The sequence below is a fragment of the Mobula hypostoma genome, chromosome 5 (genome assembly GCF_963921235.1).
Source record: "Mobula hypostoma chromosome 5, sMobHyp1.1, whole genome shotgun sequence".
NCBI lineage: Eukaryota > Metazoa > Chordata > Chondrichthyes > Myliobatiformes > Myliobatidae > Mobula > Mobula hypostoma.
This window is the reverse complement of record NC_086101.1, coordinates 39,018,944-39,163,122: the sequence shown is the minus strand read 5'-3', so window position 1 is coordinate 39,163,122 and position 144,179 is coordinate 39,018,944. Positions and strand designations below refer to the sequence as shown.

Genomic DNA, 144,179 nt, shown 5'->3' with positions numbered 1-144,179 from the left:
TGTGCTTCATGACGAGCCTCTTGAAACATTTCATTATGATGGATGTGAGAGCAATGGGACAGTAGTCGTTGAGGCAGGACACTGAAGACTTCTTTGGCACGGGGATGATGGTGGCGGCCTGGAAGCACGTAGGAATGACAGCGCTGCTCAGGGAGATGTTGAAGATGTCAGTGAGAATCTCTGCCAGCTGGTCTGCACATCCTCTGAGCACTCTGCCAGGAGTATTGTCCGGTCCAGCAGCCTTCCGTGAGTTGACCCTACATAGAGTTTTCCTCACATCGGCCACGGTAAGACACAGCACCTGGTCATTGGGAGGAGGAGTGGTCTTCCTCATCACCACGTCATTTTCCACCTTGAAGCAAACGTAGAAGCTGTTCAACGCATCTGGGAGGGAGGCATCACCAGCACAGGCAGGTGATGTTGTCTTGTAGTTGGTGATGTCCTGAATGCCTTTCCGCATACGCCGTGTGTCGCCGCTGTCCTGGAAGTTGCTGTGGATTTGCTGGGCGTGTGCACGCTTTGCCTCTCTGACGGCCCAGGACAGCTTGGCCCTCACTGTTGTTAGGGCTGCCTTGTTGTCTGCTCTGAAGGCAGAGTCACGGGTTCTCAGCAGCGCACACACCTCCGCGGTCACCATGGCTTCTGGTTAGCATGTGTAATGATGGTCTGGCCACAGTGATGTCATCGATGCACTTGCTGATGTAGCTAGTCACTGATGCCGTGTACTCCTCTAAGTTGGTAGAGTTGCCATCGGTTGCAGCCTCCCTGAACATGTGCCACTCAGTGTGCTCAAAACAGTCTTGAAGAGCAGAGATGGCTCCTGCTGGCCAGGTTTACACCTGCTTCTGAACTGGTCTGGAGCGCCTGATGAGCGGTCTGTATGCTGGGATTAGCATAACAGAGATGTGGTCTGAGTAACCAAGGTGGGGTCAGGGCTCCGCCCAGTAAGCGTCAGGAATGCTTGTGTAAACAAGGTCCAATGCGTTCTCCCCTCTCGTTGCAAAGTCCACGTTCTGATGGAATTTGGGAAGCACTGACTTGAGGTTCACGTGGTTAATATCTCTGGTGACAACAGTCCATCAGGGTGTGCATTCTGCAGTTTGCTAATAGCCCCATACAGTTCACAGAGCGCCTCCTTAGCATTAGCGCTGGGGGAATGTACACACCAACTATAAGGACAGTGGTGAATTCCCGTTGTAAATAAAATGGTCTGCATCTACTGTCACAAACTCCACTAGCGATGAGCAGTAATTGGAGACCAGCACAGAGTTCTTGCACCATTCCATGTTGATGTAAATACACACACCCCCACTGCGAGTCTTACCACACAGAGTTGCATCTCTGTCAGCCCGAAACAAAGCAAGCCCATCTAGCTGAATGACGGCATCTAGAACTCTGTCGCTAAGCCACGTTTCCGTGAAAATGGAAGCGCAGCAGACTCTGTACTCCTGCCGAGTAGTCTGCTGGAGTCGGATATAGTCCAATGCAGTCGGATCGGGTCCAGAATATTCTGAAGGGAGAAAGCGAGTAGCCAGTTCTCTTGGAACATGTCGGTACCAAAGACATAGATAGGCGAAGGGAGGAGGTCCTGAAGAGAGATTTCCAGGACAAGGAAACTGAGAAGAAGGACCTCCAGGGTAGTAATCTCGGGATTGCTACCTGTGCCACATGCTAGCGAGGGCAAGTATAGTAGGATCAGTCAGATGAATGCGTGGCTGAGAGACTGGTGCAGCGGGCAGGGCTTCAGATCCTTAGATCATTGGGATCTCTTCTGGGGGAAGTATGACCTGTTCAAAATGGACGGGTTACACCCGAACACCAAGGGGACCAATATTCTGGTGGGAAGGTTTAATAGAGCTGTTAGGGAGGGTTTAAACTAATTTGGCAGGGGGATGGGAACCAGAATGATAGAGCGGAGGAAGGGAAAAGCAGAAATAAATCTAAGATAGTGAGCAGGAGAGACAGGTAGGTGATGGGGCAAATTTGCAACCACTGGGATGAGTTGCAGTGCAACCAAAGCAAAAAGTACCAGATACTGGTCTTAAAGTGTTATACTTAAATGCACGCAGCATAAGGAATAAGGTGGATGATCTTGTCGTATAGCTACAGATTGGCAGGTATGATATTGTGGCCATCACTGAGACGTGGCTAAAGGATGCATGTCTCTGGGAGCTGAACGTCCAAGGATACACGGTGTATCAGAAGGATAGGAAGGTAGGCAGAGGGGGAGGCATGGCTTTATTGGTAAGAAATGATATCAAAGCATTAGAAAGAGGTGACATAGGATCGGAAGGTGAAGAATGTTTATGGGTTGAGCCAAGAAATCATAGGGGTAAAAGGACCCTAATGGCAGTTATATACAGGCCTCCAAACAGCTGCAGTGATGTGGACTACAAATTACAACAGGAAATAGAAAAGATTTGTCAGAAGGGCAGTGTTGTGATAATTGTGGGGGAATTTAACATGCTAGTGGATTGGGAAAATCAGGTCAGCACTGGATCTCAAGAGAGAGAATTTGTAGAATGTCTGTGAGATGGCTTTTTAGAACAGCTTGTTGTTGAGCCCACTAGGGGATCGGCTGTACTGGATTGGGTATATAGTAATGAACCAGAGGTGATTGGAGAGACTGAGGTGAAGGAACCCTTAGGAGGTAGTGATCATAACATGATTGAGTTCACTGTGAAATTTGAAAAAGAGAAGCCGAAATCCGATGTGTCAGTATTTCAGTGAAGTAAAGGAAATTACAGTGGCATGAGAGAGGAACTGGCCAAAGTTGACTGGAAAGGGATACTAACTGGAAGGACGGCAGAGCAGCAGTGGCTGGAGTTTATGCGAGAAGTGAGGAAGGTGCAAGACAGATATATTCCAAAAAAGAAGAAATTTCCAAATGGAAAAAGGATGCAACTGTGGCTGACGAGAAGTCAAAGCCAAAGTTAAAGCAAAGGAGAGGGCATACAAGGAAGCAAAAATTAGTGGGAAGAAAGAGGATTGGGAAGTTTTTAAAAGCTTACAAAAGGAAACTAAGAAGGTCATTAAGAGGCAAAAGATTAATTATGAAAGGAAGCTAGCAAATAATATCAAAGAGGATACTAAAAGCTTTTTCAAGTATACAAAGACTAAAAGACAGGTGAGAGTAGATATAGGACCGATAGAAAATGATGCTGGAGAAATTGTAATGGGAGATAAGGAGGTGGTGGAGGAAATGAACGAGTATTTTGCATCAGTCTTCACTGAGGAAGACATCAGCAGTATACTGGACACTCAAGAGTGGCAGGGAAGAGAAGAGTGCGCAGTCACAATTACGATAGAGAAAGTACTCAGGAAGCTGAATAGGCTAAGGGTAGATAAATCTCCCGGACCAGATGGAATGCACCCTCGTGTTCTGAAGGAAGTAGCTGTGGAGATTGCGGAGGCATTAGCAATGATCTTACAAAAGTCGATAGATTCTGGCGTGGTTCCGGAGGACTGGAAGATTGCAAATGTCACCCCGCTATTTAAGAAGGGGGTAAGGAAGCAAGAAGGAAATTATAGACCTGTTAGCTTGATATCGGTGGTTGGGAAGTTGTTGGAGTCGATTGTCAAGGATGAGGTTACGGAGTACCTGGAGGCATATGACAAGATAGGCAGAACTCAGCATGGTTTCCTTAAAGGAAAATCCTGCCTGACAAACCTATTACAATTTTTTGAGAAAATCACAAGTAGGCTAGACAAGGGAAAAGCAGTGGATGTTGTATATTTGGATTTTCAGAAGGCCTTTGACAAGGTGCCACACATGAGGCTACTTAACAAGATAAGAGCCCATGGAATTACGGGAAAGTTACATACATGGATAGAGCGTTGGCTGATTGGCTGGAAACAGCGAGTGGGAATAAAGGGATCCTATTCTGGTTGGCTGCCGGTTACCAGTGGTGTTCCACAGGGATGAGTGCTGGGGCCGCTTCTTTTTACATTGTACATCAATGATTTGGATTATGGAAGAGATGGCTTTGTGGCTAAGTTTGCTGACGATATGAAGATAGGTGGAGGGGCCGGTAGTGCTGAGGAAACAGAGAGAAAGCAGAGAGACTTGGATAGATTGGAAGAATGGGTAAAGAAGTGGCAAATGAAATACGATGTTGGAAAGTGTGTGGTTATGCACTTTGGCAGAGGAAATAAACGGGTAGATTATTATTTAAATGGGGAGAGAATTCAAAGATCTGAGATGCAACGGGACTTGGGAGTCCTCGTGCAGGATACCCTTAAGGTTAACCTCCAGGTTGAGTCGGTGGTGAAGAAGGCAAATGCAAAGTGGGCATTCATTTCTAGAGGAATAGAATATAGGAGCAGGGATGTGATGTTGAGGCTCTATAAGGCGCTGGTAAGACCTCACTTGGAGTACTGTGGGCAGTTCTGTTCTCCTTATTTAAGAAAGGATGTGCTGACATTGGAGAGGGTACAGAGAAGATTCACTGGAATGATTCCGGGAATGAGAAGGTTAACATATGAGGAACATTTGTCTGCTCTTGGACTGTATTCCTTGGAGTTTAGAAGAATGAGGGGGGACCTCATAGAAACATTTTGAATGTTGAAAGGCATGGACAGAGTGGATGTGGCAAAGTTGTTTCCCACGATAGGGGAGTCTAGTACGAGAGTGCATGACTTAAGGATTGAAGGGCGCCCATTCAGAACAGAGATGTGAAGAAATTATTTTTTAGCCAGAGGGTGGTGAATCTGTGGAATTTGTTGCCACGGGCGGCAGTGGAGGCCAAGTCATTGGGTGTATTTAAGGCAGAGATTGATAGGTATCTGAGTAGCCAGGGCATCAAAGGTTATGGTGAGAACGCGGGGCAGTGGGACTAAATGGGAGAATGGATCAGCTCATGATAAAATGGCGGAGCAGACTCGATGGGCCGAATGGCCGACTTCTGTTCCTTTGTCTTATCGTCTTATGGTCTAACTTATTGTCCAGGGAGTGGACATTGGACAGCAGAATGAACGGGAGCCGGCCGGCTTGGGTTTGTTTTCAGCCTAGCACGGACCCGTGCCCGCTTGCCACGCAGGGCAGATGATAGATGGAGCACAATGAGACAGAAGTGGCAGCAAAGCAGGTAATAATGAGAAACAGGTGAGAGGCCGAGTACTCAGTAATACAGGGGTCGGAGTAGAGCAGGAGCGGGGACAGGAGTACCTGGCCGTACAAAACCACAGACTGACGGCTCGGGGGAAAACACACAAAAAGACAAAGTGCAACTGGAGGTACTGACAGAATCCCAAATAGAAAAGATACCCAAAAATTCCCAGGGATTCATGACCATCAGAGAAGTGGTCTCACTGATATATGATATCATGTTCCCCTACTGAGAGGTACTTCACTTGTGAGGTATAAAGAAATAGCAAACCATACAAAACCTAGAACAGAAAGAGGCTCCAAGCGAGGCATTTAAAAACAGCAAATAATAGGCGAATGGCTTGCCTTAAAATGCCATATGATTTTGTCTTTTATCATTTATAAAATGTTGTTGGTCAGAATATCCTGCAACTTTCTGGATGGTTCTAATTTCAAATAGCTCTCGGTAATTAAAGCTGGACTATTGTACATGTAGAATATGTTGTTTGACCATTTATTCATTTATTTTCCTTTTAATTACCCTGTTCAAAAAAAAACAGGAATTCATCAACTCTCTATCTAATTCACATTTTGGGATGTAGGCAGGAAGGATGAGAAATACCGGATTTGTTAGCTTCAACAACAAGGCAAGTGGAATGTAGACTTTAGTGTCTTTTTCAGTGATAAAACTTCACTTCCAGCAACAAAGTGAACACCATCTGTTGTCATCCTCCCTGGAGGCCTCAGTGCATGTTTGCTGTTGGTGCTAGCAATATCTGCTACAAAACAGAGCAATCATTTGATGCATTTCACAAACAGAAGCATTGCCCACTGAATGGATGCAATGCAAAGTGACGTCACCATAAATAACATTCTTCCCTCTGCACGTACCACTTAACTAGAGTTCCAGTGAACATCCTCTCCCTGATATCAGAACACCTAATTTACAATGTACAGCTTTCAGTCCACAATTAGTATCTTTCAATCACAGTAAGCCATTAATTTTTTGTTAAACTGTTCTCTTACATGGGACTTACTGCACGACACAGGCCTATCAGCACACAATGTCTGTGTCGGCCATGATGCCAAATTAAACTGATCCTTTCTGTACACACATGATCCATATCCCTCCATTCCTGGTATATTCGTGTATCTGCTTAGAAGTCTCCCTCACACCATTATTGTATCAGCTCCCACCACTACATCTGGCAGACTGTTCCAGTCACCTAATGCTGCTTATGTGCTTTAAGAAAAATCAATTGCTTCTTCAGTCGTCCACCCTCTCATCTTAATGCATATTGTCTTGAATTCAACAGTGCTAACTAGCCTGGGGAAATGATTCTGACTGGTGCCAGAGGCTTTTGTAGACCCAGGCGACTTCTTCCAGATTGTCCATGAAACAGCTCATTCTTCTTTTCTCATGTCTTTCTTTTCAAGGTGGCTGGAGTCCTGTCAGAGTCCGTGGTCTACATCTACAGCTTAAACTACGGTTCTCCGCGAGCAGTAGGTTCTCGGACTGGCCGTGCAACCTGGCATTTCAATATCTCTAGGAAAGGCCTGAAAAAAATGCGCCTTCAGGGTGCGGCCCCGTGGGTGACCCGGTTCCGCACCAATGTCACTGACTGACGTGTCGAGGGAGACCGAAACATCAAGACAGCAGATGGTGTTTGCTGCTGTTGGACGAAAGGCTCTGTACTCAAGCGATCCTCTCTATCTCCCTCTCTTGTTTTGATGGTGAGTGAGAGACTGCCGTCCTCAAGTCAGGGGGCTCGGAGAAGCAACCTGAAAGACTGCAACATCGGAACAGCGAGCTGCTGGTCTCACGTTCTCCTTGTTGCAGGAATGATCTCTCTCTCCCTCGCTGACAAGACACAGCCTGTCTGAGATACCGAAGTGTTGGGTTATGGACTGTTGTTTTTGATGGACTCTAGATCAAGGTCTGTTTGGGGGCTTTTGCTATAGGTTGCATGGTGGATGGAGGGCAGGTTGCTGCTTTTGCTGGTGCAAGTGGGGAGAGGGGGAGGTGGAGTGTTGATCCTTCTGCGGCTTGTGTGTGAGACGGGAAGAGGGGTCTTTGGAGCTCTAACATTTCTGTCATTCATTCTTTGGGGTATTTTTGTTTCATGGATGTCTGCAAAGAGTAAGAATTTCAGGTTATATACCGTATACATTCTCTGAGATTAAATTGAACCATTAAAGCTGTCTACCTTACTTGTGCCTCTCATAATGTTAAAAAATTATGCCAAGTCTCTCCTCAGCCTCCAACACTCCAAAGAAAACAACCTAACTTTCTGGGAGATAAGGAATCGACGACAAATTTTCCTGTACACCAGTGGTTTAAAGGCTCTGCCATTAACTGTACTCATTGGAGAAACTGTATCAATTGAAATAGTAAATATTGTTATTTGTTGCATCACCGGCAGTTGAAATAATTTAAAGTGAACATCCCGAAGGTGCAATGGTGTACTTTCAGCAGCCACTTCATTAGATACCTCCTGTTCCTGGTTTTCAAGGTTCGATGTGATGTATGTTTTTAGATGCTCTTCCATACACCACTGTTGTAACGTGTCGTTATTTGAATTACTATCACCTTCCTCCCAGTTTGAACCAGTTGGCACTCTGTTCTGACCTCTAATCATCAACAAGGCATTTTCTCAAGACTACTACCACTCACTAGCTGTTTTTTTTGTTGTTTGTTTTTCACACCATTCTCTGTAATCTCTAGAGACTGTTGTGTGTGAAATTCTCAGGAGATCAGCAGTTTCTGAGATACTAAAACCACCCTGTCAGGCACCAACTATCATTCCATGGTCAAAGTGACTTAGATCACATTCCTTCCCCATTCTGATGTTTGATGTGAACTACAACTGAACCTCCTGACCATGTCCACATGCTTTTGTGGATCAAGTTGTCGCCATATGATTGGTTGATTAGATATTTGCATTAATGAGCAGGTGTACCTATTAAAATGACCACCGAGTGTACTCTGGATTTTAAATCAATGTTGCTGTTATAAGCAGCTCTCAAATATCTAACTTCCTCAAAAGTGTCATCACAGGTGGTGTCATTTTATCTTTTCCTGTCCCTTTCTCTAACTGGCGACATATTTCATATTTTGATATGGCTCAGAATGAGAACCTGCAGTTATGTGTCCACAGAGAGAACGTGCAACCTCCATACTGCCAGTCCCTGAAGTCAGGAGTGAACCCTGGGTCACCTGAGCATTGGGGTTGCACCACTGTGCTGCCATGTTACTTCCTTATGTTCTTAACACCTCCATTTGTTTGCCTCAACCACTCCCTGTGGTAATGAGATCTCCAGTACATTCTAGTAAGGAATTGATGTGCTTGAGCTCGCTGTCAATACTTTGTTACAGATAGTGTGGGTGATCTCGCTGTCTATAGAGACTACCATTTACCAGTTTGACAACTGCAATATGTCGGGCAGGAACAGTAAGGAAGCACTGAGAGGGTCAATGTAAAACATGCTGAAGAGTAACAAAACCTAAAGGAATTATTAGAAGCAGATCAACACTAAACCAATTAAATCCAAGATCCTTTTTCCCAGCGACTGGGTGAAGTGGAGAGACGTGGAACTCACTCCACAGACATTAGAACACAGACATTTGAGAAAACATGACTCAGGAACAGCCCCTTCAGCCCGTAGTACTGTGCAAAACTAATTAGACTAGTCATTAAACATAGAAATAAACTAGTCCCTTCCGCCTATACATGTCTATATTGCAATATTCTCTGCATATTCAGAATCAGGTTTAATATCACCAGCCTATGTCGTGAAATTTACTAACTTGGCAGCAGCAGCAGTAAATTGCAATACATAACAGAAAAAATATAAGTAGGTGAATTAGTCAGTATTTATACATTCATATTAAATACTTAAAATAGTTCAAAAACAGAAATTTAAAAAATGAGTTAGTGTTCATGGATTCACTATCTATTTAGCAATCATAAGGCAGAGGGAAAGACGCTGTTCATGAATCACTGAGTGTGTACCTTCAGGCCACTGTACCTCTTTCCTGATGGTAACAGTGACAAGAGGGCATTCCCTGAGTGATGGGGCTCCTTAATGATGGACGCCGCCTTTCTGTGACTCTGCTCCTTGAAGATGTCTTGGACTACAGAGGACAGTACCAAACATGGATGGAGCTGACTAATTTTACAACTTTCTGTAGCTTCTTTTGGACCTGTGAAATAGCTCCCTCCCCACCCCCCACACCCCCCATACCAGACAATGATGCAGCCTGACAGAATGCTCTCCATGGTATGTCTGTAGAAGCTTTCAAGTGGCTTAGGTAATACACCAAATCTCCTCAAACTCCTAATGAAATATCGCTGCAGTCTTGCCTCCTTTATAGCTACATCGATATGTTGGGACCAGGTTAGATCCTCAGAGATTTCGACACCTAGGAATTGAAATTGCTCACTCTCTCCACTTCTGATCCCTCTATGAGGATCCTTCGTTCTACCCTTTGTGAAGTCCACAATCAGCTCTTCGGCCTTATTGACATTGAGTGCAAGTTTGTTGTTGTGACACCACTCAGCTAGCTGGTATATCTCGCTCCTGTACGTCCTCTCGTCTCCAGCTGAGATTCTGCCAAAGGAGGCAGTAAGAATTGTGTGCAGCAGAAGCACAATCATGGAGCAGTTGAGCTGAATAACCTCCTTCTGTGCAGAACCTCTTAAGCGATTCTAAGAAGCAAGGAGTTTGACTACAAAACAACGGTGAAAGCAAACATAATTAGTTTGCTATCGGCCAGTCCTCATTGTAGGGGATCGGAGGTGGAGAGGGTGAGTAACTTTAAATTTCTTGGTGTTATTATATCAAAGGATCTGTACTGAGATCGGCACATAAGCGCCACCACAAAGAAGGCATAACAATGTTTTTGCTTTTTAAGAAGTTTGCCTGGATTTGACATGTCATCTAAAATACTGACAAACTTTGATAGATGCACAGTGGAGAGTATCCTGACTGGTTGCATCATGGCCTGGTATAAAGCACCAATGTACAAGAACGGAAACTCCTACAAAAAGTGGTGGGCAAAGCCCAGTCCATCACTCTCCACCACTGTGCACATCTACAAGGAGCGCTGCCTACAAGAAAGCAGCATCCATCATCAAGGACTCACACCATCCGGGCTGTACTTCCTTCCCTCGGCTGCATCAGGAAGGAGGTGCAGGAGTCAGGAACAGTTATTACGCTTCAACCATCAGGCTCCTGAAACACCATGGATAAATTCACACACCTCAACTCTGAACTGATTCCACAACCAAAGGACCCTTCAAGGACTCTACAACTCATGTTCTCAACATTATTTTTTTATTTTCACAGTTTGACTCATTTTGTGCATTGGTTGTTTCTTCATCTTTGTGCTGAACCATTTTCTGCCTAGTCCCACTGACCTGCTCACGGACCATATCCCTCCATACACCTCCCATCCATGTATCTGTCCAATTTATTCTTAAAGGTTAAAAAAGAACCCGCATTTACCACCTCATCTGGCAGCTCATTCCATACTCCCACCACTCTCTGTGTTCCCCCCTAATGTTCCCTTTAAACTTTTCCCCCCTCACCCTTAACCCATGTCCTCTGGTTTTTTTTCTCCCCTTGCCTCAGTGGAAAAAGCCTGCTTGCATTCACTCTATCTATACCCATCATAATTTTATACCTCTATCAAATCTCCCTTCATACTTCTATGCTCCAGGGAATAAAGTCCTAACCTATTCAACCTTTCTCTGTAACTGAGTTTCTCAAGTCCCGGCAACATCCTTGTAAACCTTCTCTGCATTCTTTCAACCTTATTTATATCCTTCCTGTAATTTGGTGACCAAAACTGAACACAATACTCCAGATTTGGCCTCACCAATGCCTTATGCAACATCATCATAACATTCCAGCTATTATACTCAATACTTTGATTAATAAAGACCAATGTACCAAAAGCTCTCTTTACGACCCTATCTACCTGTGACGCCACTTTTAGGGAATTTTGTATCTGTATTCCCAGATCCCTCTGTTCCACTGCACTCTCAGTGCCTTACCATTAACCCTGTATGTTCTACCTTGGTTTGTCCTTCCAACGTGCAATACCTCACACTTGTCTGTATTAAACTCCAGCTGCCATTTTTCAGCCCATTTTTCCAGCTGGTCCAAGTCCCTCTGCAGGCTCTGAAAACCTTCCTCACTGTCTACTACACTTCCAATCTTTGTATCATCGGCAAATTTGCTGATCCAATTTACCACATTATCATCCAGATCATTGATATAGATGACAAATAACAATGGACCCAGCACTGATCCCTGTGGCACACCACTAGTCACAGGCCTCCACTCGGAGAAGCAATTCTCTACTACCACTCTTTGGCTTCTTCCATTGAGCCAATGTCTAATCCAATTTACCACCTCTCCATGTATACCTAGCGACTGAATTTTCCTAACTAACCTCCCATGCGGGACCTTGTCAAAGGCCTTACTGAAGTCCACATAGACAATATCCACTGCCTTCCCTTCATCCACTTTCCTGGTAACCTCCTCGAAAAACTCCAATAGATTGGTCAAACATGACCTACCACACACAAAGCCATGTTGATTCTCCCTAATAAGTCCCTATCTATCCAAATGCTTGTAGATTCTGTCTCTTAGTACTCCCTCCAATAACTTACCTACTACCGACATTAAATTTATCGGCCTATAATTTCCCGGATGACTGTTCGATCCTTTTTTAAACAACGAAACAACATGAGCCACTCTCCAATCCTCCGGCACCTCACCTGTAGACAGCGACATATTAAATATTTCTGCCAGGGCCCCCACAATTTCAACGCTAGTCTCCTTCAAGGTCCGAGGGAACACCCTGTCAGGTCCCGGGGATTTATCCACTTTAATTTTCCTCAAGACAGCAAGCACCTCCTCCTTTTCAATCTGTACAGTTTCCATGATCTCCCTACTTGTTTCCCTTAATTCCATAGACTTCAAGCCAGTTTCCTTAGTAAATACAGACGCAAAAACCCTATTTAAGATCTCCCCCATTTCCTTTGGTTCCGCACATAGCCGACCACTCCGATCTTCAAGAGGACCAATTTTATCCCTTACAATCCTTTTGCTCTTATTATACCTGTAAAAGCTCTTTGAATTTATGGAAATATTCCAATTACTCTCAAAGTAATATTGCTCCAAATATATTATTTTATATCAGACATGCCCATAAAGTTATTAAAAAATTCAAATGTGGCCTAAGAGCATCAATAGGACTTGTTTTATTGAAAGAATGACGATCCATACGGAGAACAGAAAAACACATTCATTATACTAAGTTTTTACCATGTGACTGGAAGTATCTAATGAGATTGAAGTCCTAAATCGCGCATTTATGTAATTCTGGTACAACATTTTCCAAAGATGAGTGATGTTAAATTAATCCAGTGCAGTACCAATGATACCCAAAAGCTATTATGAAATGGCATTAATTAACATTTAGAGAGATGCCAGCTTGAAATATTCCAATACCACAGCAGAGATGGATGATTAGCAGACCATAAATAATTCAAGCCTGCGATCAGCTTATTGAGTTATTTATTGTTCAACCTCTCAGAATGAAAGGATTATTTCTGGTTGAATAATTTTTGAATTATATTACAGAGATAACTTGTGCATTTTCCCAATCTGAACGATTTACATATGTCTGGGCATTGTCTTTCTTTCACATTCACAAAGCATTCATCCTTTTCTACAAAAGGCAGGCGATATTTGGGGGAATTCATGATTTAGAACATGGGTACTAGGGTCTGAGACTATTATTTTACGTTTAAATTGCAGATGCAAAAGACAAAAAAGAAGGTTAATTGAGCAAAAACTTTGCTCTTTACCAATGAAATCCTGGAGGATTTCTACAAGAAGGGTCAGAGCCGTCTCTATTTCCTGAGGAGACTGAAGTCCTTTAAAATCTGCCGGACGATGCTGAGGATGTTCTACGAGTCTATGGTGGCCAGTGCGATCATGTTTGCTGTTGTGTGTTGGGGCAGCAGGCTGAGGGTAGCAGACACCAACAGAATCAACAAACTCATTCGTAAGGGCAGTGATGTTGTGGGGATGGAACTGGACTCTCTGATGGTGGTGCGGTGTCTGAAAAGAGGATGCTGTCCAAGTTGCATGCCATCTTGGACAATGTCTCCCATCCACTACATAATGGAATGGTTGGACACAGGAGTCCATTCAGCCAGAGACTCACTCCACCGAGATGCAACACAAAGCGTCATAGGAAGTCATTCCTGCCTGTGGCCATCAAACTTTACAACTCCTCCCTTGGAGGGTCAGACACCCTGAGCCAATAGGCTGGTCCTGGACTTATTTCCTGGCATAAATTACATATTACTATTTAACTATTTATGCTTTTATTACTATTTAATTATTTATGGTGCAACTGTAACGAAAACCAATTTCCCCCGGGATCAATAAAGTATGACTATGACTATGACTATGACTAAATGAAACCAAGGATGCTCATAGCCTGGTATGGAGCTTCCAATGTAAAGGATCAGAAGAAGCTGCAGAGGGTTGTAGACTCAGACATCTCCATCATAGTCAGAGCCCTCCCCACTCTCGAGTGCATCTTCACGAGGCAGAGCCTCAGGAAAGTGGCATCCATCATGAAGGATCTTTACTATCAGAGACGTACCCCTTTCTCGTTGGTACCATCAGGAAGGAGGTACAAAAACCTAAAGACTCACACTTAACAATTTAGGAATAGCTCCTTGCCTGAAGCCTTCATACTTCCGAATGTCCATGAACCCATGAATATTACTTCATTATTTTTGCACTATTTATTTATTTTGTATTTTATAATATGTACTGTATGCCTTTGCAGTGTACTGCTGCCACAAAACAACAAATTTCATGGCATCAGTGGTAATAAATTTAATTCAGATTAACTTCATGAGCCATCATTATTTATTGAGGCATGAGTCTGCAGATGCTGGAATATGGAGTAACAAGCAATCTGCTGGGGGAACTCAATGGATTGAACAGGAATTGTCAACTTTTGGGTCAAAACCCTACATCAGAACTTATTTGTCTTTATTTACTGAAGTGAGCGAGACCTTTTGGATACAGCTTTATGTCCAAGACCTCTGGACTGATTTATGAGGATATTATTTTTATAGGGGAACATTAATTCTGGGGATGTATTAGAAAGGCTGGGCTTGTTTTCTCTTCATCTCTTCAAGCTTGTTTGATATCATTAAAGGAGAATGAAATAATTATTGCTCTGGATCTGATGCAGCACCAAAAACACAAGAAAATAATAAATGCAATAATAAAAAAACACAATAAATATATATACAAAATAGAGTTTATCCTCATAGATCGATTGTGTGTCCATAAAATGACACTAGGCACAGGAGTGCCTGTACATAAGATGAATTTAACTGGAAATGGCTTTAACGGGTGGAGGTGCTGATCAGCGTTACTACTTGGGGATAGTAAATGATTTTGTGTCTGATGGTCCTGGCATGACTATTATGAAGCTTCCTCCCTGATGGGAGTGGAACAAAGGGTTCATAGGCAGGGTGGGTGGGATCTTTCATGATAATGCAGGCCATTTTCCAGCACCTTTCTGTACGTCTGTCTTTGATGGTGGGTAGGCTGGGGTTGGTGATGCACTGAGCAGTTCTGACTACCCATGGTAGAATCTTCTGACCGCCCATGGCAGAAACTTCTTGACTGCTGCAGTGCAATTTCCATATTATGCAGCTTCTTGTCTGCTGCAGTGCAGTTTCCATACTATGCAGCTTTTTTGATTCTCTGTACTGTGCACTTCTAAAAGGTCATGAGTATTGATGTGCAGTCTAGCCCTTTTCAGCCTCCTCAGAAAGCAGAGGCATTGGTGAGTTTTCTTGACGGTGTAAAAATGTGTTTTGAGACCATAAGAGGTTGTGCAAGTTCCCCTTGGGATATTCTGAGTTCATAGGACCTTGGGTGTCAGATAGGGCTGTCAGTTTAACACCTCATGCTGTAGTTCTATGCTGGATAGATCACCAATGTATTTGGTGATGCCTTTGTAATCACACTTTACGCCAAATACTTTGGGTACGAGAATAGATGATTAACTAAACCCACAAACTTTTTATCTGCCTGCCAATGGTGTAAGAGTCAATAACCATCTCCTTTGTCTTGTTGACCTTTTCCTGGCCCCCAATCCATGCTCGTCCACCTCCTGTCTGTAGGCCATCTCATCATTGTTGGTGATGAGCCCACTGCTGTCATCTCATTGTCAATCTTGACAATGTGATTACTCGTGTGTTTGGCCATGCAGTCATGTGTGAGCAGAGTACACAGCAGTGGGCTCAGCACACAGCCCTGGGGAGCACCTATATTGGGGATGATGGGAGGGACAATCAGTTGTGCAACGTCACTATCGGAGGTCTGTTGGATGGGAAGCCCAACACCCAGTTTCACAGTGGAACAAGGGAGGTTAAGGAATGACCTCATAAAGTTATAATATTATGAGAGGTGGAAAATTAAAATAATTTCCCACAGTACGCCTATCAAAAATAATGGCAGATGTTTAAGATGAGAGGAAAGAATTACAAATAGATTAGAAGAGCTAGCTACTTGAGGAGGTGGTGGAATCATTGAATTGACTTGAATTGAATTGAATTGAATTGACTTTATTTCTTACATTCTTCACATATATGAGAAGCAAAAATCTTTATGTTACGCCTCCATCTAAATGTGCAATGTGTAATCATAGTAATTTATAATAATTTATAATAAATAGAAAAGCCAATGTAATATAGAATACACTCAAATCAGCATGAGTTAATCAGTCTGATGGCCTGGAAGAAGAAACTGTCCCAGAGCCTGTTGGTGCTGGTTTTTATGCTGCGGTACTGCTTCCTGGATGGTAGCAGCTGGAATAGATTGTGGTTGGGATGAATTGGGTCCCCAGTGATCCTATGGGCCCTTTTTATACACCTTTCTTTGTAATTGTCCTGAATCATGGGAAGTTAACAACTACAGATGCGCTGGGCTGTCCGTTCCACTCTCTGCAGAGTCCTGCGAGTAAGGGAGGTACAGTTCCCATACCAGGCAGTGATGCAGCCAGTCAGAATGCTCTCAATTGTGCCCCTGTAGAAAGTTCTTAGGATCTGCGGGCCCATACCAAACTTTTTTAACCATCTGAGGTGAAAGAGGTGCTGTTGTGTCTTTTTCATCACACAGCTGGTGTGCACTGACCAGATGAGGTCCTCAGAGATGTGGATGTCGAGGAACTTAAAGCTGTTTACCCTCTCAACTCCAGATCCATTGATGTCAATAGGGTTTAGCCCATCCCCATTCCTCCTGTAATCCACAACCTGCTCCTTTGTTTTTGTGACATTGAGGGAGAGGCTGTTTTCTTGACACCACTGTGCCAAAGAGATGACTTCTTCCCTGTAGGCCACCTCATTATTGTTTGAGATAAGGCCGATCAATGTAGTGTCATTGACCAATTTAATTAGCAGATTGGAGCTGTGGGTGGCGATAATGTCATGGGTATACAGAGAGTAAAGGAGGGGACTCAGTACGCAGCCCCAAGGGGCTCCTGTATTGAGAGTCAGAGGGTTGGAGGAGAGGGAGCCCACTCTTACAACCTGCTGGAGATCTGAAAGGTGATCTGACAGATGCAATCTCTACAGTTAAGAGGTATCTAGACATGCACTTAAATAGGCAAGGCTTAGAAAGTAACAGACCACATGTGGGCAAATGAAATGAATGTAGATGGGCAAAAAGGTCATCATGAGTGAAGGACCTATTTCTGTGCTGAACGACTCCATCTCAAGGCTCCTCCAGCATTCTTCCACCTGTCCTCTGTGGGCTGATGCATCAAACCCTAATTTGATTAAGTGACTGTCTTTGTGCAGCTGTATTTCTAAATATTTTATTGTCATTTTACTGGTTCTAAAAGGCGCCAGTGGTTTGTGTGAAGTGTTGCACATGGTTGATCTAAAATCTGCATCTGAACGATGTTTCCAGCATTGGGGACAGAGGCTTCAAATACAATAACTTGTTTTGAGAAAGATTGGCACATGCTTCCAGCACTTCCCTGGGATATTCTAAGGTGCTTCTAATCATTTTCGACATTTCTAAATCAAGTTAAACTCACGTGAATGTAGATAATGCTTTGTCCAGAATAGTAAAGTGCTTAAGTGTTGGATCTCCTGTTAGAGAATGAGATAGGTCAGGTGACGGAGGTACGTGTTGGGGAGCACTTCGGGTTCAGTGATCGCAATGACATTAGTTTCAATATAATTATGGAGAAGGATAGGTCTGGACCCAGGGTTGAGATTTTTGATTGGAGAAAGACTAACTTTGAGGAGATGCAAAAGGATTTAGAAGGAGTGGATTGGGACAATTTGTTTTATGGGGAGGGTGTAATAGAGACATGGAGGTCATTTAAAGGTGACATTTTGAGGGTACAGGATCTTTATGTTCATGTTAGGTTGAAAGGAAAGGTTAAAATTTTGAGAGAGCCATGGTTTTCAAGGGATATTGGAAACTTAGTTCGGAAAAAGAGAGACATCTACAATAAATATAGGCAGCATGGAGTAAATGAGGTGCTCGAGGAATATAAAGAATGTAAAAAGAATCTTAAGAAAGAGATTAGAAAAGCTAAAAGAAGATACGAGGTTGCTTTGGCAAGTAAGGTGAAAATAAATCCAAAGGGTTTCTACAGTTATATTAATAGCAAAAGGATAGTGAGGGATAAAATTGGTCCCTTAGAGAATCAGAGTGGACAGCTATGAATGGAGCCAAAAGAGATGGGGAGATTTTGAACAATTTCTTTCCTTCGGTATTCACGAAGGAGAAGGATATTGAATTGTGTAACATAAGGGAAAGAAGTAGGGAAGTTATGGAAACTATGATGATTAAAGAAGAGGTAGTACTGGTGCTCTTAAGGAATATAAAAGTGGATAAGTCTCCAGGCCTTGACAGGATATTCCCTAGGACTTTGAGGGAAGTTAGTGTAGAAATATCAGGGGCTCTGACAGAAATATTTCAAATGTCATTAGAAACGGGGATGGTGCCGGAGGATTGGCGTATTGCTCATGTTGTTCCATTGTTTAAAAAGGGTTCTAAGAGTAAACCTAGCAATTATTGGCCTGTGAGTTTGACGTCAGTGGTAGGTAAATTGATGGAAAGTATTCTTAGAGATGGGATATATAATTATCTGGATAGACAGGGTCTGATTAGGAACAGTCCACATGAATTTGTGCATGGAAGGTCATGTTTAACAAATCTTATTGAATTTTTTGAAGAGGTTAGTAGAGAAGTTGACAAGGGTAAAGCAGTGGATGTTGTCTATATGGACTTCAGTAAGGCCTTTGACAAGATTCCACATGGAAGGCTAGTTAGGAAGGTTCAATCATTAGGTATTAATATTGAAGTAGTAAAATGGATTTAACAGTGGCTGAATGGGAGACACCAGAGAGTAGTGGTGGATAACTGTTTGTCAGGTTGGAGGCCGGTGACTAGTGGTGTGCCTCAGGGATCTGTATTGGGTCCAGTGTTGTTTGTCATATATATTAATAATCTGGATGATGGGGTGGTAAATTGGATTAGTAAATATGCAGATGATACTAAGATAGGTGGAGTTGTGGATAATGAAGCAGGTTTTTAAAGCTTGCAGAGAAATTTAGGCCAGTTAGAAGAGTGGACTGAAAGATAGCAGATGGAGTTTAATGCTGATAAGTGTGAGGTGTTACATTTTGGTAGGACTAATCAAAATAAGACATACATGGTAAAAGATGGGGCATTGAGGAATGCAATAGAACAGAGTGATCTAGGAATAATGGTGCATAGTTCCCTGAAGGTGGAATCTCATGTGGATAGGGTGGTGAAGAAAGCTTTTGGTATGCTGGCCTTTATAAATCAGAGCATTGACTATAGGAGTTGGGATGTAATGTTAAAATTGTACAAGGCATTGGTAAGGCCAAACTTGGTGTATTGTGTACAGTTCTGTTCACCGAATTATAGGAAAGATGTCAATAAAATAGAGAGTACAGAGAAGATTTACTAGAATGTTACCTGGGTTTCAGCACCTGATTTACAGAGTAAGGTTGATCAAGTAAAGTCTTTATTCTTTGGAGCGTAGAAGGTTGAGGGGGGACTTGATAGAGATATTTAAAATTATGAGGGGGATAGATAGAGTTGACGTGGATAGGCCTTTTCCATTGAGAGTTGGGGAGATTCAAACAAGAGGACATAGTTGAGAGTTAAGGGGCAAAAGTTTAGGGGTAACATGAGGGGGAATTTCTTTACTCGGAGAGTGTGGCTGTTTGGAACAAGCTTCCAGTAGAAGTGGTAGAGGCATGTTTGATTTTGTCATTTAAAGAAAAATTGGATAGGTATATGGACAGGAAAGGAATGGAGGGTTATGTGCTGAGTGCAGGTCAGAGGGACCAGGTGAGAGTAAGCGTTCGGCATGGACTAGAAGGGCCGAGATGTCCTGTTTCCATGCTGTAATTGTTATATGGTTATATGGTTAAGTCATATTGTTGTGTTTGGTCACAGAGCCATTCCCCTCTACACATATGCAGAAAAGGTGCTGGTTTCTTCAGGTGCTGGTTTCTTCTACAACAGCATTGACTACTGTTATATCTGAAAGCATTAAGTTGTACTTTAGTGATCATAGCTCTACACCCGGGATCTGGGCCACCTTCAGTTTTGGTTTCTTGATCTTTCCAAATTTTAACCCCTTTACCAATTCAGCTCCAGAATCCCTCTCAAAACTTCCTCTGCCTTGTCTGGGGATTTATCAGGACAGGTAAACCTCCAGAGCCTGAAAAAGGTGTTCCCTTGGAGCCTATGGGAGGCAACTGCAGAAATTTCCAGGGCTCTAGCAGGAATAGTTAAAACATTCTTAGCAACAGGAGAGGAACCAGAGGATTGGAGGATAGCCAATGTTGTTCTGCTGTTTAAAAAGGGCTTTAAACAGAAACTAGGAAATTATAGGCCAGTGACACTGACATCAGTTGTGGGAAAGTTATTGGAAAGTATTCTAAGGAATTGGATATATGTTTATTCATCTAGACATGGACTGATTAAGGATAATCAGCATAGCTTTGTGCATGGTGGGTCATGCCTAACCAATCTTATAGAGATTTTTTTGAGAAAGTTACCAGGAAAATGGATGAGGGCAAGGCAGTGGAAGCTGTCTACAAGGACTTTAGTAAGGCATTTGACAAGGTCCTGCATGGGAGGCTGATCAAGAAGGTTCAGTCACTCAGCATTCAGGATGAGGTAGTAAATTAGATTAGACATTGGCTTTGTGGGAGAAGCTGGAGAGTGGCTGCAGAGGGTTGCCTCTCTGACTAGAGGCCTGTGATGATGTGGTTAACTGAATCAGCAAATTTGTGGATGACACCAGGTTTGAGGGTGCAGTGGGAAGTGAAGAAGGCTATCATGGCTTGCAGAGGGATTTGCACCGACTGGAAAAATGGGCTGAAAAATGGCAGATAGAATTTAATGCAGACAAGTGAAGGGTTTTGAACTTTAGTAGGACCAATCAGGGTAAGTCTTAAACAGTAAACGGTAGGGCACTGCGGAGTGCGGTACAACAAAGGGATCTGGGAACACAGGTACAGAATTTGTTGGAAGTGGCATCATGGGTAGATAGGGTTGTAAAGAAAGTTTTTGGCACATTGGCCTTCATAAATCAATGTACTAAGTACAGAGATGGGATGCTATGTATCAGACATTGTTGAGGTCTAACCTGGAGTATTTTGTGCAGTTTGGGTCACCTACTGACAGGAAAGATGTGAACAAGGTTGAAGACATGCAGAGAAAACATACAAGGTTGTTACCGGATCTGGACGACCTGTGTTATCAGGAAAGATTGAATAGGTTAGCATTGTATTATTTGGAACATAGGAGATTGAGAGGAAATTTGATATACAAAATTATGAGGGGTATGGGTAAGGTAAATGCAAGCAGGCTACTTCCACTGAGGTTGGATGGGACTACAACCATAGGTTATGGGATAAGGGTGAAGGGTGAAAAGTTTAAGGGGAACAGGAGGGGAAATTTCTTCACTCAGAAGGTCCTGACAATAGACAATAGGTGCAGGAGTAGGCCATTCAGCCCTTAGAGCCAGCACCACCATTTACTGTGATCATGGCAGATCATCCACAATCAGTACCCCGTTCCTGCCTTCTCCCCGTATCCCTTGTCTCCGATATCATTAAGAGTTCTATCTAACTCTTTCTTGAAAGCATCCAGAGAATTGGCCTCCACTGCCTTCTGAGGCAGAGCATTCCACAGATCCACAACTCTCTGGGTGAAAAAGTTTTTCCTGAGCTCCATTCTAAATGGCCTACCCCTTATTCTCAAATTGTGGCCTCCGGTTCTGGACTCCCCCAACATCAGGAACATGTTTCCTGCATCTAGCGTGTCCAATCCCTTAAAAATCTTATATGTTTCAATCAGATCCTCTCTCATCCTTCCAAATTCCAGTGTATACAACCCCAGTCACTCCAATCTTTCAACATATGGCAGTCCCGCCATCCCAGGAATTAACCTCGTGAAACTCCGCTGCACTCCCTCAAAATTGGAGACCAAAACTGTACACAATACTCCAGGCATGGTCTCACCAGGGCCCTGCATAACTGCAGAAGGATCCCTTTGCTCCTATACTCAACTCCCCTTGTTATGAAGGCCAACATGCCATTAGCTTTCTTCACTGCCTGCTGTACCTGCATGCTTATTTTCATTGACTGATGAACAAGGACACCAAGATCTCGTTGTACTTCCCCTTTTCCTAACTTGACACCAAATAATCTACCTTTCTGTTTTTGCCAACAAAGTGGATAACCTCACATTTATCCACATTAAACTGCATCTGCCATTTATCTGCCCACTCACCCAACCTGTCCAAGTCATCCTGCATTATCTCAACATCCTCCACACATTTCACACTGCCACCCAGCTTTGTGCCATCTGCAAATTTGCTAATGTTACTTTTAATCCCTTCATTTAAATCATTAATGTATATTGTAAATAGCTGTGGTCCCAGCACCTAGCCTTGCGGTGCCCCACTAGTCACCACCTGCCATTCTGAAAGGTAGGGACCTGTTGATCCCTACTCTTTGTTTCCTGTCTGCCAACCAATTTACGATCAATGTCAGTACCCTACCTCCAATACCATGTGCTCTAATTTTGCCCACTAATCTCCTATGTGGGATCTTATCAAAGACTTTCTGAAAGTCCAGGTACACTACATCTACTGGCTCTCCCTTGTCCATTTTCATAGTTACATCCTCAAAAAATTCCAGAAGATTAGTCAAGCATGATTTTCCCTTCGTAAATCTATGCTGACTTGGAACAATCCTGTTACTGCTATCCAAATGTGCCGCTATTTCATCCTTTATAATTGAATCCAGCATCTTCCCCACTACTGATGTCAGACTAACTGGTCTATAATTGCCTATTTTCTCTCTTCCTCCTTTCTTAAAAAGTGGGATAACATTAGCTACACTAATGAGTCCTGAGTATGTGGAATGAGCTGCCAGCACATGTGGTCTATGCAAGCTTGATTTCAACTTTTTAGAGAAGTTTGGATAGTATCGGATAGAAGTTTGGATACATGGATAGTAGGGATATGGAGAGCTCTGGTCCCAGTGAAGGTCACTGTCAGTAGGCAATTTAAATGGTTCTTTGTCATGAACTAGATGGGCCAATGGGCCTGTTTCTGTGCTGTACTTCTCAATGACCCCATGACTCTATGCCTTCCCATCTGTTCCCCCTCATCAAAACTCACCACTCCAATCATTAGAAGTGTGACCTGCTGATTATTTCCAGCACTTCTTGGTTTATATTTCTAATATATCCTTATGTGGATCAATACCAAACGTTATTCCCTAGTGTTCCCGGGAAATATCCTGGAGCATTGACCAATGTCCATGGTGTCTCTGGAATGTTACGTGAATCAATAAGACCATATCTCCAACAGGTTCTAATCTAAACAGCTGAACCATTTTTCAGATATCAATGAAATATTGAATCAATGAAGAATCTTCTCTACACTGCATCCTTTCTTAAATATGGAGACCAAACTTGTGCACCATTTACCCTCGCATCAGTGATATGTAACATTACGTCAAAGCGTACTGACTTCTATGGTCCATGTTCCTTGCAATAAAAACCAACATTCTATTAATCACTTGTTATACCTACGTGTTTACCTTCCGTGGTTCATGGACTAGGAGTCCCAAATGTCATCCCAAGCCAATGTTTGCCAACTTCACTCTATCTCATTAATACTTTAATTAAAATTTTAATTTATAAAGAATTAATAATTCTTTCTTCCAAACTGGATAACACTATATCATCTGCCAGCTCCTTGCATACTTATGTAACCAACCAAATCCACTTCTAGGCTGTCTGTGTCATATCTATTTTTGTATCATCAACAAAATTGTCTTCTGTGATTTCCATCCCTTCATCCAAGTCATTAATATAACTTATAAATAATTGAACGATCCCTACTCTACTAATTACTATTGCCCCTCCAATAAAAATACCTTATCCTGACATAGTTCTCTGTTTGCTAGTTTTCCATACCAATATGAGTTGCAGCCTAAGCACTCTATTCATTTACAGTAACCTTTGATATTGCCTTATTGAAAGTCATCTGGAATTCTAAATATATCACATCTACTAGTTTATCATTATCCATCCTGATTATAACATCCCTAAAGCACTGTAGGAAATTTGTTGTAATGCCCTGGTTAAGATTCTTACTGCTATGCTGTAGGTATTTCATTTTAGCAGTTCTGGAAGAGCAGTTTGTTCTGCTTTCAGCTTGTTTGGGTTTGAGCTAAAATAAGAGGCCCATTATTCAAATTAAGAATGAGCTGTCAGCCAGTCAGGATAGTGGAATTGGGAGAAGGTTCTGGAGAACACTGGGTTGAGTGTCTTTGTTGGTGGGAGCTGGAAGAAGACAGGAGGGAAGATGGCTGACAATGCTGTCTCTGGCACAAGGTGCTTTGTGCACATGAATGGCTTCAAGAAGGAAGAACCAAGAACCAGTACTCCTATGGGAGACCCATTTGTTCAAGATGGATTTCAAGCAATGTTCGGAAGGTGATGTGTGCTTTCACAGTCACCACGGATCCAACACGTAAGTGACAGACAAGTTCAAGATAAGCTCCAACTTAAGAGCACATTTGACTGTTTAAGAGTAATGGGCCCTTTTTGTTTTTTTTTCTTTCTTTTATTTAATAATTGTTTGTTTAAATTAACATACTTAAATATACTTCTTTATGAATTGTATGCATTTAGGGCATTAAATCGCACAACATTCACACAAACCGGGGTTTGGGTAGGCAAGACATCCCAAACCCTCATGGATTTAGCTGAACTAAAATTATATACATCCTAGATGTACAAAGCCAGAGAAAAGCTGTTTTATCACCGTGGAATCCAGGGCTGTTACCAAAGGGCTAATGAGCTGCTCTTCCAGAGATACCCGGAAAAAAAAGAGTTTCATAGTCAAATGTGATTTTCTTTTCTTTGAACAATGTTGGCTCTGTGTATGTCTTATGATTCTCTAAATCTCCTGCTCTTAATTTCTTAATAACAGATGCCAGCCTTTTCCCAATGACGGATTTAACCTAACTGCCTGAGGGTACCTTTCTCTCTGTCTCCCCGCTTCATGAATGTTGGCTTTCAAAATTAACTTTAGCTTTAAACATGAATCTCAGTTTAATTTACGATATTTAAGGATAGGATAGGGTAACATTAACAGCGCTTCCTTGCAGCTGGAAATGAGTGTTGACTGAATCTCTCATAAGGGTCTTAGACCTGAAACATAACGTCTATTACTCTTTTCACAGATGCTGCCTAACCTGCTGTGTGTTTTGATTTCAGATACCCAGCATATGTATTATTTGCTTATAGATTTTCATTTCCTTTTGATGGAAGCTCAGCTGGTAGTGTGCTTGATTCTGAGGTAGAAGATTGTGAGTCTGAGGGCTCTTCCTGAGAACACAGGGATCTAGTACTCACCTTTCAGATCAGGTATTGCATCGAGGCAACTCCTTTTGTTCTCTGAATGTCACGGCATGCGCTGATAAATGACTGAAGCCAGGTACGTAGGAATGACAGACTCCCACATTGAGATAGAAGCAAGAGTTTATTCAAAGAGTTTATTCCTAGGAATTCCAACTGAACATCAGTCGCTTGACTGAGCGACACCGTGAGCCAATTCATTCTCGAAACCCACAACGATCCTGTGATCTGCTCCTCTTGGGAATCAGCTTTAAATGATCACAGTCAGCTGAAAAACCCAGAGTGACAAGATTAAACAGAAAGCACATGGGCTTAGTGACTCTAGATACGACAGCTAATTATATATATGTACCATTTGACTCCCCAGAGTCTGTACTCATTAGAGTTTAGAAGAGTTGGGGGGGGGGGGGGGAATCTCATTGAACCCTGTCAAACATTGAAAGGTCTAGATAGAGTGGCTGTAGAGAGGATGTTTCCAACAGTGAGCGAGCCTTTAGAACAGAAGTAACAAGGAATTTCTTTAGTCAGAGGATGGTATATCTGTGAATTCATTGTCACAGACAGGTGTGAAGGTCAAGTCACTAGGTATATTTAAAGTGGAGGGTGATAGGCTCTTGATTAGAAAGGGTGTCAAAGGTGTAGGGAGAATGGGTTTGAGACGGAAAACAAATCAGCCATGGAGCAAATCAATGGGCTGAATGGCATAATTCTGCTCCATTATCTTATGGTCCATGATCTAAAGAGGGAATCTGGCCCACTGCATGGGCCAACATTTGGTTGTCTGTTCATTATCACATTACTGCCTATGGGATCTTGCTGTGCTGCAGCAGCCTCAGTGGCTGTGGGGTACTTGGGATATTCTGAGTTTATAGGACCTTGGGTATCAGATAGAGCTTTCGTTTAACACCTCATGCTGGAGTTCTATGCTCATAGATCACTAATTCATTTGATAATGCCTTTGTAATCTGCACTTTATGCCAAATGCTTTAGGTTAAAAAAAAATAGATTCTTAACTAAACCGACAAACTTTCCATCTGCCTGCAAATCGTATAAGAGTTATCAAAGGATCAATGAGGCATTTTCAAAACAAAGTGCAGGTCTACTCATGGAGGCTCAAAGTTAGAACATTGCATTGGAGCTCTCCAAAGAAGGCAACCAAGGTCATGGTTAACTCAGGGATGACTGCTTGAGTTTTAAATGAAGAGGTAACTTTTGAGTGACTTTGAACATAAATGAGCTGTTATAGATCACTTGCGTCCCCAAGTTACTGAGAAAGATGAAGTAGGAGGTGGAGATGTGCTAGTGACTAGCAGAAGGAGTGCTGTCATGGGAAAGCAGCATCAATCATCAAGGACCTCCACCATTCAGACCATGCTCTCTTCTCCACGTTGGCATCAGAAGCTCTTAGATCCCACAACACTGGGTTCAAGAACAGTTGGAAGAAGATGATGCCAAAGAACAATGCAACCAAACGTGACGTCCTTCGGACAGTTCACGAAACTACTTCTTTCTGTCTTGCTCTCTCAATGACGTTGGTGGTTTGGTTTTTTTTTATATTCTGTATCGTTCACTCCTTTTTTGCCTTTTGTCTCATCTGTTCTTTTTTTGCATGTGAAGGTTTGATATTTCTCTTTGAATGGATTCTATAGTTTTCTTTGTTTTGTGGCTGTCTGTGGGAAGACAATTCTCAGGTTGTATACTGCATATATACTTTGATACTTTGAATCTTGAGTCTTTGAGTTATTAATACTCAACCATCACTTTCTTGAAGTTATTCACTCACCACAGAACTGAAGTGATCCCACAACCCATGGACTCACTTTCAAGAATTCTACAACTCATGCTCTCAATACTTATTATTTTTTTTATTATTGCCTTTTTTTGTATTTGCTCAGTTTGTTGTCTTTTACACGTTGGCTGTCTGGGCGCCACGGTAGCATAGTGGTTAACACAACACTACTACAGCTCAGGGTGCCAGAATTTGAGGTTAAATTCCAGCATCCTGTGTAAGAAAGTTTGTACATTCCTTCCCAAAGTGTGCGGGTTTCCTCCGGGAGATCCAGTTTCCTTCCACAGTCCAAAGACATGCTGGCTAGGGGGTTAATTGGTCATTTTTAATTGTCCTGTGATTATGCTACAGTTAAATCGGTGGGTTGCTGGGTGATGTGGCTTGAAAGGCTGGAATGGCTTGGTCCACACTATCTCTCCAAACAAAATAAGATAAATTGTCTGTCTTTGCTGTGTCTAGCTTTCATTGATTCTATTATGTTTCTTTAATGTGAATGCCTGTAAGAAAACAAATCTCTGCGTAGTATATGGTGACGTACATGTATTTTCATAATATATTTATTTTGAACTTTGAACTCGTGCGATCTTGAGTTGATTGTGATGTTCTCATAAGGGACTCTCTATTGGTTGGTGTTGACCACTGCACACGGATCCAACTAGACGACTCTTCCACTTCATACATACGGCTGAACCAGCATTTAAAATAGATGTATGTAATCAGTTTCACTTTGGAGGAAAAGCTTAGCATTAGCATATCTCCGTCAAACCCCGCCATGAACGATCCCAAGCCTGGCTGTGAAAGGACGAAGGTTGGGCATGGAGCTAGCAACCCCATCCTGTAAAAAACCCAGTGCTACAGAAATGCTAACAGAAGCTCCAAAGACCTCATCCCTGGGAGAGGAAGGAGAAGATGGGCTACACCTGGGATAACTTGGAACACTGGCCCAGAACAGAAGACTCTGGAGAGTGCTGTCAGTAGCTTGTGCACCAGTAGGCATGATGGGATAAGTAAATAAAATCTTCGTCAGGTTTTTCACAGAAGGCAGGATATAAATTGGTTTTATATTGTCATATGTATCGAGGCACACATTGAATAATTTAGTTTTGCTTTTTAAAGCAACTTTCAAAAGACATTTGGATAAGTACATGGACTGGAAAGGTTTAGAAGGTTATGGGCCAATTGCTACCAAATGTGACTGGCTTGGCTGGGACATCTTGGTCAGCATAGACTAGTTGGGATGAAGGTACTATTTCTGTGCTGCATATGATTCTCTGGCATGCCATCCATACAGACCATTTCATCACATCAGTGCTCTGAGGCAGTACAAGGGAAAACAACAATAGAATGCAGAATAAAGCGTGGCAGTTACAGAGAAAATGTGGTGCTGCCAGAAAATAAGGTGCAAGGGCTTGACATGGTAGATTGTAAAGTCAAGTTCAAGAGCCATTCAATGGTCGCATCAGAAAAGGATAGAAGATGTCTCTGGGTCAGGAGGTACATTTTTTCCAGGCTTTTGTATTTTCTATCCAATGGGAAGAGGGAGAAGAGATAAAGTCCAGGTCGGTGGGGTCTTTGATTCTGATGGCTACATTACTGAAGCAGTGCATGGAGAGGAGGCTGGTTTCCATAAGGTGCTTGGCTGTGTCCATAGCTCTCTGCAGTTTCCTGCCATCACAGCCAGAACAATTACCAGACCACGCCATAATACATCCAGATAGCATGCATCGGTAAAGATTGTTGAGGGTCGAAATGAGTATGCCAAATTTCCTTATCTTCCTAAGGATGTAGAGGTGCTGGTGGGCTTTCTTGGTCATGGTGTCTACATGGATGGGCAACACTAGTGATAATATTCTAACAGGGTGTAATAATGTGAGGCAGTATTTCCACTATTTCACTGCTTTCACAGGCAGAAAGGCAATTTTGATTCAGCACTCAAGCTTTAAATAGCCATGCTGTTCTTGTCCTGTTTGGATCCTGTTGACGATAGCAGACAAAGCCATGAAGATTGACCAGTGTCTTACCAGCCAAGTGAAGATGAGTTTCTCAAGGCCTACTATATTAAGTGAAATACTGTGATAATCACTCACCAGGCATCAAGAGAAGTTGTCTAGTCAACAGAGTAACTTTCAAAACTGAAAAAATGCAAATATTACACTCTTGTTCAAAAGAGGATTAAAGATAAATTTGGAAATATCAGGACAGCTAGTTTTACTGTCAGGTTTGATTACCTCCCGGGTATACTGAGCAAATCAGCGGCCAATGTGGTAATCGAGTTTAGAGGGATTAGTACGTTGTTTCACGTTGGAAATGCATCATTACTTCATGCATTCTCCCTATCTTGCTGATGTTCTTTGATTTTGTAAATTCTTTCCCATCCCCACTGAACTGAAAATTCACAGTGATTTATTTTGGAAACCTTTCTGAAAAGTTTTCTTTTTTGATGTCACTTTGATAGATGAAGTCCATGTCCTGCTTGCTCAAGTATTAAGCTGATCTGATGGATGTTGTCCTGAGCAAATGGTGCCCAATTCTCACAAAACAATATTTCATCCTGACAGTGGTCCGAAATCTCCTGCAGAGACTGTAAGCTGTGAGGTTGGCTTCCTCCCAGTATTTGCACAAAAGAGCGTGAAGTAATTTGTGTTCATTAACAGCTGAATGCATTATAACTGCTCTATGTCTACATGTTGTCTACACCATGAGGTCAATATTTAACATGCTTCCACAACTCCTGGGCAGATGCTGTAGAGAAAATTCAGCTCCCAATTTCCCCTAAGGTTTTAAATCAGTGTCACTCTTGGGTTACATGTTTGGAACATACATTTGCTGTGGAAAATATATTTTTCACAGAAAAAAAATCAAAGTCAAGTTTAATATCACCGGCATATGTTGTGCAAGTTGTTAACTCTGTGGCAGCGGTACTATGCAATACCTGATAAATATAGAGAAAAACTGAATTACAGTATGTGTATATATTCAGAAATTGGGCAATCGGATGGCTGAGGGGAAGTTGTTGTTCCTAAATCGCTGAGTGTGTGCCTTCAAGCTTCTGTACCTCCTTCCTGATGGTAACAGTGAAAAGAGTACATGTCCTGGGTAATGGGAACTTTAATGATGGACACCACCTTTCTGAGGCACAGCTCCTTGAAGATGTCCTGGATACTACAGTGGCTAGTGCATGATGGAGCTGACTAATTTCATCGCCCTCTGCAGCTTACTTCGATGCTGTGCTGTAGCCACCTCCATACCAGATGGTGAGGCAGCCAGTCATAGTTCAAATCATGATGTATCATACATTATATTGAAATAATTTATTATTTCGAATAAACTCTTCTCGGGCTTCCAGCTGGGTATAGGTATCGGTTTTAACTGACATTTCGATGACAAACTCTGCAATCTTAATCAGCGATGATGCCTGACATGTCTAGTCTGGTGGTATTTATACCCCTGTAGTCAGCCCCTCCTGATTGGTTAGTCCTCATCCAATCAGGTTTCCACTGTTCCACCTTATTTGCAATCAAATTCCAGTTCTTACTTACAGCAAGACTTCGTCTTTGCTAAAATTCTTTTCATTTAGTTTTATTTCAATGGTGTCCTTAAGTGGTCCCAGAAGCCTGAATGGATGAGGATTAACCGATCAGAAGGGATGGATAATAGGGTATAAATACCACAGGTCTAAACATACCTAGGCATCACCCCTGATGAAGAAGGCAGAAATTGTCATCGAAACATCGATTAAAATCTATACCTGTACCCAGCTGAAAGCCCAGGAAGAGTTTATTCAAAACAATGAATTATTTCAATATAATATATGATACATAGTGATTTGAACTTGGCACAGTTTTTGCCAATGAGACCAATTGGCGTGTGAGTTGAAGCCCAATAAATGATGCTATTAGAAGAAACATTAAGAAGCTGATTGACTCCAGTTGAATGACAGTTCTGACCCAATGAGATTGTTTTACTTCTTCATTGACTAAAAATTGCATTAAAATATTATTGTCCTTAAAGATAGCCAGTTACATTCATCAAAACTCATTAGACCTTATAGCTGATTTTACTATAAAACAGTGTACTATGTATTCTCTTTATAGATTCAAAATAAATCTGTAGCAAATAAATATTGGTGATTGATGTTAAAATGCAAATTGCCATTTCCTTGTTTGATCTTAATTAAGAGAATTCTTTTGTCTCTTTGGGAGCTTTATGCAGTAATAGACAAAGCCAGCTAATGTTGAAGTTCTTTAGGGTCACTTGCCTTGTCTATAGCCTAACTCTCAATTTAACTTATAACGCAAAATGTTTTGCAAACAAGTGCCAAAGGTTATTGAGGACCGAGGTGATCTGTGGAACAGCTTAAATCCCCTGTTCTCATGTCTGTTTTCTCCTTCAAAGTAGCTGAGGGCCTGTAGGAGTCCATCATCTACAGCTGCGCTCAAACTACGGTTCTTCGTGGATGGTGGGTTCTTGCTCTTTGGGGCTCACCGAGTGGCCTGCATTTCGGGATCTCCAGGAGTGGCTTACAAGATGTGCACCATTGGGATGCGGCCTTGTGGACAACCCCGTTCCTCGCTGATGTCACTGACTGAAGCGTCACGGGAGATCGTAATATCGAGGCTGCAGGCAAGACTGTCAGATGCCTCTGCACTCGAGCAATTGCTTTCACTCTCTCTCGATGGTAGGGGAGCGTCTGCTGATTCTCGAGGAACTTGAAATAAGTGACGCCACAGACTGTAACGTAGAAACAGCGAGCTGTTGGCCTTCCCGCTCACTGTGGCAGGAACGATGTCTCTCTCTCTCTCTGACTTTAGTGAGAGAGAGAGCCTGTTGGGATGTCGAGGTGTTAGGATGGATGGTAGTTTTTGATGGTCTATAGATCATGGTCTATGGGTGCTTGCTATTGCTTGGAGGGTGGAGGGGGTTCTGATGCATTTTGCTGGAATGAGTGGAGAGAGGGGAGGGGAAGGATTGATGCTTGTGTGTAGGAGGGGAGGGGGCCTTTGGGATTCTAATGTTTTTCTATCATTCATTCTTTGTGTTTCCTTTTCTGTCTGTTTCATAGATGTCTGTGAAGAGTAAGAATTTCAGTTTGTACACTATATATATTCCCCAACATTAAATTGAACAAGTTGAACCATTGGGACATTGAGTTTGCACTTTGTATTGCTGAAATATTTTAACAAGGAAACGAAATGATGAAGATACAAAAAATCTAGCTTGCAAAAAGTAAATGCTGGAGACATTCAACAGTTCAGGTACTAAATGTGGAAAGAGAACCAGGTTTCATGTTTCAGGTTTATAACCTTCCATGGAACTCTTCAAAACAGGAAATCAAATGATCAGAAGATCAGAGCAGGATTTGTTGTATTTTTTATTTACTCCAACTGTGAATGTACTTTCCAACATTTGCCACAGACATACAACCACCATGCAGGTAAGGGTCCCAGCATGGAACTTCCAAAAGGTTAACAGGGCATCTCTTGTTCTTTTCAAAGCCACTTTTAATGTTATGATTCACATGCACTGCAGTCATAATGCTAATGTCAAACAGTGTCAATATGAAAGAAATAGAAGTAGCACTTTTGTAGAATTTTTCATATCCCTTTTGTGAAGACATTTTCATCGAAAATCTGTCTTCTCTGTATGACTTATGAAATTATATATTTTTTCATCATAATTGTTTATTTTATGTATTGCTCTATAAATTTCACAGCAGAGCTTATGGCAGTGATAATAAACCTGATTCTGATTCTGAAATCTCGTCCAACACTCGAAATGTAATCACAGAAATTTATTGTACTAAAGGAAGCCATTCAGTCCATAATGGCCATGTCTGCAGAGGAAGACTCCAAACCACCTCTTCCTCGTCAACCTGTAGCCTTATACAGATTGATTTTAATTTTATTTTGAGATACAGCGTTGAACAGGCCTTTCTGGCCCGCCGAGCTGCACCGCCCAGCAACCCATCTGTTTAACCCCGGCCCAATCACAGGTCCATTTACAATGACCAATTAACCTAGTGACTAGTAAACCTTTGGGCTGTTGGGGAAAGCCAGAGCCTGCAGAGAAAACTTACGCTGTCACAGGGAGAGTGTACAAACTCCTTATAGGCAGTGCTGGAATTGAACTTTGAACTCCAGTGTCCAGGGCTATATTAGCTATAGGTTATAGTATCAATTGTTCAATCTTTAATGATGCTGAGTGTTTTTCCAGTCTTTCGTCAAGTGAGCTTCAAATTCCTCATCAATCGTCCTATAAAACCTCCACAAATTATTTTAAATCCGTAACTCTTCTTTATTGATCTTTTCATGTGCACTCATGTCTGGACACATGCTATTACATCTTTTCTCAACCTGCATTCCAAGGAAAACAAACTCAGCCCAGCCAATTTCTCCACGTGGCTGAAATGTCCCTGTCTTTGTAGCTCTATATTGATGAAGTCACCACTTTCTGCTTTGATGTAACTTGCACATGTATGCTCATCTGCAAGAGTCACGAAAACAGGCCAACAACTTCAACTCACAAGCAAGAGTGAAACTATTTCATTGCAGGCTGGAGCCAAGGCTATTGTTTCTACAGTTACTAAGCAAGTGGGTAGCTGGCAATGTTTGGCTGGAGCAGATGGCATGGTCTTTTGAGATAAACATTTATATTGTTAATAGTTCTACAGAATCTCAAAACCTCTCTGCTACTGCAACAAAGTGGATTCTTTTTCTTGATCGATTGATATACAGGTTGTTTCTTGAGCCAGTATGCAGTCTGATAAAATTAACGACTTTCAGTTGATTCATTATGAGGCACAGGGTATACATTATGGTTTGATTTCCGAAGTTTCATCTCAGAAGCATTGATGTAGAAATCATAACCATGAGAAATTCTGCACAGGCTGGAAATCCAAAACAACACACACAGAATGCTGTAGGGACTCAGCAGGTCAGGAAGCATCTATGGGAATGCATAAACAGTCGACATTTCAGGCCAAGGCTCTTCTTCAGGACAAGAAAGGAAGGGGGAAGATGACAGAATAAAAAGCTGAGGGGAGGAGAATGAGGACTATCTGGAAGGTGCTAGCTGAAGCCAAGTGGGTAGGAAAGATAAAGGGCTGGAGAGGAAGGAATCTAAATGGAGATGGGAGTGGACCATAGGAGAAAAGGAAAGAGGAGGGAACCAGGGGGAGGTGATAGGCAGATTAGAAGAGGTAAGAGGCCAAAGTGGGGAATAGAAGAAGAGGGGAGGGGGAGGGATTTTTTTTTTACCAGAAGGAGAAATCGATATTCATACCATCAAGTTGGAGGCTACCCAGACGGAATATAAGATGTTGCTCCTCCACCCTGAGTGTGGCCTCATCTTGACACAAGAGAAGGCCATGAACCGACATGTCAGAATGAGAATGGGAATGGGAATTTGGAAAATTGAACACACTAACACACAAAGCAATTCTCTCATTTACATCACTTCATTCCAAATTCAGAGAAAACAAGATTTTCATCCAAATGAATGAATGGGAATCCTATTTCCATTCCAACATGTCAACAATAAAATTGCTGGCCAGATTTCTGCCGGCTTGCTTTAGTCAAACTGCATCATAAACTCATCACAATTTGGAAGTTTATGGCACATAAGAAGGATATCTTGCCCTGCAATGCCCTTGAAAACTGATGTAATTACCTGGGCCAAACCCACCAGCTCCTGGTTTGTAGCCTTGTAGTTTATGGCTCTCAAGTGCACAGAATCAGAATCAAGTTTATTATTGTTTTGCAGCAATATTCAGTGCAAAGACATAAAAATTACCAATAATTACAAAATAAATAAATACTAAACAGAGAAAAGGAATCATGAGGTACTGATCATGGGTTCATGGACTGTTCAGAAATCTAATGCTGGAGGTGAAGAAACTGTCCCTAAACTATTGTGTATGGGTCTTTAGGCTTCTGTACAACATCCCTGATGGTAGTAATGAGAAGAGGACATGTCCGATGGTGAGGGTTCTTAGTGATGGATTCATTACTATATTCATCCAAGAACATTATAAGTGCAAACAAAAATTCCACCCTTAACTCCCTTCCTGTCAGTGAGTTCTTGACTCCTACAATTCTCAGACAAGAAAACACAAGTGACAACAGATGCTGAACTTAAGACCTCAAGCAGAGTTTCAACCCAAAACTTTGATGGTACCTCCCCAGCCCCCCTCCCCACCTTCCCGCACAAAGTGATACTCATCCCATTATGTTCCTTCAGTAAATTGTCTATTCCTTGGGTTGAAAAAAATTCTTCACAAATGCCCAAAAAATCTCAATCACTTTATATCAATGACTCCAAATATTAACTTCACTGCAGATAAATTTGTGACCTTTTTCCTCCATATTTATGCCCCTCATCATTTTATATCCAACAAGTAAATCTCTCAATCTCCAAAGAACATAAACAAAGCTAGCCAAGAGGTTTCCAATCAATTAGGCAAACATTTTGAAATCAAATACACTAAGTGTATGCAAAGCAATTCTCTCATTTACATTATTTCATTCCAAATTCAGAGAAAACAAGATTTTCATCCAAATGAATTTTGTCTCAACCCCAAAAGGCAATGAAGCAGCTTTCCAATCCCTGCGTCTCGTAGTGCCCTTAAATCCATTGATCTCAACCCTGTATATACTCACTGACCGAGCATCCACAGTTCTCCATTGTATAGAATTCTGAAGATCCACAAAGGTCGGTAACCTCGTAGGTAGCTCCCTTTTATTCTGTAACTTGTTCTTCACAAGAAAGCTTGAGCCTGAGAGATTTAGTTTAACTTTTTAACTGTGTCCCTCTAGTCTCTATTTAATCATCTCTTGCCTCATTGCGAATGGCTTTAATTAGAGAGCAAGACACAGGAATTTAGTTTTTTTTTCCCAACACAGCACCATCTGTTTAAAAGGGAAATTAGATTAGTTATTTCTCTGTTTCTGTGGATGTAAATATGTTCTTCAGAACGAATGAATGAGCACTGCATTCACTAGCAAAATACATTAAATGATCTGGACAAAATTCAGTTTTAATGAATGCGAGGCAGAAATCTGTGGAAGGAAGAGAAATAGCATTGTTTCCCTGGAACTAATGCAGGTGATAATACTCCAGAACATGATTGATGTCATCAATGCAAATGACTGCAAGGGTTCCTAATCCAATGAAAGCACATCTTTTCTCATTCAAGTCACGTCTCAGATAATTTGGGTTGGAGTGCTTTTGTCTGATATTTCAACAAGGCTTTTAGCCCGACAATTATGCTGAAAGAGATGAACGCCTTGACAGAAGCATCATTCACAGTATAATTTCAACTCAAGAGTCATTTGAACTTTCACTTCTGAGAATCAGAATAGAAATAATGGGTGCCTATTCATTTGTGAAGAGATGTGCTAGAGCAGCTTGCAAGCAAGCCTGGATCTACCAACTCCTACAAGTTGGCAAAGGTACAGAGATGGCAAGTATTACTTGGTACAAACTTGAGAGTGAACTCATCTTTTCTGCTGCTTTCACTAATAACATCCTGAATGAAGAGCAGGATGCATTGGCTCAGGAGGTCACAGGTGAGCAAGATGTTATCTTAACTTCCATGTTAACGAACATTCAGAATAGTCTACAACACAATGCATAGCAGCGATCATGTTGTGTGATTAAAGCAAGCAACTAGGCAATGATTTCCACCATTTGAATTCCAGGTTCATATAGCAATCAATATCGCATCCAAGCTCAGTTCTTAATGAGAAATAAAATTCTGAGAACAATAAAATATGCAATATAATAAAAAGCCAGTATTATGAAACATCATGGAAAGAAATTATGTGTGGCTACCCTCTAGCCCACCACAGTTTCATACCTTTAATTTATTTGAAGCATTCTGTGCAATGAATAATTCTGTTCTTGAAGAAATTAGTCACCAGCACAATGATTTTACCAACAAAGCCTGATTATTTCACTGTTGATTTGAATTGAAAATGATTTAATCGACTCTTTCTTGCAACATAGGCCTCAGCAGCATTTATTGCCCATCCCTAGTTGAGGTCAGAGTGAACTGTTGACTTGAACTACTGCAGTCCTTCTGGTGAAGGTGCTTAAGTGTGCTGTGTGGAGTGAGTTCCAAGTCCCCCACTCCACCTGAGGTCAGGGTGAACCATTCACTTAAACTGCTGCAGTGCTTCTGGTGAAGGAGCTCAACTGTGCTCTTGTGGAGTGAGTTACAAGGTCCTGACCCAGTGATGATAACAGAACAGTGTTATACATGACCAGCCAGTGGTGTGGTGGCATCCGCGCCGGACTTCGAGGCGAGTGGTCCCAGGTTCAAATCCAGCCAGCTTCTTGCATGCTTTCTATCCATGCTGGTTTGAGCATCGAGCTAGCAACTCAGCCATGTAAGAAACAGACAAATGCTAAAGAAATGGCAAGGTTGGCGGCTGATGTGCCACAAGGCGTGGAGAGGAAAAACAAGAACAATATACATGTCTCCAATTTAGGATGGAGTGAGACTTGGAAGGGAACTCAGATGTGGCAGCGTTCCTCTGCACACACTGCCACAGTCTACCTTGGCGGTGGAGGCCATGGGTTTGTCAAGTCTTGTCAAATTAGTCAAGGCCAGTAACCGATTTGTAGCTTGTAGCTGGTTCACAGTGCAGCCAATGTGGCAATAAAAGATGGAAGGTTGAAACGAGTCAAGGGTCTTTTCAGTCACAGGTAATAAAAATAAATTTGCTGCATCAATGGAAATTATTACATAGAGAAAATGCTTTTCTTATTGTTAATATTTTTGAGGGATAATTATGTGCTCGGGATTGGAAAGTGGATGTGGACTTGGAAAAAAAGCTTGTGTTTCCCCCAGACATTGCGGCTACAACACTCCGGCCAGACATGGTCCTGTGGTCCATAACAGCCAAGCTGGCATATGTTGTGGAAGTGACAGTACCATGGGAAGATGGTGTCGAAGAAACTTATGACAGGAAAAAGACCAAGTACTCTGAACTGGCAACTGAAGCTGCCAGGATGGCTGAAAGACCAAAATTTTCCCAGTAGAAGTGGTTTGCAGGGGATTCGTTGCTACATCTACAACCAGTCTATTGAAGAAGATGGGGATGAGTGGTCACTCCCTCCAACAAGCAATCAAGTCCTTGTCAAATACAGCAGAAGAAAGCAGCAATTGGATTTGGATTAAAAGGAAAGACAACAACTGGGCTGCAAGGTGAAGACAGGAGGGTATGGAACTCAGGGGGGTGTATCTGGGATGCCAGGTAGCACCGTTGAGCCTTCTGGAGATGTCGTGGGCTTATTAACAAAACGTCAAAGAAGGAGAGTGCCCACCTGATGACCTCGATGACGTAACTACCCTCCCTCCTTGTCACCACTCCAAGCCCACTACCAACATCAAGCGTGCCGACTTACCATAGGGATTGAAACATCAAGTGCTAGTAGCTCTACTCAATAATGCTTAAAGAACCTACTTCATCTAGCTCAGAGGGAAATGCTTTGTGAGAGCTTCATTGCCGTCCATCTCAGTTTAATTTCTCATCCAAAAAGCAACCCTGTGACTATTTAGTACTGCACTGGGTAGGCAGTCTAGATTTGGGTCCAAGGCTATTGTATTTAAAACTATCTGACTCAAAACCAAGATTGCTACTTACTGCACAACTAAATACCTACTGTGTGCGCTTTATTGTTTTATACATAGTACCTATCGATACCAAGAGCTTTCTGATATGTTATAGCAATTGCTTCAATTCATATTCAATGAAGGATTAGTATTAGTGTAATGGAAGTAGACAAAAATTAAGTAATTTTTGTGACAATTCTATTCACTGTTTCTTCAGCTGGAAATTGCACCGTTCAGAAATAAATTTGTAATCCTTTCCGAGGAATAATCGGCTATTGAGCTATGAAGTATGTTTGGAGGTGTAGTCATTATTGAAGACAGGAAATAGGTCACCAACTTGCACAGAGCAAGCTCCAGAAATGTGCTATTGACCAAATAGAATACAAGCAAACATGCACACGCATATACACACGTGTACACATGTGTATGTACTCAAGCACATACGACAATGCGCATATGTGCACACAGACGCAAGCACAGTTACATGTGTACAACAAACAGACCAGATGTGCGCATGTGCACGCACACACACACACACACAGTTTTTGCTCTATTTCCAAAATTTTATTCCATTGATACTCATCGAATGTGTTGGTGTTATTCTAATCCACATAGTTATCAAACTCCTGAGTGATTTTACTGAGTGATGTTGGTTGAGCAATACTTTACAAGACATTATTCATATTGAATAAAGGATTAGTATTAGAGTAATGAAACTGGTCAAAATGGAATAATTTCTGTGACAATTCTATTCACAGTTTCTTCAGTTGGAAATGAGTCTAAATGGAAATTTGTTTATAAATATATTTGTAACACTTTCTGAGGAATAACATATCTTTTTCCTTGAAACAGAGCTTGTATGATTTATACCAAGTAAGGGGAAGGTCAGGGAACCTGATCGTATGTGTTGGATTTGGGTTGTGTTAGCTGCACATCCTGGTAAGATGTTGGGATGAGGTGAAAGAAGACCACAGCAGCCCAGCTCAGCATCTAGATCAGGATAATTTGTTTACTGTCAACACCCATGCACTCTGATCTAGGTCAATAGTAATCAACATGCAACAAAGCAAGCTTTTCTTGCTCTCTTTATCTGTGTCGAGTGTGGAAGTCCTCAGGCTGGATTTGAAGTAGCCATAGTTGGGTTAGCTTTTATCTTTATATTCGAGGAAGACTTCTCAGCGGAAACAAAAACTCCTGCTGCTGGTGACTCTGCAGATCAGGCAACATTGGTAGGAAAAGAGCCAGATTTAACAATACAGGGGATGTGAAACCAGCTCTTGTTTCTGTACGGACAGGTGTTGGGTACTGCTGACATCTTCCAGCGGCTAATCCAAAAGAATCTCTTTCAGTGCAGCAGTGATTGAAATGGAGAGAGGGCAGAAGAGATATACAAGATGTTGATGCTGAGAATCTGGAGCAACAAATACTCTGCTGGAACAACTCAGCAGGACAGACAGCATCTCCCCTCTATCTTTCAGTCTAGATCAGGGGTTCCTAACATTTTTTATGCCATGGACCAATGTTATTGAGCTAGGTGTCTGTGGACCCCAGGTTGGGAACCCCTGGTCTGGATTCTACATTCTAAGTGAAGGGTCTTGACCCAAAATGTCCACTGTCCATGCCCTTCTGTGAATGTGCCAGGATATTAGCTCTGATGGAACATTTCAGAAAGGCTGTGTTTATTCTCCTCGGTATAGAGGATACTGAGGGGGATCCTAACACTAATTGTGTTTTTGTTTTATTGTTTTCTTAATGCTTATTGTGATTTTTTTTATGCTGCTTTGGATCCAGAATAACAATCATTTTCTTCTCCTTTACACCTGTCTACCGAAGAATGACAATAAACAACCTTGAAACTTATAACAGGTAATAACAGAGTTAGAACCTTCTCCCCAGGACTGTATAAGACAAAATGGCATCAGCTTAAGGTTAGGAGTAAAAGACTTCAAATGCGGGTAAAGAAAACAAATGTACTTTTACCTGCACTGTAACTACAATAATTCCACAATTTGTTTCTATTAACTCAATGTACTTGCATGTGGAATGATCTGCAAATGAGACCTATTCACTATATCTCAGCACACGTGACTGTAAGAAACATTACCAATACCAGAACCAATCGCGGGGGGTCTGAAGAAGAATATATGTTTCATCCTGAAGGTAGGTGGACTCAGGAACTCACGACCTGAGTGGGTGACATAGGCAGATGCACTCACAATATTTAAGAGGCATCAGGACAAATATTTAAATCACCAGGGGGCAGTGGGCTAAGGACCAAGTGCTGGTACATTTGGCTAGCTGATGGCTGGTCGAGAGCTGTTCATTTGTTGCATGACTCTATACAGTAACTCCCTCTTTTCCACACAGAAGCTGGGCACGGCAGTAGAAACAGATTCAGAATCAGAATCATTGCGTATGTCATGGAATTTGCTCTTTTGCTGCAGCCGTACAGTATAATATACAAAAACCCATAAATTATGAAGACTATTTTTTCAAAGTAAATGAATAGAGAAAAATAATTTAGTAATGTTCATCGGTTCATGGACTGTGTAGAAATCTGATGAAGTTCCTAATTCATTGAGTGTGAGTTTTCAGGCTCTTGTATGTCTTTGCTGATGGTAGTCATGAGAAGAGGGCATGTCCCGGATGGTAATGTTCCTTCATGATGGATGCCACCTTTTTGAAACACAAACTTTTGAAGATGTCCTTGATAGTGCTAGTGCCCATAACGGAGGTGGTTGGGTCTACAACCCCCGGCCCTTCCTAGCTTTATCCAATCCTGTGCATTGACACCTCCATACCAGACTGTGATGCAACCATTCAAAATACTCTCCATGGTACATCTGTAGAAATTTATTTGAGACTCTGGTGACATACCAAACTTATTCCAACTCCTAATGGAACATAGCCGCTAGCAAACCTTCTTTGTAATTACATCAATATGTTGGGCCCAGGATAGATCTTGAATAAGACCTGGATCCCACATCTTTTGACTCAAATGCATAAGTTAACCCACTAAGCCAGGGTTGTCGAGTAACTGTCCTCAATACACTAAGGAAGGTGAATTTGTATCTGGGTCAAAAGAACCAGATGTCACATCCCTGAATTAAACATTCAGATGCTTATTTCAACAGATGGATGTGGTAACAATCTATTGACCAGTAATTGAGAACTAGATAAGAGTATTTCAAGACCAAGGTCACTTCTATAACCTGACAGGCAATAAACTACAAATTATAGTCTAAAAAGGAGAGATTGCTGTCTGCATCTGACGCACGGTTAAAATCTCATGCAATTATTTGAACAGAAGCAATTCACTGAGCAGATCTCAGGCAATACACTGTGATATCAGAAGCGGAAGATAATCAGGCAGTACAAAGCTGCTTTGAGATGTACCACAGAAAAGTCTCAGGAAGGAATTCTAAGTGCAAGATAAGGATATTGTAAGGAAACAGGGGCACACGGAAATTATATAACTGATCCACCAGTGCATTAAACGTTCTGAACACAATTTGATGAATCCTGGCTTTCCAAATACATGAGGGTTTGGAAAGTGAATTTATATTTGAAAATGTTAGTTCTGATTGATGTCAAGAGGCCATTGACCTTGCAAAGAGCATTAATGTCACAGAGTGCCAGGCTGCTAATCACCCTGGCAACACCCCGCACTGCTTTATGCCATACCGGAAGGGAACAGTGCGGATATCTGATATGTCAGCAAAGTTTCAGGCAAATTTCAAGAGGTGTACAGTGGAGACCATTCTGATTGGTTCCATCACCATCTGGTGTGGTGACTCCAATGCACAGGATTGTAAGAGGCTGCAGGGGATCGTAGACATCATGGCACAACCCTCACCACTGTCAAGGACATCATCAAGAGCTGGTGCCTCAATCAGTGAACTATTCTCACTAACTGTGACATGTCTTCTTCTTGCTATTCCCACATGAGGAGATGCAGAGCCTGAAGATCCACACTCAACGTTTTAGGGACAGCTTCGTCCCCTCCACCATCAGATTTCTGTACGAACCATGAACCCATGGAAACTACCTCAATGTTCCTCTTTTGCAAAACTTCTTTATTTCTTTATTGTAACTTACAGTGATTTGTTATGCCTGCACTGCACTGCTGCCACAGTACAACACATTTCATGACATATGTCAGTGACAATAAGCCCCGATTCTTTCAGTAAGAACAGTATCTTGCCAGACATCATTGGGTTACACTGCTCCATTTCCACTACTGCCTTCTTTCTATAAATATGGAGTCTTGCACCAAGTCTCATTCATCCATTAATCTAGGACCTGCCAACCCTTATTGGTTCAGGATGAACTAAGGCTGCTAATGTAAAATCGCCATGCTCAATTTCAAACCTTCTATGACTTCGCCCCTCCCCTTTCTCTGTAATCCCCAAGAACTATACCCCTGAGAGATTTGTGCCCCTTTAGTTCTGATCTTTGGATCATCCTGAGACTAGTAGCTTTGCAGGTGGTGGCTGTTGCTTCAGTTCCCTCCCTAAATCTCCTCACGTCCACCGCTGTCTTGCTGTTTAAGGCACTTCTTTGAAAGTAAATGATTCCATTAGCCGGACATCTAGTAAACAGCCTAAGCACATTTGTACATCCTCTGTGGCTTAGATCTCCTCCCCATTCCCATACCAACATGCCTCTCCTCAGCACCTCCACTGCCAAGTTGAGGATAAACAAAAAAAATGGAACAGCACCTTATATTCTGTATGAATAGTCTACAACCCAACAGTGCGAACAATGAATTCCCCATTTCAGGTAACCTGATCCCTCTCTGTCCCTTTTCCCTCCCCTCCTGATCCCCCAAGATTTTCACATTCCCATCATCCCATCATCCTGATTCTTTCCCTTCCTCCATCCGGCTGTAATCTACAACTCCTCCCACAGGGAGCCCTCCCCTTTCCATAAGCCCTCGACCCACTCCACCTCCCTTACGTAGTTCCATGATCCACCTTCCTCTCCTATCAGATTCTACCATCTGCTGCCATAAGGCTATAAGATATAGGAGCAGAATTAGGCCACTTGGCCCATCGCATCTGCTCCACCATTTCATCATGGCTGATCCAACTTTCCTCTCAGCCCCAATCTCCTGCCTTCTCCCCGTATCCCTTCATGCCATTTTAAAAGGATACCGCACTATTCTGAGGCTGTGTCCTCTGGTCTTAGACTCTCCCGCCATAGGAAACGTCCTCTGCACATCTACTCTATCAAGGCCAAACACCATTTGATAGATTTCAATGAGGTCAACCTTCATTCTTCTGAATTCTAGTGACTATAGGCCCAGAGCCATCCAACACTCTTCCTATGACAAGCCATTCAATTCTGGAATCATTGTTGTGAACCTCCTCTGAACCTTCCCCAGTTTCAGCACATCCTTTCTAAGATAAGGGGCCCAAACTTGCTCACAATACTCCAAGTGAGGCCTCACCAGTACTTTATAAAGCTTCAACATTACATCCTTGCATTTAAATCCTAGTCCTCTAGAACTGAATGCAAACATCACATTTGCCTTCCTCACCACAGACTTAATCTGCAAATTAACAATTAGGGAATCCTGCACAAGGACTTCCAAGTTTTGTTTTTGCATTTTCTCTCCATTTAGAAAGTGGTTAACACTTTTATTTCTTCTATCAAAGTGCATGGACCATACACTTCCCAACACTGTATTCCATCTGCCATTTTTTTGCCCATTTTCCTAAACTGTCCTTCTTTAGACTCTCTACTTCCTCAAAACTACCTGCCCCTCTACTTATCTTCATATCGTCTGCAAACTTTGCAACAAAGCCATCAATTCCATCATCCAAATCATTGACATAATACAGACTCCTATGAAATACCAGTAGTCACCAACAGCCAGCCGGAAAGGACTCCCTTCATTCCCACAATTTGCCTCCTGTCAATCAGCTTTTACTTTATCTACGCTAGAATCTTTCGTGTAATACCATGGGCTCGTAGCTTGTTAAGAAGCCTCTTGTCAAAGGCCTTCTGAAAATCCAAGTACACAACATCGACCGATTCTCTTTTGTCTATCCTACTTGTTATTTCTTCAAAGTGTAACGTTCCGTTATATTAGCTCGTGTATGTCTAGGGGAAATCCAGCCCAGCACTCACCTCAACACTCCCCACAGGGTCGGTCGCCGCCCGAATCAATCACAAACATCAATCATCAGCCAGCACACCCAGTAAATTTTAACAAATACCCTTTATAGATATTACTAATTCTATGACATTAATATACATTTGATACAGAGAGGAAAGTAATGAAAAAAAAAGGCGCCAACACTTATCAAAGTCCAAGTTCTTTGCGCGCTACGTTGGAGCTCAATTCGACGTCAGACGACCACCCGAATTCCGTCGACTCACGGCTCGGGACCACCCTGAGCGATCGACCGGAGCCTCTCCACACGTCCGTGGTCTTCCTCGTCTCTCCTCCGACTCCCCACCAAAACCCAGTCCACAGTCATATCATACAGCATGGCATCCGAAAGCAAAACGATACATAACCACCCATTGGCTAATAGAACCCTGTTAACATCATTTTAAAGTAAAACAAACTGTTAGCGCAAACTCTCTGCAGCGTTAAAACACAACAAAGCCGCATTCCCCAGATTAACATAACAAAATCGCCATTTTAAATGTAACAAAAGAAAGACCCTGTACACTCTCCCCCCACCACAAAAAGTCATGCCCTCATGACGTTAACAGAGTTCAGCAGTGCTCCTTGTAAAACACAAAACCCAACCCAGGTGCATAAAGCAGTGACATAACTTTGCAGTGCAGTAGAGATCACACCCTGCTCTCCCGGTGCTATATAAGTGAGTCTTTCCGGGGGTTGCCTACTCCTCTGAGGCCTCTGTACTTCCTCTGCTGACTCTCCCTGTTCAGACACCCCAGTTGACCCCTTGGGCCTATCTGTCGGACCTTCCCCTTCACCGGGATCCCTCTGCCCCGGTGAGGCCTCTGGCTCGGGTTCTGCCTCCACCCTCTCCTCCCCCAATCCCGGCTGTAATGCAGGCGTCTCTGCAACTCCCTCCCTCGGTTCCCCTGACTCAGTGATGGAAGGGCCAAGAGTCTCTTCTCCCGGCACCGGGGAATCAGCGAACGGAAGCAGGTACCACACATCCGACTCATCATCTTCGGATGACGTATCCCTTCTCGAGGTGGGGACCGGCCCCATTTTCTTCGCAGCGGGCTCTTCCCGCGCCCCGCGCCCTCGCAGAGTCCTCGTACTAGGCGTAAACTCCCATTCGGGCTCTGGGTCCATCTTCACCTCTCGACCCAGAGGCAACAGGTGGTTCCGATGGAGTACCTTAACAGGCCCCTGCCCGGCCTCAGGTCTCACCTGGTAAACCGGGAGATTCGGCATCTGACTCTCCACCACATAGGGGCTGGCTGCCCAACAGTCCGCCAACTTGTGCTTACCCTGTAGTCCTAAATTCCGGATAAGGACTCGGTCTCCCAGCAATAGCTGGACGAACTTTACCTTCTGATCATACCTCCCTTTATTCCACTGGTTCTGCTTGGTGGCTGCCGCCTCAGCCAACTCGTACGCCCTTTTCAACTCTCTCCTCATATCGGACACGTACTTCAGACATGGCTTCGAAGGTATTTCCCCCGCTTCAGTCCCAAAACACAGATCAATGGGCAACCTTGCCTCCCGTCCGAACATCAGATAGTAGGGCGAGTACCCCGTAGCATCATTGCGAGTACAATTGTAACAATGAACCAAATGGGCAATGTGCCGACTCCACTTACTCTTCTGTCCAATCTCCAAGGTGCCGAGCATGTCCAGCAGGGTCCGGTTAAACCTCTCGGGTTGAGGATCACCCTGCGGGTGATAGGGGGTGGTTCTGGACTTTTCAGCCCCAAGCATATCCAGCAATTCATGTATAAGCCTGCTCTCGAAGTCCCGTCCCTGATCACTGTGGATCCGCCGGGGAAGGCCATAATGAACAAAGTACTTCTCCCATAACACCTTCGCCACTGTAGTCGCTTTCTGATCCTTAGTAGGAAAAGCCTGCGCATATCTAGTGTAGTGATCCGTGAGGACCAAGACATTCGCGGTATTGCTGGTGTCTGGCTCAATAGACAGGAAATCCATACACACCAGGTCCATGGGTCTCACACTCTGCAAGTGGGACAATGGGGCCGCCTGCGCAGGCAAGGTCTTCCTCCTGACGCAACGGCTACAGGTCTTACAGTATTCTTCCACCTCCCCCCTCATCCGGGGCCAGTAAAACCAGTCCTTGACTAATCCACAGGTCTTCTCTACCCCTAAGTGCCCGGAATCATCATGTAAAGCCTGGAGCACAGTCTTCCGATACTTCTCAGGCATGACCAGTTGCCAGCGCCGGGGGTGGTCCAGAGGCGACGTGACCCGGTACAGGACGTGGTTCTTCAGCTTCAACCGGGGCCACTCCTTCAGTAGTAGGGGAACGGAGGCATGTTTCGCCTTCTCCACCTGCCCCATATCACCCTGGCTAACCGCGTACCAGGTAGTGCCAATGCTTGGGTCATCACGCTGAGCTGCCACCACTTCCTGGGGACTCAACTCCGGCAGCTGCCTGTTCCTCAGAGCAGTCACATTACAGTAAACAGTGGGCGGCGCGTCATCGTCAGCCCCTAGTTGATCTACTGCCCGATCCGTTCCCATCTGTGCTCCTACCTCCCCGTCGCTCCCAACCTGACACATGGCCTTTACTCCCTGGGCGGGGACACTCTTCCACTCCTCAGCCGTGCCCAACTCATCGTGCGCCCGACGAGACAGGGCATCTGCATCGATGTTCCGACTCCCCGGGCGGTACTTCAGGCTGAACTCATAGGCAGACAAGGCTGCTAACCACCGGTGCCCAGTAGCATCCAGCTTCGCCGAGGTCAGGATATAAGTGAGGGGGTTGTTACCAGTTCTCACCTCAAACTGGGCCCCGTATAGGTAGTCACTCAACTTGTCCACCACCGCCCATTTCAACACCAAGAACTCCAGCTTGTGAGTGGGATAGTTTCTCTCAGATGGCGACAAGCACTGGCTGACAAACGCCACCGGCCTCAATCCGTTTCCCTGTTCCTGGTACAGGACAACCCCCAGACCCTCGTGACTGGCATCAGTGTGTAGAACATACGGCTTCCGGGGATCAGCAAAAGCCAACACCGGGGCCTGTGTCAGCGCCCTTTTTAGAGATTGGAACACCTCCTCACATTGAGCATCCCACCTCGATCCAAAAGGCTCCCCCAGGTTCATGTATCCTCCTACCTCCGACCCTCGGTCTCCCTTTCTCCTCCTCCCCACAGGTGGATAGCCACACAGCAGCTGGTTCAATGGATGATTCATTTTCACATATCCTTTCACGAACCGCCGGTAATATCCGCAAAACCCCAAAAACGAGCGTAAGGCACTCACCTTCTGAGGTCTCGGCCAGGTGGTGACTGCGGCTATCTTATCCAGATCGGTGGCCACTCCATTTCACGGGATTATGTGCCCAACATAACTGACTGACGTCTTGCAGAACTGACATTTATCCAGGGAAAGTTTTAATCCTTCCTCCTTCAGCCGACTCAGCACCTTCAGCAGCCACTCCTCATGTTCCTGCAACGTAGATCCAAACACTATCAGGTCGTCCAGGTACACCAATACCTCCAGCAGGTTCATGTCCCCCACTGTCCGCTCCATGAGCCGCTGGAAGGTGGCTGGGGCCCCTGAGATGCCTTGGGGCATTTGTTCGAACTGGAAAAACCCCGGGGGCAGATAAAGGCTGTCTTCTCCTTATCAGTCTCGCTCAACGGAATCTGGTAATACTCACTCCGCAAATCCAATACACTGAACCACTGTGCACCATTCAGACAGGCCAAGGTATCTTCCACCCTCGGGACCGTATATTGGTCGGGAACAGTGCGGCGGTTCAGGGTCCTATAGTCCAAACACATGCGTACCTTCCCATTTTTCTTCCTTGCCACCGCTATGGGGGACGCATAGGGGCTTCGGGACTCCACAATAATCCCTGTGTCTTTCAACTGCTGCAAGTGCTGCTGCACATCTTCCACCTCTGCTGGGGCCAACCGCCGCGACCTCTCCCTAAACGGGGTGTCATTTGTTACTCGAATGGTGTGCTGAGTGCTCTTGGAACACCCTACATCAAACTCGTCCTGAGAAAAGACACCCCCTAACTTCAGCACCTTCTCCACCAGCCTGCTCTTATACTCCGGCAGTACAGGGGAGTTTTCAAAATTAAAGGCCTCCTCGGTCAGCCGCCCCCCGTTTCCCAATAGTTTCCCTCCAGTTCTTTCCCACCCCTTCTAGCTACAAGTTCTACCTGCCCGATACCTTTAATCAAACTCAACCCTCGCACCAGTACCTCTGCTGGAATGCGATAATCGACCCCGCTTACCACACATGCATGATTCACCGGTACCTCCTCCAATTCACACCAACTTACAATCTTATCTCAATCCATCTTCACACCACTTACCACAATGACAAGTACAACTTTCCCGAAAAGTCCAAATCCGGGACGGTAGCCCCCACTTGTAACATTCAGTTATATTAGCTCGTGTATGTCTAGGGGAAATCCCGCCCAGCACCTGTTTCAACACTCCCCACAGGGTCGGTTGCCGCCCGAATCAATCACAAACATCAATCATCAGCCAGCACACCCAGTAAATTTTAACAAATACACTTTATAGATATTACTAATTCTATGACATTAATATACATTTGATACAGAGAGGAAAGTAATGAAAAAAAAAGGCGCCAACACTTATCAAAGTCCAAGTTCTTTGCGCGCTACGTTGGAGCTCAATTCGACTTCAGACGACCACCCGAATTCCGTCGACTCACGGCTTGGGACCACCCTGAGTGATCGACCGGAGCCTCTCCACACGTCCGTGGTCTTCCTCGTCTCTCCTCCGACTCCCCACCAAAACTCAGCCCACAGTCATATCATACAGCATGGTATCCGAAAACAAAACGATACATAACCACCCATTGGCTAATAGAACCCTGTTATCTCATTTTAAAGTAAAACAAACTGTTAGCGCAAACTGTCTTCAGCGTTAAAGCACAACAAAGCCGCATTCCCCAGATTAACATAACAAAGTCGCCATTTTAAATGTAACAAAAGAAAGACCCCATACAAAAGAATTCCAACAGATTTGTCAGGCAAGATTTTCCCTTGAAGAATCCATGCTGACTACAGCCTATTTTACTATGTGCCTCCAAGTATCCTGAGATCTCATCTTTAAGGATTGATTCCAACACCTTCCCAACCACTGAAGTCAGACTCACTGGCCTATAGTTTCCTTTCTTCTGCCTCTCTCCATTTCTGAAGAGTGGAGTTACGTTTGCAATTTTCCATTCTTCCAGAACCATTCTAGAATCTAGTTATTCTTGAAAGATCATTACTAATGATCCACAATCTCTTCAGCCACCTCTTTCAGAACTCTGGGGTGTATGCCATCTGGTCTAGGCAACTTATCTACCTTCAAATCTTTCAAGTACCTACTCCCTAATAATGTTAACGTCACACACTTCATGGCCAGTGACACCAGGAACTTCCACCATACTGCTAGCGTCTTCCAAAGTGAAACCTGATGCAAAATACTTATTCAGTTCATTTTGCTGTCCCCCATTATTACCGCTCCAACACTGTTTTCCAGCAGTCCGATATCCACTCTTACCTTTCGTTTACACTTTGTTTCTGAAGAAATTTTGGTATCCTTTTTAATATTATTTGCTAGCTTACTTTCTTATTCCATCTTTACTTTAATGACATTTTAACCATATAACCATATAACCATCTAACAATTACAGCACGGAAACAGGCCATCTCAGCCCTTCTAGTCCATGCCAAATGCTTACTCTCACCTAGTCCCACTGACCTGCACTAGTTGTCTTCAGTTGGTTTTTAAAAGCTCCCCAATCCTCCAATTTCCCACTATTTTTGCTCTGTTTTATGCCCTCTCTTTGGCTTTTATGTTGGTTTCGACTTCTTTTGTTAGTCACAGTTGTGTCATCTTTCATTTGGAATACTTCTTCCACTTTGGGATGTATACATTATGTACCTTTTAAATCACTTCCAGAAATTCCAGCCATGGCTGCTCTGCCATCATCCCTGCCAGTGTTCTTTTCCAATCAATTCTGGCCAACTCCTCTCTCATGCCTCTGTAATTCCCTTTATTCCACTATAATACTGATACATCTGACTTTAATTTCTCTTCCTGAAATTTCAGGGTGAATTCAATCATGCTATGATCACTTACCCAAGGGTTCTTTTACCTAAGCTCGCTAATCAAATATGGTTCATTGCACAACGGCCAATCCAGAAGAGCTGATCCTTTAGTGGGCTGAACCACTAGCTGCTCTAAAAAGCCATCTCACAGGCACTCTTGAGATTTCCCTTGCCGTAATCTAGCACCAACATGATTTTCCCAAACTACCTGCATATTGAGGTACCCCAATGATTATTGTAACATTGCCCTTTTGGCATGCATTTTCTAACTAATGAATCCCCTATCTTCTTCCCCCTTCCCATCTGATTCCAAGAAGCAGACTCAATGTCAGGGATTCAACCTCTGACTTTCTTCTGTTAGGTCATCCCCTCCTGACACTATCCAAAGTGATATGCCTATTGTTGAGGGGAATGGCCATAGGCTCTGCACTGGCTCCTTAACCCCTTTCCTTTCTCTGACTGTCATCTTGGGTGTAGTTTCCAGCTTCCTGTATCCTGCAGCTTGGGTGTAACTATCTCTCTATATGTCTTTTTTTATCTCCCCTTTAACCTCCCGAATGATCCAGAGTTCATCCAGTTCCAGTTCTAACTTCTTAGCATGGTTTGCTAGAAGCTGCAGCTGGATGCACTTCTCACAGTTGTAGTGGTCAGGGAGACTGGACGTCTCCCTGCCTTCCCATGCCCCGCAAGAGGAGCATTGCACTATCCTGCTTGGTATCTCCACTGTTCTAGCTGAACAAATATAAAGAAGAGAAGCAAAGCAGCTTTTTTTTCCCTCTGCTTTCTTTGAGTGAAGCCTCTCTTCACTGAAGCCTCAGGGAGCTAAAGCCTTAAGATCACCACTCTGACTATGTCAACTCAGACGACAGCCACTGTGATGATGGCCGCTTCATTTGCCCCGCCTTCCTTTAATTTGTTCTGACTAATCAATCCCAAACATCGACTGGCTGCTGGTCAAAGCTCTATTATGCTGCTGCAAACTGATCCTGAGTTTTATCCTCGGGCAGTGAAACTGTTTGAAGCCCCCTCCTCTCCAAACTTCTGACGTCCAGTTGGCCACTAGTCCAGCCATCACGTCCCAGTCTCTGTCACTATTTCTCCCAGTCACACCGGCTATCTCCTCTCTTATTTTCCCAGTCCTGATGAACAATCCCGACCTGATACGTCAACTGTCAATTTCCCTCCACAAAGGCTGCCTCACCTGCTGAGCTCTTTAGTATTTTGTTCATTGCTTAATTTCTATTTGATGCTGATACCATGAAGCAGTTTGGACAAACATTTCCAAAACATTCTGTGATATCCATGTTAAAATTGCTACATTAATGTAAATTCCTGCTGTTTTACACTTAAAGGAATGATGATGAATGGTAGAAATAGTAACCATGGTCATGACATTAGTATCAGAATCAGGTTTGCCATCACTGACATACGTATGTCATGAAATTTGTTGTTTTGTGGCAGGAGTAGAGTGGAAGACATAAAAATCACTACAGGTTAGAAACTAAATGATGCAAAAGGCAAATAGCGAGGTAGTGTTCATGGGTTCATGGACTGTTCCGAATCTGATGGCAAGTGAGAAGAAGCTCTTCCTGAATTGTTGAGTGTGGGTCTTCAGGCTCCTGTACCTCTTCGCTGATGATAGTAGTGAGAAGAGGATGAGGATCCTTAGTGAGGCACCACCTACCTGAAGATGTCCTCGATGGGGATATGTCAGAATTTTCACACATTGAGAGAGGGGCTAAAAAATAAACTATAAAGCAACAATACCTTCAATACTTTGGAAGGAACAATACATACAAAATACTGGAGGAACTCAGATGCACGTCAGGCAGCTTCTGTGAAGGGAAATGGACTGTCGACGTTTTGGGCTGACAGCTTTCATCAGGACTTTTTACCAGGTCTCAGCCTGAAACATCAACTGTTCCTTTCCCTCTATAGATGTTGCCTGGCCTGTTGAGTTCCTCCACCAATTTGTATGTGTTGATCAAGGTTTTCAACATCTCTTATGCCTCCATATTCCTGGAAAGTGCCAGAGAGTCATAGAGAGTCATGCAGAGCCATGCAGAGTCCAGCCTATAGCCCCATCAGAATGTTAAAATCTGCCTTTTAAATTTATTTCATTGAAGTCATTTGAATGAATTAAAAGATGGGATACAATGGTCTGTCACAAATATCAGACCCTATTTTGTGATAAGTCCAAGAAGCAATGGGAGGTGCAAACCTCAATACAGTACGCTTGGTGTGATAGCTATTGTACTTAAGTTTGCTGATGATACTAATTTGAGTGGAAAAGCAAATTGTGCAAAATATATGGAGAATCTTCAGAGAGATATAGATAGGTTAAGTGAGTGGGCAGATGGAATACAATGTTCGTAAATGCGAGGTCATCCACTTTGGAAGGAAAAATTGAAGAGGAGATTATTATTTAAATAGTAAAAAAATTGCAGCATGCTGCTATGCAGAGGGACTTGGGAATGCTTGTGCATGAATCACAAAAGGTTGGATTGAAGGTGCAGCAGGCTATCAAGAAGGCAAATGGGATGTTGGCTTTCATTGCTAGAGGGACTGAATTTAAGAGCAGGGAGGCTATGCTGCAACTGTACAGGGCACTGGTGAGGCTGCACCTGGAGTACTGCATGCAGTTCTGGTCTCCTTACTTGAGGGAGGATATACTGACTTTAGAGGGAGTACAGAGGAAGTTCATCAGGCTGATTCCAGAGATAAGGGGGTTAGCCTATGAGGAGAGATTGAGTCGCCTGGGACTGTACTTATTGGAATTCAGAAGAATGAGAGGAGGTCGTATAAAAACATATAAAATTATGAAAGGGATAGACAAGATAGAGGCAGGAAAGTTGTTTCCACTAGATATGAGTATGCATGAAAGTTGTTTCCACATAGGGTACATAGCCTCAAGATTTGGGGGAGTAGATTTAGACGGAGATGAGGAGGAACTGCTTTTCCCACAGAGTAGTGAATCTGTGGAATTCTCTGCCCAATGAAGCAGTGGAGGCTACCTCAGTAAATATATTTAAGACAAGGTTGGATAGATTTTTGCAGAGTAGGGAAATTAAGGGTTATGGGGAAAAGGCAGGTAGGTGGAGATGAGTCCATGGCCAGAACAGCCATGACTTTATTGAATGGCGGAGCAGGCCCGACAGGCCAGCTGGCCTTCTGCTCTTATTTCCTATTAGGATGGATTTCTATTCAATGTTGGGAAAATGATTATCTTCCACTGAGTCATTTGACAATAACATCTCTTTAATGCTAAATCACCCTTAATTAGTGAGGAATTACTGTTTTGCAAAGCAGGAAGATGAGGAAATTGGATCTATAACTTTATTTATTTATTAACCATTCAAGAGGCAATGGGAAAGAAATGTCAGGGAAGATCATTTATTATATTTGTTACCTAGTAAATGTACTAGCAGGATAAACTTGGGCTCAATGCAATTACTTTAAAAATAAATATTGTTCTATGCATAATGCATTGTATTTATAATGGGAAAAATATAGCAGCGTTCATATCACAGATTATTATTGAAAGTACTGGCTGATTTAAATAAATGCAAATTTATTCTAGGTGTAATCTATTTCAAATGGTCCCTGTAGTTCTGAAATTGTGAATGGTTGGTGAGCAGACTTTGAAACATTTTCCATGTTATGTTCTCAAAGCGTAAAAGTCTCTATGATCTACATGGAGCTAACTGAAAGTATAACAAAGGATAGTTGTAAATAGCATTCACACTATAGGCAATAACATGAGAGAATCTCACCATTTACTGTTGACATTTAATGGCATCACCATCATTCAATCCCTATTTTCAGTATCCTGGGGGACCACCATTGACTAGAAACTCAGCTGGATTATTCACATCAGTGCCATTGCAAGAAGAGTAGATCAGGAGATAGGTACTCACCTGTTATGCCAGAGCACTTTCACCATGTGCAATGCATGGCAGGAGGGCACTGGAATATTCTCCACTGGCTTTGATAGGAGCAGCACAAATGACTCTCAAAACTTCAATGTTGGCAAGGGTTAAGATTGAATAATATCTCCTTCCTCACCTTGGCCATTCATTTTTTCTGTTATCCACATATAGTGGCTCAGTGTGTGTCATCTACCAAATGCATTTACTCCCGCCAGCTGCATCCACAGTAACAGCCCAACACTTGATTGTTGAAAAGAACAGGGACTCTTAAGTGTTTGGGAATACCACCACCACTGCTTCCTGTCCAAGTCATATCCAAACCTGACTGTGAAATACATCACAGTTCCCTTATCATCACTGGGCTCCCAGGCTCCCCACCCGAATGACACTAAAGGTAACGATATAAGGATTGGCTTTACTTGTCACATGTAACCAACACTGTACGGACATGTGCTGGGGTAGCCCGCAAGTGCTGCCATGCCTCTAGTACTAAAATAGAATGGCCACAGCTCACTACCCCTTATTAATCAGTACATTTTGAAACGTGAGGGGGAACTGGAGCACCCGAACAAAACCCACATAGTCAAGGGGCCGACATGAGAGGATCCTTCAGGATGGCAAACTCACAGAAAGAATCAAGCCCAGCTGGGGTACCTAGCGGAGCACTAAAGATCTGTGTTGACCAACTGGCTAGGGTGTTCACCAATATCATTAACCTCTCACTTTGGCAGTCAAGGTACCCATCTGCTTCAAGCAGGCTTCAATTATACCAGTGCCCAAGAAGAATGCGGTTACCTGCCAAAATGACAATTGTCTGGTAACACTTACATCCACTGTGATGAAGTGTTTTGAGAGGTTGGTGATGAAAACTATCAACTCCTGCCTGAGGAGTAGGGTTGCCAACTTTCTCACTCCCAGATAAGGGACAAAAGGTGGCGTGCCGTGGTGGTGAGGGTATGGTGCAGGGCCGGGATATAGTGACTGAGGGGGCTGGCCGCTAGCAGATGGTAACAGAGACAGAGACAGAGAAAACATGAACCCTGAATAGGTAAACAAATCCAATATACGAACCATGTATACACACCTTCAGTGTTATATATGAAATGTAACACCAAATTATAACAAAGCACAATACAGAGCATAATCTGACTACCAGTCAGACACGAAATAACACCAAATAACCCTATCTGTATGTGCCTATAGAATAGACATATAATTACTGCAAAAGAGTAAAAGGAGGGGGACTCACCAAGTCTACTTTTTCCATGGATATTTCTTGCTGCTCTTGACTGATTCAAGCAGTCCTTTGTCCTTTTGCACAACCAGGGAGAAGTCCTTACACGACAGGTCACAGTTCATAAATATTTGAAGCTCATTTTTGATCAGCTCTGTGCTGCATCTGTTTCTTGAGTCTGACCATCTAATGGTCATCGAAGAGAAGATCCTCTCTACAAAGACATTTGAGCCTGGCACACCGAGAACAAATGAGACAATCCTGAACATATTGATCAAGTTGGCTTTCCCTATGTTTTGGAAAACTGCCACCCACTTCTCACTAGTGGATTTTGTGGTATCCTGTCTGGCTTTCTGTATTTCCTCCCGGCTAGCACAAAACTCTTCATAGAGTTGGTCCACATTGACTGACTCTGTCATTTTGAGGGCAGCCACCACCTGCTCCAGGTCAGCGAAGGAGAGCTCCTCATAGAGGCCGATCGGTTTCAGTTTTATCATTACATTTTCTGGTGAGAAAACAAACCACTTATCAATGTATGTAATGACAGAGTCATAGAACTTCACAAAGTCCTGTTGCTGCTTGGACCTTTGTGCTGGCACTTATTTGTCCATCAGCTGCTTGGTCTGGTATCCAAAAAAGCTGCCCTGTTTCCGCTGAAGCACCTTCATTGTGAACTTTTGGACTTCCTCGTAAGCATCTGTGATGCAGTTTTGTTTCCTCCAGCTTGTTTACGAGTTGGTCAAAAACACACCCCACGTTGTGGAAAAAGCACAGATAAATTTCAGTAGCTCCAGTTTTTTTTCTTCATCCTCAAAAATCCTCTTCAGTGCCACAGGACAGGTCTCAAGGGACCTGAAGTATGACGTAAGAGCTAGACAGCTTTGCAGGAGATGTTTGACAGCTGGATAAAGAGAGAGACAACATGTGCAAACACGATGCAGAATTTCACGCCACTCAATGTCAACAAAGGCATAAAATGAACGCAGTTCCTCTCTTCGGGAAGCAGATATTGAGAAGTGGCTATAGACCTTTAGAACAATTGCTTCAATATTCACTGACAGCTGATCACAGGCGTGCTTGCAGGCGTTATGAGCTGTGTGAGCTGGGCAATTAGCTTTCAGAATGTGATTGTTGTTCAATAACTGGTGTTTTGAACAATGAGTGGTGTTTTCCAAAGTTTACGTTGGCATTATCTGCTGCAAAGGCTGTGACGTGTCTAATATCCAGTTCATACTTTTCTAGACAGCTCATCAGAGCTTAATGTATGCCATTTGCAGTTTCCTCAGTCTTCATAAAAGACAAGTAACTTACACTGCACTCCATCAGACACAGAGAAATATCTCACGCACACAGGAAACATTTTTTTATCTCTCTTGTTTGAGGTAACGGTGGCAACTGAGAAATACGCAGGCTCACCTTGTTCGGTCGGGGACAGATCATCCATAATATCTCGCACAATCTTTGGTCCTAAAATCTTCATTGTAATCATCTCAGCTTTTGTTCTTCCCAAGTGCATCTTCTTCACAACATTTGAGTCATTAAACAAAGCACTGTTGAGCTTAGCAAGACAGCCGATGCTGTTGTAGCTGAGTCCATGTTTAACCGTATGGTACACATACGAGGCTTCACTTGCGCGATTTTGTCATTTTCCGCAGTAGATTTCACGAAGAATGCACCAATATTGCTTGCACCTTTAGCTAGTGTGGCCCTCTTGTGCATTTCTGTGGAAGCATGCTGAGTCAGGTCATCCTCACCTTCATGGCCAATTGAGAATTCTGGACGGCATAAAGTCACCACTGATGGGCTTAACCCACGTCTTTTTTGCTGCCCATTGCTTGTTATAGCTGCACAGTCTTTTCTTTTTTGGAGGTTTATCCATATTGGCACATGCCAAACTGACCGAACAACAGCACGTTACTGAAACTTTTTGTTTTGGCAGGAATTGGCAAAATATAACACACAACTGTTGCGCATAAGGGGGCCTGTGATTGGATAACAGGTGAATCGCTCGTATGTGGCATCAACAGCACATGCAACACGCACACACGCTGTTGTATCAGATCTAGGATCTGTCTGTAAGTGGGCCCTCTGGTGATTACAGAGTAGTAGCAGTCAAATACGAGACAAGGGCGGTCCCGTATAGGACAAACCAATTTAGCCCAATATACAGGATGTCCCGGCTAATACAGGACAGTTGGCAACCCTACTGAGAAGTGACTTGAATCCAATCCAATTTGCCTACCATCACAACAGGCCCACAGCAGATCCCATTTAATTTGTTTGTCACTCAACCCTAGAATATCTGAACTGTGAAGGTGTATACATCAGGATGCTCTTCACCATCTACAGGTCAGCATTCAGTAGATTAAATTAGATTAGATTAGATTCAACTTTATTGCCATTGTGCCGAGTACCGATACAAAGATACAATACCATCATCCCCTCAAAACGAATCAACAAGCTTCAAGACATATGCAATTGGATCCTTGATTTCTTCACTTGCAGACCACAGTCAGTTTGAATTGGCAAAAGACTCTCCCCCACAATCTCCATCAGGTCAGTGTGCTTATCCCCCTGCTCTACTCACTTTATACTTATGAATGCAAGGCTAAGCACAGCACCAATGCTATATTTAAGTTTGCTGATGACACCACTGCCGTTGGCCAAGTCAAAGGTGGCAACAAATCAGCGGATAGGAGGGAGATTGAAAATCTGGCTGAATGATGTCACAACAGCAACCTCCCACTCTATGTCAGCGAGACCAAGGAGCTGATTATTGACTTCAGGAGGATGAAACCAAAGGTCCATGAGCAAGGCCTCATCAGGGGATCAGAGGTGGAGAGGGTCAGCAACTTAAAATTCCTCAGATATTATATCAGATAATCTGTCCTTGGTGCAGCACATAGTGCCATTATGAAGAAAGCACCGCAACACCTCTACTTCCTTAGAAATTTGGGAAGCTTTGGCATGATATCTAAAACATTGAGAAACTTCTATAGATGTGTGGTGGAGAGTATATTAACCAGCTACATCACTCAATTTCACATATCCCATCACTGAACTGTTCCCACAACCTATGGTCTTGCTTTTGGGGGCTCTTCATCTCATGTTTATTGCTTATTTATTTATTTATTATTACTCTTTTTGTAAGGGTTGTACGCAGTAACAGTCTGTACTTCGATAATAAATTTACTTTGAGCTTTGTGCAAGCTCCTTACAGACAGTGGCGGGACTCGAACCCCGATCACTGGCACTGCAAAGCATTTTACCAGCTGCTATGCTACTGTGACATCTTGGGAGTATCCAGCAGTTTGCTACCACTTTCTCAAAGAGTGAGCAGTGACAAGCAATAATACTACACTTGCCAATGACACACAGGTCCTAAAATAAAATGAGTAAAAAGCTACCATTTGGGTCATCTTCATGCATTGCGTAAACATCCAGAAATTCCCTTCCATCAGTGAGTAAAATTAAATCGTTGCACCTCAGTGAAATATGTTGGTATGCTTGTTTCTGCATCTAAGGCATAATCCAAAGTAAGTAATCACTCGTATCTGCAGGAACCAAAGAGTGACTAAGAGAAATCTTTATCATTAAGAGCCTAGATGCTATATTAAGGCTGAGGCAGATGGAATTTTTATCAGCAAACTTCAATAACTGTTGATCACCTCACCATAATAAATCTTTGGTAAAATTACTTAGATCATTAATGATTGCAATTCATTAATAAATCTATTCGTCAGGCAAACCTTTTCAATTGGAACAGATAGCTTGAGGTAGTTGTGTTTGTATTTTTCATTTTTCACTCATGAAATTACAAACTGAACATAATGATTTAAAATAGGTATTATACAATTGATATTTGGATGGTTACTTCTAATATTTTGACGGGTGATTAAGTAAAGCTTTCAATAGGATGCTGGCATTGATCAATTGCTTGCCTTGTGCCAGCAATTTTGGGCAAATATATCAAAATAAACACCTAAAATACACATTGATTGTGTTCGACATTATTATTAAAAATGTAAAAATCAAATACTGCGTGTCTGATTGTTATATGAAGACTTTGAGAAATGCTTGTCTAACCATCCAACAAATGGTCAACAAGATTAAAACAGTTCAATCAGTTGATCTAGTTCACAAAATAGTAACATTCCATTTTTGTGTAAATTCCATATTTGTCCCTTGCACAAATGATTAAATGTGTTTTTACAATCTTAAAGTTTTAAGAATTGATCACAATACGGTTCCAGTGTCTCAAGATTCACAGATCCTTAAGCAGCAAGCATGTCCTACTTCACATTCAAGTGCAATTTCAAGTTTATTGCCATTTCAACCATACATATGTATCCTGGCAAACAAAACATAGACTAAGGTGAATAGCACGGTACGTATAACTCACACACAACACAAGAAGTAATAATACCACAAATAAATTAACATATAATAAGGTGCATTTGCATTACAAGTTAAAAAGTAAACAGTATAATGCTACTGGTCCTTGTGTAGTGGCTTCATCACCAATAATAAAATAAAATAGAATAACTGCGCCCAGAACACATGAACACTTCTGACTCAAGCATACTTTATTTCACTTGTGCACAAGAAGTACAGCATGGCCCCCGTCAGCACATTGTTCTAAAGTCTGAACAGAAAAATATTATTTTTATACAGAATTAGCTTATCAGTTATGGATATTGACCACTTGATAAATTGTGTATGTTTGAATTTCTTATTTGCAAGAGCAATTTTCATTCACAATAGAGGTGTTAAAGGTCTATAGAAAATACAAGCTGATAACTGATGAAACTTTGAAGTTAGTAAAGCAATTGTCATTTAATTGTTGGTGGTGTTTTGTATCCTTCTATTATATTCCTATCTCATCTATGTCTGGCACTCCCTACTGTATAAAGGGCAGCTATGTTCTTCAAAGATCTTTCTAGAAAAGGTCTCACTTCACAGGGCCCACTCAATAGTATTGCGGCAGTCACCCTCCCCTATCTCATCTCTAGTGAAATGAGTGACTACAGCAGTCTCACTTCCAAAGTCTTCCATGCGTAGGTTTGGCTACACACCATTGCAATCATCCATTGCATTGGGGTGTATAGGGTGTCAGGGAGGGGTAGCGCCTCTGGTGCGGTAACATATCGCGTCCTTTTCAAGGCGGTTAGTCCACCTTTGGTCCTCACCTGGCACTCAGCTCTCACCTGTGGCTCCTCATAGATGTTTGCATGCGACAGCGGCCACAGCCCGGGCAACAGCTTCGACAAGCCGGCTAAACCAGGTGAGGGTAGCCGACAGGTTGTCTATCCTAGCATGTGAAGACAGACTCCGGTGGATTGAGCAGACGAGACCAACGGGAGGTCCAACGGTCAAGAAGGTGATCTCTGCAAGCGTTGTGGAACGTGTAGAGCACGACAAGACACGGAAGACGTCCTGGTCATCCACTGCACCTAGTCCCATCTCCAGCCATCTCAACTCTGTCTTGCCACTGGATCCAGATGGGGGCAAGGAAGCAAAAAGGAAATTATAGACCTGTTAGCTTGACATCAGTGGTTGGGAAGTTGTTGGAGTCGATTGTCAAGGATGAGGTTACAGAGTACCTGGAGGCATATGACAAGATAGGCAGAACTCGGCATGGATTCCTTAAAGGAAAATCTTGCCTGACAAACCTATTACAATTTTTTGAGGAAATTACCAGTAGGCTAGACAAGGGAGATGCAGTGGATGTTGTATATTTGGATTTTCAGAACGCCTTTGAGAAGGTGCCACACATGAGGCTACTTAACAAGATAAGAGCCCATGGAATTACGGGAAAGTTACATACATGGATTGAGCGTTGGCTGATTGGCAGGAAACAGAGAGTGGGAATAAAGGGATCCTATTCTGGTTGGCTGCCGGTTACCAGTGGTGTTCCACAGGGGTTCGTGTTGGGGCCGCTTCTTTTTACATTGTACATCAATGATTTGGATTATGGAATAGATGGCTTTGTGGCTAAGTTTGCTGACGAAACGAAGATAGGTGGAGGGGCCGGTAGTGCTGAGGAAACGGAGAGTCTGCAGAGAGACTTGGATAGATTGGAAGAATGGGCAAAGGAGTGGCAAATGAAATACAATGTTGGAAAGTGTATGGTTATGCACTTTGGCAGAAGAAATAAACGGGCAGACTATTATTTAAATGGCGAAAGAATTCAAAGTTCTGAGATACAATGGGACTTGGGAGTCCTCGTACAGAATACCCTTAAGGTTAAGCTCCAGGTTGAGTTGGTAGTGAAGAAGGCGAATGCAATGTTGGCATTCATTTCTAGAGGAATAGAGTATAGGAGCAGGGATGTGATGTTGAGGCTCTATAAGGCGCTGGTGAGACCTCACTTGGAGTACTGTGGGCAGTTTTGGTCTCCTTATTTAAGAAAGGATGTGCTGACGTTGGAGATGGTATAGAGAAGATTCACTAGAATGATTCCAGGAATGAGAGGGTTAACATATGAGGAACGTTTGTCTGCTCTCGGACTGTATTCCTTGGAGTTTAGAAGAATGAGGGAATACCTCATAGAAAGATTTCGAATGTTGAAAGGCATGGACAGAGTGGATCTGGCAAAGTTGTTTCTCATGATGGGGAAGTCTAGTACGAGAGGGCATGACTTAAGGATTGAAGGGCGCCCATTCAGAACAGAAATGTGAAGAAATTTTTTTAGTCAGAGGGTGGTGAATCTATGGAATTTGTTGCCACGGCAGCAGTGGAGGCCAAGTCATTGGGTGTATTTAAGGCAGAGATTGATAGGTATCTGAGTAGCCAGAGCATCATAGGTTATGGTGAGAAGGCAGGGGAGTGGGACTAAATGGGAGAATGGATCAACTCATGATAAAATGGTAGAGCAGACTCGATGGGCTGAATGGCTGACTTCTGCTCCTTTGTCTTATGGTCTCATGGAATTAGGAAGAGAGAGTGAGGCTGACGCTGTGCAACTCTCCCTCACTTAAATCCAAATCATGCACTAGTTTCGACACCATCAATGGTGTTGAGGTCTTCATTGGCGACGACGATGGACGAACATGGAACTGCAATCATCCTTATATGGAAATTGTCTTTAAACCTTGTCTTACCACAGCCCCCACAGTGGCAGGCAGTTCAGTAATCTGATGGTCTGGGGGAAGAAGCAGTTTCCCATCTTAATAGTCTTCTTCTAATTCTACAGTACCTCGTGATTGCAGGGGGTCAAAGTGATTGTTGGACAGATGAGCGGGCTCATTAACAATGCTATGGGCCCTGCATATGCAACACTCCTTGTAAGTATCTCAGGTGGGTGGTAAAGAGATTCTGATGATCCTCTCAGCTGTCCTCACTATCCTTTCTAGAGTCTTATGGGTCAGATACCTTGCCATTCCTATACCAGATGGTGATGCAGATGGTCAGGACACTCTCAGTGGTTCTCCTGTAAAAATTGGTTCGGAAGGAGAAGGGGGAGCCTTGCTGGCCTCAATCTCCTCAGGAAGTAGAGACACTCCGGTGCTTTCTTGGCTAAGGACATGGTGTTGAGATTGAGGCCAACAAGGCTCTCCCTTCCCCTTTCTAACCATGGAGAGGTTTAGAAGCAGTAAGTTTCTGGGTGAGATTGTCCAGAAACTTAGTGCTCCTAAACCTTCCCATGTAGAGCCATTTATATGCAGTGAAAAGTAGTCAGCCTGCACTTTACTGAAGTCCACCATCATTGCATTAGTCCTGTCCACATTACGACTGAGGTTCTTGTGTTTGCACCATTCTACCAGAAGCTCTACCTGGATTTAGCAGTACAGGCATACATCAGCAGCACGAACAGCTGTGGGCTGAGCACACAGCCCCGGGGAGCATTGGTGCTCAGAATGATGGAGCTAGATATATTGCTGCCAACATGGACTGACTAGTCTTTCTGTCAAGAACTCCAAACTTTAATTACAAGGAGAGACGTTGAAACCCAAGAAGGATAGTTTACCCGTCAGCTTCTGTGGGCTAATCTTCCTTCAATGTCTCTGTATTGTGAATCAGAAACTGAATCAAATTTATCATCGCCTTTTTACATGACGTGAAATGTGTTGTTTTACAACAGTAGTACAATGCAAATGTGACAGGGTTGAAATCTGTTCAATTTAGTTATAAGTAATTATTCAAATAATTTTTAGAAGAGTTAAAATAATTTATTTAACATGAATATCATTTCATGTTGAGGAAAAAAGCAGTATTACTTTCAAAACATGTCATTACGTTTATTTGAAAAATCCGAGAATCTATGTGCAAAGTATTCTCTTACAGTATTGAGCCCTGAATCTGCCATTGGGTTGTAAGGGCATCTTCAATCTTCAGCACACAATTGATTGCTCATGCCTGCCACAATGCCTGAGGAGGGGCAGAACACATTGTACTCATTCACCATGAAGTGGCTGATGCATGAACTTTCCAGTGTTTGTGTTTCACTTGTCTCCCCTTTTCAGAGGTACTATGCAAAGACATAAAATTACTATAATTGCTAAAAACTAAACCAATATTGCAGAACAAAAAGAATAATTAGATAGTGAGAAACACAAAAAGTTCTGTTGATCTTGAATCTATAACCTATCCCTCAACGTCAGCAAGACGAAGGAATTGGTTGTTGACTTCAGAAGGAATAGCGGACCGCACGACCCAATTTACATCGGTGGTGCGCAAGTGGAACAGGTCAAAAGCTTTAAGTTCCTCGGGGTCAATATCACAAATGACCTGACTTGGTCCAACCAAGCAGAGTTCACTGCCAAGAAGGCCCACCAGCGCCTTTACTTCCTGAGAAAACTAAAGAAATTTGGTCTGTCCCCTAAAACACTCACTAACTTTTATAGATGCACCGTAGAAAGCATTCTTCTAGGGTGCATCACAACCTGGTATGGAAGTTGTCCTGTCCAAGACCGGAAGAAGCTTCAGAAGATCGTGAACACGGCACAGCACATCACCCAAACCAATCTTCTGTCCTTGGACTCACTTTACACCGCACATAGTCAGAGCAGTGCTGTCAGGATAATCAAGGACATGACCCACCCAGCCAACACACTTTTCGTCCCTCTTCCCTCTGGGAGAAGGCTCAGGAGCTTGAAGACTCATACGGCCAGATTTGGGAACAGCTTCTTTCCAACTGTGATAAGACTGCTGAACGGATCCTGACCCGGATCTGGGCTGTACCCTCCAAATATCCGTACCTGCTTCTCGGTTTTTTTGCACTACCTTACTTTCCATGTTTCTATTTTCTATTTATGATTTATAATTTATTTTTTAGATATCTACTAATTTTTACTATTTTTAATATTTTTAGTATTTGTAATCCAGGGAGCAGGAAGCGCAGAATCAAATATCGCTGTGATGATTGTACATTGTATTATCAATTGTTTGGCAACAATAAAGTATGAAGTATAAGTATAAAGTATCTCAGCTGGAAATCTTGAGCAACACACTCAAAATGGATACTGGAAGAACCTAGCAAGTCAGACAGTACCAATGGACGGCCTCGGCCCAAAACATGGACTGTTTGTTCCATAAGTGCTGCCTGACATACTGAGTTCCTCCAACATTATGTGAGTGTGTGGTTGAGAAATGAGATAGCGTTCATATTTTCATGGACCATTCAGAAATCTGATGGCGGAGGGGAAAAAACCTATCACTGAATCACTGTGTATGGATCTTCAGACTCTTGTACCTCCTCTCTGGGATGACTAATGAGAAGAGGGCAGCTTGAAACCCACATAGTTCTACAGTGGGTTTCAGACACTGACAGTATTTGGAAACTAATTTAGTACAAGGGAGGGTGAGTGCATTAAGAACAACACTGAAGTCAAATACTCCATGGATAATTTCGCTGCAAGTGGAGCCTGCAAGGGATAAAATGAACTCATTTCACTGAAAGTACTGATGTGACAAAGCCCCAGGTTTCTGAAAAGATGGCAGTGATGAAGTCAATAGAGCTGCTATCTCTCATATCCATTGATCCAGGTTCAGTCCTGACCTCTAGTGCTGTCCGTGTGTGGTTTCCACATTTTCCCTGCATGATCTTGTTTCCTCTCATGTCCCAGTGGCATCTCGGCCAGTAGGTTAATTGGTTGCTCTAAATACCCTTAATGTGTAGGTGGGAGTAGAAACTTTGGGAGGATGGCAAGAGTGTGGGGAAAATAAAATAACATTAGTTTAAAAGGCTGCTTAATTTTTGGTGTGGACATAGTGGACTAAAGAGCTGTCTTACTCTATGACCCCATAACTATGAAAAAGCAAAAAAAAAAGAGTTATATTGAATGTCTATTAAAAGAGAGGCTACACGCAGAGTACTCTGCATCATATTGGTCTGTACATTGGAAATCAGATGTAGAGCCATTGATGAAAGCTCAGTAAGTCTGCAGAAGGGCTTAGACAGATTGGAAGAAGGGCCATGAGAAGGCCTTTGCGAGTAGGGCAAAGGAAAACCCCAAGGCATTCTTCAATTATGTGAAGAAAAAAAGAATGACAGGAGTGAAGGTAGGGCCAATTAGAGATAAAGGTGGGAAGATGTACCTGGAGGCTGTGGAAGTGAGCGAGGTCCTCAATGAATACTTCTCTTCAGTATTCACCAATGAGAGGGAAATTGATGATGGTGAGGACAATATGAGTGAGGTTGATGTTCTGGAGCATATTGATATTAAGGGATAGGAGGTTTTGGAGTTGTTAAAATACATTAGGACGGAAAAGACCCCGAGGCCTGACGGAATATTCCCCAGGTTGCTCCACGAGGCGAGGGAAGAGATTGTTGAGCCTCTGGCTAGGATTTTTATGTCCTCGTTGTCCACGGGAATGGTACCGAAGGATTGGAGGGAGGCGAATGTTGTCCCCTTGTTCAAAAAAGGTAGTAGGGATAGTCCGGGTAATTATAGACCAGTGAGCCTTACATCTGTGTTGGGAAAGCTGTTGGAAAATATTCTTAGAGATAGGATTTATGGGCATTTAGAGAATCATGGTCTGATCAGGGACAGTCAGCATGGCTTTGTGAAGGGCAGATCGTGTCTAACAAGCCTGATAGAGTTCTTTGAGGAGGTGACCATGCATATAGATGAGGGTAGTGCAGTGGATGTGATCTATATGGATTTTAGTAAGGCATTTGATAAGGTTCCACATGGTAGGCTTATTCAGAAAGTCAGAAGGCATGGGATCCAGGGAAGTTTGGCCAGGTGGATTCAGAATTGGCTTGCCTGCAGAAGGCAGAGGGTCGTGGTGGAGGGAGTACATTCAGATTGGAGGATTGTGACTAGTGGTGTCCCACAAGGATCTGTTCTGGGACCACTACTTTTCATGATTTTTATTAACAACCTGGATGTTGGGGTAGAAGGGTGGGTTGGCAGGTTTGCAGATGACACAAAGGTTGGTGGTATTGTAGATAGTGTAGAGGATTGTCAAAGATTGCAGAGAGACATTGATAGGATGCAGAAGTGGGCTGAGAAGTGGCAGATGGAATTCAACCTGGAGAAGTGTGAGGTGGTACACTTTGGAAGGACAAACTCCAAGGCAGAGTACAAAGTAAATGGCAGGATACTTGGTAGTGTGGAGGAGCAGAGGGATCTGGGGGTACATGTCTACAGATCCCTGAAAGTTGCCTCACAGGTAGATAGGGTAGTTAAGAAAGCTTATGGGGTGTTAGCTTTCATAAGTCGAGGGATAGAGTTTAATAGTCGCGATGTAATGATGCAACTCTATAAAACTCTGGTTAGGCCACACTTGGAGTACTGTGTCCAGTTCTGGTTGCCTCACTATAGGAAGGATGTGGAAGCATTGGAAAGGGTACAGAGGAGATTTGCCAGGATGCTGCCTGGTTTAGAGTGTATGCATTATGATCAGAGATTAAGGGAGCTAGGACTTTACTCTTTGGAGAGAAGGAGGATGAGAGGAGACATGATAGAGGTGTACAAGATAATAAGAGGAATAGATAGAGTGGATAACCAGCGCCTCTTCCCCAGGGCACCACTGTTCAGTACAAGAGGACATGGATTTAAGCTAAGGGATGGGAAGTTCAAGGTGGATATTAGAGGAAGGTTTTTTACTCAGAGAGTGGTTGGTGCGTGGAATGCACTTCCTGAGTCACTGGTGGAGGCAGATACACTAGTGAAGTTTAAAAGACTACTAGACAGGTATATGGAGGAATTTAAGGTGGAGGCTTATAGGAGGTAGGGTTTGAGGGTCGGCACAACATTGTGGGCCGAAGGGCCTGTAGTGTGCTGTACTATTCTATGTTCTATAAAAACTACTCACAAAGATGGTTAACTAAGGTGCAAAAGGCAACACATTGAGTAAATACAAAAATTAACAAATATAATAAATAATTAAATAATATTGAACTGCAGAATCTTTGAAAGTGGGATTACGGATGTGTTGCGTGGTTACATCAACAGTGCAACATTGCTGGAGTCAAAAATGTTGCAAGCTTTAAGTTTGTTGGGATGAACATCACCAATATCCTGTCCACATCTACTACGTTGATTTCACGACCAAAAAAGTTTACCATCACCTTACTTCCTCAGAAGGCTAAAGAAATTTGGGATATTCCCTTTGATCCTCAGCAATTTTCATTGGCGCACCATAGAGAGCATTCCATCTGGGTGGGTAACAGCTTGGTACGTAAACTGCTCTGCATGTGATCGCAAGAAGCTATAGCGTTGTGGACACAGCTCAGCACATCATGGAAACCAGATTCTTCTCCATGGATTCTATCTACACTTCTTGCTGACTTGGTAACCCAGACAATATTATCAAAGACCCCATCCATCCTAAACATTTTCTCTACTCCCTATCCCTTCAAGCATAAGATGCAAAAGCCTGAAAACAAAACGTAGCAAGGACAGCTTCTATCCTGCTCTTACAAGAGTATTGAACAGTCCCCTAGTACATAAAGATAGACTCTTAACCTCACAATCTACCTGACTGTAAGCTTGCACCTCATTATCTGCCTACACTGCATTTATTCTGCATTCTTTTATTGTTTTACCTTGTACTACCTCAATGCACTGTTGTAATGAATTGATCTATTGAAATTGAATGCAAACAAGTTTCTCACTGTCGATCAGTACATGTGACAATGATAAACCAATTTACCAATTTAATGTTTACCTTTATAAAAGTTAAAGCCCCTGTCACCATTGAGTACATCTGTCACAGGAAAGCAGCATCTATATCAGCGACCTTCACCACCTAGGACTTGATCTCGTTTCGCTGCTGTCATCAAGAAGAAGGTATAGGAGCCTCAGGACACACATAACCAGGTTCAAGAACAGTTATTACCCCTCAACCATCAGGCTGCTGAACCAGAGGGGACAACTTCACTCAACTTCACTTGGCCCATCATTTGTTCAACTCCATTTGTTCCCACAATCTATGGACTCACTTTCAAAAACATTTTAATCTCAATATTTATTGCTTATTTATTTATTATTATTATTATTTCTTTCATTTTGTATTTGCAGTTTGTTGTCTTTTACACACTGGTGAAATGCCCATGTTGGTGTGGCCTTTCATTGATGATATTATGGTTATTATTCTGTTATGGATTTATTGAGTATTCCCACAAGAAAATGAATCTCTGGGTTGTATATGGTGACATATATGTACTTTGATAATAAATTTACTTCGAACTTGGAATTTTAATTGCGCAGGGTAGGGCTGATGTTCATAGGATGGTGCCCTTGTTGAATTATTCTGAGTGTACAGCAGAGAAAGGTGCCATTCAGCAGCCCACTGGTTCATGCTGGGATTTAAGCTCCATGCAAATTTCCTCCCATGCGAAGGATGCAATCCCCTGCACCGAAGTGTGGATAACAGAGCTAAAGCACAAAGGATCATTCCATTTCTGCTAATCACTTTGGGCCACGTAAATAGACATACAAATAACTATACCTAACAGGGAATCTAAGGGAAGACTGCTATTTTTCAGGAGAGATGAAAATATTGGTGTAGCATTACTTGGGCTGAAGGGACAGTTCTTTTCAATTGCTCCCTCGGGGGAAAGAGTAGACAAACATTGTGGAACCAAAAACAGTGAAAACATATAATGTTTTGGTTTGTTTTACTTGTCTTTAAAGGTAGATTAGAGAAGCCTTCTGAGCATCACTAGCAGCTCAGTGTGTGAGTTCTATAGACTGATACATACACACTGATCCCCTGCTTTACGCTGGACTGATGAACAGCTGGGACTTCAAGCAACTGTCAATGGGCTAAGAGGGGATTTCAACTAGTCATCAACACTTCAAAAATACTTAATTGGCTGGAGTCCCTATAACATCATGAAAGATTCTCAATATGGTCTAGACTGCCTTCAAAGTCAAAGTCAAAGCGCATAGCATCAGATAAGCAGTGTTCACAAGAAAAACATGTATTAGTCATGAATTATACACAATGTTTACAAGAAAACACAATTAGAACAAAAAAAAATCAAAGTCGATCAATTTTATCCTTCCCTGCTGCACATTGCATAACCCTGCATTTGCCTTACATCTATATGCCTACAAGTCTCTGAAATATCCCTGTGGTATCTATCTTTGCTGCCACCCTTAACAATATGGTCTAGGCAATGTGTGAAAAACTACCTCCGAAAATTCTTCTAAACTTTCCTCTCCTCACCTTAAAAGGAATTCCTTTGGTACTACCACACCATTGCCACTCTGGGCAAAATGGTGCTGGCTGTCCGCCCTATCTATGCCTCTCATCTTCCAGAGTTACAACGTTACCAATGAGCTGTTACATTCTCAGAAATCAGAGTCCTTCACAAGAGGACACATGAAACTGAGAAAGGAAAAATAAGCTTTTTGTCACAGGCATACAAATCCAGACACTGCAGAGTGCATTATAAACATGAATAAACATAAATTACATAAACTTACTTACGTGACTCAAGAACAAAAATAAGCACAACAACATTAGTGCAACTTGAGGGAAATATAGTCCGAGTTAGAGTTACTTTACAAGTCAGATGGTTGTGGAGAAGAGACTATTGTTTAACCTTGAGGTGTGGGTCTTCATGCTCCTATATCAAGGAAGGAGGCATGGCCCAGATGATGTGGGCAGACGCTGATGGATGCTGCCTTCTTGAGTCATCACCTCTTGTAGGTGTCCACAGTGGTGGGGAAAACCATATTGGTTGAGGTGTGCGCTATTTCCTTCAGGAAATACATACTGTACATATACCAGAAAGTGACCATAGACCCAGCTGTGCTGGATGGATTGTTGTTGTATGAAAACAGATTAAATGAAATGTAACACCACATGCAGAAACATTATTTCTGATTTGATTGATGCTTTTCTAGTTGCCTTTAGTTTAATAGCAGGTTACTAGATATATCCACGAGCTTACATCATTGATTCCGACTCCAGGCATCCAAGAAAACTGTTTCTTCCATTTTTTCCTTAATGTCTGCTTTACAGAGTTCCCTTAAGCAAGTTGATGAACAAAAATTAATTTCTGAAATCTAAATTATTGACTAAGTCTCCTTGTTTTCAGTCTTGAGCCAAATGAGCATTCTTCTGTATCAACAGTTGTGTTTTGTTGCAGGAGGCTGAATCTTATTGAGCTCTAATGAAGAGACATTTACCTGAAATGATAACTCATTTCTCTCTCCACAGATGCTACTTGGCCTGCTGAGTTTTTCCAGCATTCTTTGTTTTTATTTCAGATTACTAGCATCTGCATTTTTTTTCTTTTCCAATATTTTTATTAATTTACATATAAGAATACAGAGCGCAGGAAAAAAATGTATATATATCAATACATTATACTAAATCGCATATAAAGACTCCTTACCCTATATTCATACAGGTTAATTAATTCGTAGCATTGAAATGTAGTAATTTTATTATATGAAAAAAAACTAACCCACTACCAAGACCAAAGCTGATTAGTAAAGAAAAAAAGGAAAAAAAATTAGTCATCATCTGTGCTTTAACAACAAATCAAAGGTTATGAAAATAATTCAGGAAAGGTCCCCACAATGTTTGAAAGTCTTGACTAGATTCAGAGATTGAGCATTGAATCTTCTCTAAATTTACACATGACATCACATCACATAACCATTGGGTGTGAGTTGGAAGGGCCATATCTTTCCATTTAAGCAAAAGCGTCCTTCTGGCCATAAGAGAAATAAAAGCCAAAATGTGCAAGTCAGATAGCTCCAAAATAATATCTGTTCCTCCAACAATACCAAATAAAGCAGTCGAAGGAATAGCCTTAAAGTTGACTATAAAAAGTATCGAGAAAGTTTGAAATGCTTCTTTCCAATATTTTCCACGACTTGGACATGTCCAAAACATATGAATGAGTGAAGCTTCTCCATTATTACATTTATCACAATATGATATATCTAAATAAAAGTGAGACAACTTATCCTTGGTCATATGGGCCCCATGGACCACTTTAAATTGTGGGAGAGAGTGGCGGGCACATAACGATGAAGTGTTGACCAATTTAAAAATTTGATTCCAAGTTTTCTCAGAAATTGAAGAATGTGAATCATGTTCCCAAAGATTTTTAATTTTATCTAAAGGAACACTTCTCATTCCCAGCAACATATTATAAATATTAGATATAGATCCATTATAAAAAGGCTTCAACTTAAAAATTACATCTAGTAGATTCTTATCAGGACTTTCAGGAAATGTACTTATTTGAGACCGTAAAAAATCTCTTACTTGTAGGTATCGAAAAAAATGAGTTTTGGGTAAACTATATTTAGTTGACCGTTGTTCAAATGAAAAGAGACTTCCCTCTACAAACAAGTCCTGAAAGCATTTAATACTTAATCTATCCCATTCTTTAAAAGCCACATCAATCATGGAGGGTTTAAAAAAAAATTAGAAAAAATGGGACTCGAAAGAGAAAATCTCAATAAGCCAAAGTATTTTCGGAATTGTATCCAAATTCTCACAGTGTGTTTAACTACCAGATTATCAGTTAACTTACTCAGAGACAAAGGGAGTGAGGATCCAGGAAGAGAAATAACAGAAAATTTACTAACAGAGTTAGCTTCTAAAGAAACCCACACTGGGCAATCCTCATGATTTATGTAATATTACCAGAACGTAAGATTTCTTATATTAACTGCCCAATAATAAAATCTAAAGTTTGGTAAGGCTAATCCTCCATTCTTTTTATCTTTCTGAAGATGAATTTTATTTAATCTAGAATGCTTATTCTTCCATATATAAGAAGATATAATAGAGTCAAGAGAATCAAAAAAAGATTTGGGAATAAAAACTGGCAATGCCCGAAGAAGATGTATAAATTTAGGTAATATATTCATTTTGATAGAATTAATTCCACCAATCAGCAATAACGAAAGAGGCGACCAATTTAATAGTATCCTTTTTACGTGATTCAACAAGGTAAGAAAATTTTCTTGAAATAGACACTTATAGTTTTTAGTGATTGTTACACTTTAGTTACACTTTACATTTTAGTGATTGTAGGTAAATCAGTTTCTTAAAATTTTAAAAGGAAGGTTAGAATTTGTTGGTATCAAATTGTTCAAAGGGAAAAGTTCACTTTTATGTAGGTTTAATTTATAACCTGAGAACTGAGTAAAAGAGGAGAGTAAAGACAGCGCATGGGGTAACAAAGTCTCAACATTAGAAATAAATAGAAGCAGATCATCAGCATACAGCGAGACTTTATGAATAGTGTCTTTCCTTAAAATACCAGTGATATCATTAGATTCTCAAAAAGCAATGGCTAAGAGTTCTAAGGCCAGAACGAAAAGCAAAGGGCTCAATGGACAGCCTTGTCTAGTGCCACGTTGAAGCTTAAATGGTTTCGAATTATGAGAATTAGTGATAACCCTAGGGGAAGGAGCAAAATAAAGTAATTTAATCCATTGAATGAATACGGGTCCAAAATTGAATTTTTCTAAAGTTTTAAATAAATAATTCCATTCAACTCTGTCGAAAGCTTTCTCAGCATCTAGGGATACCACACATTCTGATATCATGTCAGAAGGAGAATAAATAACATTTAATAATCGACGAATATTAAAGTGAGAATATCGATTTTTAATAAATCCAATTTGGGTATCAGAAATGACAGATGGTAAAATGTTTTCAATCCTATGGGCCAAAACTTTAGATAGGATCTTAGTATGAACATTAAGCAAAGAAATTGGTCTATAAGGAGAGCATTCAGTTGGATCCTTATTCGTTTTAAGAATAAGCGAAATGGAAGCCTCATAAGATGATTGAGGGAGTCTGCCCGACCTAAATGAATCCAAAAAAACTGAACATAAATGAGGTATAAGCAGTGAGGAAAAGGTCTTGTAAAATTCTCTAGAAAATCCATCTGGACCCAGAGCTTTCCTCAAACGTAATGAACGCACAGCCTCAACAATTTCCTCAAAAGAAATAGGTTGTTCCAACAACTTTCTGTTGTCAGCAGAAATTGTAGGAAAGTTTAGTTGATCTAAATCATTACAGTGCTATCCTTAGAAGATTCAGAACTATAGAGTTTACAGTAAAATTCTCTAAAAGTATCATTTACTTCTAAATAATCAGTTGTCCTATCACCATTAACTTTGCATCTTTCTTTAGTCTGCTGTTTAGCTATAAAGTTTTTAATTTGATCAGCCAATAATTTACCTGTTTTATCTCCATAGTTTTTTCAGTTATTAGTTTGAAGCTCTCCTGAACCAAACATCAAAGATTGCATACGTAAACAGCTAAAGAAGGAAAAAAGTCATGACTTCCTACTTTTATCCTTGAAAGAAATGTTGTAGGTTTTTCATCGTAACATCATCCTTCATTCTTTTCGTTACCTTTGACTTAATGATCAAAGATTCTTTTCTTAGAATTTAATTGATTATTGATCTTGTAAGACTTGGGGTATCTTGGAGCTGAATGACATCTGATGCAAGGAAGGAAATCAAGCCTTTTGTTATGTTGTATCCTGTCAATTATCTTTCAGTGGGCTATCACAACAGGGGTACAAGGACTCAACCTGAACAAAAGGCTTTGATTTACACTTAATCATATTTGAATGGCGTACGGAAGACCAAAATCAGAATCTGGTTTATTTACACTGTCTTAAAGGATGTGGAATTTGTTGTTTTGCAGCAGATGTGCGGTGCAAAGACATAAAATGACCATAAATTACAAAATAAATACTGTAACTAGTGTAACAAAAAAAGAATAATGTGACAGTGTTCATGGGTTCATGGACCATTTAGAAATATTAGACACAAGAGATTCTGCCAATGCTGAAAATATTGAGATAAGTCTTTACATACCCAGATGAGGTGATGCTGCTCTAACCTGAGTTTGGTCTATTGGACGGTAGAGCTCAGACACGTCAGAAATGGAAGTAGAATTGAGATGAGTAGTCACTCTCAAAAACAACATACACAAAGTGCTGGAGGAACTCATCAGATCAGGCAGCATCTATGGAAATGAAAAGATAGTCGATGTTTCAGACCAAGTCCCTTCATCAGGATGGAGAAAGAAGGGGGAAGATGCCAGAATAAAAAGGTGGAAAGGAGGGGAAAGAGGCTAACTGGAAGGTGATAGGTGAAGCAAAGTAGGTGGATTAGGTTGAGGACTGGAGAGGAAGGAATATGATAGGAGAGGAGAGCGGACAATCGGAGAGAGGGAAGGAGGAGCAGACCCAGGGAGAAGTAATAGGCAGGTGAGAAGAGATAAAAACTCAGAGTGGGGGTAAATTTGTTTACCAGACAGAGAAATAACTATTCATGCTATCTGGTTGGAGGCTACACAGATGGAGTATAAAGTGTTGCTCCTCCACCCTGAGGGTCTCCCCATCTTAGTACAAGAGAAGGCCATGGCCTGACATATCGAAACAAGAATGTGAATGGGAATTAAAATGTTTGCCTACCAGAAAGTCCCACTTGCGACAGATGTAGTGGAGGTGCTCAACGAAGCGGTCCCCCAACTTACAAAGGGAATAAATGCAGTAGAGACAAAGGAACTGAAAAAAGGGAATAGCATTTTTACAGCAGATAGGGTGGGAAGAGGTATAGTCAAGATAACAATGGGAATCAATATGTCTATAAAAGATGTTGGTTGACAGATTTGGAGACAGAGAGATCGAGAAAAGAGGGAGAGGTGACAGAGAGGGACCAAGTGAATTTAAGGGCAGGGTGGAAGTTAGAGGCTAAGTTGATAAAATTGACGAGCTCAGCATGTATGGGTGCAAGAAACAGCACCAATACAGTCATCAATGTAGCAAAGGAAGAGTTAGGGAGTATAACTAGGGAAGGCTTTGAACATGGATTGTTCTATGTAGCCAATGAAGAGACAGACATAGCTGGGGCTCATGTTAATCGGCCATGGCTACCCCTCAAATTTGGAGAAAGTGGGAGGAACTGAAGAAAAAAAACAGTTCAGGATGATGACCAGTTATGTCAGATGCAGGAGGGTGGTTGTTTCTTTTGGCAAGAAAGAACCAGAGTGCTTTGAGGGCTTCTAGAAGTGTATAGGGACTGAACATCCACAGGGAAGATGAGGCAGTAAGGGCCAGGGAATTGAAAGCTATTGAGGAGATCAAGGTCATGAGCAGTGTCACGGATGTAGGGGTGAAGGGACTGAACCAAGTAGGATAGAATAGAACTAAGAACACGATTTCCATGGGGCAGGATCAGGCAGGGACAATAGGCCTATCCAGACTGTCCGGTTTGTGGAACTTGGGTAGAAGCAAGCAGTGCGGTGTAAGGGAACCATGAGCTTGATGGCAGTGGATGGGAATTCTCCAGAGTGGATGAGATGATGTCGGAGCCAGTTTCCTGATGGTCTGGAGTGGGGTCCTCATCGAGGTGTAGGTATGAAGAGGTGTCTGTGAGTTGCTGCCTGTCCTCATCAAGGTAGAGGTCAGTCCACCACACTACAACAGCACCCCCTTTGACTCTGCGTTTGATGGTAAGGTCAAGATTGGTGCATAAAGAGTGGAGGGCAATGAGCTCAGAGGGTCACTTTCTAACTTCTGGCAATTACTCCTCTCTCCCCTTCTCTCTTCCTCCTTCTTCACTCCTTTATCTTCTCTATCATGTCCTCATTCACTACTTCACACACCTCCACCTACCTTCCCCCTCACCTGGTTTCATATATCACCTGCCAGCTAGCACGCCTTCTGCTCCCTCCACCTTTGTAATTTTGGCTTCTGTCCCCATCCCATCCTTCCCAATCCTGATGCAGGGTTACTGCTTGAAAAATCAACTGTTCATTCCCCTCCATTGAAACTGCCTGACTTACTGAGTTCCTCCCGCATTTTATGTATGTTGTTCACAAATCTGATGGTGGAGGGGAAGAAGCTGCACCTGAGCTGTTGAGTGTGGGTCTTCTGGCTGCTGTTCCTCCTTCCTGATCCTAGAAACATGACCTAGCTGCTGAGGTCCTTAGTGACGAATGCTACCTCCCTGAGGCACTACCTCTTGTAGAGCTCATCAATGGTGGGAGGATGTGATCTTGTGCATTGGAAGCTCCATACCAGGCTGTGATGCAACCAGTCAGAATGCTCTCCACCGTACATCAGTAGAAATTTGCAAGACTCTTCAGTGACAAATTGCGTCCTCTTGAACCACTAATTAAGTAAAGCTGTTGGTGTTCCTACTTCGTGATTGCATCCTTGTAAGCGGAACAAGTGCTACACATGCCCTTACACTTCCTCCCTTACCACCATTCAGAGACCCAGACAGTCCTTCCAGGTGAGGCGACACTTCACCTGTGAGTCGGCTGGGGTGATATACTGCGTCCGGTACTCCCGATGTGGCCTTCTATATATTGGCGAGCCCCGACGCAGACTGGGAGACCGCTTTGCTGAACACCTACGCTCCGTCCACCAGAGAAAGCAGGATCTCCCAGTGGCCACACATTTTAATTCCACATCCCATTCCCATTCTGACATATCTATCCACGGCCTCCTCTACTGTAAAGATGAAGCCACACTCAGGTTGGAGGAACAACACCTTATATTCTGTCTGGGTAGCCTCCAACCCGATGGCATGAACATCGACTTCTCTAACTTCCGCTAATGCCCCACCTCCCCCTCGTACCCCATCTGTTACTTATTTTTATGCACACATTCTTTCTCTCACTCTCCTTTTCCTCCCTCTGTCCCTCTGACTATACCCCTTGCCCATCCTCTGGGTTCCCTCCCCCCCTTTGTCTTTCTCCCTGGACCTCCTGTCCCATGATCCTCTCATATCCCCTTTGCCAATCACCTGTCCAGCTCTTGGCTCCATCCATCCCCCTCCTGTCTTCTCCTATCATTTTGGATCTCCCCCTCCCCCTCCCACTTTCAAATCTCTTACTAACTCTTTCTTCAGTTAGTCCTGACAAAGGGTCTCGGCCTGAACGTCGACTGTACCTCTTTCTAGAGATGCTGCCTGGCCTGCTGCGTTCACCAGCAACTTTGATGTGTGTTGCAAGATATACTGTATGATTTTGGGCAGCATCTATGGAAAAGAGTAATCAACTTTTTGGGGCAAGACCCTTCATCAGGTCTGGACAGAAAGAGGAGAAGTCAGAGTAAGAAGGTGGGGGGAGGGGAGGAAGAAGTACAGGGTGGTAGGTGATAGGTGAAACTGGGGGTGGGGGAGGGGTTGAAGTGAAGACCTGGGAAGTTGATTGGTGAAAGAGATAAAGGGCTGCAGAAGGGGGAATCGAATAGGAGAGGACAGAGGACTATGGAAGAAAGGGAAGGGGAAGGAGCACTAGAGGGAGTTGTTGGGCAGGTAAGAAGAGAAGGTGTGAGAAGGAAACAAGAGTGGGGAATGGTGTTGTGGGTGGTGCATTTACCAGAAGTTCAAGAAAAGGATGAGGCCACACTCAGGTTGGAGTAGCAACACCTTAAATTCCATCTGGGTAGCTTCCTTTAGCTCTTTCACCAATCAACTTCCCAGCTCTTTCTTCACCTCCTCCTCCCCTCCCAGTTTCGCCCGACACCTATCACCTTGTACTTCTTCCTCCCCTCCCATCCTCTTACTCTGACTTTTCCTCTTTCTGTCCAGTCCTGATGAAGGGTCTCGGCCTGAAACATCAACTGCTTATTTGTTTCCATGGATACTGCCTGGCCTGCTGAGTTCCTCCAGCATTTTGTTTGTGTTGTTTTGGATTTCCAGCGTCTACAGATTTTCTTATTTGTAATGCATGATGTCGTTGCCAGGACTCTCGGACTTGAATTACCAGGAGTGGTTGGCCAGACTATGTCTGTGTGCCTTTGAACTTAGCAGAATGAGTGGTAACCTTATAAAAGTTCTTAAATTTATGAAAGGCATTGGTAAGATAGATGGTCTTTTCCACAGGGTCGGGGAGTGCAAAGCTAGAAAGAATAAATTTAGGGTGAGAGGGGAAAGATTTGATAGAGGGGCGACCTTATCATGCAGAGTGTAGTGTTTATATGGAATGAGCTGCCAGAAGAAGTGGCTGAAGCAGGTATAATCGTATCATGTAAGAAGCACATGGATAGGTGCATGAAGGGAAAACAGAAGATTGGGACTAGCTAGGTGCACACTGTGGTCAGCCTGGGCTAGTTAGGCTGAAGGGCTGGTATCCGTGCTTTATTGTCTGATGACTCTAAGTGAGTTGGAATGATGATGGCTCAATTTGCAATCCAAGGACTTGGCCCAATCAACCAATGCTTGATTTTCATAAGAGCATCCTCCACACTCTAGACTTCTTTTCTCTCCTTAAGTATTCACTTCATGCATATAATTTGTCTAATGGGATTGTCTTCCATTCAGTGTGTTCCACAGGGGAAATAAATCTGCTTTTATTGGGAGATGTTGCTATAGTTTTAGTTCTGAACCCTGCTATTGTTAACAGAGATTTTTTGCGCACTCTATTCTACATTCCATCTTACCTACAACTCATGTTGGTAATTGCATTGTGTAATTAACTGTAAAACTACCTTCAACTCCATGATGTGAGCTTATGCTACTTTTACTTTGCTAATTATCTTAAAGTGAGCCTTCTGAAAATCTCTCAGTCAATGCCAAATTAACCATTACACCTTCAAAAATATTAATAATGTGTACTTATTAAATGATTTTCCAAAGCTTCACTCTTCTCTTTCCAATTGAATATGGATTGATTCATTATTGGATGTAATAGCCCTGAATCCAGCTCCCTTTGTTCTTCTGTCATTTTCAGTATAAAGGATCCTTTGTTGCAAAGTCTTTGTAACAAGTGTAAGTATTCAAGCCCTTGGAACAGTTTAAGAATAATGCACATCTTATTAATTTAGAAACTGTGACATGATTGTGCACATTTAGAACATGACTCCAAACCTTGAAAGAGAATTTTAATTAAGTTACTGAAGAAGGTTTCTTTCAGTAAGAGGCACTTAAAGGGATGATTTTTCTTAATGATTAAAAAATAAAGCTGGGCAGAATTCAAACAAGTACAGGCTCAGAGCCATAAAACGTTCCTGATGCATTAATCTTTCACTCTTGGGATTATTCTTGTGAACTTCCTCTGGTCCCTCTCCCATACAAGTTGAATACCCCTTATCTGGAATCCAAAATCTAAAATCCAAACATCTCTGCTATTCAGAATTTTTGGAGCACTGACAGAGCATCACATATGGAAAATTCCACAGGGTGCTGTGTAGGTTCCCAGACAGTGCTGAGAAGTGACCTTACATATGTAATTAACAGAAGTCAATGACAAATAGAAAAACACTGCATAAATTGGCAAATGAAGATCACGGCTGTGTATTGGAAGAGTGGATTTGTCAGCATCAGCGTGAGCATATGCTGATCATGAAACAAGCAAAGATCTATCATGTTAAACTGCAAATTGAAAGTAACTGTGTATATGCAGCAAGCTGGTTGCAGAAATTTAAGAAAAGGCATGGCATTAAATTTTTAAAGTATCTGCTGATCGCTGATGAGTTTGTCAAGATTGTCACTGATGAAAATCTAGCACAGAATAATTCTACCATGTTGGTTGTTTGTATACCCTACATAAATGTAACAACTTTTACAGTTAAATACATACGTGTGATGAACAAGTGTGAGATAGAGACTGCTTACCATTAGCATTTAAATTCAGAGTCAGAAATAATGGCAATCCCGAGCTATCTCATTATATATTCCAAAATCCGAAACACTTACAGCCCCGAGCATTTCCAATAATGGGTACACAACCTGCATCAGCGTTTCCTTTCTTAGATAAGGGGCTCAAAACTGCTCACAATGAGGGAGCAGGATATTGAGTGAGGGAGGTAGTGAATGCAGAAAAGAAGCTGAGGTGATAGAATAATGGAAAAGGGGAGCCTTATATTTCCATTGCACCGTACACGATTTTGGCATACCCTGTTGATCAATATAATACTTTTTGAAGTATAGTCACTGTTGTAATGTAGTAAACAGAACAGTGGATTTATTCACAACTTCAAAAGACTGCAATCTGATAGCTTATTTATTAGTGATATTGACTGAAGGGGGCAGGGTATTGGCCAGGAGAGCACAGAGAGCTCCTGCCCCTCTTTGAACTAGTGCGAGTTGAGTAGCTTTGCTTTTGCTATTATTTCTTGATTCTCTGATCTACATTATAGTGGGCTGATGTAGATCCTTGGAGTATTCCTGGAATAGATTCTAAGAAACTCCACTGCAGCGGACAGGAGTCTGTATGATGGGTAGTCAAGAATGCCAAACACATCACCGGCACCTGTCTATGTACCATCAAGAACATATACATGGGAAGGTGCTGGATAAAGGACAGTAACATCATAAAGGAAGTCCTGACAAAGGGTCTTGGCCCTAAATATCATCTGTTTACTCTTTTCCATAGATGTTGTCTGGCCTGCTGCGTTCCTCCAGCATTTTGTAGGTGTCACATCATTAAGGATCCCACCCTCTTTGCTCATGAACTGTTTGTCCCACTCCCATCAGGGAGGAGGCTACAAAGCATCCAAACCAGGATCACTACACTCAAAACCAGTTACTTTCCCCAAGCAGTAAGAATGATCAACACTTCCACCCACTAATCAACCCCACCACACCCCCCCACCCTCCTCCACTACCTTATTGTTGCCTGTCAGAGTCACCTCATGTACAAACACTCCTGTGCCTCACATCAATTTGTGGATGTACAATCAACCTATGTATATAAGCTATGGTATGTATTTATATTTACTTGGTTTTTGATTATACTTGTATTCCTTATCATATTTGTGTGCTTTTGTTTGCGCTGCATCTGATCTGTAGTAACACTTATTTCATTTTCCTTTACACCTTAGTACTGTGAATTTCATTTAACAATTTTGAATCTTGAACCTTGAAATCCTAGTAGATTTAAACAAAAATAGCAAAATTATTAGCAGCAAACAATAAAAACAAACTTGCTTTTTATTTGCAGAAGGATTTGAACTCCCGTCCAAAGAAAGCAAAGGAGAAAGTGGTAAGTATGAAAATACTTGGGCAAGCAGTAGTCATATCGGCTGGAGGAAGACTTGTACTCTGAACCAAAGATAGAAGACAACAGGGTAAAGACAAGACTCCGGATGAGTGCTATCTAAAAACTGAAGAAACCAGTGTGATGTGGGTTGGTCTACAGGGACAAGGAGATAAAGAATCCTATTGAGTAATCAATGATCAGGGAAATATATTTGGAAAGGGCAAAACAAGTTGAGACTCTCGGTCTTGGGAGGATTAATCTTCTGGAGCGAAGCACATGTAATAATTGGTGAATGATCTACACCTGTCCCTTTGCAGGTTTAATTAATGTGAGGATTAATTTAGAGTAAGTGAAAGTTTGTATTAAGCACGCAAATGCTATCATATCAACAATAATAATTTCTAAGCTCCTGCTTTGCCAAAATGGTACAATTTTCTATTGTTGAAATGAATTTGATCACTCTTTATTAATTGGAAATCATATGAGATAATAACTGACAGGTTGGTGATTAATTCAATCCTCCTAAGTGAAAACTTGAAATGAAAGCTGCAGTGACAATTAGTATTTAATTGTCTTTGTTGAACATTTTTTATAAATATATTTCATATGCTGACTGAATATTCTTCTGCTATTAATCAATACCATGCTAAACTTTATTTTTAATTAATGACAGGCTGTCTAGCGTGAACAACTTAATCCTTTTCAACAGTGTCTATTTAAAATGTCAGTTTGTTGTCTTGACATACAGCTACATAGAGATTGCAGTCAGGAAGTGATTATACAATTGTAATTTAATTGATGTGATCAGATGATGTATGTCATTTCTGTGAATCGCTTCTACTCGATGATATTTGGAGTTATCTGCATAGTGAGAATCTATTTAAATTGTTTTCTGGATAAAGGGAAAGGAGGCAGCTTGGGGCAACTTAGTTTAACATACAGTGTGTTGCATTTACAGTCATAAAGTCATTGAAAAGTATAGCACAAACACAGGCCATTCAGCCCATCTAGTCCATGCCAAATAATTCAAACTGCCTACTCCCATAGACCATAGCCCTCCATACCCTTATCAATTGCCCTGGGATAAAATTTGCCAACAATGGCATGTTTGTCCACTCATCAATTTCTCAGCAGGATTTTTTACTTGGATCTGATCCCTTGACCTCTGTTGACCAGCCAACATCACACAGCTACCTTCACTTTTAAAAGAAGCCTTTGGAATGTCTTTTACCTATGGTCTTCAAAATTAGAAGAGGAAGTCCATTGCATTGTAGTTTGATGGATTTTCGGGCTTCATGAGTTAAAACATCCTGGGTGATCTATACAAAGAATTTCCCAGTACTTATATATTCAGGGCAGCCTGTCTGTTCCGACTTTACCCGGAGTGAAACAAATTCAGAAAGTGTTTGAAGCATGTATTGGACTCACAATATCCATGATAGAGAAAAGTCAATGTTTCTGATCCTGGATCTTTCAGAAGAAGGTGCTTTGGAACAGAATGTCTAAGGTTACTCAGAGGATTCCATTTAGTTTCTCACTCATGAAAGGTCACTATTTAATGTTCTTAAAGTGTAGCAGGATAAGTGAGACTGAACAGAGAAGTAGTATTACTCAGAACAGGGTGTATCCTTATAGGTAATTGTTCTTGGTCACCAAATTAATTACTGAAGACATGAGCTTCAAAATTCATTCAACCCCTCCACGGCCAGCACGTTGTAATTGCAGTGTTCAGCATCTGTAATGACACTTTCTAGGTCCGCGAGTGCTACACCTACCCTGAGCAGCAGGCATACAAGATACATTAGGTTTCGCTGCAGGTATCACACCATCCTGATGAGGATGCACATCAATTTGTCCTCATGCTCGCTCAGGCTGAATCCTGGAACTGTCTCCACAATGACTCAGAAGAGAAAGGAGGTGAAGAGGACTGCGGTGGTGGTAAGAAGTTCCATAGTCAGAGGAACAGAGATGAGATTCTGTGGGCACGATAAAGACAGCTGGATGGTATGTTGCCCCCCAGGTGCCAGGGTCAGGGGTTTCTTGGATCAGGTCCATGGCATTCTAAAAGGGGAGGGTGAGCAGCCAGAAGTCTTGGTACGTGTTGGTACCAATGACGTAGGTATGTAGAAAAGGTGAAGACGTTCTGGAGAGAGATTTTAGGGAGCTAGGTAGAAAGCTACAAAACAGGACATCCAAGGTAGTAATCACTGAATTGTTGCCCATGCCTCGTGCCAGTCAGGATAAGAATAGGATGATTGGCAGGTGAATGTGCAGCTGAGGAGCTGGTACAAGGGTCAGGGGTTCAGATTTATGAATCATTGGGATTTCTTCTGGGGAAGGTATGACCTGTGCATATAGGATTGGTTACACCTGAACCTGAGGGGAACCAATATCCTTGCAGTTGTTCAGGAGGGTTTAATCTAATTTGGCAGGGGGATGGGAACCAGAGTGATAGGGATGAAGATTAGGTAGTTGGTTTAAAAACAGAGGCAGTGTGTCGTGAGGCTGCTAGCAAGGTGAAGCTGATGATAGGGCAAAATTGCAGTCAACGGGATGAGTTGAAGTGTAAAAGGCAGTCAAAATTTAAAAGGGTGAACACAGGACTGAAGGCATTTTGTTTGAATGTGCACAGTATACAGAATAAGGTAGATGAACTTGTAGCACAGCTGTAGATTAGCACGTATGATTTTGTGGGCATCAGCAGATCATGGCTGAAAGAAGATTATAGCTGAGAGCTTAATGTCCAAGGATGCACATTGTACCAAAAGGACAGGCAGGTAGGCAGAAGTGGTGGCTCTTTTGGTAAAAAGTGAAATTAAATCATTAGAAAGAGGTGACATTGGGTCAGAAGGTGTCGAATTGTTGTGACTAGAGCTAGGGAACTGCAAGGGTAAAAACACCTTGATGGGAGTTACATACAGACTCCAAAGAGTAGTGAGTATGTGTTCTAAAAATTACAATGGGAAATAGGAGATGCATGCCAAAAGGGCAATGTTACAATAGTCATGGAAGACTTCATTTATAGATAGATTGGGAAAATCAGGTTGGTGCTGGATCCTAAGAGGGGGATTTTCTAGAATGCCGATGAGATGGTTTTTCAGGAAAGTTCATGGTCGAACCCACTTGAGGATCCGTTATTCTGGATTGGGTGTTGTGCAATGAACAGGAATTGATTAAAGAGATTAAGTGAAAGGAACTCTTAAGGTAAAGTGATCATAATATCATATAATTCACCCAGCAATTTGAGAAGGGGAAGTCAATCATGGAGTAAAGAGAATTATAGAGGCATGAGAGAGGAGGTGGCCAAAATTGATTGGAAAAGAATACTGACAGGGGTGACAGCAGAACAGCAATGGCTGGAATTTCTGGGAGCAATTCAAACGGTGCAGGATATATTCATCCCAGAGTGGAAGAAGTTTCTAAAGACAAGATGACACAACCATGGTTAACAAGAGACATCAAAGCCAACATTAAAGCCAAAGAGAGGGCATATAATAGAGCAAATATTAATAGTAAGTTAGAAAATTGGAAAGCTTTTAAAAACAAACAGAAAGCAACAAAATTCTTATTTTAAAATGATAACAGAGGTAGTAATGGGGGACAGGAAATGGCAGATGAACTGAATTAGTATTTTGCAGCAGTTTTCACTATTGAAGAAACTAACAGTATACTAAAACATAGAAACATAGAAACACAGAAAATAGGTGCAGGAGTAGGCCATTCGGCCCTTCGAGCCTGCACCGCCATTTATTATGATCATGGCTGATCCTCCATCTCAGAACCCCGCCCCAGCCTTCCCTCCATACCCCCTGACCCCCGTAGCCACAAGGGCCATATCTAACTCCCTCTTGAATATAGCCAATGAACTGGCCTCAACTGTTTCCTGTGGCAGAGAATTCCACAGATTCACCACTCTCTGTGTGAAGAAGTTTTTCCTAATCTCGGTCCTAAAAGGCTTCCCCTCTATCCTCAAACTGTGGCCCCTTGTTCTGGACTTCCCCAACATCGGGAACAATCTTCCTGCATCTAGCCTGTCCAATCCCTTTAGGATCTTATACGTTTCAATCAGATCCCCCCTCAATCTTCTAAATTCCAACAAGTACAAGCCCAGTTCATCCAGTCTTTCTTCATATGAAAGTCCTGCCATCCCAGGAATCAATCTGGTGAACCTTCTTTGTACTCCCTCTATGGCAAGGATGTCTTTCCTCAGATTAGGGGACCAAAACTGCACACAATACTCCAGGTGTGGTCTCACCAAGGCCTTGTACAACTGCAGTAGTACCTCTCTGCTCCTGTACTCAAATCCTCTCGCTATAAATGCCAGCATACCATTCGCCTTTTTCACCGCCTGCTGTACCTGCATGCCCACTTTCAATGACTGGTGTATAATGACACCCAGGTCTCGTTGCACCTCCCCTTTTCCTAATCGGCCACCATTCAGATAATAATCTGTTTTCCTATTTTTGCCACCAAAGTGGATAACTTCTCATTTATCCACATTAAATTGCATCTTAAAAGTTCAAGAGTGTCAGAGAGCAGAAGATTGTGAAGTTGTCTAGACTAGGGAGAAGCTTCTTGGGAAACTGAAAGGTCTGAGGGTAGTTAAGTCACTTGGACCAGATGGTATACACCCCAGGGTTCTGAAAGAGGTAGCTAAAGAGACTGTGGAGGCATTAGTGATGATATTTCAAGAATCAATTGATTTTGGCATGGTTCTGGAGGAATGGAAAATTGCAAACGTCACTCCAGAAGAAAAGAGATTATAGGCCAGTTACTTTGACCTCAGTGGTTGGGAAGATCTTGGAGACAATAGTTAACGATCTGGTTTCAGGTTCCTTGGAGGAACATGATAAAATAGGCCATAGTCAGCAAGGTTTCCTCAAGGAAAAATCTTGCCTGACAACTCTGTTGGAATTATTTGAATAAATAAAAAGCAGGATAGACAAAGAAGAATTGGTGAATGTTGTGTACTTGGATTTTCAAAAGGTCTTTGAAAGGGTGCCACACATGAAGCTGCTTAACAAGTCAAGAGCCCATGGTATTACAGGAATGATACTAGCATGGATGGCAGGAGGCAAAGAGTGGGAATAAAGGGAGCCTTTTCCGGTTGGCTGCCAATAACTAATAGTGTTCCATAGGGGTGTACGTTGGGACTGATTCTTTTTATGTCATAAGTCAATGATTTGGATGATGAAATTGATGGCTTTGTTGCAAAGTTTATAGATGATACAAAGATAGGTGGAAGGGCAGGTAGTTTTGAGGGTAGAAAAACAATAGAAGGACTTAAACGGATTAGGAGAATGTGCAATGTGGCAGATGGAATACAGTCTAGGAAAATGTATGGTCATGGACTTTGGTAGAAGAAATAAAAGGGCAGACTATTTTCTAAATGAAAAGAACATTTTTTAAAAATCTAAGGTGCAGAGGGCCTTGGACTCCTTGTGAAGGATTCCCTAAAGATTAATTTGCAGTTTGAGTCACTGGTAAGGGAGCCAAATATGATGTTCCAAAGGTTCAAAGGTACAAAGGTACATTTAATGTCAGAGAAATGTATACAATACACATCCTGAAATGCTTTCATTTCAAGAGGACTAGAATATAAAAACAAGGATGTAATGTTGAGGCTTTATAAAGGACTGGTGAGGCCTCACTTGAAGTATTGTGAGTAGTTTTGGGCCCTTTAGCTAATAAATGATGTGCTGACATAGGAGAGGGTTCAAAGGAGGTTCAAGATAATGCTTCCGGGATTGAAAGGCTTGTCATACGAAGAGCATTTGATGACCCTTGGCCTGTACTCTCTGGAATTCAGAAGGATTAAGGGTGGCCTCATTGAAACCCATAGAATATTGAAAGAGCGGATATGGAGAGGATTTTTTCTATGGTGAAGGAGTCTAAGACCAGATGACACGGCCTGGACATAGAGGGGCATCCTTTTAGAACGGAGGTGAGGAGGAATTTCTTTAGCCAGAGAGTGGTGAATCTATGGAATTTGTTGCCGCAGGCAGCAGTAGAGGCCAAGGCATTGGGTATATTTAAGGCAGAGGTTGATAGATTATTGATCAGTCAGAGCATGAAGGGATAAGGGGAGATGGCAGGAGACTGGGGCTGAGAGGGAAAATGAATCAGCCATGATGAAATGGTGGAACAGACTCAATGGACCAAATGGCCTAATTCTGCTCCTAAATCTTAATGTGGTCATGTGGTCTTACAAAACACTGAGAGCACCTTAGCCAGGAAATGAATCAGCCATGATGAAATGGTGGAACAGACTCAATGGACCAAATGGCCTAATTCTGCTCCTAAATCTTAATGTGGCCATGTGGTCTTACAAAACACTGAGAGCACCTTAGCCAGGAGAACTGCAGCAGATGATGAAGGTGATTTACCCCCATCTTCAGGACAAGTTGGCATGGGAAATAAGTGCAAGTTCTAGGGTTTGAATTGATGAAAAAACTCAGTAAACAAATATACAGAGAGTTGCAGCAGATAGCAGGAATACAGTTGATATCTTATATATTTGCATGCTATGCCTTGAGTGGTGATGAATTAATCATTCATAGGCCACCTTGGCACCATATATTGATACTCAGGGCAATAGAGTTTAACATTTCTGAAATTGCATTTTGTGATTTAGTGTGAAGGATACCTTCTTCTTGTTAGTACCTCTTTAAGTAGAAAGTATCCACTGAATTACTAAAATGAGTGCTATGCACTATACTAAGACATATTAACAAAGCAATTTGGGAGTGAGGTACTAGAATGGGCCACATTGTAGGAATCATCTGATGTATGCTATGATGATCATACAAGTGCTACACATATGCAATAAATGTGTATATCTTGATATATAAATTAGATATCATCTAAGCCAATGCAACAATGGGATTGTCAGCTTTATATTAAAAGGTTCAAGGTTCCTTAATGGGGAACACTCTTAATTTTATTGCTTGTTTCAACATTGTAGGAATTCTATGAAACTGGACACATCAAATAGTTTGTGAATCACAGCTTTGCCTTGGTAACGGGTATTGTAATAATGTATACAACAAAGGATTCAAACAAAAAAATTAACTTCTTATGCTACATTTGCAGAAAAGGAAGAGAATTAGGGAGGGAGTTACTAAATTCTTAGCACGGTCCATGGTTTTAGGCAATGAGATATGGGATCCAAAAACAATTCAGAAAAATGAGTTGGAATTGGGATTAGGGACATGAAAGTCGATACATAGACAATAGAAAAGTGAGTGAACAAGTGGATCACAGTTTTGAATGCTTGGCCATTAACCAGATTGGCCAGCAAGAGTATGAAAGTCTGCTCCTTTTAAAATTTCTTGGGCCTTGGAGATAGGAGGTGTTAATATTCTACACATTTCAAAGACATCACCTCTTCATTCTTCTGACTCAATTGAGAACTGTCAAATTCAACTCAATCCCTCCTTTCGTTCCAGAAATCAGCCTAGCAAACTTATGCAACATAATCTCCAAAGCAAGGAAATCCTCTTTGGATACAGTTGTAGGTGCTTTCTTAAATATTCTGTGAAGATTCTTTTATTAATCAAAATATTGGAAGTGTAAGTTAAAATAAGATCCTATTAAGAGTCAAACAAGAACAAATCAGATGATGAAAATTTATAAAAAGAATTACAGATGTGGAAATCTGAAATAAAAGCAGAAAATGCTGGAAACTCTTGGTAGGTCAGTCTGCATCTGTGTAGAGTGGAACAGAGTTGATGTTTCGTGTCTACAATCCTTTGTCAGATTTATTTTAGCTGATGAAACGGTTGTTGAACTTAGGAAAGTGGAATCACTCTGACGGTGGGTATGTAAACTGGTGGATATGAACAGTGTATGGACAGTCAAAGAATATAGAAGAATATAGATTTGTTGTGGATGTAGGTGGAGAAATGGCAGGTAGAGTTTAATCCCCACAATGTATAAAGTATTGCACTTCAGAAGGTCGAAAATAGGGGGCAAGTATACAGTTAACTCAGAAGCCTTGAAAGCATTGATGGACAGAGGGATCTTGGAGTCCATAGCTCTCTGAGGGTGACCACGCAAGTGGACAGGGTGGTATAGAATGCTTGCCTTCATTGATTGGAGCATTGCGAAAAAGCAAGGAAGTCACCTTGCAGCTCTGGTTGGGCTGCACTTGAAGTATTGTGTGAGATTATGTTCGTCCATTTCAGGAAGGATGTGGCAGCTTTGGAAAGAGTATGGAAGCGGTTTACCAGAATATTACCTAAATTAGAGTTTATGAGCTGTAAGGTGAGGTTGGATAAACATGGATTGTTTTGTCTGGGGTTTCGGCTGCTTAGTGAAGGTCTGATAAAAATTTATAATTTATTTATTTGAAGATAAAGTATGGCAACAAGCCCTTCTGCCCAACCATGTGACTAATGAACCTTGTCTTTGGAACGTGGGAGGAAACTGAAGCACCCGGAGGAAACCCACATGATCACAGGGAAAAATTTCTTACAGACAGTGGTGGAATTGAAACAAGGTTGTTGGTTCTGCAATAGCATTATGCTAACCACTTTGCTACCATACTACTCCTAAATTTAGTAGAGGTATAGACAGAGTAGAGAACCAACATCATTTTCTCAGGATCAAAATCTCAAACACCAGACGAAATGCATTTAAAGTGCGAAGGAAATGTCTAAAGGAGGTGTATGGGGGAAGTTTGCTGAACAAAAAATTAATTGTGCTGGAAAGCACTGCCAGGGATTGTCATGTATGATGGCGGTGCTTAAGAGGCTTTTAGACAGATCCATGAATGTTCAGAGAATGAACAAATATGGATGATGTACAGACAGAAGAAAATTAATTTAATTTGGCATCATGAGCTAAAGCTTGTGTTTCTATGCCGTAATGTTCCATGCAGGGTGACTAATGGTGAGAATGCAGGTGTGGGCCAATTAGAGGTCAAAGTTCATGTGATCACACTTCTGTTGTAGCAATATATGATAAACTAAACAGAAAAAGAACTATACCACACAAAATAAATACCTATAGTGCTTTTTTAATGAATTGAGGCTTAATGAACTAGAAATACAATTTACAAAGGATTTTTAATCTGCATCCATAATGTTTGTCTTATCTTATGTAAACTATTATTAATCAAATCAGTGATGATTTTGCCACGCACAGTATATGCAAAGGGTTGAAAAATCCAATGTGCTATTTAATCATCTAACAGAAAATATTGGCTTAGATTCTACTTAATCATCAAATGAATGGATTATCGATTGGAGCACGCATACCTGATAATGTTGGAAATCTGAAATAAAATAAAGACGTAGATTCATTTTCTGCCCTTCATAACCTTGAAGTATCACAAAATGACTTCCAGAGTTTTCAAGTCTGCCCACAGTTGCAAAGTAAGAAACTCAGGGGCCAGTATATGCTCAGCATGCTCCCACATGCTGATTATGACCAGATATTCTATTGTTTAATAATCCAATGTTTCACTTAGGAATGATAGTAAAGATGCAGCATTTGTTTTACAAACTAGAAAAGTATCATCCACCTGACATTCTAATTTGGTTTCCCTCTCCACAGATGTTGTGTTTTTCATTTATTTTCCCAAAATCAGATTTATTATTACTAATTTAGACAATATAAAGTTTGTTGTTTGGCAGCAGCAAGACAGTGCAAAGGCATAAAGTAATAAATAAAATAAGTATATAGCTCATGGACCATTCAGAAATCTGATGCCAGAGGGGAAAAGGCTATTTCTAAATCATTGAATGTGGACCTTCAGGCTCCCGTGCCTCCTCCCCAACAGCAGTAATTAGAAGAGGGCATTTATTTTAGAGATGCCAAATATTAGACAGACCACGAGAGGTAAATCTATTGATCTTGAAGTTACTAGCATGGGATTTCTTTAGCAGCAGCTAATACCTCCAACAGCAGTTTTCCTATTAGGGCTAGAGATATGAGTGTTTCCAATTAAGTGACAAGAAAAAAATTTTGTGAAGCAGTACAGTTCTACAGCCAAAATTTTCTCTGTTTCTTTTCCACGCATGTTTCATGACATGAAGTATGTTACCAGCAGATTTTGTTTTACTTGTACACTCAGTGGTCATTTTATTAGATACCTCCTGTACCTAAAAAAAAGTGATCACTGAGTGTACAGTATGTTCGTGGTCTTCTGCTGCCGCAGCCCATCTATTTCAAAGTTTAACATGTTGTGCATTTAGAGATGTACACTATTGTTGTAACACATGGTTACTTGAGTTACTGTTGCCTTCCTGTCAGCTTGAACCTGACTGGCATTCTCCTCTAACCTCTCTCAATTAGCAAGGCATTTCACACACTGAACTGTCACTTACCGGATGTTCTTCTGTTTTTTCACCAATCTCTGTAAACTCTAAACTCTAGACACCGTCGTGTCTGAAAATCTCAGGAGAGCATCAGTTTCTGTGTTACTCAAACCTTCACGCCTGGCACCAACAATCATTCCACAGTCAAAGTCACTTAGATCACATTTCTTCTGTGATGGAGCATATTAACTGTTCAGGACCACAGGCCCATTTTTTTCCAAGCTCAGCTTTCTAACATGGCAGCTGACTCTTGTGGAGTTTCAAACAGTTGTTTTTGAGTATGTTAAACAGCTAACCAATAGCCCTCGTTCAGCTTCTTGTTGCAAATGGTAGCCAGTCTTCAATTCTTAACACAAATGGAAAGAAATAATCAGTCTGAAATTAAAAGGACAGCTTTGCAAACAAACAGCACTGTCTATAGAGCACAGACTATTGGCCCACAACACTTGGGCTGACTGCTCAAGAGCTGCAGAGTAAAACAATGAGGTTATGTTAATCGGCTAGTATCAAACTAGAGGACAACAGCTATTTAGTTCAAGGAATCTTGCAGACTAAATTGATACTATCACTTAGCTCATTAAATAGCTTATCTTTTAGTAGTTGGAAGGTTTGTGTGCTCAGAAAGTCAGCTTCACAGCATTAATTTTGGGAATCTGGGAACTCTTTCTCTAGAAGCCTTAGACCACTTGTATAAAAATATAATTGAAAAATAATGTCACATGTATGTAAAGTCACCCAAGAGGCTGAAAACCAGTATAAATGTAGGGAGCAGTCAGGTTTGTTAGGAATGGTCAAGGAAGAGCAAGAGGAATGACAGAAAGATGGGTGAACTAAAATACACTCTTCTGCCTTCAGTTTCTCCAATAGATGATTTAATTGTCTGCGACTTGTTGGTATATCATTTTAGCTTATAAGAATTGTACCTGTGGATTGGAAATGATTTGCAATTTGGAAATATAATATAGAAACCTTTGTGTACTTGAAATGCATTTAAAGAATGAAAATATGCATCACTAAAAATAAATGAACTGTGTTCAAACTAATTTGTTAGCTGGAAGTATCTCCTCTTTGGTGTGGGGGGGGGAACCTACTGGTCAAATAGTGGGTATTGGCAGCTAAACTCACTGTGGAGGATACACAAGGAAGTGAACTATTCTTTACAGAGTAGATAACTGCAGCATAACCTTCCTTTAATGAGGGTACCCATAGCCATTGATATCAGATGGACCTTAAGATTTTCAATTGAGTTTAGAACTTTGTGGTCATCAAACCCAATACCATTACACTTCCCCATTCTGGTCTTTGATCTGAACAACAACTGAACCTCTTGACCATGTCTGCATACTTATATGCATTACGTTGCCCTCACATGATTGGCTGATCAGATATTTGTATTAATAAGCTGGTGTACAGGTGTACCTAATAAAGTGGCTGCTGAGTGCAGATTATAGAATGATGTTGTTCAGCTTCATCAAAGTCAACTTTGAGTTTATTGTCATGTGTACAAGGAAATGTATGTGCAGGTCCAATTAAAAACTTCCAAGAATACAATTGGATCAAAATATAACTCTTCTGTGTTGCAAAATGGTCAAAGTGATAATGGTGTTGCTACACAGAGGAAGCAATTAGGATTGTACAGGCTGGTTCAAGAACCCAACGTTTGAAGAGATATAGGTGTCTTTGAACTTGATGTCATGGAACTTCAAGCATCTGTACTTCCTGCCCAGTGAGAACATGGCATCACCCAGATGGTAGGAACATTTCATGATGCATGTTGCTTTTATGAGTCAGCCACTCTTGTAGGATCTACTGATGGTATGGAGAGATGTACCTGTGATGTATTGGGCAGAGTCCACTACTTTCTGCAGCCTCTTGCTTTCCTGTGCATTTTAATTTCTGTACCCAACCATGATGCAACCAATCAAGATATTTTCAACAGTGCATATATAGAAGTTTGTTAGAGCATTCAGTGACACACCCAATCTCTGTAACCTCCTAAGAAGGCATAAAAACAGGACAGGTCATCCAATCCAGAAATATAAAGCTTTTTGCTCACGTGTTAAAGTATTAGGGGCTAAACCTTTCAGTCTCTTCTCGAAACACCCCCCCCCCGCCCAATCAAACGGAAGATACAAAAGCATGGGCCACCACACTCAAAAACAACTTCTACTGTGCTGCTGTAAAACATCTGAATTGTTCCCTAGAATGATAAGATGGACTCCCGACCTTGCAGTCTAATTTCTCGTGACCTTGTTCTTTACTCTTTTCTTGCACTGCACTTTCTCTGTAACTGTAACACTTTATGCTGAACTTTGCACTACCTCAAAGCACTGTTGTAAGTAATTGATCTATGTGGATGGTATGCAAGGCAAGTTTTTCCACTGTACCTCAGTACATATGACAATAATAAATCAATTTAACAATTTAATTTACCTGTTTAAATGGTCATGCCTTTTAGGGTAAGATAATTGAAGGTGCTCCCCAGGGTAAAAAGGAGTTCTTTTCCTGAAACTGTTTGCAAGTTGGAAGTTGTCCTGCCAGAAGTGTATTTAAATTAAAACAAAGGCTAGCCAAGTGTAGCATAGTTAAGCCAGTCAGATAGAGCTATGAATTGACTTTCCATGCAGCAGGAAATAGCTGTGACCCTGCAGCAGCCAGCATCTCTGGTTTCCCAAACCTATGGCACCATCTTCAATGATCTCCCAAAGTTCATATGTACTAGCCCTACGTAACCTGGGAAGAACTCATCGTTTCTATCAGATGTAATCTCTTTCACAGATGGAAACTTGTCCTTCTCCTTTCTGAAGCCAACTCAGAGAGTTCACACACCACCAACCAGCAGCACATTCCAGAGACAATAAATACTATTTAATATCCCAGTCTCGCTGTACCAGTACCTTGTCTTGTCAGCTTTGCCCCTGCGGTCTGTGGAATGGAATTAACCTATCAATGATTTATCCAAAGTCAACTTGTTGACTTCCACCTGGCTTCAGCTGATGGACATATTTACTGATCGCCATCCACGGTACCATTGTTTTCCCAGATACCCAGCATCTCAGCTACATTTCTCTTTGGTTTCAACGAAGCTGTATTTCTTAATTAATTTTTAATATTGCCCCTGTAGCAAAAATAAAAAGAGAGCTTGAAATATTAAAGCTCAATGTCAAGAATATTTTGTTTTCTATATGGATTACGTTTTAGACTTAAATATTTTTCTCTTTTTGGTTTCCCCTAATGCTCAATCCTATTACCTTTCTGTGATTTGCTTCACTGGCTTAGCATGTTTACTTTTGCAAATTGTGTTTGTCCTTATATTTAATAATCTGTGGGTATGTTTTTTAAGTCATGATCTCATCATCTCTTCAATATTGAAACAGGACTGTGTGCTTCTGGTAATAAATGTATGAATACATTTGTACAACTTCCTCTGGCTGCTGTGTTAAGGAAGTCGTGGCCATGTTTATTTGCAATGGATTAACAGAGTGTTAAAATATTAAAAGGGGGATGAACATATACATAGGCTAATGAGATTCCGCAAATATCAAACATGGTGACTTCAATCAGTCTGAAAGCTTCTACTTAGGCGATTAGTGTAACTGTGATCATCTAAAAGTGAGCAAGCAGTTGTTAGGAAGCACTTTCTGGCGCAGTGGTAGACACAATAAAACCATAAGATATAGGAGCAGAATTAGACCATATGGCCATCAAGTCTGCTCCACTATTTCATCATGGCTGATCCATTTTTCCCCTCAGTCCTAGTCTCCTGCCTTCTTCCCATATGCCTTCATGCCTTGACCAATGAGGAATCTATCAACCTCTGCCTTAAATATGCTCAAAGACTTGGCATCCACAGCTGTCTGTGACAACGAATTCCACAGATTTGTTACTCGCTGGCTCAAGAAATTCATCCTCATATCCGTTCTAAAAGGGTACCCCTCTATGCCAAGGCTGTATCCTCTGGTCCTGGGCTCTCCCACTATAGGAAGAATCCATTCCACATCCACCCTATCAAGACCTTTCACTATTTGACAGGTTTCAATTAGGTCACCCCTCATTCTTCTGGATTCCAGTGAATACAGGCCCAGAGCCATCAAGCACTCTTCATATGACAAGTCGTTCATTTGAGCTACTGTCTCACTGTTTCAGCATTTCATGCTCAATCCTGACCCCTGACCTTTGGTGCTTTCTGTGTAGGCTTTGTATGCTCCCTCTGTGACCATGGGTTTCCAGCAGGGTGTTCCCTCCCAGATCTTCAAGTTGGTATCTTAATTGGCCACTATAAATCGCCCACGGTGTGCAGGCAGAATCACGGGGGAGTTGAAGGAAATTTGGGGACACTGCTTGTTGATTGTTAGTGTGGACAGTCTATTTCTGTACTGTATCTATTGTCCTAGGACTCCTTTTAGTCCCTGCAAGCGGTACCCAACGAACATCATTGAAAATGTTTTTGCACTGCTCTCTTAAAAATTCGATGCACCTAATTTTGACCATGGTTCCAGTGTTACAACATTGAAATGTACTTAATTCACTACAAAACACTTGAGGTTGTGATACGCGCTCTGTAACTCTTTTTTTTATTTATCATACTGAAACAGACACAACTGAAAGTGATTTACTTTTAATATTCAGCATTATTTATGGCCAATTTCATGTACAATCAAGTGACCAGTCAGTCTCACATGATGGTGGTAACTAAGGGGGGAATGAAATGTGAACATGGTGGGGACTTCAGTTGGCACCTCCAGACTATAGATGGGACTAGGTTTAACATCTTATCTGAAACATGATCCACTCAGTAAGGCATGGTAATGAATATTAATGAAGTAATGCAGTTAGTCTTGTTGGCAACTTTCTCTCCATCAATTTGCAGACTGTTGAATACTACCCCCTTGACTTGTCAGGAAACACAGTGATTCATTTTCTGCAGCAAAACACTGATATCCTCAAGTTAGAAAGAGACAAGGTTTTTGATAAGCTAATCTTATGTGCATCAGACTATTTGCTTCTGGACTGAATCTTGTGGACACTATGTTTCGATGGCATCATCCTGAAGTTACACACATAAAAGCTGCTGGTGAACGCAGCAGGCCGGACAGCATCTCTAGGAAGACATTTTGGGCCGAGACCTTTCGTCAGGACTAACTGAAAGAAGAGCTAGTAAAAGATTTGAAAGTGGGAAGAGGAGGGGGAGAACTGAAATGATAGGAGAAGACAGGAGGGAGAGGGATGGAGCCAAGAGCTGGACAGTTGATTGGCAAAAGGGATATGAGAGGATCATGGGACAGGAGGCCTAGGGAGAAAGAAAGGGGGGAGGGGGGAAGCCCAGAGGATGGGCAAGGGGTATAGTGAGAGGGACAGAGGGAGAAAAAGGAAAGAGAGAAAAAGAAAGTGTGTATATAAATAAATAAATAATGGATGGGGTACGAGGGGGAGGTGGGGCTTTAGCGGAAGTTTGAGAAGACAATGTTCATGCCATCAGGTTGGAGGCTACCCAGACAGAATATAAGGTGTTGTTCCTCCAACCTGAGTGTGGCTTCATCTTGACAGTAGAGGAGTCCATGGATAGACATATCAGAATGAGAATGGGACATGGAATTAAAATGTGTGGCCACTGGGAGATCCTGCTTTCTCTGGCGGACAGAGCATCCTGAGGTTGTTGGGTCTCTTGAGTATGAGGAACCTGCCTGTCCTATCGGATCATTTCAAAAGACATAATCAAGGAAAATGAGGCGTTATTTAAGGACCATAAAACAGGAGGCTACAGGTCAATACTAGAAGTGATCACCACTTTGAAAACAACACTGATTCATTGGGATGTCTTGTGGGCATCAGTAGCTATTCTTAATTTGCTTCTTTGATCTTGGTAACTACTGTTTAAATCACAGACACCATTGATTATTCACAGAAATACAACAAAGACACTAATCAGTGCTGTCACCTTCCTATCTTTAACACTGATTCTCAACAGCTTAGACTTAGAAACAAGTTCAGAAAACAAACTCATGCTCTTTTATCTAAGTAAATATATTATTGACTGGCTCCCAATTGCTGTTCAGTGAGAATTTTTTGTACCTCTCTATCTCCTCCACATATATAAGCAGACTATAAGACATAGGAGCAGAATTAGGCCATTTGTCCCATTAAATTTGCTCCACCATTGAATGATGGCCAATCTATTTTCCCTCTCAAACTTATACTCCTGCCTTCTCCCTATAACACAAGATGCCTTTTGAATCAAGAACCTATCAGCCTCTGCTTTAAATATACCCAATGACTGACCTATACAGCTATCTGTGGCAATGAATTCCACAGATTCACCACCCTCAGGCTAAAGAAATTCCTCCTCATCTCTGTTCTAAAGGGTCATCCTTGTATTTTGAGGCTGCGCCTCTGGTCCTAGACTCTCCAACTACTGGAAATCTCCTTTCCATATCCACTCTCATCGAGGCTTTTCAATATTCAGTCATTTTCAATAAGATTTCTGTCCTTCTTCAAAATTCTAGTGAATACAGCCACAGATGCTCCTCATATGTTAACCCTTTCTTTTGCAGGATCACTCTCATAAATCTCCTCTGGATCCTTTCCACAGTCAGTACATCCTTTCTTAGATATGGGGCCCAAACTGTTCATAATATTCCAAATTCAGCCTGACCAATAACCAAAGCATTCTACTCTGGCGTTTTCTTGCATTACCAAGGGAATGCTGCACTTTTGGCAAAAGTCACTTGTTTTTTTGGAAAGCACAAAGTTATGCGCAGATGAAATGAAAAATACACATGGCACCAGAGATACAACATTCACAAGAAAAACATGGATGAACAACATAATTTTTCACAAAATCATACAAGAAAACATACAATTAGAAGATAAAGCGAAGTACTGTAATGCAAAGTGGTCATAGTGTTTCTGCACTAAGGTAGTAATTAGTCAATGCCGGTTGATTCAAGAAGAGCTGTTTTATCTGGCAGAGTGGTATTTCGGGCTTCTATTTTACCTAATAACTATGTTTGTTTATTTATTTAGAGAAACAGTGCAGAACAGGCTCTTCCAGTCCAACAAGCTGTGCCCCCCCAGCCTTTTTTTGAAAGCGTTAAAAATTTAAAATGTTCAAACTGAGCATCTTAATATATAAAATATAATTTGCCAAAAAATGTACCTGCTTTCCAATCACAAAACATACAAGGAAGTGGTCCATCAATGTGAAAGAGGAAGAATTAAAGAGGTTATAAAATTGTCAGAAATAACTTGATGCAATAGGATAAAGTAACGGATATGGAATGAGACGACAGACGATGAGATGAGATGATGGTACCTGGTGAGAAGAACATGGTTCTGTAGGTATGTAAAATGGAAATGGCCAGTGAGGAAAAACATGGATCCTTTACAGGTGCAGATGGGGAATTATTATGTAGATATAGAAATGACAGAGAAGTTAAAACAATTCCTTTGCGTCTGCCTTCACAAAAGACATATTAAAAAAATTGCCAGCTGTACTTGAGAACAAAGATTCGAATAAGAGTGAGGAACTGAAGTTAATTAGTATGAGGTTAAACAAACAAAACAGAACTAAAGCAGATTGAAGGCTGATAAATCCCAAGGACACGATGATTTTTTTTACTCCTTAGGGTCAAAATATCCAATCCCAGTACACAAGGATTTAAGGAGAGAGGGGGGAAGTTCAAAAGAAATGTGTGGGGCAAGTTCTTTTTTAAGTGAGAGTGATGGGTGTCTGGAATATACTGCTGGGAGTGACAGTAAAGACAGATGCAATAGAGCTGATAAAGAGGCTTGTAGATAAGCACATGAAAATGCTGAGAATGGAGGGTTATAGACATTGCACAGACAGAAGGGATCAGTTTAGGTAGGATTTTAATTACTAGGTATTAAAATAATTAGTTTATCATGATGTCATGGGCTGAATGGCTGTTTGTTCTTTGTTCTATCTATGTACAAGAGCTTTGAAATATGTGGCATTCGATATTGGAGGCTTGGGTATTCATCGTCTAACATTCAGTCGGATGGTGGAATTGTTCCTGTGAATAGGATGTGGCAAAAGTGACCTTGCCATTTCAGAAAGGAGGCAGAGTACAGGGAACCATCAAACTATTGGTCTCTTATTGAGTTGCAACGTAAAAGGCGGACAAAATCGAAAAGGGTGAATACAGAACTGAAGGTGTTATATTTGAATGCTAGGGTATACAGATTACGGTTGATGAACTTCAGCACAGTTACAGATTGGCAAGTATGATACTGCAGGCATCACAGAATTATGGCTGAAAGATTACAGGGGTGGGAATTTAATGTCCAAGGATACACAGTGTATTGAAAAGACTGGCTGGAAGGTGAACGGGGTGGCGTTGTTCTGCTGGTAAAAAGTGAAATCAAATCATTTTTAAAAAGTGACATGGGATCGGAAGATGTTGAATCATTCTAGGTAGAGTTAAGGAACCGAAAGGGTAAAAAGACCTTGATAGGAATTGTACACAGATCCCCAAACAGTCGTCAGGATATGGTCTACAAATAACAACAGGAGACTAAAATGTATGCCAAAAGGGCAATGTTACAATCGCCATGGCGTTTTCAATATGCAGGTAGATTGAGAAAATCAGGTTGGTGCTGGATTTCAGGAGGAGAAAATTCTCGAGTGCCCACAAGATGGCTTTTTAGAGCAGCTCATGGTTGAGCCATCTGGAGGATCAGCTATTCTGAACTCGGTGTTGTGCAATGAACCAGAATTGATTAGAGATCTTAAGGCAAAAGAACCTTTAGAGGCAAGTGACCAAATTCACCAGAAATTTCAGAAAGAGAAGCTAAAGTTAGATGTAGCATTATTACATTGAAGTAAATGGAATTACAGAGGCATGAGAGAGAAGTTGGCCAGAATTGATTGGAAAAGAACACTGGCAGGGATGACGGCAGAGCAGCAGTGGCTGAAATTTCTGGAAGCAATTCAGAAGGTGCAGGATATATACATCCCAAAGAAGAAGTATTCTAAAGGCAAGATGACAGAACCATGGCCAACATAAAACCTTTAGACAGAGCATATAATCAAGCAACAATATAGAGGTTTGGGAAGCTTTTAAAAACTAACAGAGGCAACTAAAAATGTTATTAAAAAATTAAAGATGGATTATGAAATTAAGCTAGTCAATATTATTAAAGAGGATACTAAAAGCTTCTTCAGTTACATAAAGTATAAAAGAGAGGCAAGAGTGGATATCAGAAAATATCCACTAGAATATGGTGCTGGAGAGGTAGTAATAGGGACAAGGAAATGGTGTATGAACTGAATAAATATTTTGCATCATTCTTCACTGTGGAAGACACTAGCAGTATGGTGGAAGCTCCAGGTGTCAGGGGTCATGAAGTGTATGAAGTTACCATAACTAGAAAGAAGTTTCTTGGGAATCTGAAAGGGCTGAAGGTATATAACTCACCTGGACCAGATGGTGCACACCCCAGGGTTCTGACAGAGGTGGCTAAAGAGATCATGGAATCATTAGTAACAATCAAGAATCAATAGATTCTGGAGTAGTTCTGGAACACTGGAAAATTGCAAATGTCACTCCACTCTTCAAGAAGGGAGAGAAGCAGAAGAAAGAAATCTATAGGCCAGTTAGTCTGACCTTATTTTTTGGGAAAATGTTGGCATCAATTATTATTGAGAAGCCTCAGGGCACTTGGAGGCACATGATAAAATAAGCTGTAGTCAGCATGCTTTCCTCATGGAAAAATCTTACCTGTCAAATCTGTTGGAATTCTTTGAAGAAAAAACAAGCAGGATAGACAAAGGAGAATCATTTGATGTTGCACACTTGGATTTTCAGAAGGCCTTTGACAAGGTGCCACACATGATGCTGCTTAACAAGTTACAAGCCCACAATATTTCAGGAAAGATTCTAGTATGGTTAAAGCAGTGGCTGATTGGCAAACGGCAAACAGTGTGAATAAAGGAAGCCTTTTCTCTTTGACTGCCAGTGACTAGTGATGTTCCTCAGTGGACTGTGGTGGGACTGGTTCTTTTTACATTATATGTCAATGATTTGAATGATGGAATTGATGATTTTGTTGAAAAGTTTACGGATGATATGAAGATAGGTGGAGGGACAGATAATTTTGAGGAAGTGGAAAGGCTACAAAAGGGCTTAGGCAGATTAGGAAAATGGGTAAAGAAATGACAAATGGAATTGGAATTGTATGGCTGTGCACTTTAGTTGAAGAAATGAAAGGGCTGACTATTTTCTAAATAGAGAGAAAATATAAAAAACTGAGGCACAAAGAAACTTGGGAGTCCTTGTACAGAATTCCTTAAATGTTAATTTGCAGGATGAGTCTGTGGTGAGGAAGGCAAATGTGATGTTAGCATTCATTTCAAGAGGACGAGAATATAAAAGCAAGGAAACAATGCTGAGACTTTACAAAGCACTGGTGAGGCCTCACTTAGAGTATTGTGAGCAGTTTTGAGCCCCTGACTTTGGAAAGGATGTGCTGAAACTGGAGATGCTTCAAAGGAGTTTCATAAGAATGATTCCTGAACTCAATGGCTTGTCATACGAAGAGCATTTGATGGCACTGAAGCTAAATTCACTGGAGTTTAGAAGAATAAGGGGTGATCTCATTGAAACCTTTCAAATGGTGAAAGGCCTTGATATGGTGGATGTGGAGAGGATGTTTCCTTTGGAGGGAGAGTTCAATACCAGAGGACACAGCCTCAGAATTGAGGGTCATCCTTTTAGAACAGAGAAGAGGAGGAATTTCTTTAGCCAACGAGTGGTGAATTTCTGGAATTTTTTGCATCAGGCAGCTGAGGCAAAATATTTCTACATATTTAAGGCAAAGGTAGATAGATTCTTGATTGATCAGGGCATGAAGTGATACAGGAGAAGGCAGGGGATTGGGGCTGAGAGGAAAAATTGGATCAGCCATGATGAAATGGTGGAGCAAACTCAATAGGCCAAAAAGTCTAATTCTGCTTTTATATCTTATGGTCTCAGGACTTATATCACTGGTGGGTGACACATACAAAATGCTGAAGAATCTCAGCAGGTCAGGCAACATCTACAGAGGGAAGGAGAAAATGTTGTGATCAATAATAATGGGTGTAATAATAATCCAGAGTAGAATAATAGGATTTAGACAGAGTCAGTAGGGATTTATGATAGGAAAGTCATGTTTGAATAATCTTCTTGAACTCTTCAGTGATGTAACAGAAGAGATATAAGAAGGCTATTGGATGTGGTGTGCTGAAATGATCAAAACACTTATAGGAGAGTCCCACACCGGAGTTTGATGAACACCACTAGGCGGCATAAAGCAGTGGTGTAATATATGGGCATGGGATTGAAAATTAACTAATAGTATAGAAATAGATGGGCTTTTTTCATCCTGCAGTCTGTAACTAATGATGTACCACAGGAGTCAACTTGAACATCACTTATTCACAATCTGTACCTGTAAATTGGCTGAGGAAACCAAATACAATATTCTTACGTATGCCGATGGTACAACAGGTGAGAGAGATTGTGAGTGGGAAGGACCATGCAGGGAGGCTTGAAGGAGATATAGACAAAATGAGTGAGAACTTGGCACATGGAAATTGTGAGTGCATAAAGCAGAAACACAGACTATTTTTTAGATGGCGGCTGAATGGGAAATATTGATTTTCGAAGGGACGTAAATATCTTTTTATACCAGACACAGAAAGCGTACAACAGGTGTAACAAGATAAATGGTATGTTGGCCTTTATCTCAAGATAATTTGAGTACAGGAGTAAAGATGATTTCTTGCGATTATAAAGGCCAACGTGAGACTACTTCTCAAGTACTGAGTACAGTTTTGTCTTTTTGCCAAAGATAGGATGTATTTACAATAGACATAGTGCTGTAAGGATTCAGTATCAGAATCAGCTTTATTCTGTCTCATATGATGTGATATTTGTTGCTTTGTGGTAGCAGTACGATGCAAAGATATAAAATTACCATAAATTGCAAAATAAACGAATAGTGCACAAAAAAAAGGAATTTTGAGGTGGTGTACATGGATTCATAGACTCTTCAGAAACCTGATGGGGAAGGGGAAGAAGCTGTTTCTGAATCATTGAGTGTGGGTCTACCCGCTCTTGTACCCCCTCCCTGATGGCAGCAACAAAAAGAGGACATGTCCCAGATATCAGGGGTCTTTCATGATGGATGTCACCTTCCTGAGGTACACCTTTTAAAGATGTTCTTAATGGCGAGGAGGGTTGCACCCATGATGAAGCTGGCTGGGTCCACACCTTCTGCAGCCTCTTCTGATCCTGTGCCATCGAGGCTCCATAGCAGGCTGTTGGGCAAACTTTCAGGATGCTCTCCACTGCACATCTATTGAAATTGGTTATTTTTCCAGGGGAGAGGTTGAGTGGATCAGGCCTATGTTCCCCAGAGTTTAAAAGAATGACAGGTGACTATTTGATAGCCTAGACGCAGGGTGGAGGTTCCAATGCTGAGGCAGGTAGAACCAGAATTCATGATCTCAGAACAGGAGATGAGCCATCATCTGAGATGGGGGAAATTTCTTCCCACAGAGGGTGGTGATTATTTGGACTGTGGGTGCCTACACTTCGAAGTTCTTTCAAATCAAAGATCTGAAGAATTTTGGACACCCAGGTTTAGTGTAGGAAAGTGCAACTGATTCAGAGTTGATCCAGGAAGTTAAAAAATACCCAAGAAGCCTAAAGAGGCAAATTGCATGATTAAAATTAATTATGGATTGGTGATACCAAATGCTAACTGGAAGGCAGGTTTGCAGAGACCTGGGTTCAGTCGACAAGGGTAAACCTGAACTTTCTTTTGCCTGTCACATTAATTCTCTTTTCCATCACAATCTGTCAGTCTGTGACCTGCTGTACTGTCACACTGAGGCCCAATAGTAGGCGGGAGGAGAAGATGACGGCACGACGCAGCGCGCACAGCTCTCCGGTGAAATGATATCGTATTTGTAAATAGGATGCCGTGCAGAATTCTGATTTGATGGAGACAAACGTGTGAAGGCACAGAGGAACATCTGGAGAAATTTCTGAAATTGCCCAGTTTGCTGCCGCTGTTACTGTGCGATCGAGAATCTCCGGAGGGAAGGCCCCAAAATCCCCGGCTTTGCCTGCTGCTGGTGACCGAGGCTGGGATGGAAACGTTTGGCAGAGATGATGCTCAGTACTCGGTGTCGGAGGGCTGACTGGAGCTCGAAGTTTTTGGATGACTCAGAGTTGGACTGTGGTCGGGCATAGCAGGGAGAGTTTTCTTCCTTCTCCCTTCTGTGTGAGATGTGGGACTTTCGAGAGACTTTGAACTTTTTTACTGTGCCCATGGCCTGTTCTTCATCAAGTTATGGTATTGTTGCACTGTTGTAACTATATGTTATAATTATGTGGTTTTTGTTAGTTTATCAGGCTTGGTCTGTCCTGTGTTTCTGTGATATCACACCGGAGGAATATTGTATCATTTCTTAATGCATGCATTACTAAATGACAATAAAAGAGGACTGCGTGTCCTCATAATCTAAAATCTATAATCTAAAATCTAAAATACAAGCTGAGGAGCAGGACCTCATCATCTGTCTGGGTCCATTGCACCTTTCTGAACTAGGCATTGAATTCTATAACTTCAGGTAACTTGATTTTTGTCTGTATTTGTAAGCCACCTGTGATTTTTGCTCAGCTTGTTATTTTTCTTTTCCTATTTTTTTTGTTAAAAATCAGAGAAGATGACGCGCCTAACTTGCCAGGCACGTTGTCTTGATTTGCATTTCACACTGTTCTGTCCTTCCACCTTCATCCTCTTTCCACCACCAAGATAAGCACACATCATTTTCAGAGCAGCTCTGAACGTCAGAGTTCCGGTATGATGATCAAAATGCTGGTGGTGGCCATCACTAGGCTTTGGTAGCAGGTTCATGAAGTTACTGGGTCAATATTTGAAAGCCTAGGCTTGGAGATTGATTTCAGATCCCATCAAAGGATAGAAAGAATTTACCTTCAATTAACTGTTACTGAGTTAACTGTAATTGAATTCAATTAACTTGGAACAGAGAAAAGCTATTATCAGTAATAGTGAGACAGGAAATGACCTCCAGGAAAGAAGTCTACCAGTCTTGCCAGATGTATCCCTACCAATAGGATAGATCTTTGGCTTGTTCCTTGCATCAGAGACAATTATAGATAGACAATGAATGCTGGTCTTCCCAGTCCTGTCCCTGTCCTATGACGACACAAGTCCTGCTAGTATGTGTGTGTATGAGTACAAATGCAATGGGCTGTTTGGACTGTCTGAGTTAGTGTCTTGCTTTAATACGTAAGAAGGAGCATCCAGTAGTGCCCAAAGGGCAGGATCAGATCGGTGACCTTCTGTCAATGGCTGTAGTTTATTCGGGGTTTGACAAGATTTGGTACATCACCAAAGACTGTTTCAGATTTCTGCAGAAAATCCACGGAGAACATTCTGACTAGTTGCATCACTGCCTGGTATGAAAACTCCAATACACAGGTTCACAAGAGGCTACAGAGTGTTGTAGACTCACTCAGCTCCATCACAGTCACAATCCCAACTGACATCAAGTGCATCTTCAAAAGGCAGCATCCATCATTAGGACCCCCACCATCCAGAACATGCCCATTTTTCATTAACACCATCAGGGAGGAGGTACCGAAGCCTGAAGACTCACACTCAACAGTTTAAGAACAGCTTTTTCTCCTTCAACATCAGATTTTTGAATAGTCCATGAACCCATGAATACCTGCTCACTATGTATTCCACTTTAGCACTATTTATTTAAAGTAACATAGTAATTCTTCATGTCTTGCAATTTGCTGCTGCCAAAAATCAACAAATTTCATGCTGTGTGTCAGTGATGATAAATCTGATTCTGATTCTCATCAGCTCAATCTTGAGCCTCCAGTAACTCACATAGTTTGCTTTTCAAAATCTCTTCAATCCACAATGCAGTGGCATTTTCCTGTCTCAGCTTTGGGTCTATTTTGAGATCCATTTGCCTATCATACTTAAATCTCCCTGTGAAATTATTGAACCAAAGAATCACACTTTGTTAGAGTCGACCAGAGCTTCATCAGAGCCAGCCACATACTTTGTGTAACCACAGTCTTTATCAATTGATCACTGTAAGATTGCATCAAAGTCAAATATTACTATAACTTTAATTTTTATTCTTGCATTAGGGGTTGTAGACATTAACATTAAAACATTTAAACCATCAGAGATTAATATCCAACTAAACTAGGTTTTATCTATATTTTCATCTATGCACTTGAGATCCATTGTAGATGGGGCTGACATATTTCAAATTATTGACCAGGGTACTGGGGATGAATCCCTGTGATTACAAAAAATGCAGCAGCTGATCCTTCATCTCATCCTTCCATACCGTCAGGGATCCTAAGATACTTTGAGGTAGCGGAGGTCGAGCAGCGATCTCAGTCTAGTGTACTGCACTCAGAGTTCTCGACGTGATCTCCTATATGGTGGAGCAATCAACTGCAGATTGGATGATTATTTTGCAGGGCATACTTTTCAGAACACATGAACAATCATGAGCTCGATAGTTTCCTTTCACTTTAATCCTTCTCCCACTCTGCCTGTGCACTCTTGCACTCTTCCAGCAAGGCCAAGTGTAAGCTTGAGGAACAATATCCTTCCAGGTCCTTGGGACTTAGTATCAACAAACTCAAAAAAACTTTGCCTGTTTGTATCACAACTAAACAATTCCGCTGGAGGATTATCGATAGTTTTCTATATCTCCATTCTCCATAGATACTGCCTGTTCATCCAGGAATTTCATCGATCCTTTCTTTGATTTCCGCAACAGCTATGACCTACGCTTCACAGCTTTAATGTCCTTTATTTTCTCTTTCTCTAACTTACCTCACTAATCTGTTAATTTTGTAATCAGTTGAACAAACCTGGTCTCATCTTATCAGAGATATTCCCTTTGTCCTGTCCATCCCTCCACATCCTCTCTACCGCAAAAATACAAGTGTTTATAATTGACACTGATTGCACAGTGACTGCTTCTTTTTCCGTAAGTACTGCCTCTCTTCTCAAATATTTCCAATATTTTCTGTTATTTTTTCAGATTTCCAGAAACATTTCAATTGCTACCAGCCAACCAGAAAAGGTTCCATTTATTTCCACACATTGCCTCCTGCCTGTCAGCTATTCCTCTATCCATGCCAGTATATTTCCAGTAACACCATAGGGTTTTATCTCATTAAGCAGCCTCATGTGAGGCACTTAATCAAATACCTCTGAAAATCTAAGTAGATGACATCCATTGCCTCTCTTTTGTCCACCCTGCTCGTTACTCTTATGTCAGAATGCTGTTCATTGACTTTAGTTCGGCATTCAATACTGTGATCCCCTCCAAGCTGATCGCCAAACTTCGCCAGCTTGGTATCAGCTCATCCCTCTTCAATTGGACCTTGGACTTTCTGACTAACAGACCCCAATCAGTTAAGTTAGACAACCTCTCCTCCTCCACTCTCACCCTGAACACCGGCGTGCCTCAAGGCTGTGTACTGAGCCCTATGACTGCGTTCCTGTACATGGTTCTAAATCCATAATCAAATTCGCAGATGACACCGTGGTGGTTGGCCTGAGCAGAGGGGATGACGAGATGTCCTACAGGGACAAGGTCCAGCACCTGGCTGCGTGGTGTGCCAATAACAACATGGCCCTTAACACCCAGAAGTCCAAGGAGATCATTGTGGACTTCAGGCATGCTAGGAGCCACACTCACGTCCCCATCTACATCAAGGGAGTTGTAGTGGAGCATGTATCAAGCTTCAAATTCCTTGGTGTTCACATTTGCGAGGATCTCACCTGGTCCCTGAACTCCTCCACCCTGATCAAAAAGGTGCAACAGCACCTTTATTTCCTGCAGAGCATCAAGAAAGCTCAACTCTGTCCCAGGATACTGACGGACTTTTACCGCTGTACCATTGAAAGCATAATCACCAACTGCATCTCAGTGTGATATGGCAATTGTCCCGTATCGGACCGCAAAGCACTTCAGCGTGTGGTGAAAACTGCCCAGTGGATTATTAGCACCTAATTGCCCACCATTGAGAACATCTACCATAAACACTGCCTGGGCAGGGCAAAAAGCATTATCAAGGATGCATCTCACCCTAACCATGGACTTTTTACTCTCCTCCCATCTGGTAGGCGCCACAGGAGCCTCTGCTCCCGCACCAGCAGGCACAGGAAGAGCTTCTTGCCTGAGGCTGTGATCCTGCTGAACCTCACATCACAGCGCTACGCAGTATTGCACTCTTATTGGACTGTCTCAGTACTTTTATATTTGTGTGCTGTAGCATTTACTTTTTATTCACAGTTACTTTGTAAATAACACTATTCTTTGCATCTCTGGTCAGATGGTAACTGCATTTCATTGGCTTTGTATCTGTACTCGGCACAATGACAATAAAGTTGAATCTAATCTAATCTACTTCCTTGATGAATTCTAAAAGATTTGCCAGGCAAGATTTTCCTTCATAGAAACCATGCTGGCTGACTTATTTTATTGTTGGTCTCCAAGTACCCGAAACCTTATCCTTAATAATAGACTCCAACACTTTCCCAGCCACTGAGGGTAGGCTAATTGGCTTACAATTTCCTCTCTTTTGTCTTCCTCCTTCCTCCCTCCTTAAGGAGTGGAGTGACATTTGCAATCTTCCAGTCCTTCAGGACCATGCTAGAATCAAGTGATTGCATCCGTTATCTCTTTAGCAACCTCCTTCAGGATGCTGGGATGTAGTCCATCTGATCCAAGTGACTTATCCACCTTAAGACCTTCCAGTTTGCCTAGCACTTCTTCCTTTGTAATAGCAATGGCACTCACTCCTGCTCCCTGACACTCACAGACCTCTGGTATACAGCTAGTACCTTCCACAGAAAAGACAGAAGCAAAGTACTTATTAAGTTCATCTGCCATTTCTTTGTCCCCCATTACTACCTCACCAGCATCATTTTCCAGTGGTCCAATATCAACTCTCAGCTCTTTTTTATTCTTCATATAACTGAAAAAATTTTTTAATATCCTGCTTTATATTATCGACAAGTTTGCCCTCATATTTCATCTTTTCCTTTCTTATAGTGTTTTTAGTTGCCTTTTGTTGGATTTTAAAAGCTTCCCAATCATCCAACTTCCCACTCCTTTTGCTACCTTATATGCTCTTTTCTTGGCTTTTATGCAGCCCTTAACTTCCTTCTCAGCCACAGTTGCCTACCCCTGCCATTTGAAAACTTCTTCCTCTGTGGGACATATCTATCCTGCACCTTGTGAACTATTCCCAGAAACTTCAGCCATCTCTGCTCTGCCATTATCCCCGCCAGTATTCTCCTCATATTTATGTGTCTCTCTTTATCTCTATTGTATCTGCTTCCACCACTACCTCTGGTGGCCCATTTCAGGCATCATCCCTCTTACCTTAAATGCATGTCCTCTAGTATTTGACATTTCTACCCTGTCTACCCTGTCTCTGCCTCTCCTAATTTTATAAATTTCTTTCAGCTTACCCCTCGGCCTCCAATGCTCCAGAGAAAATAACTAGCTTATTCAATCTTTTGGACCTCTGTACTCTGGTTTATATTCCTACTTTCTCCAACAAATCTAAGCATCACAAAATCAGCTTCCCCTCCATGGACTCTGTCTATACTTCACACCTCCTCAGTAAAGCAGCCAGCATAATCAAAGACCCCACTCACCTCAGATATTCTCTCCTCTCCCATCTTCCACTGGGCAGCAGATACAAAGGCCTGAAGGTACGTACCTCCAGGCTCATGGACAGCTTCTGTGCTGCTTTTGTAAGACAATTAGATATTTTATTTCCGTACTTTGATGAATTGGACTCCAGACCTCATAATCTACTTCAGTATGATCTTTCAGTTTATTAATAACCTACACTGCACTTTCTCTTTCATTGTTAAACTTTATTCTTCATTACTATTGTTTTACTTTGCTATATTCAGTGCAGTGTGGAATAATTTGATCTGTATGAACTGCATGCAAAACAAGTTTTCACTGTACTTTGCTACACGTGACTATAATAAAGCAATTCTAATTCCAATTCCAAATTCCATCTCACATTTCCCAGTGGTAAGTTTCCTCTGTCACTTCTCAGCCCATTCATTAGCCTCTCTGTGTCTCTGGAAGCTCTGCTCACTTCTGCCTTATTATTTACTGCACTTTCAGGTTTTGTTTCCGTAGATTTTCCTTGCACATCAGTCCAAATCAGCGATCAGAGTATAATCCCTGAGGAAACCATTTCCTCTCAGTCCAAAGACAATGTTTTACTCCCACTCATATCTCTATCACTTAGACAATTTCTCCCAGATTAGTTGGAAAGCCCTTGATATACACCGAACCTAATTATGTGGCAACTGAGTCGATGTTTTTATCTTCTGCTGTTGTAACTCATCCACTTCAAGTTTCGACGTTTTGTGAATGCACAGATGCTTGTCTGCACACCTCTGTTGTGTGAGGTGTGGGGGCCTCTGTCAGTCAGGATTGACCATGGATATTGTGTCCTGGTTGTCTAGGTATTCAAGCCTGGGCAGTACGATATGGAGAGTAAGCTGGTGCCGAGCCCTGCCATTTGAGAACTACTTCTTCAGTGGACCGATGTATCCTGCCTTCTGAACTATTCCCAGAAACTTTAGCCACCTCTGTTCTGCCATCATCCCCATCAGTATCCCCCTCCAATCCGCCTGGGCAAGCTCCTCTGTCATGCCTCTGTAAATCCCTTTATTCCACTGCAATTTTGATACATCTGACTTATGCTTCTCCCTCTAAAGTTCCAGTATAAATTCAATCACTATGATTACTGGTTCCCCAAGGTTCCTTTACATTAAGCTGACTAATAAAATCTGGGTTATTACACAACACCCATTCTAAGATAGCCTTTCATAGTCATAGTCATAGTCATACTTTATTGATCCTGGGGGAAATTGGTTTCATTACAGTTGCACCTTAAATAATAAATAGTAATAGAACCATAAATAGTTAAATAGTAATATGTAAATTATGCCAGTAATTAATGAAATAAGTCGAGGACCAGCCTATTGGCTCAGGGTGTCTGACCCTCCAAGGGAGGAGTTGTAAAGTTTGATGGCCACAGGCAGGAATGACTTCCTATGACGCTCTGTGCTACATCTTGGTGGAATGAGTCTCTGGCTGAATGTACTCCTGTGCCCACCCAGTACATTATGTAGTGGATGGGAGACATTGACCAAGATGGCATGCAACTTAGACAGCATCCTCTTGCCAGACACCACCGTGAGAGAGTTCAGTTCCATCCCCACAACATCATTGGCCTTACGAATGAGTTTGTTGATTCTGTTGGTGTCTGCTACCCTCAGCCTGCTGCCCCAGCACAAAACAGCAAACATGATAGCACTGGCCACCGACTCGTAGAACATCCTCAGCATCGTCCGGCAGATTTTAAAGGACCTCAGTCTCCTCAGGAAATAGAGACGGCTCTGACCCTTCTTGTAGACAGCCTCAGTATTCTTTGACCAGTCCAGTTTATTGTCATTTGTATCCCCAGGTATTTGTAATCCTCCACCAAGTCCACACTGACCCCCTGGATGGAAACAGGGGTCACCAGTACCTTAGCTCTCCTCAGGTCTACCACCAGCTCCTTAGTCTTTTTCACATTAAGCTGCAGATAATTCTGCTCACACCATGTAACAAAGTTTCCTACCGTAGCCCTGTACTCAGCCTCATCTCCCTGAGTAGACTCGATCACAAGCTGTTCTAAAAAGCCACCTTGTAGGCATTCAACAAATACCCTCCCTTGCGATCCGACACCAACCTGGTTTACCCAATCCCCTTACAGATTGAAGTCCCCCATTACAATTATAACATTACCCTGATTACATGCCTTTTCCAGCTCCCTTTGCAATCTCAACCCACATCTTGGCTGCTATTTGGAGGCCTATACATGATTCCCATGATGTATTTTTTACCCTTGTAATTTCTTAACTCCACCCACAAAGATTCAACATTCTCTGACCCTATGTCACCTCTTTCTAAAGATGTAATTCCACCTCTTACCACCAGAGCCACATCACCACCTATGCCTTCCTGCCTGTCCGTTCAATTCTAAGTATATCCTTTGCTGTTAAACTCCTGGCTATGACCTTCTTTCAGCCACAACTTAGTGATGCCCACAACGCCATATCGACCAATCTCTAATTGCACCACAAGTTTGTCCAATATCTTTTCACTCTGTCCAACCTTTTGCCATTTACTTTACTAAAATACAAAAGTAGATTTAGGTTCCAAATAATTGACCTAATCAAGTTTGATGGCAGTAAATTAAAACAATGTTAACATGGTTACAATACTTTAGAAGTATCTTTCATTTTCAGTCAAGTATTCTCTGATTGAAATACAAAATACTCTGGGCCCAAGATTCACACTTTGCATTATGTTACATCTGAAAGGTTTACAATGATGCCTCATTGAACTTAAGTAAAACACAGATGCATTCAGGGGGAATAAGTGAGTTAACCTGCAGCCTCGAACAGAGTCCTGGTATGTCAGTAAAGAAATAACACCTATCAATCCTAATGTTCAAGCTGGCAAAATATTCATTCCTTTGGAGGTTGCTGATTTCAAAAAAGTGCAAAAATGGAGAAAAAATAATAGCATTATAATTTCTTTTAGAATATTACTAAACATCTATCTAAACATTTTATCTAAAATGCTTTATTTCAGATTTCCAGCATCTGAAATTGTTTTGTTTTAAATTTCTATTTCTTGTAGCATTCTGGCTAATTGCATTTTCCGGGCATTCACATGCTCATGGATATGTATCACATTTTTTTGACAATGTTGTTTAGGAATTGCTTCAGAGTCTGTGGGAAGTTAGTCAGCAACATCACACTAGTAACATGGCTCACTGAACCAAATATAACATTTGAAAATGAATCACAAAGTGGGATAGAGCTGATGCCAAATAACAAGAACAAAGGCACGGTAGCAAATGGAAAATCAAAGAAAATCAGGAGTAAGTGAGGATTCTTGAATTGGAGAAGTGAAGGAATCTTGGGACAGTGGAGTTAGGGGGAGGGGTTGTTGTAAATATGGAAGGAGTTGAAAGTGTGAGATCCTTAAAATCAGAACATTGTCACGTTAGAAAACTAATTGGACCAGTGATCATAGGGGTGATGGGTGAAAGAGAAATGGCATGAGTTAGAATTCAGCAAGCTGAGCATTGGAGGTCCTCAAAGTTACAGAGTATTGGAGGTCCTCAAAGTTACAGAAGAACATTCATAAGTTCAACTAAATGAAATGAAAATATTCCATCATCATTTGTTTGGTGCTGCAGATTGTAGGAGTCTCTTCTGGTGCAAGTTTTCCTACAGATGAGTTAAAAGGGGTACTTCCAGAGTTCCAGTCAATAAACCAACGCCAACACAACTTTGACTGTTATAAGACTGCAGTTGTGACTGCACTCATTGAAGCACTGGGAGATTACCTCTCCAAAATGAACCCAGAAACTCCGTCAATAAATGTGTGCTGCATCTTCTACCACTGTCGGATGCTGCTTAGAACATCACCTGCTCTGACATTGAAGAAACTCTGCAAGGATGCTCTGCCCTTGTGGCATCGCAATATGGTTGTATTGAAAATTGCTCAAGCTCCTGTTTTCTCCTAACCCATGCCTACAAAGCCTCCAGACTGAGATAACTTGAGCTGATCATTTCATTTCACCATGGCAACTCATATTCAGTCGGCACATTGAAGGATCAATCATTCCATTCAGGTCAAAAATTGGAGTTTAGATGAGCGAGGAGCGGCTTACTGTAACACATATCCTCAGGGGTCACAGCAGGGTAGATGTTGAGATTTTTCCATGAGTGGGAGTGTCCTCATTGAGGAATCGTAGTTACAAAGATCAATTGAAAATGAAGAGCATTGAAACTTCTCACAGAAAACCAATGATCACTGCATCAATGTACAGAATTGTCTTACCCTAGACTCATGACCAATACCCTGGAACAGAGATCATGTGCCAGCTGTAACCTAGAGTACAGGAATTCCTCTGGCCATTCCCATGCCCAAATCCAGATCAGTTCAGCTATCACTAACATATCCTGGCATAACAACCCATTCTTTTATAAAACAAAGCACAAAAGCACCCAGAGCACTTTAAGATTCATTTGTTCATCAGAGACTAACTTTAAAACTTTCCATTCTTCAATGTCTCACCAGCTTACACCCTTCAACCCTTGTAATTATTTTTATTCTTGCATGGATTAGAAGAAAGGACGAAGGAGTGGCAAATGGAATACAACGTAGGAAAGTGGATAGTCATGCACTTTGGTAGAAGAATAAAGGCATAGGCTCTTTTTTAAACAGAAAAGAATTGAAAAATCAAAGGTGCAAAGGGTCTTGGAAGTCTTAGTGCCAGATTCCCTAAAGGTACACTTGCAGATTAAGTTGGTAGTAAGGAAGATAAAAACAATTCATTTCCAGAGGACTAGAAGGTAAAAGCAAGGATGCAATGCTGAAACTTTATAAGGCATTTGTTAGACTGCGTTCAGAGTACTGTAATCAGTTTTGGGCCTCATGTCAATGAAAGGATTGGAAGGGTCCTGAGGAGATATATAAGAATGATCCTGGGAATGAAAGGATTAATGTATGAGGAGGGTTTGATAGCTCTGGGTCCGTATTTGCTGGAATTTAGAAGAATGAGGGAGGGATCTCATTAAAAATTATTATATTGAAAGGCCTAGATAGTGGATATTGGGAGGATGTTTCTATAGTGGGAGAGTCTAGAACCAGAGTACAGCCTCAGAAGAGAAGGATATCCCTTTAGAACAGAGATGAAGAGGAATTTCTTTAGTCAAAGGCTGATTATTAAGGGTGTCACAGATTATAGTGAGAAGGTAGGAGAATGGGGTGGAAAGGGAAAATAAATCAGCCATGATCGAACGTTGATGCAGACTTGGTGGGCTGAGTAGCCTAACACTGCACCTATGTCTTATGGTTTTATGGCCCCTTATTTCAGAAAGGGTGTTTTGTCGTTGGAGAGTCCAGAGGAGGTTCACAAGGATGACTCTGGGAATGAAGGGGTTAACATATGAGGAGCGTTTGGCAGCTTTGGGCCTGTACTCACTGAAACTTACAAGAATGCAAGGGATCTTACTGAAACCTACTGAATGTTGAAAGGACAAGGTAAGGTGGATGTGGAGAGGATGTTAGTTCTGGTGAGGGTAAACAGAACTAGAGGGCACAGCCTGAAAATTGAATGGCAACCTTTCAGAACAGAAGTAAGGAGGAATTTTTTTTAACCAAGAAGTGGTGAATCTGTGGAATGCTCTGCCACAGACTGTGGTGGAGGCCAAGTCTGTGGGTATATTTAAAGCGAAAGTTGATAGATTCCTGATTGGTTGGAGCATCAAGGGATGTGGTGAGAGGGCAGGTGTATGGGGTTGAGTGGGATCTGGGATCAGCCATGATGAAATAGCACAGTGGACTCAATGGGCTGAATGGTTTTATGGCCTTACCTCAGATTTTTCATGTCTTGGACCATTTCCTACCCTGCCAATGTCCACATCTCCTCATACACCCTGAAGGAGTGGAATTCACAGTCACATTACTTCTCCCACTTTCCCCTCATTAACAAAGTATTGCTCAAGATACAAAACAGGGACATCTACATTGGCATAGCTCGTGGCCAACTGACATACATGTCAGCACCAATTCCCCACTAGTTTGCTCCCAATCCCAGAAAGACCTGGTCCCTCCCTCTTTCTGCTTACTGGCCATTATTAATTCTGAGTCAATGCATGAGGAGTGTTTGAGAGCTCTGGGTCTGTACTTGCTAGAATTTAGAAGAATGATTGAAAACTGTTGAATATTGAAAGGCCTAGATAGAGTGGATGTGAAGAGGAGTTTCCTATAGTGGGGAAGTCTAGGACCAGAGAGCACAGGTTGTTGAAGGTTGCTGGTCAGTGCAGCTTGAATGGCCAGAAGGGCTCATTCCACGCTGTATTTCTTAATAAAATGAATTACAATAGGTTTTGGGCGAGAAGGGAGAGCTCCACTTATTCCTATCATTATTCTGAACTTTCTTGTTTCTACTTTCTCAATAGGTTTTATCCCGCCTCAGCACATTTAACTGTATAAAGCAGGGATTCCCAACCTTTTTTATGCCGTGGATCAATGGGAATCCCTGGTATAAATGGAAGTTGTTCTTTTGTACATCTCCTGGACTATACACATCAATCCTCAGGACCTTCCACAGATGTGCAGTAGAGAGCATCCTAAAATGCTGCATGGTACAGACACTGCACAGGAAAGCTTTACAATCGGTCATCAAAACTGCTCAACACATCACCAGCACCAATCTACACGGCGTCAAGGACATATATTCAGAAAGGTGCCAGAAAAAGACCAGCAGTATCATCGCACCCTGCTCATAGACTATTTGTCCCACTCTCATCAGGGAGGAGGTTATGTACGGTATCCTCCAAGCCAGGGCTACCAGACTCGAAAGCAGTTATTTTCCTCAAGCAGTAAGGCTGATCAACAGCTCCTCCCTTACATCCACCTCACCACACCTCCACCAGTACTACTTCATCACTTCCCGTCAGTCACCTTATGTAGAGATACTCCTGTATCACAGTCTGTACATATAATCAATTTATGTATATAAGCTATCTTGCAGCATGTATTTATCTGTATTGTGTTTTAATGCGTTCTTTATCTTACTGTGTTTTTATATGCTGCATTGGATCCAGAGTAACAATTATTTCATTCTTCTTTACACTTATGTACTGGAAATGACATTAAGCAATCCTCAGCTTAAACTTGTAACTTGTTTATTTGATATTTTGTCCAACAATTTCTTAAGTACTTATGGATCACAAATAAAAATAAGGAGGCTTATAATAGTGAAACAGTTTGCTTGAATATTGATCCCTAATCTCTCCAGCCTCTTAAATTAAACCTTGTCCAATTATCATCAAAGTTTAGTTTTGGAGATTTAGTCTTGTGAAGATAGAAGTTGTTTTCCTTGAAATATGTGAATGATTCCCCATTTTTAAAGCCCATTTTAAACCTCAGTAAACTGACTGTGCTCAGAAAAAGTGAAAATTAATGTCATGGGAGTGTTGTCTGTGACTGATCCAACAATAGTCTTCAAGCTATTCACTCGTTATAGATCCAAGAGTTGAAGATCCATAGAAATCGAGAGGTCTGAACTAATGAAAGGGAATTTGAAAAGACAAGCCTGAATGCTGTGAAGATTAGATTGTATGTCTGTGCAAGGAGACTACAATATAAACAGATTTAACTCAGTGGAAAGTTGATGAAAAGCTACCGCTTTATGGCCCCAGCTATAAATCTGAATCTAATGGAATCAATGCCAGCCTAATTTTTGATGAACATTGAGGAACATTGATTGATGGAATAGCTGTAATGGAGTTTGTTTAAGGCATGAACTCAATATGTTCTCAATCATTAGTGAGATTGAAACCAGAGATCCAGATCTTTTCTGGTCGCCGTGGAATCTAAAAGCCAGAGAGGTATGCACCACAAATGGTGACAGAAAGGTTTAGTGGATTTGCCAAAAAATTGGATAAATCCCATGACACCTTACCTCCAACTGCCCATTTGCCTCTCCACGTGAATCTAAGAATGGTTTTTGACCTTGCTCCCCCATCCAGGTTGAGAATTAAATCAGCTGCCCTAACTATGGATGACAGGAGCAGAAGGAGAATACTCAGTCCCTCAAGCCAGTTACGTAGAATTAGAACAGTACATCGCAGAAACAGGCCCTTCAGCCCATGAGGCTATGCCAAGCTAATTAAACTAGTAATCAAGTACCTAGCTAAACTAGTCTCCCTTCCACCGACACAACGTTGATATCCCAACATTCTCTGTACTTTCATGTGCCAATCTTAGAGAGTCAGAAACGTCACTAACATATTTGCAACCAAAACCATCCTTGACAGTACATATCATGAACCTACCACTCACTCTGTTACGAAACAGGGCACAAATGTATGCCTTCTACTATCAGACATTTCAATCCTGGGAGCTGTCTACTCTATCGACACCTCTCAGTATCTTATAAACGTCTATCTGGATTTCTGCCTTTAAATTTGCTCAGATGGAATCCAAGTCACTTTAACTCACTGCAGATCTCTCTACGGCCCTTTATGCCACTGGCGTTTAGAGCAGCAATGAAGGTCCTCCATCTCTGGCATTGGTCAGAGCTTCCATCATTGTGTCAATAGCTCGGATTTCACTGCTGTCAGTCATGCAAGTTCCAAGTGGAGACTTTGGAGTACCATCGCCCTCAGATGCAGAAGGATTCTTCATAGCTGTGTCTTTTACAATTTTGTTTTACCAGCTGAATTCCTCACCTGGAGGATTGATGGAACACTCTTCGTCTGTTCTCTACCCTTTGACCCATTTGGCATGGGTGACCCAACCGAGAGCCAGAGTAGAAAACCCTAGCTCGAGCCAACATAGCTCTCCGGGTCATTAAGGCACGCAAGCCTCCTAATCACAGCAAGGTTGTGGTCCTCTTGGAGGCCACTGCAGTTCTGCAACCCATTTTATGGGATGAATCCTGTCAGATTCTGGTTGGTGATTTCTTGGCAAACGTTGACTCGCTGATGGTCTTAAGTCATCTTTACTGTGACTCTCACCAATGTGCATCCATCACAACCTGACCCCTGACCCCACTTCCCTCTGAGGTTAAGCTCAACAGCAGTGTACTGAACAACTGGGAGAGGACTATAGCAGGGAGTTTGATGATACAACCTGGGAACCTGTTCATATAATGATCCACTGCCAACAGGTTCTTGAACCAACTCGAAAACCCTCATTCCATCTTGGACCATATCTCCCTCAACTTTCAGTAATGATGTTACATTATTTTCTGTTTACTATGTCATGCAAATTATATATAATTTATGTTACTTTAAGGATGATGAGAGGTGACTTGATAGAGGTGCACAAAATGATGAGGGTCATAGACTGAATGGATCGTCAGAGACTTTTTTTCCCGGGGCAGAAATGACTAAAACCAGGAAAAATAGTTTTAAGGTGATTGGACAAAAATTTAGGGGGCTGTCAGAGGTAAGATATTGCACAGAAAGTGGTGAGTGCATTGAAAGCCCTGCTAGGGTTGGTGGTGGGGGAAGATATACTTGTACATTTAATAAACTCTTAGATAGGAACGTGGTCGATGCGAAATTGGAGGTTTGTGCCAGAGGAAGTGTTAGATTAATCTTAGGGTAAGTTAAAAAGTCAGTACAATTGTGGGCTGAAGGGTCTGTACTGCACTGTGGCGTCAAATGTTTATGTAATTAATGCTTGTCATGTTTGTAACGTACTATGCTGCTGCTGCAAAAGCTAATTTGCATGGCATTTATACTGTGACATTAATCTTGAACCTGATGTGAAGGTATGGATTTGACTCTGAGAGCCTGCAAACTTCCTATGGGCTGAAATGCCTCCTATATCCAAATGAGATAGATCCAGTAAAAGCCTCTCCGTCGCAGCCTTGACCAAGCTTCCGTTCACCTGGACCTACATCTCCTTACGTGACACAGTTCCAAATTTTATATGATATTTCTCCTGTGAAACACCTAGACATGTTTTCTTCCATTAAGGGTGCTATATAAATGGAAGTTGTCATTGCTGAGTAATTGCACTGCAACCCTCCTGTGTGTTGTACACTTACACAAACAGGCCCACAATGGACCGTGAATCATAATCTACCTTGTTCCACACCGTGCGATATGCAATATATTATGCATGGTAATTGAATAAATGAAACTGCTTTATATTAAAATCCATTATGTAAACATTAACTGTTACAGCATCAGATTGAGTGCCCGTCACTGCCATTACATTATAGTGTTCAGTAGATCAATTTGTGCTATATTCCCTCAGAAATTCTTACAGATCAGAACAACGCTGTGATGTATCAGGAGGGTGTGCACCTCAGTGTAACTTTCCAGAGCTCCAGGGTAACTCAGTGCATGAGTCTTTAAACTCTGGCACATAGATGGTTAATGACCTTGATATCGTTCATGCCTTAATTGCGCACACAGGCAAAAAGGAATCATTTGACTTCTACACTTGCTAAGGGCTTTTCAGCTAGCTGGAAACTTCCTTCCTGAGGATTTGAATGATCCACATATCTTTTTCAGTTTTATTTCTTTTACAGATACAGCACGGTAACAGGACCTTCCAGCCCAACATCCTGTGCTGCCCAATTACACACGAGTGACTCATTAAACTACTGACCCATTTGTAACTGCAATGTGGGGGGAGACTGGAGCACCCAGAGGAAACCCACACAATCACAAGGAGAACTTGCAAACTCCTTTCAGACAGTAGCAGAATTGAACCCGGGTTGCAGGCTCTGTGATAGCAATTACACTAACCACTCGATTACCCTGCCACCCACATACAAGACTTACTAGGTATGATATGGGCAATGATGAAAGCAAATTAAACGTAAGTTGGGTGTGTCTATATGACTTTGATTCAAGGTAACATTAGGATACAGTGTTGAGTGACTTTTTCTTAATATCATCCTCCACCACTTCAAGACATCCCCAAGGCTTTACAGCTTCGAAGAGTCCATCTTGTAATGTTGCAAAAACAGGAGGTACTTTTGTGCACAGCAAGCTCCCATGAGTCAGCAAAGCTTCAAGGTGTTGCATGAGGAATGAATATAGCCTAAAATATTACTCTATCAACCCTTCTGCTCCTAAGTTAATGCCACAGGATCTTCAGAGAGAAGACAAGGCCTTAGTTTTCCATCTTGGGCAAAGATGGTTCTTTTAACAGAGCAACGTTCCCTCAGTACATCACTGAAGCTTCATTTCAAATATTTGTGCTTGAGCCTCTGAAATAGAATTTATTGAATTATATTGATAAAGCCATCGATTCATACAGCAAAGTATTGTATGATCACTGGAGTTGAGTGCCACTAAAGGGTTGGCTATTGATGGGTCATCAGCTGGCTGTAAAGGCTGACCCAGTGCAGAGTGGACATGAGTAAATGTGGCTGTGGTTAATGATTGGCCTTTTTTGGTTTTTCAGTCTGTCCTTTCACAGCTGCCACTTGTTCTCTGAGGCACAGCGGAGGTTGTTCTCATATAGCACAGCTTGCCCTTGAACAGATTTCCTCCAGGTGTAACTATCGAGAGCAATGACTTCCCAGTGTTTAGATGTAATGTTGAATTTCTTCAGGCTGATTTTGATGTTACCTGTGGAGCGATCCCTTTGCTTACCAAGGGCTTGCCGACCTTCCTTCAGTTTGGGAGTAAAGGACCTGTTTGGGAAGGTACGAGTAAGGCGTTCGAATGACATGACCACTCCATAGGAGTTGAGGTTAAATTATCCTGGTGGAGATCTGTTCATGTTGGCCTGGTGTTAATGCAACCCTTCTTCCAGCTGATCCTCAATATTATTTGCAATATTCTTTGATGGTATTGTTCCAGGGCTTTCAGTTGTCCACTGTAGGTGGTCCATGGTTCAGCTCCATACAGTAATGTAGGAAGGACAACAGCTCTACTGACAAAAAGTTTTGTTTGGACCTGAAGGTTGTGGTCATCAAAGACTCTTTTTCCTTAATCTAGCAGATATTCTATTAGCACTATTCAGGCTGTGGCTGATCTCCAAGATGATGCCTGCTTTTGAGGAGAGAATGCTGCCATATTAAGAGTAATAATTTAATGCAAACAACAGGAATTCTGCAGATGCTGGAAATTCCCATCCTCTGGGTCAACCCCCCCCCCCCCTTGTCTTTCTTCCCGGACCTCCTGTCCCATGATCCTCTCGTATGCCCTTTTGCCTATCACCTGTCCAGCTCTCGGCTCTATCCCTCCCCCTCCTGTCTTCTCCTATCATTTTGCATCTCCCCCTCCCCCTCCAGCTTTCAAATCCCTTACTCACTCTTCCTTCAGTTAGTCCTGACGAAGGGTCTCGGCCTGAAACGTCGACTGCTCCTCTTCCTATAGATGCTGCTTGGCCTGCTGCGTTCACCAGCAACTTTGATGTGTGTTGCTTTAAGAGTAATAATGTCAGCTTTTATGGAGGTCTGGATAAATGACTGATTGAGTGGTGGCTGATATAGGAACTGTGCCTTTTTTATATTCAAAACAAGACACAAGGCCCTACTTGTACAGGCAAATACATTCAGGATGCATTGGAGGTCGTCTTCAGAGTGCACTGTGATGGCATTATTACCCATACACTGAAAGTCTCTGATAGTAGTGGTGCCGACCTTGTTCTTGGCCTTGAAACAGTTGAGGTGAAAAGCCTGTTGTCCATTTAGTATACATTTGTGATTCCATTTGACAGGTCCTGGCCAATGAGACTATGGGTGCAGCAATAAAGATGATAGACAGAGTGAGTGCAATGATTCAAGATTCATTTATTATCAAAAAATGTATAAATTATACAACTTTGAGATATGCTTGCTCACAAGTAGCCACAAAGCAAAAAACTGGAAAGAACCCGGTTAAAGAAAAAAAGAATAAAAATAAAAATAAAAGACCAACCCTTGATGTGCAAAAGAAAAAAGTAAAATAAAAATTCATGCAAACAGCAGCATTCCGAACCAAAACTGAGTCGTCAGATCCGAACCCTGGCTCAGCCCAAAGTAGGCTCAAAGCCTCGCTTATCAGTTCATCAGTGGGTAAGGAGCACAGCAGCCGGGGCCACCTTCATAGACTCAGTGCCGTGGAGATTACCATCACGGAGAACAAGTGAAATCAGGTCTCATCCTAACTAACACCCTGCCTTCTTAGTCTATCTGGGCCAGAGTTTAAATTGACCCAACAATGAAACAGTGAGAGGCTCCACACCCTGAGGAGAAGAGTGAAGATTGTGGAGAGCGAGCAAAATCGGCTCTCTGCTCCAATCTGCACTGGCATTTAAATTATCTAACAGCGAATCGTACCTCGCCCTCAGACCTGGGCACTGTGAAGGACTCAGGGCCTAGACCACACTGCCTAGTGACTTGCTCCAGACCCATATTCCTCCATCCAGCCTAAAACCACTCTCAAGCTCTTCAAAGGTTCAAAGGTTTGAATATGCAATTTAATGTCAGAGAAATGTATAGAATATACATCCTGAAATGCTTTTTCTTCACACCCATCCACAAAAACAGAGAAGCGCAGCAAAGAATGAACGACAGATTAACATCAGAACCCCAAAGTCCCTCCCAGCTCCCCCCTCCCACACACAAGTGGAAGTGAGCAACAGTCACCCCTCCCCGCACCGGCAAAAAAAAGCAGGCATCAGCATCAGCATCACCACCGAGCACAAGTGTGAGCTAGGCAATAGCAAAGACACAGATTTGCAGTTACCCCGAAGACTTGGCATTTCATCCGGCATACGAAGTACCGCTGATTCTCTCTCCCGAGTAAGGGAGAAGAAAGTGTCTCCAGTTTTCACCAGCGAATGGGGAGACATAACAAAAAACTCGCTGGTTTACGATGTTTAAAGTCCGTCACGTCACTTTTTCCGAGCTCTGTGCCTGAAGATCGCAAAGATTTCAGGTCTTTGGGCCCACAGCAGATATTCTGACTCCCCCAACAACACACGGGTCTTCTGCCGTGACACTGACCCTCGATCCGTCCATCTCCAGATCCCCGAGATCTTAGGCTTCTGAATTCAAGCCAGACTCTCAGGCCGAACCCTTGGTGTGCCGAACAACGGTCAGTTATGAAACCCCGAGAACGGGTCCCATTCCCGCAAAGAACCGAAGTCAGTGTGTAACTCCAGGTCAGGGTTTTTAAAAGAACTCTGAAAGGGAAAAATAAAGATAGTAAAGATGGAAATAGAGCTGTTTCCGAAGATGCAAGCAAAGGAGTCGCCATTTAGCGCCATCTTAACTTCACTACGCTTCTTCTCAGTTCAGTGCCCAGAGCAATCCAACCTCGCACCCGGGCCAGTTGAACGGACACCGAATTTCCAATGCCCCAACTTCTTCTTGCAGTGTCCAGAGCAAACTAACCTCGCTCCTTTGCCAGTTGTATGGGCACTGGAAAACCATCTGCAATGATTCCAACATACCGCCTCAGGTCATCCCCCAAACTCGCTCCATCATCGTCCACCCTTTCACTATTTACAATGATAATTTAACACAACTTACATCAGGAAGGTATTTTTAGTGATGTTTTTAGTCTGATTTCTTTGCATTTTGACTACCAGAAGCTGTCGCACACATTTGGTAGCTCCATCTTAACCAGAAGAATACAGCCCTGTTTGACTTCTGTCTTGACAGTGAAGGGTTCTGATTCAGCACCACTATTGGCGAGTACTGTGGCTGACATGCCATCATGTAGTAGCCTCAGTATCATAAATACTTGTCAGGGCAGCCATGTCTTGATAGTATATGCCAGAGAGCTTGGCAGTCTGCTGTATCAAAATGCTTTTGTCAAACCTCATCTTTCCTGTAATTGGCAGGTTGTGAAGACCATGTCTGTTGTTCCTCTAGATGGGTGGAAAGCACATTGTGAATAGGGAGTGCTTCTTCAAATAGCAAGAGTCAGTTGACAAGGATACGTGCAAGCACTTTGCCTGTTACTGACAGGAGACAGATGCCTCTGTCATTGCCACAACCTGCCTTGTCTCCCTTCTTTCATATGGTCATTAACAGAGCATCACTGATCTCTGAGGGCAGTTGTTCCTTCTCCCAGACCTTCAGGAGTAGGGCATGTATGTGGTTCAGGGGTGCTGGTCCGGCTTCCTTGAAGATCTCTTCTGGGATCCCATCAGGGACAATGGCTTTGTTGCTTTTCAGGTTCCTGATGGCATCATATACATCTTTCATACTGGGAAGTTCCCCCATATGTTCCCCAACAGGTCTCTGTAGGATTGCACTAGTAACCTCTGGCTCAACAATGCTGTTGTGGTTAAGAAGTTCTTGAAAGTGCTCTCTCCATCATTCATTGATAACCTTCCAATCCATTAGCAAGTTCTTCCCGTCCTTTGAGTGTAGAGGGCTTAATCTGCAGTAATTTGGTCCACAGACTGTTTTAGTGGCACTGAAGAAGCCCCTCATGTCACCAGAGTCTGTCAACCTCTGGATTTCCAGGGCTTTCTCAGTCCACCAAGAATTCTTTACCTTTGCAACAGGTCCTTCAAGTCCACACAAACCATCCCAACTTACCCATTCGCACTAATCATGTGCCAATTTAAAATTTACACCCAGTGGCAAGTCCTGTACCTAAGAAAGTGGCCACTGAGTGCACGTTCATGGCCTTCTGCTGCTGTAGCCCACCACTTCAAGGTTCTGCACACCACATTTGTTAACGCGTAGGTATTTGAGTTACTGTCACTTCCCTGTCAGCTTGAACCAGACTGGCCTTTCTCCTCTGACCTCAAGGCTTTTTCCACCCACAGAACTGCCACTCTCTTGAGGTTTTTTTTTACTTTTTGCACCATTCTTTCTAGAGACTGTTGTGTGTAAAAAAAAATCACAGGAGATTGGCAGTTTCTGAGTGACTTAACCAACCCGTCTGGCACCAAATATTCCACGGTCAAAGTCACTTAGATCGCACCTCTTCCCCATTTTGATGTTTGATTTAAACAACAACTAAACCACTTGACCACATCCATGTGGTTTCATGCAATGAGTTGCTGCCACATGCTTGGCTGATTATATATTTGCATTAACAAGCAGGTGTACCTAATAAAGTGGCCACTAAGTGTATACGATTTTGTTGCAAGGTGCTATCAGAATACATTTTTGGGTGAATATTTTTAATAGCACCTTGCACCACTTCAAGGCATTCCAAAGGGATTTACAGCTTTGAAGAGTCCATCTTGTAATGTTGATAGAACAGGAGGTACTTTCGTGCACAGCAAGCTCTCATGAGTCAGCAATGCTTCATGGTGTTGCATGAGGAATGAATATAGGCTGAAGGGTTACTCTATCAACCCTTCTGTTACTAAGAATGCCACAGGATTTTCAGAGAGAAGACAAGGCCTCGGGCAAAGAAGGCTCCGTTAACAGGGTAGCACTCCCTCAGTATACCACTGAAGCTTCATCTCAAATCTTTGTGCTCTAGCCTCTGCAATGGGATTGATAGAATTATAGAGCTATCGATACATCCAGCACCGAAACAGGCCCTTCTCCCCACGGAGTTCACATGTCATCAAAAACCCATTTACACTAATCCTAAACCAATTCAAAACATCCTCCCACAAACCCATCAACTCCCCAAGATTCTCACATATACCTACACATCGAAAAAAGACTGCAGTGGCCAATTCACCTGCTGACCTGCAGATCTTTGGGATGAGGAAGATAACTGGTCCCAGGGTAAATATACGAACGCCCCACAGAGGTCAGAATTGAACCTGTAGTGCTACAGCAGGGAGACAGCAACTCTACAAACTGCACTACTCTTCCAATGCAACTCGAAGGATACGAAAGGTCTAATAAATAAATTCATGATCCATTTTTTGGAAAGTTTTTGACTTGCACTTTTGAGTGGTTATGTTTGTAAAGGAATGGGAAATGTGTTCTTTAATAGAACTGAGAGCCATCTATACACATTATGTGAAAAGTAATCTAGGAACACTTTCCCTGGAAGCAGTATTGATTTGATGCAGGGTCTTTTCTCACTTGCCATCTGCATTATTCATTGACTTAAAGTTAATATTGTAACTACATTTTTCAGGGACATGTGGGAGCTGGGGACATTTGAACAGTGCTAGAGAAAAGCATTTGGCAACATCCACTCTTGTCAAAAGCCAATGTAAGACAGCATAATCTTTATAAAATAAAAATTCTGTGAAACATAATCGATAGAGGCTATTCAACCCATTGTGTCCATGCTAGCTCTTTGATAAAGCTGTCCCACTTTCTGTTTACATCTGATGCACTTTATTTTCATAATATTAAGGATTCATTCAACTGTCATCCAAAGAGAGTGGAAACCAGTACCCTGGTAATGGAGGTGGATTGGGAGCAGAGGATTAGGAGACCCTATTAAGTGGATGGGGAAGGAAAATATCACCTGGTGAGTCAGGTGCCAGACTACTGTGCTTTCCAACTTGTTGGACTCTGGATTATTGGATTTCATCTGCAATTAATCCAATTAATTCTCTGTTTAGGATTTATAATCTCAATGCAACAAAGAAAATAGTTGGCCCTCCCTCAGTTGGAGAATGTGTAGTTGGGGGTTTAAAGTTGCAAAAGACAAGCCAAGTGCAAGCGCCACCCCAGTTTTCCCCCTCCTGCTTGTTATCTGTCTTCCCGTTTGGTTCCATCCATCACCTACAAGTCTCTATCCCACTTCACTATGGACTGCTGTGCACTGCAAGCTTTTCATAAAATCATGGAGCAGGGACCAAACATTAAATTATTCAGATGGTTGTGAAACTGAGAACAAGTGGTACAATTGAACCATTAGTTGTCATGGTGAAGGACAGTCACATGACAAGAAATTTACAAACTGGCTAATCCTAAATCAGGACCAATAAGAATGCTTGAACTTCCATATCTGATCTCATTTCCCTCTTCCTGGGACTGATTCAAATCATATTCTAATTAATTGCACAAATCTCTAGTTATTTAATTAATTGCATTGAACAGATGCCAAGTCACTTAATTCCAGAGAGATCCTTTTTAGCTGGATTTGACTCTCGACTGTTTTCTTCGCAATTATCAGTGCTGAGGAATATTGTCACAGTGATTTTGAGGGAACCAAATTAGTGCAGAATTTGTTGCGCTTGTATTTGTAACTCAATTCACAACTGAGTGCCAATTTGCAGATGAGCAAAGTTTATTGCAAGCCAGGTGCCTCTCAATGTGTGATGGCAAGTTTCCAGCTTTGTATCAGATTCAGTAATCAGCAAAAAAAATCCTCTGGCCTAGGGATTGAAGTAACTGATCAATGATTAATTGCATATCTTGGCAATAAATAGATCTCGAAAGTTATGTTGATGGGAAATACATGCTTATTCAGCACTTGCAAATATTTGCGTACAGTTTCATGAGTATGTTATGCTCTGACTGTTAAGGTTATTCTTTTTGGAGTGCACCTTGGAGACAGCATAAATTGATGCTACTGTAGAAAGCATTTGTTGCTATGGATGGGATGAACTTCTAGACAAAGGTTTCCTCATCAATTGTCCCACTGTAAAGCATAATAAATTATATTTACCACAATTCTGATCACATTCCCTATCCTTCAGTTTGGATGCTATGTATCCAGTCTGATCATGTAGTGAGTGCATTTGTGATGATTAATTTTGAAACTCTGGTCCTACATCTTCCAAATTATAATGTTTTTAAGAACACAAGAAGCAGGAAAATGAATAGATCACTCAGCCCCCTTAAGCCTGCCCCACCATTCAATATGAATATGGCCGATCTACACTGGCCTCCACTCCTCCTCAGTGCCAGGTCCCTTTAAAGCCTCAATTCCTCGATCTTTCAAAGCTTTATCTATCTTCAACTTAACTGTATTTAATGATCCAGCCTCCACCAACTTTGTGGGGAGGAGACAGAGATTCTGAGAGAAGAAAAGTCTATGAACCTCAGTTTTAAAGACAGGCTCCTTATCTTGAAGCAGTGTCCCCTTATTCGAGACCTTCCCACTGGGAAAAACATCTCAATATCTACCCTGTCAAGTTCCTTCAGGATTTTACATGTTTCAATAAGATCATCCCTTCTTCTAAACTCCCAGGAATACAAGACCAATCTGCCTAGACTTCCTTGATAGCACAACCCATTCATCTCAAGAATCAACACTTTTTCGACTACTTCCAAAGCTACTATATTGTTTTAAGCCAAGGGGACATTAAATAAACTCTTTCTGTTTGCTTTGATATTATGCTTTAACCATCAGGCTCCTGAACCAACGTGGATAACATCACTCACTTTAATACCGAGCTGATTCTACAACCTACGAACTTACTTTCAATGACAACAACTCACATTCTCAATTTTTTTAATTTAATTATTTGTTTTATTATTAGCATTAGTATAGTTTGTATTTGCAGTTTGTCTTTTGCACATCGGTTGCTTATTGTACATAGTTTTTCACTGATTCTAAAGCATTTCTTTGTTCTATTATGAATGCCTGCAAGTAAATGAATCTCAGGTTAGTATAAGGTGACTTATATGTACTTTGATAAATTTACTTAGAACTTTGATATTACACACAACTTTTCTCTCAGAATCAATGAGCATTTTAGTTTTTTCCCCCACTGGATTCTAAAATACTCCCAGTCCTCTTGTCTATCACCAGCCCTTGCCGCTGTATTTCCCCTACCATTCAACTTACTATCTGATGACAACAGGTTTGACACTGTGGTGTTCCACCTCAAACTCCATCAGCAAACCTTTATATTGTGCCACCATCTCCTTGAGGATAATTAACCCTAAGCTGCAGTATATTATTCAACCTTACATCTTTCTCATGACCAAATCTAAAATAGACTGTTTCTGGTTAGGTTCTGTAACATACCTTTCTAAGAAGCAATCTTGATGCACTTCACATGTTCTTCTTGCATGTTGTATTCATCCAATCAATATGTAGATTCAAAACTCCCTTGGCAATTGTAATTCCCGCCAAGCTCCTCATAAACCCGCAATAGAGTCTCCATCCTATGTTTTTAGTTCCTAATCTGACTACTGAAAAAGGACACCCCCACTCTAAGTTCATCTCCAGCCCAGAAGAGATGTCCCTATCCCCAGCACCAAATAGGCAATACAGCCTCCCGCACCCTCCGCCTCACCTCTTCCTGCTCTTGTGTTCTGAAGTGCATACCAGGTTTACTAGTGGAGTTCACAACGATCCCATCCAGTCAGGAAGGAACTTATGTCTAAGAAATAAATTCACTCTTAAAGCAAATTGGAGTGGGTGCTAGAAATCATAAATGAAAACATTAAGTGCTGGGAATGATTCAGGCAGCACCCTGATTAGGGGAAATAGCTTACTAGCTTTTCATCACAATCCATTCACCATGTTTTAACAGGGGCAGTGACTCTTGATGTGAACCAGAATATTTAAACATTAACAGCAACTATTATCATTAATTTCAATTCTAATCACAGACACTAAACCTTACAGTAAATATTAACTCCAGCAATCAACAGTGTCTTTTCCAATGGACACTGTTACCATGGACAATGTCTGTTATCATAGTCAGCGCTTGTTACACAAGATGGTCCTATACCATGTACAATGACTATAACCATGGAGAGTTTCTGTTAGGAAGGACAATGCCTGTCACCACGGCCAGTGTCTGTAAGAAAACACAGTGCCTGTTACTATGGACAGTGCCCGTTACCACAGATAGTTATGCTGTTCAGTGGTAGTTATGCTGAAAATTGTAGAAATAAAATACTAATTAGAAAATATCAAACATTGTGTTGTCCTGCAAATTTCTGAAAATCAATGGAGAGTTCCTGATTACTGAGGCAGAAGTGGTTTAGTTCAACACCTGTTAAACTGAGTTGTATCAATTACAAGTAGACCTTCCTAAACAAATAAGGATCAGATTAATGTCTTCTCTCATCTGATTCATAATTCTTAACCAGTGTGCCAGAAGACAACAAATAGCAGTTCTTTCTTTTATTGTCGAATGTAAATATGCATGTTTTCTTCAAATTGCTTCTCAGATCTCCATTGCAATGAAGTTATCTTCTGATCAGTTGTTTAAGAAAACACAGCTCAATTGGGTAAGAAATGGAAGAATTCAAACTACTTTAATGAAAACTACTCTTCATTAATCAATACAAGATGAACTTTGAAAAGGGAAGCGGTCAAAATGTTGCCAATGTTTTCCAAAAAAAGACTCCATTTATCTTGCAAAATTGCTTTAAAATTTGCACATTTCTTTTACTGCAGTATGTGAATCAGTTGGAATGAGACATTGTATTTATTCAGGAATTCGTAAAAGTTAAACCCATCTGTTTACCAGAATCATAAACACCAGCTGAGATGTTTATTGTTTAACTGCAGCTAAAATTCTACATGTGATTCATGAGGACATTATTCTCTTTCGACAATGTCAAAAGCTTTGGCATATTAGTGCCTGAACACTAAAGATATCCACGACCAGCTGTTACACAGGCTGCTGGAGACCTCCATTTGGTCAACAACCTTGGCCAAAGCCTCTAAGGAAGTCTTGTCCACTTGATGATTGCCTCAGGGAGACTAGATCAATGTTAACTCATGGTGTTTATTGGTGAGATTTATGTGTGGACAATAGGGAAGCTCACTTTATTCCTTCCAGAGATAAAGATTTTGAAAGACAGCCACAGATAACAATGTCCTGACCTTTGGCAGACTACTGTCATTCACTAATCTCCAGAGAATTAATTTGCCAAGAACATTAAAAATAACATCCTTCATGTCAGAGACAAAAGCATTTAGATTCAAAGGAAGGGACTGGAGAGATATTAGAACTATCTTGGTCTTCCATACACTAATTGTGGTGGAGCAGACAAATTCATGTGCAACTTTAGCTGCAGATGGTGACTTGGCACCTGAACTGCCTACAAAATGAATGCTCTCTGGTTAATAGACAAGGAGTAGCATCAGATATGGGAAGGAAAAATAACCACAGATACTCAGAACTCAGAGGGTCGTAAGAGTGCAGAACGAACTGTCAGTACAAGTGGTGCGTGCAAGCTCAATTTCAATGTTCAAGAGAATTTGGATAGGAACATGAATGATAGAAGTATGGAGGATTATGGTCCCAGTACAGCTTAATGAGAGCAGGTACATTCAATGGCATGGCACAGACTAGATGGATTGATGAGCCTGTTTCTGTGCTGTACTTTCCAATGACTCTAACCGTTGAGTGTCTCAGGATGTCCCAAATACTTCCTCAATCAATAGACAACTTCCAAGGGTGAGCCACTAAGCGATTACTGTGGTTTAAGCAGGGTTTGAATGGTTCAGATTTTCTTATTATTTGGTTCGGTTTGAATTTTTGTTTGGAAGAATTTAGTGATTATCAATATATTGCTAAGATTCTCAAATTTCAGACTGTATTTGTAGTCATTAACCAAAATCAGTACTACCAATTCAGATTTACTGTCATGTCACCTGGGTGTAATGCAATTCCTTGCTCATGTGAAATTTACAGAGTAAACAGTATATATGGAAGTATACTGTATACCTAGATGTAAAAGATGTAAATAGGGTTGAAAGAGGACAGAGAAAATTTACAAAGATGATGCCAGGTCTAGAGGACCAGCATTATAAGGAAAAATTGAATAGGTTAGGACTTTATTCCTTGGAACATAAAGGTTTCGATAGAGGTATACAAAAATTAGGAGGGGTATATTTAGAGTGACTTTTTTCACTGAGATTGGGTGGGATTACAACCAGAGGTCATGGATTAAGAGTGAAAGGTGTAAAGTTTAAGGGGAACACAAGGGGAAATTTCTTCACTCAGAGGGTTGTGAGAGTGTGGGATGAGCTGCCAGCACAAGTGGCGCATGCGAGCTTGAGTTCAACGTTTAAGAGAAGTTTGGATATGTATGGAGAGTCATGGTCCCAGTGCAGGTCGATGGGAGTAGGCAGTTTAAATGATGCATGGTCTAGATGGGCCAAAGGGCCTGTTTCTGTGCTGTTTTAATGACTATGGTAATAATAGTAATACATACAACAATAAATGCAGTGATGAGGGCAAAACAGCAGAATGATGCAAAGATTGTCATGCAGTCTGAAGTAGTGCAAAGAAACAATGCTACAGTGACAGTAACCTAGAGGTAGAATTAAGAGTTCGAGAATGTGGCAGCACCATGAAAGGGTGAGATGGGTGGTTCAGGTGTCAAACAGCCGTGAGGAAAAAGCCCGTTTCTGAGTCTGGTCATCTGGGTTTTCAACCTCCTGTATCTTCTCCCAGAAGGTAGAAGAAAGGAAAGGAATGGTCAGGGTGGCAGTCATCCTTTAAAACAATGTTGCACTTCCTAACATAACACACCCTCAGGAGTGTTTGGAAGGAAGTGAGAGCCTGTGATGGACTGAGCAGAGTTTACCACTCTCTACAGGTCAGCAGAGCCATTGCCATTCCAAACTGAGATGCAACCCTTCCGGGTTCTTTCTATAGCTGAGGGAATCCTCATGGGCTTGCCAAATCTTCTCAGATGCCAGCTTTCAGAGGAAACCGTCAACATGACCCACCTAATATGTGTAAAGATGTAAAGAAAAAAAATCACGCCTTTTAAAGATTTTGAAGAGGATCTCTCTATTGTTCTGGCCAATAGCATTACTAAACCTGATTATCTTGTCACTAATCTTTTAATAGCAAGCAGTCAGAAACAGCAAAATAATAAAGTAAATTTGTTATCAACGTACATAATATTACCACATGCTACCCTGAAATTTGTATTCCTGCAAGCATTTATAGGGAATAAGAAATACAACAGAATTTCATAAAAACTATACGTAAACTGGCAAAGACTGACGAACAACAAACATGGAAAAGATGACAAATTGGGCAAATAAAACAAAAAACAATAAATTTCACAACATTTGTCAGTGATAATCACCTTGATTCTAATAAAAGTATTACTGAGAACCTGAGTTGTAATCCTTGAAAGTGAATCTGTAGGTCATACAATCAGTTCAGAGTAGAGGTGAATTAAATTATCCACACCGGTTCAGGACTCTGATGACCGTATGGTAATAACTGTTGCTGAACATGGTATAGGACCCAGGGCCCCTGAACTTCCTGCCTGATGATAGTAGTGCAAAGAGGGCATAGCCTGGATAGAAGGTGTCCTTGATGGTAGATGCTGCTTTCTTGTGGCAGTGCTCCTTTGAAATGTACTCAGTGGTAGAGTTGGCTTTGCCATGATGGATCTGCAGCCTTTTCTGTATCTGTCTGTTTGCTGGCTGTTACATGTTACATTGCAACCATGACTAACCTTCAGAAAGTACCAAAGGTTCTCATGAAGGCTCTTCAATTTTTCTTTCCAAATATGCTGGCTGACCTACTGTGTAGTTCATCCATTTCTTTTGATTTCAGAATCTCACCTCTGCAGTAAGAAGTACTTCACTATCAGTGAAGCACTTTGAATACTCTGAAGCACCACAGACACAAAAGCCATCATTCCTGGGGATTCATACTTATGGCCACTACTTTGCACATCACAGAAACCAGCCTCCCTTCCCCTGGACTCTGTCTACACTTTCACTACCTTGGTAAAGCAGCAGGCATAATCAAATTCCAAAACCACTCTTGGTATCCTCTCTTCTCCCCTCTCAAAAGCGTGAAAGCATGCACCACCAGGCTCAAGGACAGCTTCTGTCCGGCTGTTATAAGGTTATTGAATGACTCCCTAGTACGATAAGACAAATACTTGATTTCACAATCTATCTTGCTGTGATTTGAAGATTCAAAGTATATTTAGTATCAAAGCATGTATGCAGCTTACATACCCTCCTGTGATGGCAACTGTGGGCTGCAGAAAATTGTTCCAGTTTTCCTCTTAAATATATTGCTTTTGAATTACATTTGCTGCAACCTGCAACATATAAATTTCCACTTAACACCAGACTATGAAATTACATCAATAATCTTCAGATCTCACGATTGATGATTGAAGGTGGAGCAAGAGTCATGAGCTCCATTGGAGCTGTTAAGCATGGTGCATTTACGGGTCAACTAACACGGCCACAAACGTGGCAGGAGAGGTGGAATTCAAACAGGTTGAAGCATAGAGAGGGGAGGTCTCCTCTACCCAACATCTTGTTGGCGAATGTGCAGTTGCTGGAAAATAAAATTGACAATCTCAGGGCAAGGATGCTTTATCAGAGGCAGATGAGGCAGATCTCCAATTGTTTGTTATGCTGAGATTTGGTTAACAGTGAACATGCCAGATGCAACAAGCCGCCACAAGGTTTTACGAATTTTCAGAATAGATCAAACTGCAAACTCTGTTAAGGAAAAAAGATGGTGGCATGTGCTTTCTAGACAGCTCTCTGGTGTTCAGACATGGGAATAACGTCAAGTTCCCCTGACTTAGAACACTTAATGATCAAACGAAGACCATTCTATTTGCCTTGGGAGTTCCCATCCATGATCCTGACCACAGTTTACATACCACCAGCAGCCAGCTATAAGAAAGCACTCACAAAACTGCATGACTTGGTCTGCAGGCCAGAGATAGCCATCCCGACCCATGTCAAATTATAGTTGGTGTCTTCAACCAGGCCTGTCTGAAGAAAACCCTGCCCAGTTCTCACCGGCATGTAGCCTGTCGCACCAGAGGGCTCAACACAATAGACCACTGCTACACTACGAAAAGGAATGCCTATTGCTCCTTTCCTCGGCCACATTTTGGCCAAGCTGAACATTTAGCTGTACTTCTGCTACCTACATACAGACAGAATCTAAAAAGCAAGGCTCCAGAGATCAAGACCACCAAGAGGTGGTCATGGGAGGCCGAGGAACGGTTACAGGATTGCCTTGAGTCAGTGGACTGGGCCGTGTTCAAGCACTCATCTGTGGATCTGAAGAATACACCAGAGTTGTATCAGACTTCACTCAAACAGCTGTGGATAAGTGTGTCCCCACAAAATCATTCGGGGTTTGCCCCAATCAGAAGCCCTGAATGAACAATGAATTCAGAATTTGCTGAGGGCAAGGTCAGAGGCATTCAAGTCTGGAGATCAAGAATGCTATAAGAGGTGTAGGTATGATCTCCGGAAATCCATCTCATGGGTGAAGTGGAGATTCCGGACTAGACTAGAATCAACAAGGGGTGCTCGACAGCTGTGGAGTGGTTTGAATATCATAAACTCCTACAAAGTTAAATCTTGTAACATAGGGGCCAGCAGAGCTTCTCATCCAGATGAGCGCAATGCCTTCTATGCTTGTTTTGACCACCAGAACATCACACCCCTGCATCTTCCAAAGATCCTTTGTTTCAGTATCTGAAGATGATGTGCAGGCTGCCTTCAAGAGAATGAATCCATGGAAAGCATCTGATCCGGAGCGAGTATTTGGCTGAGTACTGAAGAAACTCTGCTGACCAACTGGCTGGTGTGTTCACGGATATCTTCAAACGCTTTCTCTGGCAATGTCCGGTACCCACCTGCTTCAAGCAGTCTTCAATTATACCAGTGCCCGAGAAGAGCGTGGTAATCCGCATTAATGACCATTACCCAATTGCACTACATCCACAGATGAAGTCATTTGAGAGGCTGGTGCTGAAATTCCCCCTCCTGTCTGAGTGGCAGCTTGGATCCGCTCCAATTTGCCTACCGAAGCAACAGGTCCACAGCAGATGCCATCTTATTGGTTCTTCACACAACCTTGGAACATCTGGACAGCAAAGATGCATACTTCAGGATGCTGTTTATTGATTATAGCTCAGCATCTAATACCATCACCCCCTCAAAACTAATCAGTAAACTCCAAGACCTGGGCCTCAATACCTCCTTGTGCAATTGGATCCTGGATTTCCTCACTTGCAGACCCCAGTCAGTTCGGATTGGCAAAAACGTCTCCTCCATAATCTTCATCAGCATGGGTGCACAACAGGGATGTGTTTAGACCCCTGCTCTACTCGCTTTACTTCAATAATTGTGTGGCTAAGTACAGCTCCTACACCAGATGCAAGTTCACTGATGACACCACTGAAGTGGGTCACATCAAAAGTGGTGATGAACCTGCATACAGGAGGGAGATTGAAAAGTTGGTTGGGTGGTGTAATAATAACAACCTCTCACTCGATGTCAGCAAGACCAAAGGCCTGCTTTAGTAGAAGGAAACAAGAGGCCTATGAGCCAATACTCAGGATCAGAGGTGGAGAGGGTCAATAACTTTAAATTCTTGGGTGGCACTATCTCAGCAGACCCATCACAAAAATGTAATTGCAAAGAAAGCACAATAGCACCTCTACTTCCTTAGGAGTCTGTGGAGAGTTTGCATGTCTTCAAAAATCTTGACAAACTTCTATAGATGTGTAGTGGAAAGTGTGCTGACTGGCTGCATTATGGCCTGGTATGGGAACACCAATGCCTTAGAACGTAAAATCCTACAAAAGGTAGTGGATTTGGCCCAGTACATCACGGGTAAAGCCCTCCCAACCACTGAGCACATCTCCATTGAAATGTTTCGTAGAAAAGTAGCATCCATTATCAAAGATCCTCACCAACCAGGCCGTCCACTTTGCTTGCTGTTGTCATCAGGTAGAAGGTACAAGTGCTTCAGGACTCGAACCACCAGGTTCAAGAACAGTTAATACCCCTCAACCATCAGGCTCTTGAACAAAAGAGGATATCTCTTCTATTTCTGGTGTTCCCACAACTGATGGTCTCACTTTAAGGACTCTAACTTGATATTTTATGCTCTCATTATTTATTGCTATTTATTTATATTTGCATTTGAACGGTTTGTTGTTCAATGATCCTGTATACAGTTACTGTTCTATAAATTTGCTAAGTATGCCTGCAGAAAAAAAATCTCAGGGCTGTATGTTGTGGTATGTTGTGGCATGTATGTACTCTGATTTTAAAAAAGTGGCTTTGAACTTTGTACAACCCCAAGATTCATCTTCCCACAGACAGCCACAAAACAAAGAAACATCGTGCAGCCTGTTCAAAGAGAACATCACACAGCCAACGCGCAAAAAAAAAAACAAATCACGCAAACAGCAAAACATGAGCAAAAAATGCATGGAATATAAAGTATCAAACAGAGTTCTTGAAACAGTCTAGGACTGTTCAGTTTCGTTCCGTTCAATTGAGTGCTGTGTCGTTCGTTGACTGCAGCCCCCAGAGGCAGTCCATCCCAATCAAAATCGCACAAAATAGCAATAAAAAGAAAGAACGAGTAACCAGAAACACATACAAGAACTGCAGAGTCCAATCTACAAACTGCATCAATTAAACCTTGCCCGAGACCCAAGACTCCAGCAGCAGTAAGGGAGTGGGAGTGAGAGTGAGAGTGAGAGTGAGAGTGAGGGTGAGGGAGTGGGAGTGGGAGTGAGGGTGAGGGTGAGGGTTAGAGTGAGGGTGAGAGTGAGGGTGAGAGTGAGGGTGAGAGAGAGTGAGGGAAATTAGTCAGACGCAGGCAGGCGTCGCTGAACACCAGCTCACCTTCCATTCTCGCTCTAGTTGATTTCAATTTTGCTCAATAAATTAATCGGCGATAAGTAGAGTCGTTCATGTCCCAGCTTTTTGGCCTCCAGAACGCTCATTCCAAATCTCACCTATCTCCCTCAGAGTCAGCAAAGCACCAGATCGCTCAATCGGCCCGAAAACACATATTCGAAATGTAATCTCAGGGTCCAATCACACACAGCTTAATAGTAGAATCCTATTTGAAAAAAGTAATAAAAGAAGTAGCTTTGTGAACTTATTGAAGGTCGTTGCCATTGGTCATGATATTCACCGGTGCCATCTTCTTCCCATCCCTCACACCTTAATGCCTACCTGCACTGGTTTTTCCCAGTAACTGTAAAACTTTATTCCGAGCTCTGTTATTGTTTTACCTTCCACAACCTCAATGAATTGATCTATGTGAACAGTAACCATTCACCTTAGTACATGTGGCAATAATAAGCCAATTTATCAACTTATCTGACATAGTTAGTTCAATGAAATTTCACCTTCAGTAAACAATTAGGTAAAATATGTAAGGTAAAATTTTATAACTAATGTCTTTAATATAACATTGACAGATAGCATTCTACTTATCTTTAAAAGAGATTTATAAGACAGCACTTCAGCTATTTACATGATAAGCCTTTAAACTACCGTGCAGATTGTGAAATTGTTACATTACTTGAGAAGCTGGAACACCACATGACTCTGCTATTTAATGGAATCAGAATATAACTGGATGACACAAACATATGCACAGATGCAAAGGTAAACACCGTTCCTTGCATAAAGGTAGGCTAGGCTACAGTAGCTATAAAATGGAAACAGCTGAGAGTCATGTTGAGAATAAAGTGAACATGCGCAAGGCGAGTTTGAAATGCTGACATTTAGATTGCAAACTGTGAGAGAAAAACTACTAGCTTCCTAGTAACGCACGCTATCATAAATAGAAGCTGTACCCGCAGTGAGATCCCTCATCCATGGAAACATTCCAGGGAATATTTTGCATAACCTTTCAAGGACACTCCTATCCTTGTTAAATTTGCTCTTATCTATTCACTGTTTGTGCTAATTTATCTGCCTTCTGGTTAAAGGCATTTATTTTGAATACACTACTTATGAAGATCTTGCAGTCATTTAAGTTTTGCTTCCCCCCCCCCCACACACACGTAAATGAAAAATTAAAGGAGATTGATTTAAGGAGAGAGGGGAAAGATTTAAAAGGGGCTCAAGGAGTGACTTCTTCACACAGCAAGTAGCGTGTATATGGAATAAGCTTGAAGCAGGTAAAATGATAACATTTGAGTAAATTCCTGGGTAGTAAGGGTTTGGTGGGATGTGGGTCAAACACAGGCAGATGAGATTAGCTTCAGTGAGCACCATGGTCAGCTGGACCAAAGGAATTGTTTGGGCTCCACATTACTCTATCATTGTATGTTAGTTCTCTCTCTGTATTAATCTCTCTCCACCCTCCTCTATCTCCATCTATCTCTCCCTTTCTTCATCCTACAAAACATATCATAATTTTTAGGCATATTAGTTCACTTCTTTTAAGGTACCCTTTTATGATTGATTACAAGTCTGCTTTTCTGACACCACCATTGCAAGCCCTTCCCCCCCCACCTCTCAAGAACTGCTACAACCCTTCATAATAGCCACAATTTTGCACAGTACTCCTAGTATAGTAAACCCATAGTTCATCCCTCATCCATCCAAAAGAAAAGTTTAGCATATTTACTCTTGGAGAAGCAAATTTAAGTTAATTTAATTGTGCATTGTTATTTAGGATATACGGTAAATCATATAGCAGTTAAAGTACCTGGTTTCATTGTTCCAGCCAAGTTCTAATTCTCCATTCTTCTAAACTCTCATTTTCTTGCAATGCGCAGTACATCAGTCAGATGTCCTTGCAGTGGTAATGTGAGCTGATGCTTGAACAGCTGCCTGTTGATTAGAGGATAACATGAGATTGCGTTAAGTCTCCTTCATCTTCACTCTTCAGACTAAAGCAAATATCTATTCCCCACAGATTTTCATAGCTAGACAGAGGACTCCAAATCTTACATAAACATAGACTCAAATTAAACCTTGTGTAAACTTCTGTCATGCACAGTTGGATTGCAATTACAGTTATGGATTGATTTCTGGTGCAAGCATTCCCCAATTGTAGATTCTGTATGTGGTCTGAGAGTTCAGCTTTTATAACCATATACTTTCTGTCAAAACTATATACAGAAAATGATGGAGACACTCAGGAGATCGGGCAGCATCTGAGGAGAGAGAAGCAGAGTTTTAAAGTTTTAGGTTGATGACCAATTAAGATGAAAGTTTAGAGCTGAAGCATTAGGCAGACAAGAGATTCTGGGGAAGCTGGCAATTGTCAGCAACACACACAAAATGCAGGAGAAATTCAAAATTCAAGGTAAGTTTGTTATCAAAGTACATTTATATCACTATATACAAGCTTGAGATTTGTTTTCTTGCAGGCATACACATTAAATCCAAGAAACACAATAGAGAACAGGATGGACAGACAACCAATGTGGAAAAGACAACAAACAAAAATACAAAGGAGTAAAAACAACAATAATATAATAATAAAAATAAGTAATGTATATCAAGAACATGAGATGAAAGTGAATTCATAAAGGAGAAGCTGAAGTCAGATGTATCAGTATTACAGTGGAGTAAATGGAATAACAAAAGCAGCAGAGAGGAAATCACAAACAAGAGAGAGAATCTGCAGATGCTGGAAATCCAAGCAACACACACAAAATGCTGGAGGAACTCAGCAGGCCAGGCAGCATCTGTGGAAAAAAAGTACAGTCGACATTTCGGCCTGAAACAGTGACTGTACTTTTTTTCCCATAGATGTTGCCTGGCCTGCTGAGTTCCTCCAGCATTGTGTGTGTGGCATGAGAGAGGAGCTGGCCAAAGTTGATTGAAAGAGGACACTAGCAGAGATGACGGCAGAACACCAATGGCTACGGTTTCTATGAGAAGTTCTGAAGGAACTGGATAGATACATACCGAAGTAATTCTACTGTAAAGACAAGATGACACAACCGTGACTGACAAGGGAAGTCAAAAACAACATAAAAACAAAAGGAAGGGTATATAATAAAACAGAAATCAGTGGGAAGTTAGAAGATGGGAAACTTTTAAAAGCCTGTAGTCTGAGACTGAAACCTCATTCTAAACATCCCAGCCAGAGAAAAATTCTCTACAAAAGTTTCTCTCATGCCTATCATTCCCTTAACTCCACTGTAATACTGATTCATCTGATTTTAGCTTCTCCCTCTCAAATTGCAGGGTGAATTTATCATCTTATGATCACTGCCTCCTAAAGGTTACTTTACCTTAACCTCCCTAATCAAATATGGTTCATCGTACAACACCCAATCCAAAACAGACTTTCTCCTAGGATTTGTTGAAAAAATTGGGTTGTTGATGTTCAGTGCGGACTTCACGGTTTGAAGGGCCTGTTTCTGTGCTGTATGCCTTTCTGACAGTAAGCTTGCAAATGGACCATTCAACTGCACATCTGAATCTGAATCAGGTTTATCATCACTGACAGCTCATGAAATTTGTTGTTTTGTGGCAGCAGTACAGTGAATGACATAAAAAATTGTTATAAGTGATAATAAAAATAATACTGCAAAAAGGCAAGTGCTGAGGTAGTGTTTACAAGTTCATGGACCATACAGAATCTGATGGCAAAGGGGAAGAAGCAGTTCCTAAAATGTTAAGTGTGGGTCCTCAGACTCCTGTACTCCCTCCTTGATGGCATTGATGAGAAGAGGGCATGTCACAAATGGCAAAGGTCCCTAGTGACGGATGTCAGTAACCCTCTGCTAATTAAGATCTACTGCACTTATATGACTCCTCTGAGTCACAGTTGATCCCTTTGTCCTGCTTGAGCTATTTGCACAGTGTTCATACAGCGGTCGTTTTTAGGGAAAACAAGACTGGGCATCGGTAACTGCCTGTCAGGTATCCTTGGTCGGTGAACAGTTAATCACAAAGGAGACTGTTTCAAGACTCTTCAGATAGTCGTTATGATCAATCTCTCCATTTGATCTTCATTTTGTGATGATTAATCAAGCTGAAGTAAAACACATTAAACAATTTTTCTTCTCATTCACCATAGAAACTTTTCTCTCATCATTTTCTCAAGATAATCCTTCTTATCTTAATCACATAAGGTTCTGTTGCCACGAGTAATACGTGTATTACGCAACTCATTGATCAACATTATATACAACTCCATTTCCATCTAGTTCGTGTGCTTAGAGGTGAAAAAAGTTTAAGAGAAAGGTGGGGAGAAGAGGAGGAGGCCAGAACCAAAGCTCTGTTATAGTGTGGAGAGCAG

At 41.8% G+C, this 144,179-nt stretch overlaps 1 long non-coding RNA gene across 1 annotated transcript; it reads right to left on the bottom strand.

Moving 5' to 3' along the window:
• Positions 1-25,292: 25,292 nt before the first annotated feature.
• Positions 25,293-141,753, bottom strand: LOC134346190 (uncharacterized). The gene is made up of 3 exons (XR_010017851.1): positions 141,627-141,753; positions 139,802-140,021; positions 25,293-25,415 (listed from the first exon to the last, which is right to left on the bottom strand). It is a non-coding gene; the product is annotated as an uncharacterized LOC134346190 (long non-coding RNA).
• Between the last annotated feature and the right edge of the window lie 2,426 nt (positions 141,754-144,179).